The sequence below is a fragment of the Macaca mulatta genome, chromosome 6 (genome assembly GCF_049350105.2).
Source record: "Macaca mulatta isolate MMU2019108-1 chromosome 6, T2T-MMU8v2.0, whole genome shotgun sequence".
NCBI lineage: Eukaryota > Metazoa > Chordata > Mammalia > Primates > Cercopithecidae > Macaca > Macaca mulatta.
In genome coordinates, this window is record NC_133411.1 from 156,746,887 (window position 1) to 156,891,065 (window position 144,179).

The window sequence follows — 144,179 nt, forward strand, 5'->3', positions numbered from 1 at the left end:
TTTGTGAGATTGATGTAATGAGTTGTGACTTTTGGTTTTATTTCATATGCTTGTGTTTGTAAAAGTAAATTTAAGACTCTTCCCCTTTGTAATGTAGGCCTAGGTGGAGGCCCCATTGGACTGTGCCATTTGCAGCAAATAAAAGAGAGAAAATGAACTCTACTTCAAAGTCTTCGAAGTGACTTCTCAGAGACTGTCTCCTTTTCACCTGGAAGTAAGGCTATTAGTGATGCAGGATCTTTTGCTCCTTAGTTCAGTTAATATCCAGGTTCCTGTCACATGACCAGGAAAATTTAGGCACACAGACACACTGAAAGGTGAGCAGAGTAGAATTTATTTAAAAAAAGTTCTCAACCAGGCACAGTGGTTCACGCCTGTAATCCCAGCACATGATCCGAGGCTAAGCAGATCATGAGGTCAGGAGTTTGAGACCAGCCTGACCAACATGGTGACACTCCGTCTCTACTAAAAAAAATACAAAAATTAGGCTGACGCAGTGGCTCATGCCTGAAATTCCAGCACTTTGGGAGGCCAGGTGGGCATATTACAAGATCAGGAGTTTGAATCCAACCTCACCAATATGGTGAAACCCCATCTGTAATAAAAAGCACAAAATTTAGCTGGGCTTGGTGGCGGGTGTCTGTAATCCCAGCTACTTGAGAGGCGGAGGCAGGAGAATTGCTTGAATCTGGGAGGCAGAGGTTGCAGTGAGCTGAGATGGCACCACTGCATTCCAGTCTAGGCAACAGAGTTAGACTCCATCTCAAAAAAAAAAAGAAAACAAAAGTTCTCAGCAAGGCAGTCCTGCCAACAGCCTCCCACCTCAAAGACTGAATACCAGGCCACCATGCATGAGCTGAAGAGGCCAGATTTTACCAATAATCTTTAAGGCTGTTTTTATTTCTCAAAGATTAAATTCATGTGAACCAAAAGGTACCACTGCTTTTATCTTTCCTTTAAAAAATGTTTTGTCTAAGTGCTTATCCTTCTTTAAGTCAATTAATTAGAGCTCTATTTATAGACATCACACACACAACTACACCGACAGGCAGAAGATCCAGTATCCATACGATTTTTCATTTGCCCATCTCCTAATTGGATGGTTGGTCTCTGGGTAGAGTCCTTTAAGAGCAAGGCTAGGAAAGCATGCAGTTTCTAGGGGCTAAGAAACAGGTATGGCTGGAAGACAAAAGCAGATTTTGAGAGGGGTTCATCTACCTCTAATTCCTGGGGCTCCATGAGGAAAACAGAGGTCTCTCCCAAAATGAAATTCATGGTGCCTCTTCTGTTTTTCCCAAGGAGTCACAGGCCATAAGAAATTATCTTAGGGCCTCTCATGCAAGCATTAAGAGTGGCGAGACAAAATGGAGAAAAATAGTCAACTGAGAAGAAACCTTTTTCTGGCAGAACAAGACCCAAGAAGAGAAAAACATAAAGGCCTTTTAAATATACCTGTAACTTGGATATCCACTTTTAATTAAGCTGAGTGCTCTTTAAGAAAATCCTTTTAAATCTCGTATTACCCGACTTTAGCCACACCAAATGGCCAATTTTCTGGTTTCCAAACTTTATCAAAGGTAACCTCGCAGGTGCTCAGAGAAAGGAAAATTCAAGGCAGTTCACTGAGGGAAAGAAAATCAACAAATGGCAAAGGTCACACAGATATCAAACCAGAAAAGACTCATTCCCCAAGCCAGGATTTAACCCGGGTGCCATTGTAGAATGATGGGGGCTAAAGAAAAGCATTGCCATGATGTTATAGGTCATGCTCCCAAGGATGTAAAACAAGATGGAGGCTTGCAGCAAAAATTCCTACTGACCATACAGAAAGGCATGCAAAGCACATCAGATTGGCTACAGTTTAAGAACAACCTCAAGAATTCTTTCTCATAATTAAAACTTTACAGAGAATATAAACAGTGACAGTTTGGGTCCTGGCCTAGTAAAATGTCATCTAAAAGGAAGAAAAAAAGCCTTTCACATAACTTGTGACTAATTGGAAAAAAGGAAACAAAACAAAACAAACAACTTAAAGTGCTAGGCTGTGTTGACTGCTGACAGGGTGGAGAAAAAGAAAAAAATAACAACCCTCTGGAAGTGCAGGGTTGGAAAGATGCCTGAGGAAAGAACCTCTTATTCTTATGCAAATGGACTTATCCAAGAGGGAGAGAAGCTTAATTGCTGTTTCTTCCCTGGGGCTCCCATGGAGCCGGACCCCTCAGCCAGGAGAGGGGAAGACACTGTGGATGTGTGACTAGGAACACTGGCCAGCCTGCCACATGTGGCCTTTGGGCTATGCGCCCCAGTCTCATCTGGGAGGGGAGTGGGGCAGAGAGCTGCTACTCACCTGTTTGTTCCAAACAAATCAGGAAAATATCATAGAAAGCCTGACTTGGACTGAGGCTGATATCCTCCACCACCAAGAGTGATGGCAGGGTGGGGGACAGTTTCCTTTACCCTCAGAAGAAGCCCAAGGGAAAAAGACTCAGAAACAAAAGGGAAATAGCACCCTACTTCCCCTTCTTGCCTGGGGACTAGAATGTCTTTGTAGGACTAACAAATTAGCCATAAGATTAGAAATTATGGTTTAGCAGTCGTGTTAACTGGAGGTTACAAGATTCTGACTCTCCCCAAATTGCCCCTGGGGATAACACCACTATTGTAAAACCTAAGATCAGTGCTTGAGATATTTTGCAGACCCTGCACTTGATGGATCATTTGGTACCACCCAGATCCATAAACTGCCTCATTTGATCTTGTAGCCCCACCCAGGAGTTGACTCAGTGCAACAGGACGGCTTCAGCTCTCTATGGTTTCATCTCCAACCTAACCAATCAGCACTCCTGACTTACTGGCCCCTCACCCACCAAGTTATCCTTAAAAACTCTGATCCTTGAATGCCTGGGGAGACTGATTTCAGTAATAATAAAACTCCAGTCTCCTCCACAGCCAGCTCTGAGTGAATAAATCTTTCTCTGTTGCAATTCCCCTGTCTTCATACATTGGCTCTGTCTAGACAGCAGGCAAGGTGAATCTGCTGAGTGGTTATGGTAACAATACCGTAACAAAGGCACAAGAAAAGACTACATGGCTGTTTTAAAATGGAGATTCTATTATTCTTCTTGTGAACAGATCAGGAGTTGACTGCTGTTGAAAAGAGATTTTAGTGCGCTTGGATCCCAATACAAGGGGTCATGACACACCATGGGGCTGGAGGCACACGGGAAGCACCAGGGTTAGTCAAGAGGCAGACAGAGTGGAGGAAAATGTGAGCAGGAGTCTTTACTGTGGTTTCTGAAGGAAGACAGGAGAGATGGGGTGAGCAGGTTGTAAATGGGCTCATTTGAATAATTTTGGTGGGCTCTGGGGTCTTGGGGCTGTCCTTAGTTGGTCCTGGGGTGATTAGGGCATGGGAATAATGGCCCACAGTGCACCAACCCAGTAAAGGTGGTTGGGGCTTTGGGCTTTGCATTAGTTAATTTGCATATGAAAGGCATGCTTCTGGTGATATCTCTAGGGATTAGCTATGCCTGGGAAGGGCAGTCCTTTCAAGGTCAGCAAGGCCCCAAGGGGTCAAAACAAAAATACAGAATCAAAAGACATAATTGATACAATGGCTCAAAACATAGGAAGCACAGAAGTAAACAAGTCCAAGTCTGTTTTCAGTTCTGAGTATACCCCCAATCCACTTGTTGCCTATCTATCACAGCTTCCTATTTGCTTCTTCACAGCACTAACCACTAGTGTTTTCTGTTTGTTTACCTGTTTCTTGCCTGTGTATCTCACTGCACTGTCAGCTCCAGGAAGGCAAGGAATTTGCTTGTCTGGTTTTCTGCACTAGTCCTAATTGCTGACACAGTACCTGGCACACAATGGATACTTCATAAACATTTGTTGAGCAAATGAATGAAAACAATAGTGCTTGATGGTTATCTGTGTATGTATAATATGATTTGCATGTACACACACATACATACTACTGTTCATATATGTATATGTATGTGGACATTTGTGGGTGCTTTTGAGTTGATGTTTTTCATGTAGGTTCCAGTCAAGACTGCATGTCTGGCTGACTACTAGATATACCCAACAGAAATCTATTTGCCCAGGGGTCTCAGGAATCTCCTAGAAAGAACTTGCCCTCTAGGACCAGCAGAGAAGCCTGATACAGTACCAATCATTTCAGAGGTTCAAAGAGAGAAGAATTTCTGCATGTATAATGATATATTTCACCTGGGGAGGCCTCGGTCCTATCCCTCATGGATTTACAACTTGGCATTTATAAGAAATAAGTCAGTTTAGAAACTGGAAAACCTATTTTTTATTGAAAGCACTACAATATTTTAGGATGGTGTGAGTCAGAGTCCAGCCAAAAAGTTGAAACCATACCAAGTGATCACATAGAAAGAGTTCAGCATGAGGGTAATTTACAAAGTGCTAGAAATGCAGTTAAAGCAACCAAGCAGAAGATGAATCAACTCTGAGATGAGAAAATGCAGGAAGGTGTCACTCTTTCTAGGTCAGAAGGGACAGTGATGAGAAGGTGGGGCCTAGGAGCTGGGGCCATGCAGTAAAAGCTGGAGCAATGCTGGCCTGCATGGCACAGGGGGAACCACACATAAAGGGCCTTTCTGAAAGGAGATGAGCCTTGGATAGGGTACAGCCACTACCCAAGAGAGCTCCTGAATTGGACAGAGGGAGACATACCCCTTCTCCTTTCCTCTCTCCCTCCACTCTTTCACCAGTGCCTTCCACTGGCTTAACTTAATCAGATGCAGTTGGCAAGGAAGCCTGGAAACCACATTTTAAAAAGTCACCTTTCTATAATACAGAGCCAGGAATGAAAGTGAGGAGAAAGGATTTAAAAGCAAACAAACAAATCTGAGGGCAGCACTGGTTTAGTGTTCCAAAAAGATCATAATATAAAACTAAAGGGTGGCATTGTGGCAGGCTAGATCTCCACAAGCAACCAAGTCTCCATAAGCCCTTTGCTGTAATGATGAATGTGTAAGTTAAACATTGAAGACCTGGAGAAACTGGTGCCTGAGTAGGAGAGCTGAAATGCAGAAACAAACCCATTAAGACCCTACTTGGGCTTTCTCAGCCTCAAACCTGATTGAGTAATAAAAGCATTCATGCACATACAAAACATAACAGGACCCATGTAAAATTAAGAAACCTTCCAGCCCACAGACCCCTGGTTAAAGATTAGATTTAGACTGAGTAGAAATATTCCTACATGTAGGCATAGAGCTTGAAATTCATATATATATATAAAAGGAAAAACTCATAACCTTCAGTTGGTCTGATAAATTACCCCGACATTCTCCCTGTGACTGGTTACAAAAATAAACTCTCTTCTTTCCCAGTTCACCTGCACCTCATTATTAAACCATGAGAGCAAGCAGCCAGACCCTGTTCTTCTGGCAACAGCATCAATCTTACCACCACTCATGCACACAACCTTGGCTCTTTGAGGGGCTTGGTATCTTAATATCACTGGCATCAGTGGGAATATGTAGGAGAAACGGAAGCAGTATCTGGTAGAGAAAGGAGGAGAAGTGGCAGGATTGAGATGCATGCCAGGCATTCATGGTGTCTTTCTTTTAGTTTATAAAGTAGCAGAAAGATAAAGAAATGGCAGTTACAACATGGTAACATAAAAATTAGTAAAATGTGACATAAATTAGATATTAATTTTGGTTTGGTACAGCAGAATGCTCTGTCTGCGTAATTTTGTTAGATCCTCATTACAACACCAAACCCTCAGATGAGGACAAATAAAGACCCAACCTCTGGCCTTGCATCTTAAGGTGTGTTTTCTCAAAATTTTCTGGGTTCCACTTTGGTGGTGGGAATGGCTGGAGCCAGCAGTACCATGTGGTCAGGGAGCTCTGAGCTGGTCCTGTGCCCATATGGACTCTGCTTTCTGTTTCATCCCTTCATGGTTCTTTCTTACCCTCTTCCTTGCATGTCAGACCTACTTGGTGCCCCAAAGAACTCCAGGACTTGTGCTCACAACCGAAGTTGTCCTGAGGTCCTGTGGCTGGACCCTGGATCCAGAAAGACAGCCTTGGAAACAAATTGCTACTCCTGTAGCCAGCACCCTGTTATTACGTATTTTTGAATTATTTTATCAGATTCGATTGCCAAAGAATCTTGCAAAAACAATTTTCTCCCCAAGCTACACACCTTATGGTTGGTCATGTTATTTATGTTCCCATTTTAGATGAGAGGACCAATATCATAGATTAAAAACGTCAAATCCAAGATTACACAAACAGTGAAGGTTGAATCCCAGGTTTTTCAGAAGGCATTTTGATGTTAGATCTTAAGCCTATTATTCTATTCAAAGGCTCAGAGCAGACATGCTCTGAACGTACTCAAAATAACTGACACTGGAAACGGTAACAGAGATGTGAAAATCTTGCCACAGTAGATGTGTGAGTGGGCTGGGGGCAGGTGAGTTCCAGAGAAATGTGGCACTAAATGTCATTAAACTGACTCTGTATTATACCAGGGCCAAGGGGACCTCCAGATTGCTTTCACAACCGGGTAGTTCATCAGCTAATGTGATTCTCCAAACTTTAAATGAATAGAAAACTGGAGGAGGAAAATACAGAAAACTAGAGGAAAACCCTCCTTCTAATCCCAATATAAATTCTTCACTTCTTTTCAACGTTCTTCCAGGAGAAGGATTCTTTGGGCTCTTTGTCTTCCACTTTTATTTCTGTGCAAGGATTTATGCAAGAGGTACTTGACAATGCTATAATGTAGGGCTTTGTTTTTCATGGGAACACAAGGCAAAGCGGAAAACTCTCCAAATTGTTTAGTGAGAAAACATAACCTTTATCCCTTTATTTGGGGGGGGGGGGGTGAGTCAAGTGGTAGGGACTAGAATTCAAGTCTTCAACGGGCATATAAATACATGTGTTTGCAAAAGCAGCCATCACACTTTGTATGGCAAGTGGAACCACTGGCTTGGTGGATTTTGCTAGATTTTTCTGATTTTTAAACTCCTGAAAAATATACCAGATAACTGTCATGAAGCTGGTAACTATCTTCCTGCTGGTGACCATTGGCCTTTGTAGTTACTCTGGTAAGTAACTGGAATACATCTGGCATATATGATATTTATCTACTTTTCTGTTAATAAGAGCACAACCAGTAAGCTTTGCCTCACTGACAGTGGAATATGATGGTAGGAACTTTATTTTTTTATTTTATTTTTAACTGACATGTAATAATTGCACATATTTGCAGGTTTGGAAGAAGTTTTGGAATCACAGAAAATGGTGATGTTGGAAAGTATTTCAGATCCCCACCATCTAAGCTCTAACCCAATATAAGTATTCTAATACATCTTACATAGGAAGTTAGCCAACTTCCACAGAGGGTCAACAAAGCACATTTCACTGCTGGGTATTGGTCACCATTAGTTTTTCTTATTTTCCTCAATTTTGAGTTAAAATTTGATTTTATAATTTATTTTGCGCTTTTGAACTATATGGAGTCATTCTTGCTATCATCTCCAGTTATCCAACTTCCTAGCTTAGTTCTCCTGAGATAGCTACGTTCATCTTTTCATCCACTCAGTGGATATTTATTGAAAGGCTACAATTTTTTGGGCACTGGATATGCATTGGAAGATTTAGACATGAATCAGTCATAAACATTGTTCTTAAGGTGCTAGTCTGGTAGGGTAGATAAGGCTTCTACCAAAGTTACTCTAATGCTAGACTACTGTAAATGCACTGTGAGATAGCCAGATAGAACTCTGTAAGTGTATTGGTGGGTAATGAGTTTAATTTTCAGGTAAAGGTATAGAAGCTGGCTTGTTGGAGGAGAATGGGAACTGCTTTTTGGGGGGGGGGCGTTGGGGGAATCATTATAACTATCAGGAAGATAGTTTGGGTACATGGGAAAAAAAGATTTCATGACGGCCACTGCTCATTGAGAGAACTTTAAAAGGCTTTGAAGACCTTCTCCCAGGAAGCTGTAAATACATACAGAGAAGATATTTACCAAAATATCTGAAATAAGAAGTATGGAGATTAATAATTGATTGCTGCCCACACCTACACTGACAACTTTGACTTGTGATGTTTATTGAATTTCTGAAGGAATTTGTAAGTTCACCAGTTTTGGATATTTCATTATTCCCTAGTGTCCAGGGACAGGTATCTATGGGCAAAAGTGACACAGAAAGGTGGTGGGGAAAATAAATATCACCCCCTCTGGGTGAGAATTTTGGAGGGACAATAGGCAATAGAAAATGGGGAAAAAAAAAAAAAAGATGTACAGGCTCCATTTTAATAATTTGAATAGGGAAATAATAGGTTTCCAAAGGAAAATAAACTATGGCAGGTCTTAGCCAGAAGGAGAATATGTGTTCTTACATGTGTGCTCACATGCATGTGTACATTTACATATCTGCACATGTTTTTGTAAAAATATATATCATACATATTTTCCTCAATCTCTACTTTTCCCCCCATTCATCTTCTGCGGGAAAGTTATCTTTCTAAAGCCAAAGATATAAAAATATAATTTTCCTATGTAAAAGCCTTGATAGCACCCCACTGCCCTCAGGAAAAAAAATCCAAACTCTTTTGTGTGACATCCAACAGTTTAAAAAATCTGACTTCACTCAACTTTTGCAGCCTCACTCCGTTTATCTTCCATCCTTTGGTCATAGCCTATTGTAAATCTGCACTCCAGCCTTCTGGGCAGAAGGCTCACCATCCTGTGTATGCACTTTCATCCTAACGTTTCCGTGCTTTTATTGGTCATGTTTCTAAAATGCTTCCACTCTTCTTTACCTTATGATCCTGACATTTGCCTCAAGACATAGCTCTAACAACACTTCTGGAAAATTCCTGCAGCACTTTCTCATGTTCGAATTAGTCATCCCTTCCTTGTGTTTCCATAGAGCTTTGTCCATAATGTTAGCATAGCACATGCTACACTGTGGCATACACAGATCTGTTTTTTTTTTTTTTTTTTTTTTTTTGAGACGGAGTCTCGCTCTGTCGCCCAGGCTGGAGTGCAGTGGCGCGATCTCGGCTCACTGCAAGCTCCGCCTCCCGGGTTCACGCCATTCTCCTGCCTCAGCCTCCCGAGTAGCTGGGACTACAGGCGCCCACAACCGCACCCGGCTAATTTTTTTTTGTATTTTTAGTAGAGACGGGGTTTCACCGTGGTCTCGATCTCCTGACCTTGTGATCCGCCTGCCTCGGCCTCCCAAAGTGCTGGGATTACAGGCGTGAGCCACCGCGCCCGGCCCGGCATACACAGATCTTTATTGCCAACTGGACTGTGTGAAGTCTCTGAATGGGCATCCTTGTCCTATTTGTCTATGTATCTGCACAGACTAGCATAGAGTTGGTGCTCAATTGTGTTTGTAGTGTTGAGCTGAACTGGTTGGGAGCAGTTTCCTGGGCTGTGGTTGGGTCTATTCCTGTCCTTATGTGGAGATTCACTATGGCATCTCTCCTTTAGCCTCAAGCTGTGAGCTGTGGAGATAGCCACATACAAAATACCATCTTCTTCAGTCAATCACGAGGATCTGTTGAATGCTTACACTGTGCCAGGGTCAGTTCTAGGCATGGGTGCAGTAGTGAACAAAACATACATTCCTTGTTGTCATGGAGCCTCCATTCTAATGAGACAATAAGGACAATAAAAATAGCAAATGAAGAGTTGTTTTTTTAGGAAATGGTAAGAAAAAGTAAGTGATGGAGAGTGACAATGGCCATTGCAGGTTTCTCCGAGGAGGTAACATTTGAAGAGAGACCAAATAATGTGAGAAAGAAAGGTATGTAGCTAGCTGAGGAAAAAAAGTTCTAGGGAGATGGAACAGCAGGTGCACAGGGCCAGAGGCAGAAGTTTTGAATGGAAGTAAGATGAGTGGATCTGGAATGGACCTATTGATGGACACAGGGAAAGATGATGAGGTCATAGTCTGGGCCCGGATGTGCCTGTCTCACCTGGTTTCTCTTTTGCCTGCAGCTACTGCCTTCCTCTTCAACAAAGCGCCCCTTCCTGATGACAAGTTGGTACCTTTACCTCTGGACAACATTCCTCAGCTTATGGATCCATTAAAGCTTCTTCTGAAAACTCTGGGCATTTCTGTTGAGCACCTTCTGGAGGGGCTAAAGAAGTGTGTGAATGAGCTGGGACCAGAGGCTTCTGAAGCTGTGAAGAAACTGCTGGTAACCACAGCTTGGGAGGCTAATCTGCCAGAGGGGAGGGCGTAGTCACCCTGAATGTCTACCTCATCCTCTTGGCACTTGTAAATGTGCACTTCCACTTTACTGATTACACTCATAGGAAGTTTGCATGTCGTGGAATGTCAGGAAAAATATGATTTCTACATTTCTGGGAAGGGTTTTTGAATGACAGTGACACGTGTTATAGTTGTGACATTATCATTTAGCCGAGACGTAATCACTCTGAGTTTTTGTTTCCCCATCAGTAAAATGGTGGCCAACAGGATACTGAAAGTGAATATTTCAAATTACATGTAAGCTGCTCTAATTTTTGTTGTCTTTCTGCCTTTCAGGAGGCGCTATCACACTTGGTGTGATGTCAAGATAAAGAAAGAGCAGAGGTGGATGGGGATGGAGGATGGCGCTCCTATCTTCCCTGGCTGAAATGCATTCTACCAATTATAGACTAAATGCCCTAAAATGTAGTGACCTGTGAAAAGGACAAATAAAGCAATGAATAGATTCAGTAGTCCTGTTTTTATTTCTGGGGACTCTATTCAGAAGGACATACCCAGATTAGTTTTTCCTTGGTTCATAAATTCAAGAGAGCCTGTTTTTATAAAGAAAACCTGGAATCTTAAGTAAGACACAATGATTCCTTTTCCTTTCCTTATCTCTAAATTAAACATCTCTATTTTTCCCAACTGTTTTTTATCTCACGGTGTTTCCAGACCCTTCACTTTCCTATTCCCCAGCCCAAATAAATGTTTACATTTAAAAAATGAAAAAATAATTTTCAAAATATTGCCTGATAAGACTAGCATCTTACTAACTTAATTGGTTTGGCTTCTGTTTCACTAGAATGCTAGTTTTTATTAAGTTTGTAGTTAAGCTATGGCCACTCAATAGCTTTCACTGATCCTTCCACCAAGTTAGGCCTTTACTACATTATCCTTAGGCAAATGGGTGAGGAACTATCTTTTCTTTCCTCTACTCTGTCATCTGCAATGATGACAGAATTATCTTTCCAAGGAATTATTCTGGTAATATCATGACAGCCTGAACAGTAGATTTCAAGCTTCTGAGCATGGTATGCAAGGCTGTTCATGATCTGGCCTTCGGTTACACGTCTAGTCTTCTTATCTATGTTCCTTTCTTCACATGAGCTCTACTCCAGCCGCATTGAACAGATAACCAAATCCTTTTCCCTCTAACATTCTTACACCTTAATGAAAAATCAAGTTTCTTCCTACCTAGAATATCTGCCACCTTCGGCTTTCAGACCTGGCCTGTGCCAGTCTTGGGACTGTTTGCTGTCAGATCCATTTCCTACCCTTCCCCTGCTCTGCTCTACTCTGCTCTGTGTTGAGAGGGGATAGGAGACGTGATGCTGATTGCTGCAGCTTGCATTTCTCAGGTTCCCAAATCAGCTGACATTTGGGCTAGGTTCTGCCCCTGGGAGGTGTAGGCAGTAGATAGGAAGTAGGAAAAGAGGAGAACTATTGTGTGGCCCTTTCTGGCTCTGTATTTGGGAGAAGTCTCTGGAAATGGCTGTACCATGTCTGAGGCTCCAGGTCCTGCTAAATAGGCCTGCCTTGGTTCCAGCTTTTGCTGGGTGAGTCCAGCCTCTGGGCTCTGGTTACATCACCTCCTTTCTTTTTCTCTCTAGCTGAAGTTGTTAGTGGTTTCCTCCTATTGTCAGGTTCTGGGTGCCTCACCATCACCGAGTTGACTTTTTAGCTCTTCTAATGTCTATTCAATCAATTCTTTGCAATACATTCCTTCTGTTCTAAGTACTTTGAGTAATTTCTGTTTCTTCATTGGTTCTTGACTAAGACGATGTTAAATGTTATCTCTAGGGATATTAGCTTATTTTTCCTGCCATTGCTTGACTTCCATTTTTTGGCAACTAAAATAGTTTTCACTCTGTGAAATTTTCTATTTTATTTCCTTATTTTATCTATGTCTATAATGATAGATTAGGTTGCCCAGCTGCAGTAACAAATAATCCCAAATCACAGTGGCTTATGTGCACAGTGTTTGACTTGTTCCTCATACTATATGGCCATCTTTGGTTGGCTGTAGCTATGATCAATGTTTTATGAATTCTATAACCGGAGCTGATGAATAGTCTATCTTGAGCATTTCACTTATTATGTTTATAGGGAAAGAGAACTTGGTGAACCATGAGCCAGCTCTTAAAGCTTCTTCTTAAAAGTGAAGTATATGACTTCCAATCATGTTTAATTGGCCAGAGCAAGTCATTTGACCATGTTTGACTTCTTTAGGAAGGGGATGTGTAATTACCGTATAGGAAAGAGCTGTGCCAAATGTGATTAATGTAATGTAATTGACCACATTACTTGATGACTTCAAAGTAATTGTCATCTTAGATGCCTCTATCATACTTGCACTTTTCTTTTCTATTGAATTATATGACATGTTTCCTCCTACCTTAGTTTTCTGCTATTTGACCATTATTTTTCAGTTTCTTTGAATGGCCCTTACTATTTTTGACTTCGCTTGAATGTTGATACCTCCAAAGATTCTAAACTTAATTCCCCTTCTATTTTTACTCTGTGTATAAACTTTACTGGGGAATCTTATGTATTACTATGGATGCCAATATAATCTTTATGTTAGAAACTCCAAAATCTATGGCTACAGTCTGGATCTTTTTTTAAAAAAGAAGAGATTCAGTTACCTATAGGACACCTCCAAGGGATGCTCTTTTTTAGGTTCAACTCAACACATTTTTACCTGAACTCATTGTCTCTTTCAAAACACATTCCTATGCTCTAATTTGCTATTCAGTTTATAGAGCACAGACATTTTCATGGTTGCCTGAGACAGAGACTTGGGAATAATCCTAAGTACTCCCTGTTGTCAGCCTCATTGGCTGATTGGTAAGCAAGACTTCTTATTATAAACCCTTTTCACATCTACTGCACACATTTTCCATGATCACCACTGGTACTGTTCTTAAAACTTTGTTCTTTCCTTCCTTCCTTCCTTCCTTCCTTCCTTCCTTCCTTCCTTCCTTCCTTCCTTCCTTCCTTCTTTCCTTCTTTCTTTCCTTCCTTCCTTCCTTCCTTCCTTCCTTCCTTCCTTCCTTCCTTCCTTCCTTCCTTCCTTCCTTCCTTCCTTCCTTCCTTCCTCTCTTTCTCTCTTTCTCTCTCTCTCTCCCTTCCTTCCTTCCTTCCTCCCTCCCTCCCTCCCTCTCTCTCTCTCTCTCTCTCTTTCTTTCTTTCTTTCTTTCTTTCTTTCTTTCTTTCTTTCTTTCTTTCTTGGACTATAGGCACACACCATCATGCCTGACTAATGTTTTTTGTATTTTTTTTAGATACTGCGTTGCCCGGGCTAGTCTTCAACTCCTGGCTCAAGCGATCCTCCTGCCTCAGCTTCCCAGAGTGCTGGGATTAGAGGCATGAGCCACTGTTCCCAGCCGCAGATCTTGCCATTTCTCTTCAAACTACTGAATTAATCTCTCAGGTGACTTTTGTATTCCCAAAGGTCCCCTTCTAATCCTTCAGCCACACACACAGAAGGAGCCTTCCTAAAATACAGGAATTATTCCCCAACTTCAAACTCATCCATAGTTTTTTAATGCTGATTGAAAAAAAAAAAAGTCAGACACTACATTAAATCAACAGGCACATTAACAATAATATAAGTTTAAACATATTTGTTTTCATACTTATTTCAAAGTCTCTTTTCTAGACTGTGAAGTTAAATGGGTAGTGACTCTAATGTACATGTCTGTATCCTTAGCACATTGCATAGAGCCTGAAGATAGTCAGTGTTGGTTCTGTTGAATAAATGGGTTTGTTTCTGTTAAGTTGTATCTGATTGGGTTGGCCCCTTTGTTTTGTTCCACCAGTCATATTATTAAACCACTCACTGCTCTCTCTCCCAGTGTTTTGCATACTTGAGAAGGATGACTGTCTACGCCTTCACCAAGATATTCAATGGAAAAGACTGGGGATAAAGTTCTCTGCCACTCTACTCTAAGTAATAACAGCAATCTGGCGATTTACTGGGTTGGAAGGTTTTTTTTCCAGGAGTGTATCAAAGAGAGTGACTAAGAAGGAATTTAGGGACAAATTATGTTTGGGAAGCCAGGCAGAAACTGATGATAAACATTATCATAAAAGTGACAACGCCAAATGCTGGTGAGGATGTAGAGAAACTGGATCACTCACACATTGCTGGTGTGAAAGTAAAACAGTACAGCCACTGTGGAAAAATAATTTGACATTTTCTTAAAAAACTAAACATGCAACTACCATAAAATCCAGTAATTGTACTCTTAGGCATTCATCCCAGAGAAACAAAAACTTATGTTTATGCAAAAACCTGTACACAAATGGTCATAACAATTTTATTTTTAGTAGCCAAGAACTGGAAACAACACAGTTGTTCTTCAGTGGATGAATGGATAAACTTTTATACATCTTTGTAATGAAATACTATTCAACAAAAAAGGAGAACAAACTATTTATATACACAGTAATCTGCTGCATCCTTAGAGAATTATGCTAAGTGAAAAAAAGTCAAACCCCAAAGGTTAAATTCTGTATAATTTTATTTATGTAACATTCTCAAAATGACAAAATGAAAGAACTAAAGAACAAATTTGTAATTTCCAAGGGTTAAGGAGAGGGTGGGGGCAGGAGGGAAGTGAGTGTGCTATATAAGGGCTGTGTGAGAGATCCTTATAGGGACAGAATTGTTCTGTGTCTTGCCTGTATCAACGTCAGCATACTGGTTTTGATATAGTAGCATAGTTTTGCAAGATGCTACCGCTGGAGGAAACTTGGTAGAAAATATGCTGGATTATTCTGTATGATTTCTTAAAACTTCATGTGAATCTATAATTATCTTAAAAAGTTTAAAAATTGTTTTAAAGATAATCAGAATATAGAAATATATAATACACATATAATTATACGGAATATAATTAACATAAATTATACATAACTATAATGACATATAACTATAATTATGTATAACTGTAATTACATGTATGCATATATGTAACTTTCATTCTCTTCATCCATAAATTTCACAAATTAGAGGAAACCACAGTTCACCTTTTGATATGCTTTTTTCAAGACATTTTCTAAATATTGACAAATATATATGAATGATACATTGCATATATGAATGACACATGCCTTACTTAAATTGTTGTCTATGTGAATATTAATTTAATTTATATAACGTGTATTATATTGTTTCTAATATCTAATTTTTAAATATTTTTTGTTACTATATGAAGTGTTATTATATATTTGCATACATTTTTGTCTTTTATGTCTTCAGAAAAATCCTTGAAGTGGAAGTGCAAGGTCCAGAATTATATGATGTCTTGATAACTAGTCACACATTTCAATTGGAAAGAACAATTGGTATCTCAGGTGACTGAGGTCAGAGAAGTGCCATTTCCAAAGATGGGATTAGGGACCCAAGACAACGCCTAGGGTATGGTTGTTCTCCCTGAGCTAGCTGTAAATCCCTTTTTATTATGTGCTGGAGGGTCAAGCCATGCAAGGTATGAATTATATGATTTCTGAGTTTCATGTCTAAGACAGGCAATACAAACAGACAGGTACATACAATTTATTTGCTACATTATTTTTTATTTTAAAAAGCAACCAGATGAAGAACTCTCAGGCTACTGAGGCAGGTTAAAGACAGCAGAGGGCGCTCATAGGTTATTAGCAAAATCAAGGAAAACATTTTGTATATCTGCAAGGTAGGTAATAAGAAATATCAGCACCTTCTATTGCACTCAGTTTTTCATTGGGGATTCACAACTAAATAGCAACTATCTGATGCTCCCCCTTTCTAGTAACTACCTCTAACTTCATTTCAGGCATTGCTAAATGGTGCATTCTTTGTTCTGTCATTAACTGTCTCATTAGCAAATGAGAACTTGTTTTCTGATACTGACAATGACCATAATAACAGTGATAGCTATTAGTTATTCATTGTTTCCTCTATATATTTTTGATTCAACAAATAATTATTGAATATTGATTGCAGGATCTTTGCTGGACAGGAAGCATAGAGTAATAAATTGTCATGACCCATATCTCCATAGATTTTACAATGTAAAGGGAGAGATAGAAACCACACAAATAAACATGGGTAAAAGGATAATTATAAGTTACGATAATAACAATAAAGGAAAAGAATAGGATCCTAAGAAAGGTAATAATGACAAGAGATTCCCTGTTTATTTTAGGTCATTTCTATGGACATGCCAAGTTGGGACTTGAGGTTGGAAGACCCATCTTAACCAAATAATATTCTGTGTGGAAGGTACTGAGTGTGTGAATATCCTGAGGATAAGGAGAACTTGGCTTCTTCAAAGAACTGAAACATTACCTGTGTGGCTGTAGCCCTGGGAGCAGGAGCACAGGGACGCAAACCAAGGTCAAACCATGCATTGGGTGTCATGGTCATGGCACCATTTTTATCCTAAGAGCCCAGGAAAGCCTTGGGAAGTTTTGTATCCAATGTTCTCAATAAACCTGAGCGGCAACACTGCATATCCACTTGCATTAGTCAGACTCCTAGGAGTCATTCCTGATACTTCCCTCTCCCTGACATGTCATATTGAACTAACCACCATGTCCTGTCAACCTAATGTCTTAATATCCTCTTGAATCCTCCCACATGGTTCTGTCTGCATTGACACTCCCTTGCTTAAGAACTTCTTGGCTGGCTTCCTGCTTTACTCTGGACCCCTCCATCTAGTCTGCACAACAGCCAACTGATCTTTTAAAAATGCAACAATGATCATATGTGTTCCAATGCTCAAAACCCTTTGGTGGCTTTCCGTTGTTCTTGGATTTAAGAATAAAATCCTGGCCATGACCTATGAGGTCCTGTAAGACTTACTTTCTTCCCTAACTCTCATTTGCTTTCCGGCCACCTTGACCTTCCTTCATGGCTAGAGCACAATATACCTGGCACAGGACTTCTGCAAATACCATTCATTCTACTCTAAATGCTTCTTTTCCTTCCTTGCCTTATGAATTTTGTCCTATTCAACCACTTTATTATTTCTCTTTTGAGATCTCAGCATATGTCTTAGGAACTTCCCCTTACCCAGTTGTTACACATTTGTGACAGCTTCCAAGAGAACCATCTTCCTTCCTTCCCTAGCAAGTCTCTCAAAACATAATTATAGGTTTCTGTAGGATTATTTGATGATTATTTGTATCTCCCATTTATTTGTGAGCTCCAAAATTGTTCAGTATTTAAATTGTGTGGTTTTGGGAGTATATACATATATTAAAATTCTTTAAGTGTATACTTTAAATGCATGCAGTTTTTGTACATCAATTATAAGTTTAGAAAATTAGTCATATGCTGTGAGTCAATAAAAAGTCCATTTGGGCCAATAAGGGAATGGCTACATTTTGAAGGTTTTTTCACAATATCCATCAGCATTTTTAAAAATGTCCTTTGATTTCGCAATTCGATTTTTGAAAATCTTTTATAAAAACATTAAACAAAAATATTTATATACAAATATTAGTGCACATACTTATACATGTAAGCATGTTTATTGCAGAATCCTTTGGAAAGCTGAAAAATAGAAACAATATGAAAGTCTATCAATAGGGAAATTATGAGCTATTGAATAGCTTTTTAAAGATTTCTATCTCTTTACCTAAACTAAATGCCACGAGAAATTATTCAATAAGACAGTCAAGCTGCAGAGTAAAGCACTCGCCCAACCCCCACTCTACATGTGAATATGTTTGGATATGTCTGAATAGGCAGGGACAACAGCATCAATATTGGTTGCTGATATGGCTGGTTTGGGGATAATGGGATTAATATGGGAGATTGTTAACTGCTAAAAGTATATACACATTTACATATTCCCCTCATTTTTCCCTCTCACATGGTGAGCATATACCACTTTAATAATTTTTGAATCTCAATTTTGAAGAAAACATTTTGCCAATTAGTACACATTAAAAAGTAATTCCTCTCACCTAGGTAATGGGTTGATAGGCACAGCAAACCACCATGGCACACGTTTATCTATGTAACAAACCTGCACGTCCTGCACATGTATCCCAGAACATAAAATAAAATAAAAAATTTTTACAAGAAAGTAATTCCTCTCACTCTCAAAATAAATACAAAAGGAAATCAGTCACCCAGACTTTTGTTCAAGTTTGGCTCCAGCATTACCCAGTGATCTTGTCAGATTCTCAATTGCATCATTTCAAAAGGGAATAATCATATCTAATTTTTGTACTAAATATGAGGATTCAATGAGGTAACATTTAAGAGGGACCAAGTGTGGAAGGTATCCTAATGAAATCTGTTTCTTAAGAAAGGTAGGTACGTTTGAAGGATTGTAGGGCCATCCTTGAATGTCAAGAATTGCCATAGTCAGGGTTTTGGTTTAAGCTTTCTTCTGTGACTGAAATGCCCTTCCTTCTCCTTCTCCATATCTTCAAATCCTTTATCATCCATCAAGTAATGGATCAAATATTATTACATCAAAGAAATCTTTCCAGATTTCTGAGGGAGCATGAATGGTTCTTTGTGCTGGTTCCCATGTTCCCATGTCTGTGCCTCTGTTATGCTGTGCCCTGTTGAGTATGTTTAGTTGGTTATGCACACATATCTTCTGCATCAAGACTGTGAGCTACTTGAAAGCAAAAATCGTGGGATATTCAACTTTGTACCCTTACTGTCTTGCCCCTGGCTAGAAGCTCTATGATTTAAATTTCTTCGCTTCTTGCAAAATACAAGAAACATTTACAGAACAGCTGCTTCTGTTAAACACTGTTCTAATTGCTCATGATTGCACCAGGAACATTGAACAAAAGAGGCCAAATTCTTGCCTCATGGAGCTTACGTTTTAATGAAGGTAGGCAGAAAAAGGAATGAAATAAATCAAATTTTAACATTGTGTTAAAAGATATGTATTAAAAAATATATATCCATAGGAGAAAAAATTAAGCAGCCAAAGAAGATAGACATATTAGGGTAGATGACGCAGTTTTAAATAAAGTGATCAAGGAAGGCTTCACTGAGAAGGTGATATTTAGGAGAAGACCTTAAAAAATGAAGGAGCAAGCCAAGTGGCCATCTTGGGAAAGAGTAATTTAGGCACAGGGAAGAGGAAATTTAAGGTCCTATAAAAAGAACATACTTGGACTGTTTAAAGACTGACGAGGATCTCAATATGGCTGGAGTGAAAAGAAGAAAAATAATGAGTAGGAGGAAGGAAGGGAAGTGAATAGCTCAGATAGGATCTTTGCCACCATTGTAAAGAAATTTTAAAACGTAGCATTTGCTTCAAAAGAGATGGGAAATGGCAGAAAGAATTAATCTGAATTGAATTCTATTTAAATGGAATTACTCTATCTACTCAGCATTTCTGTAAAAAGCTAGGTGTAAATTCCCTCAAGTACTTGAGTCATGATAGAAAATTTGGGATTTGGGACAGAATAGTGATGATGTAGATTGTGTCCTCAGCATGTCACAGGGGAATACTCTGCTGGGAGTTAGACACACCTGGTTGGAACTCCCATGTAGCCTCTACCAGTTTTGGTATCTCAGGCATGATACCAATTAGCCTCCCTGAGCCTCAGTTTCTTCACTTGTCACATGCAGAAAACAATGCCTCCCCAGCTCAATTCAATCACATTGCGGTTATGAGGTTACAAGGAGATAATAGTGCAAAAGGGTCGCAAAAGAAAAATTCTATGCAGATGAAAGAGATTCTTGATCTTTAAGAACAGGTGTACCTGCTGGCTGCAGACATGGGTCTTATTGGAGGGTAGGGGAAGAAGGCAATGAAGGGGAGGAAGAGGAAATGCACATTGTAAAGCAGTTGGGAAATCTTCAAAATCTCTATAGATCATTGGAGATCTTTGTCGGCGACCTGTTAGGAATTGACCGAATCCCGTATTGATATGGCACTTTCCCAACCCCCAACATGAAAAAGTGATTTCAAAGTGCACAACACACAGGTGAAGATAAAGGCAGAAAATGTCTGGTAGAGTGTGTTTCTCACATATAGGTAGTGTATTAATTTAGTTGTAGTAAATGCGTTATCCAAGCAGAAATCAGTGAGTCAATATCGGAAAAGAGATTTTGCAGCCACATTTGTTGGGGAGAAGCAGTTTGTGTGCCAGATACTGAAAATAATAGACATCCTAGGTAATTTAGTTAAGTGGGATGTGATATTTGAAATTGACACAATCCCTAGAAAATGCAGTGTGAGTTGTCTGAATTTACTGTGGAAAGTAACATGCATTTTTCAACATTTGGTAGACATTCACTCTTGGTTTGTCTACCTGTATTATTAAAATTCTTTGTGCTGCATGCAGACCTCTTCTGGCTAAGTAAAAACAGGAAGACAGACAAACAAACAAAAGATTTATTAAACATACACTTGAGTTACTTCCAGAGTTTCTGTGTTTGGGAAGGACAAAACCCAAGATAGTTTTTGAGAACTCAGCAGAAGCAGCACATAGAAACATAGAAACTTTATTCTAGATTCGATCACTGCTTTAATTGGCATCTTGCTCCATGTTAAGATTTCAGTCTTGTCTTACTGTCTGCATTAAATAATTCTGGGAGAACACTGTATTTCTAGCTCTGCCGTCACATTTTCCTTCTCGTAAGTGGGCAAGAACCACAGCCATGGCTGCAGAGGATCCACCTCTGTGTAACAAGGTGGTGGCATGAAAGGGCTGCACTAAACATTTCGAGGACTCTTCCATCCCTGACACTGCTATTCTATGAGAAAAATAGTGACTCTGGGGGAAGGCAATGATTTTACTAATTTTAAAAAGTCGGTTTTTAAGTTTACTAGCATAGGAGAGTAGGCTCAGAGAGTTTTAAAACACTTTCCAAAAAAGATGTGTAAAACTTTTAACTCTGAAGCTGCATACATTTTTAGGAGTTGAGAGCTTGTTTTGAGGTCAGGTTTTATTCCTCTTTCTGTCACTTATTGGCTCTGTGAATTTGAACTTGCTACATTATCTGGGCTTTAGTCCTCCTATTTTGAACCATTCTTTGATTATCCGTTTGAATATATAAACATATAAATATTTACCAGGATATATATATATATATATATATATATATATATATATATATATATATTTGCATCATTAAAACTTTAAACATGGCCAGAAAAAATTACTAATAGCAACACGAATCTTCTAAATCAACTATGTGATCCCAAAGCGCCATATTTATTCTAACTTTCTAAAAGCAAAAATGCAGTCGGGGTGTTCAAAATGAGTTCTGTTTGGTTGAAGCCAGAGCCTGAATCCTGAGAACTCGCTGGGAGTTGCTTTGAGGACTCTGTCCTGGAGGACTTGTGAAGCAGAACTGGAAAAGCAGGATTTGGCTGCTCTTGGATTGTCCAGGAGCCACATGGGTGTGTCCTTTGAAACACAAGTCAAAGAGAGGAAAACAATTAACAAGTAGAGAGGATTTAAGATGTTAAATAAGCCAAAAAACTTTTAGCCTTTTCCTTAAAATTTTTATGCTTCTGCACTATAAAATAGAAGAGGTTTCATAATAAAGTCAACTATAATACATATTTAAGGAAATAAGCAACAACAACAACAAAAGGAAAAATTCTAAGCGTATAAAGAATCAGAAACAAGAATGAAGGGAGAATGTGCATTGAATAAATCCCTAAGGATAAGCTGAGTCACCAGTTTTACTGACTTTCTGGATAGATAGATGATGAAAAAGAAAAAACTAAGTCACATAAATCTTTTCTTTTTTTGAGACAGAGTCTTTCTCTGTCACCCAGGCTGGAGTGCAGTGGCACGATCCTGGCTCACTGAAGCTTCTGTCTCCCAGGTTCAAGTGATTCTTCTGCCTCAGCCTCGTGAGTAGCTGGCACTACAGGCACCCACCACCATGCCTGGCTAATTTTTTCGGCTTTCACAGTGTTAGCCAGAATGGTCTCTATCTCCTGACCTTGTGATTTGCCCGCCTCAGCCTCCCAAAGTGCTGGGATTATAGGCATGAGCCATAGTTTCACTCTTGTTGCCCAAGCTGGAGTGCAGTGGCTTGATCTCAGCTTATCACAACCTCTGCCTCCTGGGTTCAAGCAATTCCCCTGCCTCAGCCTCACAAGTAGATGGGATTACTGGCACATGTCACCATGCCTAGCTAATTTTGTATTTTTAGTAGAGGAGGGGTTTCTCCATGTTGGTCAGTCTGGTCTCGAACTCCTAACCTCAGGTGATCTGCCCGCCTCGGCCTCCCAAAGCGCTGGTATTACAGGCGTAAGCCACCGTGCCCAGCTGTCACATAAATCTTACAAGCAGAAAAGAGGAATCTGACTTTAGGGAAGGCATTTTTTTTTCTTGCCTAATTTCTAAAAGAAAAATTTTCCATAAGACTTCATGAAAGGGTTACAAGTGACATTGTGGCCAAGGGCGGTTTTGCTCATCCGGTGCATTGGAATTTCCTGTCTGACTTACTTATTCCTAGATCCCTCCCTCGGAAGCGCTGACGGAGCCAGTCTAAGCACAAAAACCTAGTGTGTCCTGTAGTAGATTTTGTCTTAATCTAAAACACTTGTATAGAAATTAAGAATTCATAAAGTGACTTTCTATCCATTACCTCTTTTGATAATTTTAGTAATCTAGTGAGATTCATCCAAATTTGTTTTTATGCAGGAAAGAAAATTTATACTTAAAATATCAAATGACTTAAGACACACAAAAAAGATGACTTGAATTCATATGATTTTAAACAATGCAGGACAAGTAGAGTTAAAATGTTAAGTCTATTGAAAATATTAAGTTCAGTAAAAATCATGTCAATGTTGTTCAGTAGAGGTTGAGAGGCTCTCAGATGAAACCAGGTATTCAGTTATTGGATATTTTTCCAAATACTGTACCTCTGTCTACTCATCATATCAGATAGTGTGTAGAATCTCTTCTCTCAGACTTCACCTTATTTGTAGAGCATTCATAATGCTCATCCTTTCCTCCAGATATTCTTTCTTATCTTTTCCAAGGCATTCCCAAGGCCCCTTTATACATAACGTTATCATTTCCTTCCACAGTTATGAGATACACAGAGCTACGTGATTGCTGAGTCCATAAACTTCTCAATAGCCAGCTAGGTTTTCATTTTAGTAGCATTGACTGATTGACATTGTAGGTATGGATTAAAGAAGAGTTAAAGAAACTTGTTAAAAAAAAAAAAATAACGGGCCGGGCGCGGTGGCTCAAGCCTGTAATCCCAGCACTTTGGGAGGCCGAGACGGGCGGATGACGAGGTCAGGAGATCGAGACCATCCTGGCTAATACGGTGAAACCCCGTCTCTACTAAAAATACAAAAAAAAAAAAAAAAAACAAAAAAAAAACTAGCCGGGCGACGTGGCGGGCGCCTGTAGTCCCAGCCACTCGGGAGGCTGAGGCAGGAGAATGGCGTAAACCCGGGAGGCGGAGCTTGCAGTGAGCTGAGATCCGGCCACTGCACTCCAGCCCGGGCGACAGAGCGAGACTCCGTCTCAAAATAAATAAATAAATAAATAAATAAATAAATAAATAAGGGAAGGATTGGCTGGGTGTCGTGGCTCACGCCTGTAATCCCAGCACTTTGGGAGGCCGAAGCGGGTGAATCACTAGGTCAGGAGTTCAAGACCATCCTGGCCAACATGGTGAAACCTCATCTCTACTAAAGAAAATGCAAAAATTAGCCAGGCATGATGGTGCACACCTGTAGTCCCAGCTCTTGGGAGGCTGAGTTAGGAGAATCACTTGAACCCAGGAGGCAGAAGTTGGAGTGAGCCAAGATGGCGCCACTGCACTCCAGCCTGGGCAACAGAGTGAGACTCCATCTCAAAAAAAAAAAAAAAAAAAAAAGATCAATGTTGACATAAGATCTATCTATCCAACTATCTATCTTAATTTAGGAAATGCCAGCTGCACGCCGTGTCTCATACCTATAATCCCAACAGTTTAGGAGGCTGAGGTGGGCAGATCACTTGAGGCCAGGAGTTTGATACCAGCCTGGGCAGCATGGTGAAACTCTGTCTCTACTAAGAATACAAAAATCAGTCTCTTCCTTAGTTGCTTCCTTCTCCTTAGTTTAATGTGTTGTTTTTTTTTTTACATCCCTAGAGTGAGCCATTCCTCTCGGCTCATCAGGGCATCTTAAGTTGATTCATGCATCAATTCCAATTTTTTCATATGCAGTTAAAAAAATATGGTATTAAGATTCCGTACATTTTAAAAATTCATAAAGAGAAAAATGGGGCTCAGGCAGGTAAAGTGGCCTGACCATGGTTACATAACCATTAAGTGGCTGATTTAGAAGTTGAACTTACATCTTGTCTATGTCTACTGCTCTTTCTGCTCCTTCATGTGGCCTTGCCTATTGGACTACATCATAGACCAGACCTGTAGGATGTACTCTAAGAATCTGGGGTGTGGGGACCAAAAATTATAGGTGTGTACCAGAAGCCTGAATGAAGGTAAAATATTAGGACACCTGCGAGAAGAGGAAGACTGTTCTCTGAGAAGATGGGAATGAAAACATACAAACAGAAGTGACTGAGTTTAAAAGCTTAATTGGCCTTAGGGTAAGAGTCAGGAGTGTCCGGGTTGGGTATGTTTTGATTTCAATACCCAAGCCTGATTCTCATCCTTAGAAGCAGATGGGAAAGGGTGGACTAAGTTCTGGGGGAATACAATAGTAGCTTTCTGAACTTACATTAATCACACCCAGATTATGAAATGGAGCCAACAGGGAAAAGGAGTATTTCCAGACCAGATCACAAACAGAAGTTGGGAAAGGCCACACTTCCTGAATATGCATATAGAGTAACTCAACTGAGCAAAGGAGCAGTGTTGTATTTCTATGAACATCTTGAGGTATGTCTTAGATTGCTTAGCTTAATCATTATTCTCCGCTGCCTTCTCCTATACTATTCTGCTCTGTTCTCCAGTAGCACCATGGCTTAGAGATACAGCACAGGCCCTGGAATCAGGCTGCTTGAATTCAAATTCTGTCTTCCTCCTTTATTAATATAGCCACATTAGCAAACCTCCCTGAGCCTTTATGTCCTTATTTATAAAATTTAAGAATAATAATAATCCCTTGCGTAGGGATTATGAATTAAATTAAATACTGCATAGCACTTAGTCATTAATCACTTAGCTTAATGCCTAAAACAGAGTAAGAACACCGTTCATACCAGTTACTAATATTACCAGATCTAACACTTCTGTTTTTATATTTCAAGATGCATTTTCAGGAGAGAACTGAGTAGGGAAAAACAAGTATTTCTGAGCACTCAAACTATATTGTTTGCCCATAAATCTAATTGTGTGAGATAGAAAGTTTGTTACCCTTTTTCTTTGAATTAGGTTCAGCAAATTTCACTCTTCTCATGAGTAACTAATGCATGACTACATGGGTCCTTAGATTGTTAGTGCATGCTAGCCCTCATTTCACAGGCTGAACTTGTACAAAGCAAGTTCCTAGCAGAGTTGTGACAGGAACCAGGTCTCCAAACTTGCCATCCTTATTCACTTCATCTCACAGATGTACCTCCTCTCTTAAGAAAATTTTATTATTAGAACCTTGTACATGATAAAAGTACATTCATTTAAGATTAATTTTAAAAAACTACAGTAAGAATTTTTTTAAATATACTTTTTCTGCTTGTAGGTAGACATGGGTAACCAAAATTATTAAATAAAACTAGACAGACCCTTTTTCCTTTGTCCAATACACTGTTATTTCAGTTGTAAATTTTAAGTGAAAAATCACCTGAGGATGTCACTTTGATGAATGCTTTCCTTGATTATCATCAAATTCCATAAATCCTCTTGAGAAAAAAAGAGAAAATAAGAATTACAATTCAGACTGAACAGGAGTGTTAGAATGATCACAAAGGTGCTGTATAATGTTTGAGCCATACTGTTCTTCTCCAGATTTTTCTATGTTAGAAAGAAATAAGACCTAAAATTTCCACATAGTTCATAGTGGACAAGCAATTTATGCACAATTATCTTTTTGCACCTGCCAACAAACCCATTAGTTAGGTAACTGTTCACACGTAAACTCCATAAAGGCATATATTTTGGTATATTTTTTCAGTAATATATTCCCAGCACCTAGAACAGTGCATGGAAAATAGTAGAAATTAATAAATATTTATTGAATGCATTTTTATTGTCTCTTTTTATGTGTGAGAAAACCTTTGAAGCTCAAAGATTAAACAACCTGTCCAAAGTACATGGCTGGTAAGTTGCAAAGAAAAGTTAAAAACTTGGCTCTCCAGAGTCATTACTAAATGCTAGAAACATTATGCCCTATGGCTTAAGGACTGGGTACCAGGATATCTGCTGAGATTGTAAAAGATAACTAAAATGTGGTTTGTGAATTATAGTCTAGTAGAGAAAACAGACAACTCAGATACAAGTAATTTAATATAATGTAGGGATAAAAGTTGTTTTGAAGATTTCTGCAAAGCATTATGAAATCCCTAAACATGAAAAACTGAAATTTCTGATGTCTGTGACTTTTTTACAGAATTCGTTTCTGAATTGGGCTCCAGAAAATGATGAGACTTGCCAAGTGAACAGAGTGGGGTTTTGGCTTGGGGGCTAGGCATTTTCAGCAGAGGAAAAAATCACATGCACAGATATTGGGGGTTTATACAAACGTGACCTGCTCTAAAATGAAACTCATTTGTCATTGGGCTTAAGGTTGCACAGGTGAGAAATGTGACCGAAAGATACATTGGCATCAGAGAAGGACCTTTGACATCAGCCTAATGCATTTATTTGAATTTTGGAGACAATGGAAATTCATGAAAAACTTTTAAGCATGGCAGTGATATGACCAAATTTACATTTTTTGATATAAGTTCTGGTAGTAGGTAGAAGATGAATTGGTGAGGCAGAAAGAAAGTGGAACTTATTAGAAATCCAATAAAAAGAGAGAAAGAAAAGAGTGGAATTTATTAGAAATCCAATAAAAAGAACTTGGGAAAGAGATGATGAAGGACTCAACTTGACCAGCTAGTCAGCAGAGCTGAGAAAGAGAAATGTATATAGGGTGCATATACTTATACCCGAGGATGGCATATAAGGTAGAATATTCAGCAATTCAATGAAGGTGGTGATGAGCAGGAAGGATTTGAGAAGATCCTTAGGTTTCTGGATTCTGGGTGGATGACGATGTGACTGAATGAGATATGGAGGAGGGTTTTGAGTGAGATGATGGGTTTAGACCAGTGGAATTTGAAACAGTAGTAGAAAAACGATGGAATTTTGTAGCAAGCAATCAGTTATTTCATCTGGAGCTCAGGAAAAATATTGCAACAGAAATGTGAATTTGAAGCTCATTAGATTATAGGCAGTATTCCCAATGTGTAAACTGCAATGCAAAAACCCAAGCACATTTGGAATTCTAAGGAACAATGACATTTGGTGGGCAGGTGCATGAAGAAAAGTCAAATAAAAAGAATGAGAAAGAATGACTAGTGGTAGAGAGAGAACCAGGAAAATATGTCATGGAACCCACAGGGGGAAATATTTCCAAGAATTAAGGGCTCTCAAAGGGTGAGAGGAGTTAAGAATATGTATATTTTTCAGAAAAATGATGAGCAAAATGCAGTCTAGGTAGCTCCGAGGTAATCCAAAAGCAAGTGGAGAAAACAATCCAGTCTATTCACTGTCCCCAAAGCCTGTCTCTAGCATTTATTATGCATCTGACACACCACTTAGGCATCAGACGTATTGGAGTAAATAAAGTAAAATTCTCACCTTTATGAATCTTTGTTATTCCTCTCATTCTCTCTTCCAAATCAAATCTTGTTCAGTCATTCAAGGCCCACATTACATCTTGCCTTTGCCATAAACACTTCCCTAAGCACACTGGCCCCACTGACAGCTCCTTTCACTGGAAACTGCCTGTGATATTTGGCTGACATTTATCTTGCCAGGCATTTTTAGTTATTGCATTGTGCACTGGCTTATGTAATTTTACCATAAGGACTGCAAATTATTTGAGGAGAAGGGGTTAAGAGTCTAGATTTTTCCTTCACAATCCGTGTCCCCGCTTTGTACATGTTAAGTGCTTAGCAATACTTTCTGAGGTCTCCTCCTATCCTCCACCCCCTATTTTGCTGATGGTCTTCCCTTGAACAGGGAATTATGGGTATGCCTTAGGTCCTGGCTCTACCACCCGCAGATTTATCTCTTGAGCAGACATTGCTGTGTCTTTGAGCAAAGATCCTTCAGGATTTCTCAGTCAGATTGAGGTAGATGGGCTTTAGGTCTCATCTGCAATGTATCTTTCCTTAATTAATGAATTCAAGTGTCTGACACTATATGGCAGGTACTGTGCTCTTGCAACCAGTCAGGTGATCTGGTCTCTACTTTCACTTAGCTACTTGATTAAAAATGAATAAGTCATTTCCGATGATAACAAACATTATGACACTGTAACAAGGTAAAGTGAGAGAATAACAGGCAGTGGGAATGGAAGAAGACAGTATTAACAAGAATGATCATAGAATAGTTTCTGAGGAAGTGACTTTGAGATTAGCTGCAGGCCCAAGAACTAGTCATGAGAAAACGGGAGTATTTTAGAAAGGAGAGAGAGCAAGGGAAGAGAGACTGAGATGGTAATAATTTTTAGCAACAGAAAGAAGGCCATTTACTCAGACTATAACGAGGGAAAGGGAAATCAGAAGATGAAGGGCCATTTCTGAGCCTAGAGTGGACAGCAGTTCTTTAGCATATCACAGAGTCAACTCTTACGGTTAACACAGAGAAAAATGTCCTATTTTATACTTGCAAAATTCCCTAGGGAAAGAATGAAAAGAATTATTAGTGTTCTAACTCCTTGCTTTGCTGTATGAATGTAACAATACTAATTCAACTGGAGCCTAATCTTTAGTTTGTATCGAATGGGTGGTGCTCCTATTGTTGGCCTATGGCTTTCCTTCTTGTTTACATTAACAATCTTGGAAAGATAACAGTTGCAAAAGCACCCACAATAGGAAATGTAGCAATTCTAAAAAGCACCTGTGAGTTTTAACTATTTGTGGAGAAGGATTGCCTGTAGAACACTGCCCAATCAGATGACAATCTATCCCTTTAAGCAGATGAGAGATTACAAAACCCCTGATTACTCCTACACGGAAGTGTTTCTTAATCTGCTATTGGTTAAAGACCCCTTTGAGAATCTAATAGAAGTCATAAACACTTTCCCCAGGAAAATGCAAACAAACAAACAAACAAAAAAAACCAAAAAAAAACCACACACACTGACACAAAATATTAATAAAAATGTAAAGGCTTTCTGGAACTTTAAGGCCCATCCATGCAGCCCAGAACACCTGATCAAGGCATGACTTTCGAAAATTTCTGTATATCAGAATTACCTGAAAAGCTTGTTGAAAACCATATCCATGGCCTTGTCCCCAGAAAAATGCAAAATGGGATGCAGAAATCAGCATTTTAAAAAATAAATTCCCCCCAAGGGATTCTGTAACAGGTGGATAGACCACACCTAGTGAAACTCTGCTTGAGGATCTATATGGGGGAAAATTAGAGAGCAGAGGCTTAGAGCGGTGGAAACTGAAAGCACCTGGAAATTCAGAAGAGTGAATTTCCTCCTGGAGCACTGAAATTCAGGAGATTAATATTGGAGAATAAAGCATACAGTGAGGTAGTAGTGTCAAATCGAAACTACGTAGGCAAAAATAACATGTATTGGGAATTAGACACAGGCTTGGAAGCAGGCAGAGCACATTGGGAAGACTCTGGGATTGGTGATTGGCCCGAAGGCAGTCCCTCATGATGAAACCAACACTCATGCTGAGAGGTTCTCTCGTTTGTCTCTAAAGAGAGGTTATCTACTGTCTCTGCTAACCTTCTTGAGCTACTCAAGCTAGAAAATATAGGCAGCATTCATCACACCTGTCACTAGCGAGCGTATCACTACCTCTTATCTTCATCACATAATCACAGTGCTTACCTGGGGTGGGCCATCTATTATTTTAACTTTACAGTTAAAATATGAGCAAATAGAGGCCTTCAGAGTGGGAAGGCCTTGTTCAAGACCACCTAGTAAAATAGCACCTGAGTTAGAATCAGAACTTGGCTTTTCATTCCTTACTCTAGTGCTCTTCCTCCTCCCTATTTGGTCCTGAGATTAATCTAGTGCTCTTCCTCCTCCCTATTTGGTCCTGAGATTTAAAAAAAAAAAAAAAAAAAAAAATCCCATATGGAAACACTTGATGGGAATGTGCTTTCCCCCAAAAAGTTCAGGGCAGTGAATTCAGATGCAAAGTATATTTTAAGTAGGGCAACATTTTTCAATGAAAAATAACACATTTACTGGTGCCACAAATTATGTTTTTCTTATATTTTAATGCCATGTGGTCATTGTGTGGTCATTATGAAGAGAGAACTGAACAAAAAGCAACGTTTGTCTCAGTGCTTACGTGCTCCTGGACATGGAGCGGAGGATGAACTCAACTGCATTCTCAATGATCTCTGTGCCCAGGAGGTTTAGGAATTTGGGGAAGTCTGGCTTTGGGTCTTTGCCTGAGTCGTCTGGCTTGTCGTCTGGCTTGTCGTCTGGCTTGTCTGGTTTGTCGTCTGAAAAACAGAACAGAATCTCAGAGGTGATTCTCAGCAACAAAGAAGGAAGTCTCCTTTCCGTGTGGGGAACTCTTGGGATTCTTTCTGACCCACTCACTAATTTCATAGCCTTATATGGTTATATTCATCGAACATTTAATGCCTGTCTGGATAAAATCTTCACATGCATTATCTCATTTATTTGTAAAAACAAACAAATAGACCGACTGATATTGATACCTAGGTAGACACTGGCACTGCCTTGTGAGTGAGAAAAACAAAGTTCCCAGAAGCTAACTACTTATCTCAGAGTTAAACAGATAGTAAGTGCCAGTGCCAGGACTGACATACAAAATGTCTGCTTTTCCATATGATCTCCATGCCCATTGTAATAATAATATTAAAGATAAATTATCAACTGGGTGAGGTGGCTCATGCCTGTAATCCCAGCACTTTGGGAGGGCGAGATGGGAGAATTGCTTGAGGACAGGAATTTGAGACCCTTCTGGGTAACATAGTGAGACTTCCATCTCTACAAAAAGTAAAAAGTAGCCAGGTGTGATGGTGCACACCTGTAATCCCAGCTACTTGGGAGGCTGAGGCAGGAGGATCTCTTGAGCCCAGAAGAAGGGACTATAGTGAGCCATGATTGTTCCACTGCACTCCAAGCCTGGGTAACAGAGTGAGACCCTGTCTCTAAGAAATAAAATAGATAAATAAAAATGAAACATTTGTTGAGTACATGTCTAAGATGATCTACATGGATTGTCTTATTTTATCATAGCAACTCTACAAGGTAGGAACAATTATCCCAATTTACAGGTAAAGAAATATAATTTGAGAGATGTTTAGAAACTGGTTGAAAGTCGCAGTTAGTAAGTGGCAGAAATACAATTCAAACCCATGTCAGTTTGGCATTAAAACTTGGATTCTAAAGTACTCTATGATGAGCTGCACAGTCTTTGATGGAAAAGTTATACAGTTTGCACTTCTTTTAGAAGATTCAAAATAGTATAACAACAATGATGACAAAGAAATTCTATCACTTGCATATCACCTAGTAGTTTCGTAAATAGTGATTTTACAAATGTTGTGTAATTTTACCCCCTGAGCAATCTTACAGAGTATGCATTTTTTTTTATCTCACTGAACTGAGAAAGTGAAAAGATTAAGTGGCTTACGGAAGACCTCACAGAGAGTAAGAAAAATGCTGAGACGACGACTGCAGGCCTCTTACACTAGATTCTTTTTTTTTTTTTTTTTTTTGAGACAAAGTTTCACTCTGTTGCCAGGCACAATCTCTTGCAGTGGCACAATCTCGGCTCACTGCAACCTCCATCTCCCAGGTTCAAGTGATTCTCCTGTCTCAGCCTCCTGAGTAGCTGGGACTACAGGCGCTCTCCACCACACCTGGCTAATTTTTTTGTATTTTTAGTAGAGACGGGGTTTCACCATGTTGGCCAGGATGGTCTCGATCTCTTGACCTCGTGATCCATCTGCCTCGGCCTCCCAAAGTGCTGGGATTACAGGCGTGAGCTACCATGCCCGGCCCTCTTACACTAGATTCTTAACCACCCGTTGGAATGAGGGCCAAGGATCCAGAGTGAGGTCGATTACATTCAAGATCCCTTGTGGGCTTTTTGACTTTGCTTGGTTGTCTTTATTCTCAGGAGATGAGAAGAGATGGAAGAGTAACAGTAGCTACATGTGATCTCCCCTCTGAGCCCTGGTCACAGGATAAAGTGGGACCTTTATTTTTTAATTTTACTGTACCCTGACAAGTAATGTTACCAGACTGGGTAAATAAAAATACAGGATGCCTAGTTAAATTTAAATTTCAGATAAACAACAAATGCTTTTCTAGTACTATAAGAATGATCCATGCAGTAATTAGGACACACTGATGCTACTGGTACTATAAGAATGATCCATGCAGTAATTAGGATACACTGATGCTAAAAGATTTACATTGTTTATCAGAAATCCAAATCTAACTCTGTTTCTTGTATTTTATCTGGCAACCTCAGCACAAGTTTTAACTCAAGAAGTCCCAACTTCTAGACAATGTACCCCTGACTTTGGATAAAAGAGATGTAACTACCTTTTGTGTGGAGGCTGTCAAATTACGTCAAAAACTTTACATCTATATTATATCCTAAAATGAAAACTATCAGTGAAAAAGATTGGCAGACAATTCTATGAGCATTTATTGTTTACTACGACACAACTAAAGATTTGATAGAAGCACCAGTTTGGGACTTATAACCAAAATCAATATACTAATCATTACCTATTCATATATCCGATTATTGGTTCCTTCATTCAAAAAGTATTTTTGAGCCTACATTTTTAATGTTTTATTTTTGAAACAGGGCTTCACTCTCTCGCCCAGGCTGGAGGGCAGTGAAATGATTATGACTCACTGCAGCCTCAACCTCCTGGGGTCTAGAGATCCTCCCACCTCAGCCTCCTGAGTAGCAGGGACTACAGGCATATGCCACCACAGTTGGCTAATTCTTATATTTTGTGTAGAGACGGGGTTTCGCCATGTTGCCCAGGCTGGTCTCGAACTCCTGGGCTTGAGTGATCTGCCCACATCAGCCTCCAGAAATGCTGGGATTACAGGTGTGAGCCATCGTGCCTGGCCCAAGCCTACTATTTTGTGCATAGTTATGCTAGAAGTCAAGGTAAAAAAAAAAAAGACAACTACAGATATGACCTTCACATAAAGTGCTGGGCAACCTAGGTACTCAGAAGGATTGGTTTGTTTTTATTGTGGGAAGTAGGTGGAAGCAGAACTCATGTGTAAGCTGCCTATTGTGCAGGTACTGCACCTGTGCTTTCAGCACATGCCTTAATCGTCATTCAGCTCAGTAGTGGTATCACAGTTACAGGAGAGAAGACAGATGCTCAGGAAAATTAAATGACTCACCTGAAATCACTCATCTAGAAAGTGGCTGACCCAGGGTTTGAACCTAATTTTTTCTTAACTCCACAAAGCACATTATTCACATTGTATAATACAACCTCCAAACAATTGTTCTGTAAAGACACTTGCCAAGGGCAAAGCAGTAATTTCTTGCATGAAAGATGAGATATTTTCTCCTGTTTTTCTATCTGGCTACTTGCAAAATAAATTCTATTGACTTGTTATTTTAATATGACACTAAAAGCTGGCTTTTCAAGATGCAAGAAGCCTGGGATTGGAGTGGGTGGAAATCAAAATCTTGGCCTTAGCTTGTGAACCCCATATATATATTGAGAGGTATTAAAGTGTGATGGATTGCATGTTCTGGAGTTTTATAGACCTGTCGGATTCCTGCCTTTAACAAAAAATTAGCCATGTAACCCTGCACACAGTGCTTAACTTTGCTATCTCTCAGTTTCCTCACATGTTGTCAGGATTGAGAGATATTTTACATAATATATATACACACCCACATATATCTATATCATATATACATACGTATATCATATATATACCACTTATCACAGTACTAATCCCAAGGTAAACTTACCTTATATAAATAAATAATAAATGAAAGAATAAATAAATAAATAAATGTTCTGTGTTTTATTGTTACTACTACTAATAATAGCAACAAAATGATTTATAATTCACTTTCTCCTCTAGTGCTTTAGAAGATAATATAAATTTTAAAAATGCTATTAAAATATCAAACAATTTATATCCTAGAAACAAATCTTCAAAGCCAATAGTTTAATATTTCCTTTTTTCAAGTATTATATGGGATAGCCTTTATTTACAGTAACTACCTCGTTGAGTTTCTTAGTGAATGTGAACATAATGTTCTTAACAAACAGTATTGCTGATATTTGTACAGTTTTAATAGTTTGCAAAGTAATTATAAAAGCTTATTCATTTGACCTGGTAAAGTTGATAGTTATCCCATTTTACAGATAAAAAAACTGAGGTTCAAAGCAGTGAACGGATTTAACCAGTTTCAGAGTCTATAAGAGACAGGGTGGCGAATGGTCTTGGTATCAGATCTCACCTTTCACTTCACTGTAGTGATTTCTTTAGGAGTAGAATGGACTTAATAATCTCCCTGGCCATATCTAGAGTAATTCTGTTGTAATGTCTGCCTGTGTGTTGTTCAGCCAAGTTACATTCAAAAGATTCTTTTACTAAATGTTTGCACTCTCTCTATTTTCTGGTCTCTCATTCTGAATGGAGCTCACAGTCTTTTGCAGACAAACAATAAATTAATTAATGAGAAGGCAGCATACAGCATGAGCTTCCATGTGCTTGGAAAAGGTGGGAAAGAAGTAGTTGCTCGATAATAGTAGAAACAATCTAGGAACTTAGGTTTCACTCCCAGGTGCCACTTCCACCTGTATGTATGCTCAAGTAACTTGCCCTCTGCAAGCTGAGTTTATTAACCTGTAAAAAGGAAAATGACAAAACTGTACATGTTTACATCATTGGATTACTGTGAGAACCAAATGAGATTGTACATGACAACAATAGCAGGTAATATTTATTGCATGCTCATTATGAACCAGGTACTCTTCCAATTTGTTTCATTCCTTTTACTGAATTTTCATGATAACTTTATGAGAAAGTTAAATGTCCCCATTTATATGTGAGGCCTAGAGAGATTGAATAGCATTCCTAAAGTCACATTTCTGGTTAGTGGTAGAGCCAGGTCTAGGAGTTGTATTCCAGAGTACATATTCTTCACCATTGAATATCATTAGATATAATTATCAAAAAATAAATGCCAGTCAGCTGCCGTGGAATTTATACTAGAATAGTGTCGTTATATCATAAGCACATAAAAAATTTCAAACTTCATACATCCACTGAAAATAGAGGCTAGGTTTTTATTAAAATCCTACTATCTTTGTGTTAGAAGATATACCTCTTGTCTCCCAGGCCAGTGCTCTTTCTGCAGTGCCCAAAGACCCCTTCTTTCTTTTATGTTCTGAATCAGTGCCACCAGCTTTCTCTAGTCACTGCTAACTACTGAACAATTCGTGGGCTGTGATCAGAAGCACTTACCTGCATAGCAGGTCAGGATTAAGACAAGCAGTCCCAGGACAACTGTCAGGCGAAGTACTGAGACAGCCATTCTGGTAGCACTGGGTATTGGTGCAGATAAATTGTTCAGATACATCTGAAACGTTGCTCCATTTATAAGGCATAGATACGTGACATCATCTGCTTTGGAATTTAGATTGTTGCACAAGATGTCTGCACAGCTTGCTTTCAGATCTGTTCTAATGAGCCATGCCCTATCATTCAAACCAAACATTTTTCAAATAGGGAAAGAAAAACCCTCTTGATTTCAAACATTTGTATCTATAAAGGGTTCTGGAGTGAATCTCTTGAGGCTAGTTTCAAGGCCAGCATTGATAATTAGAGGGATATCAGGTAGAATTACTCATCAATGCCAAGCAGCAGGCAACAAATCAGATTGGCAAGGCAAGCCTACTCCCTCCCTGTACACTGTGTGACTTCCCTCATGCTCTGGGACAATCCCTTGTTCCCACATGGGCAAGCCCTTTCACACCCCATCCTTCTGCTCTTGTTCTTCCTTCTTCCTCAGATACCCTCCTCCTCGTCTCTCTTTGGATCACTCCTATGTATTCCTTAGTTCAAATGGCCCTTCTTTGTGAAACCTTCATGATAACCACTCCACCCTTATCCAGGCGGAGTTTGTTACTTCATCATCTGTCCTACAGCACACTTGACCCCATTGTATAAGAACTAAGTGTTGGCTGGGCGCGGTGGCTCACACCTATAATCCCGGCACTTTGGGAGGCCGAGGTGGGCGAATTACGAGGTCAGGAGTTCGAGACCATCCTGACCAACTTGGTGAAAACCCCGTCTCTACTAAAAATAGAAAAAATTAGCTGGGCATAGTGGCAGATGCCTGTAATCCCAGCTACTCAGGAGGCTGAGGCAGGAGAATCACTTGAACCTGGGAGGTGGAGATTGCAGTGAGCCGAGATCACAACACTGCACTCTAGCCTGGGTGACAGAGTGAGACTCTGTCTCAAAACAAACAAACAAACAAACAACAACAACAACAAAACTGTCTTATTTATTTAACTTTTATTTTTCTCTTTTTTTCCCATCAACTTTTACTTTTATTTGAAGTTCCGGGCTACACATGTAGCCAGCAGGAATGTACAGGTTTGTTACATAGGTAAACATGTGCCATGATGATTTGCTGCACAGATCAACCTGTCACCTAGGTTTTTTTTTTGTTTTTTGTTTGTTTGTTTGTTTTTCTTTGAGACCGAGTCTCGCTCTGTTGCCAGGCTGGAGTGCAGTGGCACGATCTCGGTTCACTGCAACCTCCGACTCCCTGGTTCAAGGGATTCTCCTGCCTCAGCCTCCTGAGTAGCTGGGACTACAGGCATGCGCCACCATGCCCAGCTAATTTTTGTATTTTTAATAGAGACGGAGTTTCGCCATATTGGCCAGAATGATCTCAATCTCCTGACCTCGTGATCTGCCCGCTTCGGCCTTCCAAAGTGTTGGGATTACAGGCGTGAGCCACCTTGCCCGGCTGGCACCCAGGTGTTAAGCCCAGCATCCATTAGCTATTCTTCCTGTTGTTCTCTTTCCCCTTGAAACCCTGACAGGCCCCAGTGCGTGTTACTCCCCCAAATGTGTCCATGTGTTCTCACAGGAGAACTAAGTGTTTTAATAGCTCTCTTCTGTTTCAGCTTGCGGATCTATTTATTTGTTTATTGGCAAAATATTGTACATATTCATGGTGTACAATATGATGTTTTGAAATATGCATATATTGTGCAAAGGCTATATCTGGCTATTTAATACACAGATTACTCATACTTATGTTTTTTTGTGTGGTGAGAACACTTAAAATCTGCTCTCTTAGCAATTTTCAAGTATATACTACAATGTTATTAACTATAGCCATCGTGATGTACCATAGATGTCTCAAACTTATTCCTCCTGTGTAGCTCAAATTTTGTATCTTTTAACCAACATCTCCCCAATCCCTCCCACTACCCAACTCCCAGTCTCTGGTAACTATCATTCTACCCTCTGCCTGTGTGAGTTCATCTTGTTTAGAGTCAGCATGTAAATGAGATCATGTGGTATGTATTTGTCTTTCTTTGTCTTTCAGTGCCTGGTTTATTTCAAGTAACATAATGTCCTCCAGGTTCAACTGTGTTGCAAATGATAGGATTTCCTTCTTTATTAAGGTTGTATAGTAAATAGTATTCCAGTGTATACATATTATAGTTTCTTTCTCTATTCACCTGTTGATGGACACTTAGGCTGATTCCTAGCCTGCGGGTCTCAAGAGAAGAATGTTTTATTATTTCTGGATCCTCATGGAGCCTGCTCTGTTGCTTGGTCATGGTCTCACCTTTGGCTTCACCTCCTCTAAAAGTTTGTTCTGGTTTTTCCAAACAGAGATAGGTGACCCTCTGGGGTACCTGCTAAGTCTCTGTTTAAATGTCTTTACCAATAGGCTTCTTGAAGGCAAAACTATCTTTTTTAGAGTTGAATACATATTACCCGAGGCACATGGCAAATATTAAAAAAACAAAACCAAAACAAAACAAAACGAAAAAACAGAAGAAGAAGAAAAAAATAATTTGGCAATTGATTAAGACCAATCTTCTCCCCTACTGCCAGACTCCATTGCCGTGGTCTCTATACCCACACCCGTCACCATGGTTCCCCTTGAATAAAGTCTACCTTACCGTCTTTTTTTTTTTAAAAAAGAAAAATAATTAACTGGATTAAATATATTTGCACTTGGTGAAACAGAATGTTGAATTTGAGATGCTGCTATGTATTTCAGGTGTAAAATAATCTTCCTTTGCAATACACACAAGAGAATAAAGTTTGGTTCAAGTCTAGATTATACTGGCTGTCCTGAGGAATGCTATAAATTCAGTTAATTGGAATGTGGACTTGGGAATACTTAAACTTATTGATTTATCAATGCTTATACTTTGCATGTATCAGAAGCCATTTTATAAATGGGAAAATTAACTAAGGTATGGACAAAAGGAGGTTCATCCAGCGTCTCAGAGCCAAGGCTAGGGCAATGTTTCTTACTTACTAGTTAGTACTCTTCACAAGGCACCAAACCACTTCTGGAAAGTAATCAGGCAGCTCTGCTTGCACCTTGTGTGGTGTGGCCTTCCCAGGCCTCTCCAGCCTGTCTTCTCAGAAAGACACTGGTCTTGTCTCTCTTGTACAAAAGGTTGTGAATCTAGACTCTAGATCACCACTGTTTGTATAGGACAGACAAGGCCAGAGTCTCTAATAAAATCTAGACATTAGAAGGCCTTCAGTGAGGTAGATTTATGCCATCAGGGTCACTACTGATGACTGAGCACTGTGATTGTCCAAGAGGCTAGTGGGACACATTCTAGTGTCCTTTATCAATTAGGCCACAGACCCTGACACATTACCATGTTTGCCTGGGAAAGGGTGCATATTTTTCTAATCATTACAAGGGCACTCTATAGATAAGTGAAGGCTGTAGATAGAGCAACTTAAGACAGAAATTTGCTGGCTTCTTAGGAATAGCAGCTGGATAGGGCAAGCAGACAAATCCTAAATCAGCTGCTTTTGGTGGTCTGGTGTCAAAAACCTAGCACTGTCCTGAGTGTCCGGATAGCTGGCCTCAATTCCTGTCAGTAACACTAGCTCATTGCATGGCGCTGATTCAATACCCTCCATTTTCCCTGCTTGTTGTTCTTATTCTTTCTCTTCTCTTGGTTTTTTCCTCATAGCTTCAGGTCTCAGCTAAAATGTCTTGTCTTTGGTGGAAACTTCTGTGACTCTCTAACCCAATTCAGATCCTTATATGATTAATTTTTCTACACTCTGTATTGTTTCTTCTCAGCACTAAATTTTGATGATTTAATGTCTCTCTTTCCAAGGAATGTTAAAATCTCAAAGGGAAGCATTCTGATCAGTCTTGTTCAGGGAGATGGCTTTGCTGTCTAGGATAGTGCCTTGTTTGCAAAAGATACCCAACAAATATGCATTGAAAACATGAGCTAATAAATAATGCTGAGAACAGGAGCGAGGTTCTTTTGGTTATTATCTGTGCGACTCTGGCAAATGACAGATACCCTCTGGGTCTCAGTTTCTACATCTGTAAAATGGACATAATATAAATTCCTGCCCATATATCAGCACCATTGTAAGAATATAGGAGATAAAAATAAAGCACCTGATAACTATAAATAACCTTTAATGTTGGCCATGTTAATAACAGTTGAAAGGCTGTGATTTATCTTCCACTGCCATAAGAAAGTGAATTTGCTTTAGGTAGATGAGAAACTGAGATTATGAAAGAAGGTTTTATCCAAGCAGGGAAGAAGATGAAAACTTTCTTCTACAACACTATTCTAGGTTGGTAAGAAGGTATAGGAATGAAGGAAATAAGAAATGTTTTAATTACTGTGGACTTTTCCAGACTTAATTAAAAATCATCTGGGTGCTTTTTTTCTCAAGGTAGGAAAGAATTACAATTTGGGTTGGCAATCTCATGAAGAGATTTCAATGTGGTTAAAAGCATGGGTTTTGGGAGCACACAGAACTGAGTTTGAATTTCAGCCTTATGAGCTGTGTGACACTGTAACCTTACAATATTTTCTAATTTCTCTGTGCCTTGGATCCAGTACCCATAAAACAGGAGTAATGATACCTCTTGGTGTTTTTATGAAGATTAGATAAGAAAATTTGTAAAACTAGTACAGTGCCTTGCAAATACTAAGTGAAAAATAAATAATAAACTTGTCTATTCTATTCTACTCTATTGTACATTGAGTTGTCTTAGAGGAGGGAGTGACATTTTAGGACCACCACCACCACCACCACCACCACCACCACCACCACCACTAATAATAACAATAATAGGCTGCCTCCTCTAGTCAGGTGCTGAGTTAGATACAATGTATCAATGAAATTGTTGAGAGGCTACCATTACTATCCTCATTTTATATAAGGAAATTGAAGCTTAGAGGAGTTTTGCCAGGGTTACAAATCATATATGAGCCAGAGCGGGGAACTGGACATGCAAACGTGTGATTCCAATGTTCCTGCTTTTAGCTATTCTGTTAAGTTGCACTGGCATATGCTCATGGTTGCTACTGGCAAAATGTCTGGGCCAAGCAAGGAACACCATGTTATCAACCTGTGTGCCCACAGATTCATCTGTGCCAACTCTGCTTTTTTTTCATTAGCCTCTGAATAAAGTTCTGGCCTATTCCATTCACTATGTTTTTGCTCAGTTTGATATAGCAAACATGCAGTTTACATGGTGTCCTTTATATCCTCGGCAGAAATAGGACTGAAGATAGGGCTGTAGGATAAAATATATGATGCCCAATTAAATGTGGATTTCAGATAACAATGAGGAATTTTCTTTTAGGATAAGTATATATACCAAATATTTCACAGGAATACTCATGCTAAAAATTATTTGTGGTTTAGCTGAAATTAATTTTTTCTTACATTTTTAGCTGAAATTTAAATTTAACCAAGCATCTGGTACTTTTATTTGTGAATCTACCTGGAGAAGCCCCCATAATTCTTTTCTTATTAAAAAACCTATGATCAGGGAGTGCAGAATAGGACTGAGAGAGATTACATAAAGGATTAAAGAGTAGTATGTATGAAGTTGAAATCATATGAGGAAACTAGAAGTCATTAAAGGTCTCTAGTTCCTCTTTAACATCACATCTGGAACATGTTTCCTTCTTGGAAGCCTCATAAAGAAATCATAAACCCCTCTCTTGTTCTTGGTTCATTCCAGCTAAAGTTTCAGACTAGTCTTGGAAAGGATGCATGTGGCTTCAGCTAGGGGTCCCATTCCCATGGTGTCTACATGCTGAGGAGTGGTCCCACTCTCTGTTACCCTAATCACCTTCCTCTATGTAGCTTATACATTAGTCAATCTTCATGCCATAGATCCATTTAACAGTTACTTTTTCAATGAACATTTATTTATTGAGCTTATACTATTTGCCAGGTACTCTGTCAGGCACTGGGGACAAGAAAATACAAAACAACAATCCCTGACCTACCTTTGTTGAGGAGGCAAGCATGTAACCAAATAATTACAATTTAAATATGAGAAATGCTAATGGAGTTGTGAACAGATTCCTATAGAAGACTAACAGGGAGTGGTTAACGTTGCCTGCCGGAGGGGGTCATGGACAAATCATTGTTTGGGCCTTGAAAAGTGATTGTGTAGGTGTTCACTATGCAACCAAGGTGTGGAGAAGACACCTCAGGTAGGAGGAATGACATCTGTGAAGACACAGAAGCTTGGAAGGGCATAGCATATTTCTAGGAATGAACCTCAAATTCTTCAGTGTTATTAGAAGTGAAGATTGAAGTAAAATAACCGAATCTCAAAATTTGTTTTAATTAATGAACATGTTGGAAGGAAAAAAAAATGAAGGGGAAAGAGAAGAGAGAAGGAACAGAGAATGTTTGGGGGTGGGGAGTAAAAAATCATTAAGTATTTAAACTCACAGCTAGGAATTTTTTCTCTCTTCCTGTTCTCTAATTAGAATTTCAGATAAGGACATTGCCATCCATCAAATTACGGCAGAATTGTGAATTTTCTTTACCTTTTATTACCACAGAACCAATTTTCTCACAAAGTGCTATCAATTTTCCTCTTAAATATCCTTAAAATTTAACTTCTTTCACTTCCACAATAAGTGTCACAGTTTGGAGCTTCGTCTTGACTCTTGGAATAGCAATCTAAATTCTCCCCGATGTTTGCCTCTCGCCATTCCAGGCTGTCCTCCACATTGCTGCCATTTTTATCTCTCTATAACGTAATTATGTTTACATCCTCTGTCATGTCTCTAATAATTTCAATGGCTCCTGACTACATATAAATAAGGTCTTTCATATTTCATTCACAATCAATATCTCTAGCTTCTCTTTAGGAGTAGTATAGAGTAATCTTAATGCACAAGTTCTAGAGTCAGGTAGCCTGCATTCAATTTCTGACTTCGCCAGGGCTGGTATTTACTGGGCATGTACTGGGATGCTCATATCCGGTCTACTAGGCTGGGTTGGTGTTTGCACCCTAGTTGTTGAATAATTTAATATCTTCTCAGCTACTAAATGTGATTTGGCAGTTCACTTATACTCTCTAAACTTTAGTTCTCCATCTCCAATATAAAGATAATAAAAGTACCAGTCGCAAAAAGTTTTAATAAATCTGTAATAAAATATCAATGAAATAAGTAAATTATAAATGAAATCATGCTATAAAAAGCTTAGTGTCATGTATGTCTAACAGATGCTGACTATTTGCGTTATTGCCTCTCACCAATCTCTAACCATGTCACCTCCTGTTTTACCTTACCAGGCATGCTCCAGAACTTTACTTATTTTATCACCCTACTTGTTCTGCCTGAAGGAGCCAAACCCCACCAATTCATCCTTTAAACATTCAATCCTTCAGAAAGACATTGTAACCACATCCCTGACTTAATCCATGGTACAATTAATCACTTTTCCTGTGTGCTCACTGTGCACACATCTCTATTATATTAAATCATGAGTTATTGTTTATATATCTGCCGCTGCCATTAAGTTACGAAAGCATTCTTTGCATCATTTCAATTTTGTTAAATTTGTTAAGGTTCGTCGAATGACTCCATAAAATCTATCCTGATTAATGTCTCCTCTGCACATACTAAAATATATATTTAACTTGGAGTATTTTATGAAGGTTAATTAGGTCATTTTCATTAATTGTGATAATCAGATTTTCTGTATCTTTACTGATTTTCTATCTGGTTATTCTATCAATCACTGAGAGACTAGTTTTGAAGTCTCCAAATAGAATTTTAAATTTGTATACTTCTCTTTTCTTGTCTGTCAAATTTTACTTTATAGATTTGAGGATCTATTGTTACTGGCTTATACATATAGGATTGTTATGTTTTCTTAGTTAATTGACTCCTTTCTGATTATGCAATGTTCCTTTTTTTGTTGTTGTTATTGGAGATGGAGTCTTGGTTTCTCACCCACGCTGGAGTGGAGGGCTATGGCGCGATCTCGGCTCACTGCAACCTCCACCCCTGGGGTTCAAGAAAGTCTCCTGTCTGAGCCTCCCGAGTAGCTGGGACTAAAGGCACGCCCTGCCACACCTGGCTAATTTTTTGTGTTTTAGTAGGGACGGGGTTTCACAGTGTTGCCCATGCTGGTCTTGAACTCCTGAGCTCAGGCAATCCGCCCGCCTCGGCCTCCCATAGTGCTAGGATTACAGGTTTGAGCCACCGTGCCCCGCCACAATGTTCCTTTTTGTCTCTGATAGTATTCCTTGTTCTGAATAGTATCTGTTCTCATGTTAATAAAACCATTGCAATTATTTTGTGTGTGTTTAATGATAAATCTTTTTGCATTCGCTTACTCTCATCTATGTTTTTATATTTAAAGTGGATTTTTTTTGTAAACAGCATAATCTGACTATCTCTGCTTTATAATTAATGTGTTTAGATTGCTTACATTAATGTAATTATTAATATAATTGCTTTTAAATCTACAATGTTGCCAGATATTTTATTTTCCATCTTTTGGACTAGTTTTGGATTAACTGTTTTGGATTGACTGTTTTTTATGGATCTATGTTACCTCTACTATTGACTCAGTAGATAAACCTACTTTAATTGATCACAGTTACTCTTCAATTTATGGTTTTCAATTTATAGTTTGACAATTTATAGCTTTCATATCAATTATGTATTTATTACCTCATTTAGTCTCACAAAAACCTTGTAATTTAGGTATTATTATACCCTTATCTGGCATAGATAAATTATACATAATTGGCATAGAAATATTTACACTATTAATTTTGTACTATGGTCTTCTCAATTTAGAGGGGAGTCACTATTTCCATGTAATTAATTTATATATTTTTAATGTTCCCTTCACTCCATCCTATGTACCAAAGTAAGGCATGACATAGTACCTGTTTTGAAATGTTGCCTCCACCCTCAGCCATAGCTCCAGCTGCTAGAAAAACAAAAGCCACTGGACTCTTAACTGCCTTCCTTGTTTACATCTGATTCCTTGGCTTGAGCTTTGGCTATTGTTCCAGTGGGACTCTGGAATCACCTCTGCCACTGATATTTTATATGAAACGAATCATACAATAGGTGGCTTTTTGTGTCCCATGTTTTCAAGGTTCTTCTGCATAATAGCATGTATTAGTACTTCATTCTTTATTACTGCTAAGTAATATTCCAGTGTATAGATATACCACATTTTATTTATCCATTCCCCTGATAAGCACTTGGTTTGTTCTGCTATTATTTGGCTGTTATGAATAATGCTACTGTGAACATTCCTGAATAAGTGTATGAATGAACATATATTTTAATATCTCATGGGTATACACATAGGAATGGAATTGCTGGGTCATATGAGAACTCATGTTAAACTTGTGAGAAACTTCCAGACTCTTCTAAGCATTTACACTATTTTACATTCCCACTAGCAATTTATGAGAATTCCAGTTTCTCCATATTATAACCTACCGTTTTTATTGCATCTTTTTTATTCTAGTCATCATAGTAGGTATGGAGTGGTATATAACTTTGCTTTTGATGTGCATTTCCCTACTGGATAATGATACTGATCATACTTCATTGAGCTTATTGGCCCATTCATTTTGGTAGGCCAACGTTACCCTGATGCCAAAATCAGAATGAGAAATGACAAGACAAGAAAATTACAAATTAATATCCCTCAGAAACATAAAAATAAAAATCCCCGCAAAAGTACTAACAAATCAACTATGTAGGGTTTATATCTGAAATGCAAATCTTATTCATCATTTGAAAAATAAATAAATTCAGTTTACCATATGGTCAGATTAAAGATAAAAAAGCATATAATCATTTCAATAGATACAGAAAAGTCATTTGACAAGATTCAATATCTGTTATATAATATACATATATGCTTATATATGTATATATACAATAGTATGTGTGTATGCATATACCTCTCAGAAGACTAGCAATAGAAGGGAAATTCCTCTACTTGATAAGGAACATCTATAAAACACTCACACTTAAGTATGTTAACACCACACTTAATGATGAGAGATTAATGCATTCCTCTAGGATCAAGCACAAAACACAAATATCCTCTCTCCCTATTCCTTTTGGATGTTGAACCGAAGGTCCTTACTACTGCAATAATGGAGGGAAAAGAGTAAAAGGATTGAAAAGGAAGAGGTAAAACTGTCTGTATTTATAGAAGCCATGACTGGCTTGTGGAAAATCTCAAAGAATCTACAACAATGTTATTAGAAATATTAAGTTTCTAATACTTAACAAGGTTAAGTACTTGTAAATACTTAACAAGGTTGAAGGATACGCAGTTAACATACAAAAATCAATTGCATTTGTACATAGTTGCACAGAACAGTTGGAATTGTAATTAAAATGTGCGTTTTCTAATAGCACCAAAACCATAAAATTCTTAGGTATATATCTAACAAAATAATGACAAATTATGTTTGCTTATAACTATACAATTCTGTTAAAATAAGTAAAAAATGACCCCTAAATAAATAAAGATATTTATTGTATTCATGAATTAGAAGACGCTGGCTCTTCCTAATGGATCTATAGATTCAACAGAGACCTAATCATAATTCTAGCATCATTTTGTATGAAAACAAGCCAACTAATTTTAATATTAAATGGAAAGGCAAATAACTAGAATAACAAAAAAAAATTTGAAACAATAAAACCAGGTAGGACGAAGTCTGAGGCACCACTCAAACTAATATCAAGGCTTCTATAAACCTCAATGATTAAGACAGTATTATATTGGAGAAAGGCTAGGCATATTGATGGAACAGAAGGCAGTCCAGAAATATACTCACATTTGTATGGTCAATTGCTTTTCAATGACGGTGCACAGGTCAACCAATGAAGGAAAGATAATGCTTTCAATACATAATGGGAAGCAATTGGATGAAAAGAAATAAGGAATAAGTATTGATCTATATATTGTTATATAAAAAGTAACTCAAAATGGGTCACAGTCCTAAATGTAAAAACGTATACTCTAAAATTTCTTGAAAAAAGTGTAGAGGGAAATATTTGTATCCTTGGATTAGACAAAGGTTTCTTCGACATAATACCAAAAACATGATTGACACAGACAGAAATACACTGTTAAGAAACAGCAAAGACAAACCATAGATTAGGAAAAAACTCATATATTTGTTAAAAGATTTGGAGCCAGTGTACATAAATTATGTTTTCAAAACTAAGTAATAGGAAAACAACCCAATTTAAACAAAAGGGGAAAAATATTTGAATAGAAATTTAGAGTAGACATGTGGAGGACAAGGATATGAAAAGATAATCTGCACCACTTGACATTAGAGAAATGAAAATCAAAACCATAATGAGATATTGCTACCCACCTATCTAAAACTAAAAAATTAAAAACCAAATAAAAAAGCTAAAAAAAATAAAAAACAAAATAAAAAATAGCAAGTGCTAAACAGTATGTAGAGAAACTAAAACTCTCATACCTCGTTGGTGGGAATGTAACATAAGAAAACAGTTTGGCAGTATATATAATCATATAAGTATATATACTTATTATATAACCGTATAAGTATTTACCCAGCAATCTCACTCTTAGATACATACTCAAGTGAAATCGATATTTACATTTACACAAAAACCACAGATGAATGTTTATAGTGTCTGTAATAACCCTAAACTTAAGCTCTAGTATGTCCACATAATAAAATATTACTCAGCACCATTAGGAATGACTCACTAATCTGTGCAACGCCATGAATGAATTTCAAAGTATTATTCTAAGTGGTGGGAGCCAGACTCAAAATGCTGCAACTGTATAATTCTAATTTCATTTATATAATGTTTTGAAAAAGCAGAACTATAGCAACAAAAAGCAGAACTTTGGTGGTTAGGGGCTGAGCAGGGAGGGGAAGGCTTACTATAAATGAGCACAAAGGAATTCTTCTGGATGGTGGACATTTTGTGTCATGAGTATAGACTGGTGACAAAATCGTTTGTGTTTGACAAAACTCATAGAAGGTACTTTAAAGGGTAAATTTAAACTGTATGTAAAATATACCTTGATGTTTAACTATGTGTAAATTATACCCTAATACAGGAAAAGTGTATTTATAATAGCCTTGATGGTGATGGTAGTGATTAGACTATATGTGAACTGGTGGTTATGCTTTCATGCCATTTCTGCAGCAAACTTTCTGGGTAATCTTGAATACCTCTTTTCTCCCTTCATAGGTCTAAGTTTCTTCATTTTCCAGTGATAAATTTGGATGGGATAATGACTAGAGTTTCTTCTAGCATTGGCATTCTGTGACGACTGAAGATATGATTTCTGAGGTTGTTTTTATGTTCCCTCAATCTTTGAAACCAGATGCTTTTGTTAAGGTTTGGGCTGGGCCCACATTCTGAGACATTTCCTTACATGACAGGTAGGTGTGTGTTTGTGCATGAGGACGGCTAGAGGTAATCTGGCCACCACCCTTTATCCTTCCCATGCCTCCTTCACCAAGCTGTTTATGACTGATCTGTGAACAGCTGCCATTAACAGCAACCCAGAGCCTGAAGATGAATTTAAAAAAACAAAACCCCCAAACATCTTGTACATTATCAGGTATCCTGTTGTCTCTCTTGATTGAACAACTCAATAGAGTATAATGAAAATAATTCCCATTCTTAATGCCTGCCCCCAGGTGGGAACTCACGCATTCTTTACAATTATCCTGCCCACAAATGTAGGTCATTGTGGATATAATTATCCTCATTTTGTAAATTATTAAAAAGAAAAAAAAACATACTAGCAGCAGCAATGACACAATAAAACAAACTAAGGCGTGAACATTTTAATTTACTACTCTATTATCAATCCACAAGTAAGTGGCAGAACTAGGACTTAAACTCACTGCTATCTGATACTAAAACCATTAATAAAAATGCATCTAACAGGGTTCCAGTCTGAAATATGGGAACCCGGTTACTGTTCATGTACGTATTTATCTATTCCTTAATTTATTCATTTATTGACAGATATCTTGTAACCTGCAAAGTATCAGGAAAGACACCGTGGATAACAGATACAAGAGTAGATTGGATAGGCACTACCCCGCCACCATGGAACCTACATTTTAGTAGGGGGCGAATGAAAAACCTCCGCAGGGAATTACACTTCAGCATTGTAATTGCTACAATAGAATATTGTGGGCAGATAAAGGAAGACCAAGGAAATCTCCCCAAGGAAAGTTATCTATGCTGAGATGTGAGAGAAAAGTAGGAGTTAGGCAAAGATTTACAGGCAGGAAAAAAAAATCACAACAAATGAGAAACTTAAGTAGTTCAGTAGGACAGGGACTTGAAGTAAAGTGTCACGGAGCAGAGTAAAAAGAAACTGAAAAATATCTAGGGCTTGACTCATCCGGAATTCTGTGAAGTTTTTAAAATGGCTGGAACTTTTTCTAAGAGCAATATGCAAGGGTTTTAAATAGAGAAGTGACATGATCAGATTTTATTTTCCAGTTTCCTTGATCAGTAGTAGAAAATGAGAGTGAACCAACACTGAAGGCAAAGAGACCATTTAGGAAATCATTATTATCATTATAATCACATTGTTATAATAATGACCATATGATAGTGCTTAGAGATGGGGTTAGAGCCAGTGGTAATGTAACCAAGTGGATAGACTTGAGCAGTAAGTTTTTGTAACTTTATTAGCCCTAATGCTGCAATCTTGACATATATTTTGTAATATACCTTCCATTCTATTAAAATTAGTAGATAAAATATCCTACTAACACACGTAATTTCAGAAGTCCATAAAAAATTAAAACCAATACAAATAAGAATTAAAATTAATAATAATATGTATTTTAATATGGATACACCACCACCAGGAAATTAAGTCCTCCATAGGATTACAAAGTGCCTCCCTGAAGCATTGCCATTTCCATAGAGAACTACAAGATTCAAATGATATTCAGTCAGTCCCATTGCCAGGTGTCAGTGATGACTGGATTTGTTGTGTGAGGGCCAGGGAGATGCCAAGTAAGTTTCTGTCTTTGGTGGCAGTGTGGTTGTGGTATATTACCCAGCATTGTGGATACCCAATGAAGAGAGCTGGGGACAAGGGAAAGATCATGGGTTCCGTATTGGACAGGTTGAATTTAAAGTGATTCTGAGACATTGACACTGGAGATGATTGGCAATTAGGAATTTTGTATGAGTAAATATAAACCTTAAGCCCAGAAAGGAAGACTTTACTTGAGAGATGGATTTGGGGTCATCATTTTACAAATGGAAAACAAAAAAACAAAAAAAAAACAGCCATAGAGCAGATGAGACTCTCTAGGGATAGTGGGTAGAATTAAAAGAGAACACTTAGGTAGGTGCTTGAGGACCACACACAGCAAGAAAGCCCTGCAGGAGAAACTTCAAAAAGACTACTCAGGTGAAAAAGGATAAAAGAGAATACTTAGATCCCATAGAAACCAAGGAAAGAGAGAGTTTATGAAAAGAGGAACTGTTCTGCTGTGTTGGCTACTGCTCAGAGATCTAGGAAGATAAGGTTTGGGATGCTTTACTCATCTAGAAACAAGGAAATCTTTAGTCACCGACAGGAAAATTGTCAGTGTAATGGTGGAATGAGCCTCATTACATTGGTGCCTGGAGGTAGTAGAAGGCAAGGAAATAGATTCCATCAGATTCCACATCTCTCCAAGGGCTTGCATGTCTGTGAAACATGGGTATTGATGTCCCTTGTACACTTCTTCAAATGTAAAGAAGTTCTTCAAATGTAAAGAACTTCAACATAAAGCAGAATAAGATACATCTGTAATGCTGGTATACATAGGAAAAACGGAGAAATCATACTCTGCTTTTGCTAATTCTTCTGCTTCCACCATAACTGTCCTGTTAAACTCATCTCTGATTGTTGTAAAACTACTCCAAATGTAAAGTTCCCATGTGATTGTCCTTGTTGTAATGGTTCTCAAAGATGTTTAACACCAGGCCAGTGGCTCATGCCTATATCCAAGCACTTTGGGAGGTGGAGGCAGGTGGATCACCTGAGATCAGGAGTTTGAGACCAGCCTGGCCAACATAGTGAAGACCCGTCTCTACTAAAAATACAAAAATTAGGCCGGGCATGGTGGCTCACGCCTGTAATCTCAGCACTTTGGGAGGCCGAGACGGGTGGATAACGAGGTCAGGAGATCGAGATCATCCTGGCCAACACGGTGAAACCCCGTCTCTCCTGAAAAACAAAACATTAGCCGAGCATCGTGGCAGGCGCCTGTAGTCCCAGCTACTCGGGAGGCTGAGGCAGGAGAATGGCATAAACCCGGGAGGCGGAGCTTGCAGTGAGCTGAGATGGCGCCACTGCACTCCAGCCTGGACAGCACAGTGAGACTCCATCTCAAAAAAAAAAAAAATTAGCTGGGGGTGGTGGCAGGTGCCTGTAATCCCAGCTACTCGGGAGACTGAGACAGGAGAATCACTTGAACTTGGAGGCAGAGGTTGTAGTGAGCTGAGATTGTGCCATTGCACTCCACCAGCCTGGGCGACAAGAGGGAAACTTCGTCTAAAAAAAAAAAAGTTTTTGTTTACTTTGTTGCAGCATGAAGAGCCCCACCCCCTTTCTCTGTCGAATCACCAAGGCGGCTGGGAGCCTGAACACATGTCCTGAAAACTGGAGGGCTGGTGTATGACGAGCAGGCCCTCATTGTTGCTCAGTAATGCGGGGCTCAGATTCGCATGCTCTATGCTCACTTCTACTTTGACCAAACCAACCATACCCCTGAATTTCCTTCCCACAAGGTTCTAGTGTTTGAGGGTGATGATGGATTCTCTGTGTGGGAGAGCAATGCTATTGCCACCTATGTGAGCAATGAGGAGCTGTGGGGAAGTGCTCCAGAGGCAGCAGCCCAGGCAGTGCAGTGGGTGAAGTTTGCTGATGATAGCCAGTACCTGGGTGCTTCCACTTTGGGCAAAATGCACCATGACAAACAGGCCACCAGGATGCAAGGGAGGAGGTGAGGTGAAATCTGGGGCTGCTGGATGCTCACTTGAAGATGAGGATTTTTCTGGTGGGTGAACGAGTGACACTGGCTGACATCATAGTTATCTGCACCTTGTTGCGACTCTATAAACAGGTAGATTCTAGAGCTTTCTTTCTACCAGGGCATTCTCATGATCAACCGCTGTTTCGTCACCTACATTTACCAGCCTCAGTTCTAGGCTGTCTTGGGTGGAAATGAAACTGTGTGAGAACATGGCCCACTTTGATGCTAAAATATTTGGAGAGAGTCAGCCTAAAAAGGACACTCCACGGAAAGAGAGGAGCTCACGGGAAGAGAAACAGAAGCCCCAAGGTGAGCAGAAGGAGAAGGTGGCCGCCCCTACTCCTGAGGCAGAGATGGAAGAATGTGAGCAGCCCAAGAATACCTTTGAGTTGGATGAATTTTAAGCACAAGTACTCCATCGAGGACACACCCTCTGAGGCACTGCCATGTTTTGGGGAGCACTTTGATAAAGATGGCTGGTCCCTGTGATACTCTTGAGTATCTCTTCCCTGAAGAACTCACCCAAACCTTCACGAGTCGCAGTCTCATTGGAATGTTCCAGCGATTGGACGAGCTGAGGAGGATGCCTTTGCCAGTGTCATCCTCTTTGGAATTAACAATAGCAGCTCCATTTCTGGAGTCTGGGTCTTCCAAGGCCAAGAGCTTGCCTTTCCAGAGTCCAGACTGGCAGGTGGACTCTGAGTCATATAAAAGGTGGGAACTGGATCCTGGAAGCAAGGAGACCCAGACACTGGTTGGAGAATACTTTTCCTGGGAGGGGGTCTTCAAGCATTTGGGCAAAGCCTTCAGTAAGGGCAAGATCTCCAAGAGAACATTTTTTTACCATTGTCTAGCAGCCTGCACCTGCCCTTCATGAAGATGGGGATCATTAAAGGAAATTGAACATTGGCAATAAAAAGATGTTTTCGTTCAACTGCTCATCAGCTGTTTAGAACCCCATTCTGTTGTTTCCCTGAGTATAATCCAGACTTTGTTTTCACACTTCCAAAGATGAGTGGTCCACTAGGGCAACTTACTAGGTGCCAGATACTTTGGACTCTAAAGTCAGATGGAAGTGGGTTTAGATGCTGCCTCTGTCAAATCTTTGACTGTGATATCTTGGACAAAGTATTTAAGCTAAATGTCTGGGGTTATTTTTTTTTTTTTAATGTGAAATGGGAATTATAACACCTAGCTCTCAGACTTGTTAAAAGACTCACATGTGATGATGCATGTAAACAGCAAATAGCACAGCCTTTGACACAGAATATGTTAACATATAATAGATTTAAAAACTTACAATTTTAATTGAAAAAAGGACAATTAAAAATAATTATTTAATTGAAAAAGCATTCTTTTCAATTATAAGATTCTTTTTTAATTGAAAAGAATTTAAATTTAATTTTTCAAGTAAAAAACAATTCTTTTCAATTAAAGAAGAATCCTGTAATTGAACAAAAATTATTTTTCAATTAAAAAAGAATTTTTAATGAAAACAACAAGAAAGATTCTACCAGTCTTTGATTGGTGAAATATTTCTTAATCATTTTGGCTGAAAGTGTCTTTCTCTAATTCCCAAGCATTGGCCATAGTTATTGCTCTTGGAAGTGACCAACAAGTGTAATCTATTTTCCCATTACAGCTCTCCAATCATTAAATCTTCTCTCCTTCATGGTAAGCATCTCAATTTCTTCAAACTTTCCTTAAAGAACATGCTTTTAAGGCCCCTCTCTATCATTGTTGCTACTTTTTAAAATTCGCTCCAAGGTGTCCCTATTCATCCAGAATGGAGAAGGTGGAATTTGATCTGATAGTTGAAGGATTATTAAATTTTATGGAATATGTTCAGAGATGGTGATGAGTGACATAAGTTGCAGTGAGGCGGTGGGATCAGAAGTGTTTGCTATAAAGCCTGAGAATGTAGTTTAGGGAGAGTCTTAAATGCTTTTTCAAAGAACCAATTCTAGGCTGGGCGTGGTGGCTCATACTTGTAATCCCAGCACTTTGGGAGGCCAAGGTGGGTGGATCATCTGAGGTCAGGAGTTTGAGATCAGCCTAGCCAACATGGTGAAATCCCCTCTCCACTAAAAATACAAAAATTAGCTGGGCACCATCGTGCTCACCTGTAATCCCAGCTACTCAGGAAGTTGAGGCAGGAGAACTGCTTGAATCCGGAAAGTGGAGGTTGCAGTGAGCTGAGATCGTGCCACTGCACTCCAGCCTGGGCGACAGGGAGAGACTCATGTCCAAAAAAAAAAAAAAAAAAAAAAAAAAAAATCAATTATATTCATATTCATTTGACAGCAAAATATCCTCAGTGTGTTTGGAGTGGGTGTGAGACATGATCAGATGGTCATTTTGGTGCATTATTCGTATAGTGGATGTAAAGGAAAAGAGAGAGAAATAAGGGAATCGTTCATGTGTATTAATTGAGAATCAATATTAATAGTAGTGTGACCTGGAGAAAGAGACAGATGTGAGGTCTATGTTAGCTATTTACAGGAATTATTTTAACTTTCCCTATTTCCTAGAATATCAAATATGAATATGCTTGTCCACTTTTCTTCTTTTAAAACAAATGCTTATTAAATGTCAATTTTTAAAAAACAAAACGTTATTTATAAATGCCAGTACTTTAGTCTGTTTGTGTTGTTATAAAGGAATACCTGAGGCTATAATTTATAAACAAAAGAGGTTTATTTGTCTCACAGCTCTGCAGGCTGTACAAGAAGCATGGTCCCAACATTTGCTTCCAGTGATGTCCTCAGGAAGCTTCCACTCATGGCGGAAGGTGCAGGGGTGCAAGCATCACATGGTGAGGGAGGAGGGACCAGGATAAGGAGCCAGGCTTCTTTTAACAATCAGATTTCTCAGGAATGAATAGAGTGAGAACTCCTTCATTATCGTGAGAACAGTTCATGACAGATCTGCCTCCATGACTCAAACACCTGCCACCAGGGCCCACCTCCAACTTTAAGGATCAAATTTCAACACAAGATTTGAAGAGGACAAATACCCAAACTAGATCATGCAGAGAATTAAAAAAATCAAAAATAAAACATTGGAGATGTTTGTAGTTCAGGATAATGTGATTTTTAAAAAGTTTCATAGAACAGAGAGCATTTGAACTGTACTTATAAGAATGGTTATGTATTAATTCTGTGACAAAAGAAAATATGGCATTCCAAGTGGAAAAAACAAGGTGAGCAAAGGAAGGTAAAAGACCAGGTTATATTCAAGGAAAATTTTATTAGTTTACAGTTGTGTTGTCTAATACTGTAGCCACTAGCCATATATGAACACAAAAAATTAGTTAAATCAAATTCAAAAGTCAATTCCACAGTCACACTAGTCACATTCCAAGTGCTTATAAGTTGTATAGAGCTAATGGCTAGTATACTGAACAGCACAGCTATAGAACATTTCCATCATTGCAGAAAGTTCTATTGAGCAGTGCTGGGCTAAAGAATGATGCTGCATATAGAGAAGTAAGAAATTATCAGATTTACACACACGCACACTCACACATACACACACACCCCTGATTTTGAGTCTGAATTTTATTCTGTTGGTATATCAACATCTGTTTTGGTTAAAAGAAACAAAATGTAACTTAAACTGGCTTAAACAACAAATGGAGTTTGTTAGCTCAATTATCTGAAAAGTTCAGAAATAACCTTGGCTTCATAAATAGCTCCTTCGAGCTTTTGCTGAGCTTCCATTTGATCTTCTCTTGTCTTTTTTCTTCTGTGTATTGGCTTTACCCTCAGACTGGCTTTCCAATATAGAAAAATAGCTGAAGTAGCTCTAGGTCTCAAGCTCCCAAATGACATTGTCATACCTGAGACTGGGTAGTTTATAAAGAACAGAAATGTGTTGGCTCACAGTTCTGGAGGCTGGGAAGTCCAAGATCGAGGGACTGCATCTACTGAGGGTCTTGCACCATTACATGGTGGAAGGCATTGTGTGGGTGACAGAAAAAAATAAAGAAAATGAGAGAGAGCAAGCAAAACTCACCTTTACAACAAATCCACTGTTGTGATAATAAACCCACTACTGTGATAACAACATTAATCTATTTATAAGGAAAGAACCGTCATGACCTATACACCTCTTAAAGTCCCTACCCCTCAACACTGTTGCATTGGGGATTAAGTTTCCAACAGAAGAACTTTGCGGAACACATTCAAACCACAGTACACATGATTCAGAAGAAGAGAGCTTATCTTCTTTTTTATTGAGATGAAGTGCTGTTCTTGATGCCCAGGCTGGAGTGCAATGGTACAGTCTCAGCTCACTGCAACCTCCGCCTCCCAGTTTCAAGTGATTCTCCTGCCTTAGCCTCCCAAGTAGCTGGTATTACAGGTGCCCACCACCATGCCCAGCTTTTTTTTTTTTTTTTTTGTATTTTTAGTAGAGATGGGGTTTCACCATGTTGGCCAGGCTAGTCTTGAACTCCTGACCTCAGGTGATCCAACCGCCTCAGCCTCCTAAAGTGCTCTTCTTCTGGATCTTGACCATAGAAAAATAAATTCCTGCACCTTTTTGAACTTGCCCAATTTATGTGCCTGCCCACTCCTGCACTCTTTTGCTATAGCCAAGGGAGTGTCATGTACTGACTGATGCCTGACACAATCAGCGTGGCATGAGAGATAGGATAATGTAAATGGGTTTAGGCCCATCTGGGCCAATCTTTGAGGTGAAGGTGGAGTCAGTTCTACCCATAAGCCATCTGGATTCCACCCAGCCTGGGTGTGGTTAAATGGGGCTCTTTTTAAAAGGCCATTCCTGTTGCAATTCCCAATATGAAATCATTATGTAATTTTATTTTTTTAAATGACAAATCTTTACTTTATTTGACTTGATTAGGTTTGAAAATCTTTAAACTGTAATACAGATAAAACAGAGAAGAGATACAGCAAAGAATAGCCAGAACTGTGTTTTTTTTTAAAGTGTTATGGTTTTATTTAAAAAACATAAATTCACAGAAGGTAATTAAGTTCAAAACTTTAAGGAACTGTTTGTAAGGCACTTAACACACAATATCCATACTGCTATATGAAGAATATTAAAATCCATGCACCGTGTAATTAAATAAAATCTTCATTATCCTATTGCTACTCTCTAAACTGCTCTCATGACACAACAAATAAACAAAAAACAAATTTTAAAAATTATTAAAAACATTACCAAACAAAGAAAAAGTCTTCAAACTAGAGATCTTAGAGTCAGCTATGAAAATGATCAACTCCCCGTGAAAAAAAAAACAGTTTGACACATTATGAATGAAGTGAACCACATTAAATCTGTGTAAAATTAGTCACGTCTTAATTGATGGCTAATCATCACTAACAAAAAAAATGAGAAAAGCTAAAATTCCATATAAATGTATATGGAACTTGACGACGATATCAATGAAAATTTTTCACCCTATAAAATATTACCGTTTACACATTAAAACAGCTCATTTTGCATAATGACAATGTGAAAATAGTAGAACACATACTTCCCATGAAAAGTTACATGTTACTTTCTACAGAAATAACCATAAATGACTATCCTATTGCAAAATCAGCAGGATCAGGGAGTCTGGTTTTAGAATGATTTTGTTATCTCTTTCATTTTCTTATTCTTAACATCTTTTTTCCTCTTTTTCCCCCAAAAGTGCTCTTCTTTATCTTCTACTCTTTCTGTCTTTGTCAGCATAGCTATCATCATGTTTATTCTAAAATTCTTCTTTCTTTGAAAATGAGCAACCTATTTCCTGTTTTCCCTTTTCCAATTCTGAACTTGCTACATCTTGTCCTCATTCTCCTCCTCTTCCTCTTCCTCATATTTTCTGGGTGGACCAGCTCATCTTCCACATCACCTTCATTATCTCTATTTTCATACTCATCCTCTTCTTGGGAGTTGACATTTATTATCTTTCTCCCCAAATCCCTCTAAGTGTGTTTTGTTGCAGCAGTTGAAAAATATACTTTGTCTAAGAACATTTGGGACTGCTAAATAAGTCAAGATTTTACAGAAGTCTACGAAACTGAGCTTTTTAAGTTTTGGTTTCATTCCAAATGAAATCGTTAGAATTTTGGCATTTTCTTGCCAGGACTTCTAAGCCCCCAGAACTAGTATTGTTACTAAGAAAACCAGTCAATGAAAGAATTATGCTTCAGTCATACATAGAAACACTGGGGTTCTTTGAAAAGATCATTCAACCCTTCAATTTCTCCATTGATGACTGGCAACTATTAATGACCAATTTGATCACTCAGGCTTTGCATGACTTCCTCCTCCTCTGTTACCACCGGCCTCATTTTTCCCCTCCCTCCTTCTTGTACTAACTCTGATTTCAAAACTTAAAAAAAATAGAAAATGAATGAAAAGGAAAACAAATATACCACTCACCTCCAACAAAAAGATATGTAAGATAAAGAACAAAATAGCCAACGGAGTTCAAATAGGTGGGATGTTAACTTGGCCTCCTTTTCCTCTTCATCCATACACATCCATAGCTCCTTTCCTTTCAATGGCTGTTCAGAGACTTGCATTATTTTAAAAACATATAATATGATCAGAATTGTAATTTTGGAGTATTATTCAGATGGTGGTGTGTGTAAATTGAACCAGAGAGGAAAAAACCAAGAAGCAGGGAATTAATTAGGAAAGTATTCTATTAACCCAGGCAAGAAAAAAAGTGGGATTAAACAGGCTTTTTTTCTCAGTGGAAAATTAGCAGAGGATAAAATTCCTAGCAGTGTAATGAGGCTATAATTTGTTAGACCTGTCTTGGAAACTAGATGATCAGCAGAGAAATTATAGTGACTTTACTAAGAAAAGGGAGCACAGAAGAAAGATCAGAGGAATGATGGTAAATTCCACTTGGGCACTTATTGAAATTGAGGGGCATCTTCAGCATTTAGGTAAAGTTTTCCCACAGGTAGATGGCAAAATGGAACTGAAAGAGTGGAGTTGAGAGTGGATTCCCAAAGATAGAAAGGCTTGAACAGGCAAAAAAAAAAATGTGCGTAGAGTACCGTAAAAAATCTGTTATGTATAAGAAGAGATACTTAGCAGTGAATCTGAGAAGAAGCAGTGAGGTAACTTGTAGGAGAATTCTGAGAGTTAATTATCTGGAGTTTGAGAAAGGAGAGAATTTAAGGTGGTAAAGCGTGTCTATTTGGGGAGAGAAAAGAGTGAGAGGGTTTCGTGATTATTCTATAAGCACTTGCAAAGGGTTTAACCTCCCAAATAAAAAGACGTATTTCTTTTCCACAGGTAAGAGTGTGGTCCAATTCTAGATGAAATATGTAGGCGCGGAGTAGGAAAAAAAAACACCTCCCATCCCTACTTTTTTTTCTTACTGTTTTTTTCACTCCAGATAAAAGAGAAAGTTGAAATCAGCTTGATGTGGTCTCCACAGAGAGTCAAATACTTCAGCTAGCTTCACGTGGCACTTCCAGAACCACCATCCACCTTTGTTTACCCTGCTTGTGACCCATTGAGGCTTACTTAGTTGAATTATGTCCAAGGGCCTCCTTGCCTCCTGTTTTCCTGATGGGTTTGGACAAGGGTGAACACTGGTGGACCATCACAGGGCAGTAGTAAAGTGTTATTGAGTATTTTCCTTCTGGTTTTCTCCATGCTGCATCACTGCATGTTGACTCTGTCCCCCTGTGGTGTCTTGTCTACAGTAGGGACCAATGGGATTGGGTCTGGTTTTAGCTCAGAGTTGTGATGTAAGCATTAATAAATGACCTACAGGTAAGCACTTCGTAATATCCAGGCTCCATATTTCCAGTTCGACTGCCTAAATTTCCCTTTAAACCTCTGACATTCTATGAGTGTGGACTAGTGCTTTGCTGTTCAGTATAAACTGTGAAACAGCAGGATCTACTTTTCCTAGCAACTTGTTAGAAATGTAGAATTACAGACCCTACTCCAAACCTACTGAATTGGAATCTACATTCTCAAAAGATACCCAGATGATTTGTATGTACATTAGGACTTGGGAAATACTGAGATAGTATACAATTATAGTTAAAGAGTATGGAGTTTAGGGGCAGAGTGACCTGCTTGTGAGTTTTGACTCTTCTATTATTTATTAGTTCTATGAACTTGTGACAAGTTACTGACTTTTTTGAATCTCAAGGTCTAATCTGAAAATAATAATCCTAGGGATGTTGTGAAGAGTCAATAAGACAATGCAATTCTGTGTTGTTGTGCAGCACTTATTCATTAAATACTTACAGTTAAAGCCAGTAAGAAGGAGGCCATTAGCCTGAGATTGTCTCTGTAATAGGAACTCCAACATAAGCAAACCCAAACTCAATTAAATGTAAACAGTAAAACACAAGTTAAGTTTAACCAATCAGAAACCTCCAACTAACCTCTAGCTTGGGATTCTCCACTGCATCACACCCCAATAAAGAAATGCCTAGCTGTAGCCTATCAAGTAACTTCCCTAATTTGCTTTCATGGTTGATCTAAAAAAGCTTGCTACTCCCACTGCAGAGAGGGGCTGTCTGAACTTCTGGTTCTGTTTTCCTTTTGGCTTTCCTGCTTGATTCATGAATCATTCTTTGCTTAAATAAATTCTGTTAAATTTTTGCTTAAGGTTTTTCTTTTAACATTATGGATACCTCCAATGTTCCAAGCACTGTGCTGGGTGCTCAGCAGTCAACAAGACAGACAGTCCCTGGTCTCATCCGGTTTAGGTTGTTTTCGAGTCCTACGGACCACAGTTATGCTTTGGTCCTGGAACGAGGAAGCATGATGCAGTAGATAGATTATTGACCTCAAGGGTGAAAATACATAGATTGCAACCCTCCTTCTTTTAAACGCATACTGAAGGGCCTTAAACAAGTCATTTCAGCTTTATGAATCTTGTCTGCAAATGGAATCTTAAGAATATTCGACTGCTTAAGCATATTCCAAACTGCGTTTCACAGAACACTAAACTTATGAGCTTCTCCGTGGAGGAGATAAGAAAGACACGTGATCAAATAAGTTTGGGAACTTAAGGAAATCACAGGTGAAACATTTATTTAGCTTGAAGTAATTTTCCATTTCTGACCCTTATTATTGACAAAGACTTTCTTTCCTCCTTTCCTTCTTCTTTCTCTCTCTATCTCCCTTCCCTCCTTTCCTCTCGCCCTTCCTCCCTTCTTTCCTTCCTTTTTCTTTCTGTCTGTTGCAGTAATTTGGGAAGATGTTAGACTGTTTCCCTAAGACCATTGATGGATATGATAGTTTGAGGATCTATTTTAGTCAGGAGGGAAGAAGTATTTTTCAAGGGCAGTTCTCCACAGACCTGGTCAGGATGACTCCATGGTTGTCAGATTTCCCAAAAGAAAGCACCAAGGGTTAAGAAAAGGGCAAGAAGGGATTTGGAGCATATCTTTAAGAGTTGTTTGACATTGAGCAAGCCTCTGGCCCCTCAGTTTCTCAGTCTGGAAGAGGGTGTGGGGTCTGCCTGGTGGTTCTGCCATGGTCTGGGAGGCTAAGAGTGTGTCTGAGCTGTATAAAAATCTAATTTTGGAAATGCTTACTTGCCTATGTTTGAGCAGAGAGCTGTGAGTTGGTGTTCATGAATTTTAGAGGCAAACTCTAGTGTTTGTCTTCTTGTTTCAGTTGGAAACTAGGTTTTCTCCAGTGAAAGCTGGCCTTTCTCTCCCAGTTTAAGGACTGGGATGTCCTGTATTTAGTTCAACAAAGGCCTCCTACTTACTTAGATTAAGTACCCAAACCTGTATCACTTGCTTAGAGCACTGATTTCAGAAATATGGACATGATCCAGAATGATGCCTGAAGCTTGTCTCAACTGGTATTTTTTGATTGTTCTCTCATGTAAAGTTCTCAAGCCTTTATTCTGAAGAAGAGAAATACGTCTTATCAAGTTCTACTTTCTTGAACTTATTTTTCTTTGTACTGATAAATGGAATAGAAACTGTGTAAATAAGTACATTCTGGTTTAGTGCAGTGGGAAAGGAAGGAAGAGGGTGATGCATCAACAATTTAGGGCAGGAGGTACAAGAGAGGAGAGGGGTTAGGCATGGAGAAATGGGCACTGAGATTAGAGACGAGGGACCTCTGCTTTCATTCAGAAGAGAGGCTCTTCTACCCACATCAATTCAAGACAAAGGCTCAGGTGCAATGGCCACAGAAAAGCCCCACTTATTCAGAAAGTACAAGGCAGTTGTTAAGAACATAGATTCTGTGGAAGACAAACCCAGACATAAACTCAAGCTCTACAACTTACTGGATATGGTAGGGAAATTTACTCCTTTTAGTTCTTGGTTTGCCATTTTTTAAAATGTGGATAATAAAAGCACTGACCACATAAAGTTGTTTCAAGGATTAAATATGATGATGCATATACTTTATATAATTTTATGTGCTTAGCAATTGATTTATAGACAGCACTTAACACAATTTGCTACTGCTTTTATTTTTATATTATTGTCATTATTATTATAACTTTCATTTATCAAATTAGTGTGTACATTAAATACGTCAGGTCAGCATCATACCTGAGAGAAGAAAGCCTCATAGCCACTCACCTATTTTCATAATTCAACAGAGATTTTGAGGCAATTTAGCACTATGAAAAGAGAATCTTTCTGACCTGTGTGCAAATCCTGGTTCTGCTATTTGACAGGTTGAGAACATTATTTTAACTTCTCTGAAAATTTGCTAGGTTATGAAGATTAAATGGATGATAAATCTGTACACTTAATAGAGGTGCCTATCTTAAATAAGCCTTAGTGATAATAGCTATTATCATTACAAATGTAGAATATTTTACTTCTAAAATACACACAGCTGAAAAAGTTGATAAACCAGATCAGAACGGAAAAATGACTTACCCAACGTTATAGGACTGGAACCAAGATCTTCAAGCTTTGAGCCCTGTGGTTTTGCCTATACATACATAGAACTCTCCGTGAAGGAGTATTTGAAGTACATTTGAGCGGTATGGAGCCCAGTGAACTTGCAGTGAGAGACCAAAGTTAAAATCCAGCTCTGCCACTTAGTGACTGGGTGACTTTGTGCTACCCATGCAACTTGTATGAACTTCCCTTCCCTCATCTTGTAAAATGGTGACAATGACCCTTGTTTGCTTTCCAAGAATGTTGCGAAGTTCAAATGAGATTAAAAAGATGTTCGAAAATTATAGAGAGCAACGGATGTATAAGGGATTCATATTCATATTACATCCTTTAAAATGGCGAGGGAACAGATACTTAATATTAATTTATTATTATATTGAAAATAATTATTTTCTAGGTTCTGCTTTGAAGCAGGAAGGAGCAAAAGTGGTATTGTTTTAGGTACCCTTCATGCCAGCAAGGTGTGTGCATGCGTGGATGCCTCCAACAGGCTGCTGTAATGAGCAAAAACCTGGGAGCTCCAGCTGCCTGGAGTTCTCGTGGATTCAACTTCAAAGAAACTAAGCTTGATATTTAAAGTAATTAAAGGTAATTCAAATCTTTTCTTGAATCTCTTGGCAAAGATTAACAGGGATATAATTTATAACTGAAATCTTCTGACCATCCCCCTTTTCCTAGTTCCTCCAATCCTCACATCTCTTACACTCTGAAGCCATCCAAACCTTTTCTTTAAACCTTCTCTATCACATAAAAACTCAACTTGATTAACAACAAAACAATCAAAGAAAACAAGCCTTAGTGACTCTTCATTTTTCTTCTCATCTCTTATCTTTCAGCTTCCATATCTCACCTTTTAATTGATTGAATATTTGTCTTTCTGATAAAAATTCCCTTTCTTTACTTTTCACTTTGTCTCTCTACTCATTTGCCAATTCTATATCACAAATTGGCCAGAGACAGAACTGGAGTGGCTGAAATTCATCTTCTGAAGATGGGAATGAATTGAGGCATAGTAGGAAATGCTGAAAATGCAGAATTCTCATTAATACATTGGGGAAGGGTGGAAGATAGTAAATACAGGTTTATATGTGCATAGTTTAAATTCATTGCAATTTTGTTTTCTTTCTCTTTCTTTCTTTTTTTCCTTGACAGAGTTACACTTCTGTTGCCCAGGAGTGCAATGGTGTGATCTGGGGTCACTGCAACCTCTGCTTCCCAGATGCAAGTGATTCTCCTTCCTCATGCTCCTGAGTGGCTGGGATTACAGGTGCCTGCCACCACACCTGACTAATTTTTGTATTTTGTATTTTGTATTTAGGGTTTCACCATATTGGCCAGGCTGGTCTTGAACTCCTGACCTCAGGTGATCTGCCCACCTCAGCCTCCCAAGGTGCTAGGATTACAGGTGTGAGCCCCACGCCCAACTGCAATTTTGTTTTCATCTCTCCAAAGGAATGACCGAATTATGGATATGGGGACGTGAAGTGTGTATTACGACTCCAGTTGTGGAGTATTGTAGGAAGCTGCTTATTTTTTGATTACTTTTCATAAAGGGTTTCCCTTCATATTTTCTTCAAGTGCCTATCTTGTGCTCTAAATTTCTACTGAACAAACCTCTTTAATACTGGCTACAAGTATCCTTATTTAAGTATACAACTTTTATCTCCAAATATTTAGTTTCCTTAAATACTGAAAGCTCTCCTCCTGGAAGAAAATGCTTTTGTTAATAAGGGTAAGTACTGACTAACCACCATGGGACATCATTTTTATTTATTGAGAGGGCATAAGAGGACAAGCCATTCTCTATTGTTGATCGCCATCTTGTGGAAATAACAATTTTTAAAGCGGCATAATTCAGATGTTGCAATCCTGTGTGGGTCAGAATTATCGGATTAGGATTCCTTCTTTATCATATACCTTGAGCTGGCTACTTCACCTGTCTGTTTTTTTCATCTGTAAATGGGGGTAATCTACTAACCTCATGGTGCCTGACTTTACAGTAAACACATGGAGCTACTACTATGATGTATATTACAATTTGAGGAGTATTGACAAATAAAACTAGGTTGCTAGATGAGACCAATCATAGTAACAAGCAGTAATAATATTGAAAATATAGAAATGGTTAGTATTTACTGAATGTCTACCCTGTGGTAGATTCGTAGATGCTATGCTATGTTCTTCACATGAAGTATTTTCTTTAATCCTCCCCACAGCCCTTTTAATTGAATACTCTTACTATATTCAACGCACAGATGAGAAAACTGAGACTCTGAGGTTAACTAATTTGTCCACTCTCATGGTAAGTGAATGGTAAAGCTGGAATCAAACTCAAGTCTGATGTCACTATGTGAAATCTTTACTGCTCTAGGATGCTTGTGAGAGGATTGGGCCTGGAAATCATATTTTATAAGGAGAAAACTGTGTGGATGTGTGGATGTGTGTGTGTTGGGAACATTTAAAGTACTCTCTTCTAGATACTTTAAAATATACAATACATTTTTGCTAACTATAGTCACCTTATGAAAAAGGGGTGGCTCATGCCTGTAATCCCAGCACCTTGGGAGGCTGAGGCAGGCAGATCACCTGAGGCCAGGAATTCAAGACCAGCCTGGCCAACATGGTGAAACCCTGTCTCTACTAAAAATACAAAAATTAACCAGGTGTTGTGGCCAGCGCCTGTAATTCCAGCTACTTGGGAGGTTGAGGCAGAAGAATTGCTTGAACTTGGGAGGCAAAGGTTGCAGTACGCCGAGATCGTGCCATTGCACTCCAGCCTGGGCAACAGAGCAAGACTCTGTCTCAAAAAAAAAAACCAAAAAACAAAAAACAAAAAAAGGGGTCAAACAACATTAAAACTTAAATCTTTAATCTAACCATATGTTTATATCCTTTACTGAGACTTTCTTCAACTCCTTGCCCTCACAATTTTTCTCAGACTCCATTCTATAATTCTATGCTATGCCTCCAGAAGATCAACCTTTTTAGTTTTCACATATGAGTGAGAACACGTGATATTTGTCTATTTGTGACTGGCTTATTTCACTGAACATAGTGATCTCCAGTTCCATCCATTTTGCTGCAAATGACAGGATTTCATACTTTTTAAAATGCTGAATAATATTCTATTATGTATATATTCCACATTTTTAAAATCCATTTGTCCATTGATAGACACTGAAATTGATTTCATATCTTTGCTATTGTGACTAGTGCTGCAATAGACATATGGGTGCATGTATAGCTTTGATATACCAATTTCTTTTCCTTGGTATAATTATCCAATAGTGGGATTGGTGGATTATATAGTAGTTCTATGTTTGGTTTTTTGAGAAATCTCCATACCATTTTCCATAGTGGCTGTACAGTTTGTGTCTTGAAATTTATTTTATCTGATGGAAGTATAGCTATTCTTGCTCTTTTTTGGTTTCCATTGGCATGGAATATCATCTTTTCATCCCTTTATTTTCAGTCTATGTGTGTATTTATAGGTTAGGTGTGTTTCTTGGAGGCAACAGGTTTTTTTTTAATTCAGCCACTCTGTGTTTTGATTGGAGATTTAGTTGATTTACATTCCATATTATTGTTCATAAATAAGGATTTACTCCTGCCATTTTGTTATTTCTTTTCTGATTGTTTTGTGATCTTCTCTTCTTTATTTCTTTCCTTTCTGTCTTCCTTTTAGTGAAGATGATTTTTCTCTGAAGATATGATTTAGTTTCTTGCTTTTTATTTTTCATGTATCCATTGTATGTATTTTGGTTTGAGGTTACCATGAGGGCGGCACATACCATCTTATAACCTATTATTTTAAGCTGATAACAACCCAACACGATTTGCATAAACAAACAAACCAAATAACCTAATAAACACTCTACACCTTAACTTTATCCCCCACTTTTTAACTTTTTGTTGTCTCTATTTATATTGTATTGTACTGTCTATGTCTTGAAAAGTTGTTGTAGTTATTATTTTTGATTGGTTCATTGTTTAGTCATTCTACTGAAGACAAGAGTAGTTTATACCCCGCAGTTGTAGTGTTAGGACATTCTGTGTTTTTCTGTATACTTACTATTACTAGTGAGTTTTGTGCCTGCAGATGATTTCTTATTGCTCATTAACATCCTTTTCTTTCTGATTGAAGTACTTCCTTTAGCATTTCTTGTAGGACAGGTCTGGTGTTGATGAAATCCCTCAGCTTGTTTGTTTGGGAAAGCCTTTATTTCTCCTTCGTGTTTGAAGGATAATTTCAGTGGATATACTATTCTAGGGTAAACTTTTTTTTTTTCCCTTCAGCAGCACCTTAAATTAATCATGCCACTCTTTCCTGTCCTGTAAAGTTTCCACTGAAAAATCTGTTGCCAAGTATATTAGCGCTCTATTGTATGCTATGTGTTTCTTTTCTCTTGCTGCTTTAGATGCTTTCTTTACCCTTGGGAGTTCAATTATTAAATGCCTTGAGGTAGTCTTCTTTGGTTAAATTTTCTCGTACTTGGATATTGATATCTTTCTCTAGCTTTGGGACATTCTCTGTTATTAACCCTATGAATAAACTGTCTACCTCTATCTCTTTCTCTGCCTACTCTTTAAGACCAATAAGCCTTAGATTTGCCATTTTGCAGCTATTTTCTAGATCCTGTCGGCATGCTTCATTTTTTAAATTCTGTTTTCATTTTTCTCCTCTATATATTTTAAATAGCCTGTCTTCAAACTCACTAACTATGTTGCTTGATCAATTCTGCTATTAAGACTCGGATGCATTCCTCAGTATGCCAATTGCATTTTTCAACTCCAGAACTTCTGCTTGATTCTTTTTAGGTATTTCAATCTCTTTGCTAAATTTATCTGATATTCTGAATTTCTTCCCGGTGTTATATTGAATTTCTTTGCATTTCCTGAAAACAGCAATTTTGAATTCTCTGTCTGAAAGGTTACATATCTCTGTTCCTTCAGGACTGGTCCCTGGTGACTTACTTAGTTCATCTGGTAAGGTCATGTTTTCCTGAGCCATCTTGATGCCTGTAGATGTTCATCTATGTCTGGTCATTGAAGAGTTAGGTATTTATTGTAGTTTTGCAGTCCAGGTTTACTTGTACTCATCCTTCTTGGGAAGGCTTTCCAGATATTTGAAAAGACTTGGGTGTTGTGATCTAAACTGAATCGCTTTAGTGGTGATCCCAAGTCCAGTAGCATTGTAATTCTTATGGACTCATAGAGATAACCTCCTTGATGGTCTTGGACAAGATCCAGAAGAATTCTCTGGACTGCCAGACAGAGACTCTTGTTCTTTTCCCTTACTTTCTCTGAAACAAATGGAGTCTGTCTCTGCTTTGAGCAACTTGGAGCTGGGGTTGGAGTGACACAAGAACCTCTGTGGCCATCACCCCTACAAGTGCATTGGATCAATCCTAAAGCTAGTACTGCACTGGGTATCACCCAAGGCCTGCTGTAACCACTCTCTACCACCTATGTTCACTGAAAGCCCTGGGGCTCTACAATCAGCAGGTGGCAAAGCCAACCAGGCTTACATTCTTCTCTTCAGGGTGGCAAATTCCCCCAGGCCTCAGTTGGGTCCAGAAGTGCTGTCCAGGTGCCAGGGACTAGATTCATGACCATGGAAGTTCACCTGGTATTTTATCGTACTGTGGCTGAGTTGGCACTAAAACCATTAGACACAGTTCTTCTCACTCTTCTCTTCCCTTTCCAGACAGCCACCGCCATCTCATGGGGAATGCTGCCAGACTACTGCTGATGTTTCGTTAAGGCCTGAGGGCTCTTCAGTCAGCTTGTGGTGACTGCTGTCTGGCCTGGGACTCACCCTGTAGGGGAGCAGCCTCCCCTCTGGTACAAAGCAGGCCCAGAAATGCTGTCTAAGAGCCAAGTCCTAGAACCAGGGACTCCAAAAGCCCACTTGGTGCTCTACCCACTGTGGCCAAGCTAGTACCTAAGGTGCAAGGCAAAGTCCCCTTAACTTTTCCCCCTGTTTTTATCAAGCAGTAGGAGTCTCACCCCATAGCCACTACAGCTGGGAATGTGCTGAGTCTTACCCGAGGGTAGCAAGTCTCAGAGTCTCACCCAAGTGTCTCAGTGTAGTACCTGGGTATTGCTGATTCTTATTCAGAGTTCAAGGGTTCCTCAGTTAGGAGGTGATGAATCCTGTTAGGACGGGGTCCTTCTCTTCAAGGCAGCAGGTTCCCTTCTAACCCAGGGTGTGTCTGGAAATGTCTGGGAGCTAGGGCCTGGAAAGGGGGCCTCACAGCTCTGACCATACTCTATCCTACTGTGACTGAGCTGATATCCAAGATGCAAGACAAAGTCCTCCCCACTCCTGCCTCTGCTCTCCTCAGGAGGAAGGAAAGGGTCTCTTTTGGAGCTGCAAGCTATTCAGCTTGGGGTTACAGGAAGGTCAGCACTGCTCAAGTTGTCCTGACTGGTGATTAGTAGGTTTTGTGCCCTCTAATCCCCAGTTCACTGTGGGACCAGTTCAACCCTAGGACTCACCTAGGTGCTGCAGTCCTTGTGGCCTAGACTCTTTTTCAAATTTATTTGGTGCCCCACAGCACTTTAGCCCACAGTGGTGAGGCTTGTGGGAACTAAAGTTTGGACCTCTGGGATCTGTGATTTCCCTCTGGCCAGGGCTGATTTAAATGCATCCTCTATGGGCCAGCATCAGCTAAGTCTGGTCTAGTTTTACTTTCTGCTATAACGAGGGCAGCACTGAGTTTAACACCTCATAATTGCTGGCTCTCCATCTCCCCGTGGAACAGAAATAGTCTGTACCACACTGCCCCTGACAGGGAGGTGGGGGAGGAGTGGTGTCAGTGATTCAAGACTGTTTTTCCTACCTCTTCAGTGGCTCTTTCAGTGATATGAAGTTAAAACCAGGTATTGTGAGTGCTTACCTGACTGAAGATTTTTTTTTTGAGTGTAGAGAGTTTTTACATTGGTTTCTTTGCAGGGGGGACAATTGGTGGAGCCTTCTATTCTGCCATATTGCTCCACCTCTCCATCTCTTTCTTGATGTGTTTCTTTCTCAAACGTATAACCCACTTATAGAGTTTTTTTTTCTTTTCTGCTAATACTTTAGCATTAAATGTTAGAGATGGAATGAAACTTAAAAAAACAAAACAAAACAAAACAAACAAACAAACAAAAACTAACCAACTCTAGCCACACACCATGCAGACTTCTATATCACCCTTGCTCGTTTTGTTACTTCCAAACCAACAGTGTATGAAAGTTCCTTTTTCTTTATAACCTCACCAGCATCTATTATTTTTTGTCTTTTTAATAATAGCCATTCTCACTGGGTAAGATGATATCTCATGGTGGTTTTGGTGTGTATTTCCCTGATGATTAATAATATTGGAATTTTTTAATGTGTCTTCTTTTGAGAAGCATCTTTTCATGTCCTTTGTACATTTTTCAATGGAGTTGCTTTTTGCTTGTAGATGTGCTTAAGCTCCTCATAGATTCTGGATATTAGACCTTTGTTGGATGCATAGTTTGCAAAAGTTTTCTCTCATTCTGAAGGTTGTCTGTTTACTCTGTTGATACTTTCTTTTGCTGTGCAGAAGCTGGGTATTTCAATTAGGTCTCTACTGTCATTTTCGTTTTTGTTGCATTTCCTTGTGAGGGCTTAGTCATAAATTCTTTGCTTAGACCAATGTCCAAAAAAGTGTTTCCTAAGTTTTCTTCTAGGATTTTTATTGCTTGAGGCATTATATTTAAGTCTAAAATCCATCTTCAGTTACTTTCTATATATGGTGAAAGGCAGGGATCCAGTTTCATTCATCTGCATAGGGTTAGCCAGTTATCCTAGCACCATTTATTAAATAGAATATTCTTTCCCAATTGTTTATTTTTGTCAACTTTGTCAAAGATCAGATGGTTTTAGATTTATGGCTTTATTTCTATGCTATCTGTTTTGCTCCATTGGTCTATTTTTGTACCAGTACCATACTATTTTGACTACTGTAGCCTTGTAGTATAGTTTGAAGTCAGGTAATGTGATGCCTCCAGTTTTATTCCTTTTGCTCAAGATTGCTGTGACTGTTTGGACTCTTTTTTGGCTTCATATGAGTTTTAGAATTGTTTTTTCTAATTTGTGAAAAATGATGTTGGTAATTTAATAGAAATTGCATTGAATCTATAGATTGCTTTGGGCAATATGGTCATTTTAACAACATTGACTCTTTCTTTCTTTCTTTTTTTTTTTTAGATGGAGTCTCACTCTGTCTCCCAGGCTGGAGTGCAGTTGTGCCATCTTGGCTCACTGCAGCTCCTCCTCCCAGGTTCAAGTGGTTCACCTGCCTCAGCCTCCCGAGTAGCTAGGATTACAAGCATGCACCACCACTCCCAGCTAATTTTTATTTTTATTTTTATTTTTATTTTTAGTAGTAACAAGGTTTAGCCATGTTGGCCAGGCTGGTCTTGAACTCCTGACCTCAAGTTACCTGCCTGCCTTGGCCTCCCAAAGTACTGGGATTACAGACGTGATCCGCCACACCCAGCCAATGTTGATTCTTTCAACCCATTAGCATAAACTATTTTTCCATTTGATTGTGTCATCTATGATTTCTTTCAACCATGCTTTGTACTTCACCTTATAGAGGTCCTTCACCTCCTTGCTTATATGTATTTCTAAATATTGCATTTTATTTTTGTGAGTTGCTCATTTTTTAATTGACTTATTTTTTATTGAGTTGCAACAGTTCTTTATATATCTTTGATAATAGACCGTTATCAAATATAGCTGATTCTCATTATCTGTAGGTTTTATATTTGTGAATTTGCCTATTTGCTAAAATTATTTGTAATCCCAAAATCAGTGGTCATTTGAAGATATGCAAAGCAGTGAAAAATTTAGTTGCCAGAGCTGCATATTCTCAGCTGAGACTGACTAAGGCATTGCTCTATCTTCTTGTTTCAGCTTCTGTTCAGAGATTACCAGATTGACAGTGCAGTACACTGCAAAAAGTTTAAGCTCTGGGGTCAGTGGCATGGGTTTGAGTCTCAACTCAAACCTGTTAGTGAGGCAGCATCAGGTAAGTTTCTTATCTCTTCTAAACCTTGTTTCCCCTTTTGTAAATTAAAGAAAATAAAACCTACCAAAATGAGTTATTTTTAGGATTTAAGATTATAATCTATGATATATATCCAAACATTAAATATGATGTAAACATATATACATTATATAAAATGTAAATATATGTAATGCAAATATATATAATTGGGATATACATATATACACACACAAAGTGTATATAAATATGTGTCTATTTGTCTAGGAACAATGTTGTAATATTTGCTAATTCAATGTTTACAGTGACTTTTAGAACCTGAGTACTACAAATAACACCAATAAGAAGAATCCACTATGTACAATTTGTAAATATTGTTTCCCATTTGGTAGGTGGTCAATCCACTTTCTTGATAGTGTCCTTTGACACAAAAAAGTTATTAATTTTGATGAAGTGCCATTTGTCTGTTCTTTCTTTCGTTGCTTGTGTCTCCAGTTCTAACTTTTAAGTCAAAGTGATTTTTAGTTCGGTCATAGGTGAAACAACTATGCTTACATGGGTAGGGTTCCATTCATTCATAAACGGCTGCATAAGCACTTAGAAGAGAAGGCTGATTGATTTTCAGAGAGTTATACAGCTAATAAAGAGCAGAGTTAAGAAGCAAACCCATGTCTGCTGTTGAAACCTATAATATCAAGTGCTTTAATTATGCAGAAAGGATAATTACGATGGGCTAAAGTTGGTGGTAAACTTTTTTTTTAAAAGAGTGGGTAGCATTTAGACCAAAGGAAGAAAGGAAGTGTTCTTTTCAGGGAACTGTTATTTGTAGAAGATGTGTTCAAATATAACAAATAAGTGCAAATAAGCATTGTCAAACCCTTGTTATCACTTCTAGTTATTTGTTGCAAGAATATTATCCCACTGAGATCTTAGATGTTATTAATAGAGGGCTAGGCTGTTGTGATCACTACTTACGGACACAAGAGGGTGCTAAAAGATCTCTGTTCTCCTAATTCTTTATGTCTGGGTATAGAAAATCTGTTCCCTCTCCTTAATGTTATTTCTCTTTGTGAAAATAAACTTAGATTTAAAAGTTCAGAAAGACATTAATAGAGATAAATGAAAATACAGCCTAATATACAAATATTTAGATTTTAAGAATACAGAAATTTATCAGAGTTCTTAAAGATTTGGTACTATTTTACATGAAAGTAGTAAAATGTCAGGTCTAGAGAGAACATTTGAGATTACTTTTTTCTCCCTTCCTGCTCTCTTCCTTCCTTCCCTCTCCCTTCTTCTTTCCTTCCATTTTGTTAAGCAATATTTCTCATCTGACAAACAAAACAAAATATAAGTACAACTATTCTTCATGAAATGAAGATAGGACACTGAAGCCCAATCTCTGACCTTATTTCACCACCATGGCTGGCCTGGTGATATGTCTAGGTAGCCTCAGGGTGTCACATAAAAGAGTTTAAAGTGTAATTGCCGATGGCCAGGTGGTTGGGCAACTATGCACTCAGATCGAATCTTGCCCCTGACTGTTTTCATATAATTTGTGAGCCAAAGTAGTTTTTACATATTTAAGTGGTTGGGAAAAAATGACAGAAGAATATCTCATGATGTAAAAATGATGTAAAATTCAAATTTCAATGCCTATATACAAAGTTTTATTGGAACACAGCAATGTTCCTCATGTAAGCGTTGCCCATGGCTGTTTTCATGCTATAGTTGCAGAGCTGAGTAGTTGCAACAGACATCATGTCTCAGCTTCTTTAATAGACATAAAATTATATGAAGTAAAAATTAAACTACAATATCGTTAGATTTGCAACACATATTTTGTAGCATATTTGTAACATGTATGATGTTATATAATGTAATATATATACACATACATACAACAATAAGTACAATAGCTATGGAAAAGCAAGGTTTGTATATCTCATTTCAATTATGGTAGTATAAATTTAAAGTAGACTGCGATAATTAAAATATATATAGTAAACTCTAGAACAGCCGCTAACAAAACAAAACCATTAAAAATAGAATAACTTAAAGGAATTAAAATGTTACATTAGAAAATATTCTCTCAATGCAAAGAAAAAAAGCAGTAAAGGAGAAATAGAGGAACAAAAAGACATGAAACATACAGAAATAAACAAGCTAAATGGTGCTAGATGCAAATCCAATCATATCAATAATAATGTTAAATTTGAACTGACTAATAGTTCAGTCAAAAATTGTCAAACTCAAATAAAAAACAAGATGCAATTATGTGTTGTCTATCGGAGACTTTGATTTTGGTTTTCTGTTTAGGTTTTTTTTAAATTGACAAATAATTATATATATATATTATGTGGTACAATGTTATGTTATGTTACATGTGTACTTTGTGCAATGATTAAATCAGGCTAATTAACATATTTATCACCTCACAAACTTATCATTTATTGCGAGAACATTTGAAATCTACTCTTTTTAAAGAAATTTTGAAATATACAGTAATTATTATTAACTATAGTCGCTATGCTATGCAACAGACCACTAGACCCATTCCTCTTAACCAACTAAAACTTTGTACCCTTTGACTCACATATCCAGTTTTCCCATCCACCCTCCAATCCCTGCTCCCTCCCAGGCTCTGGTAACCACCATTTTACAATCTACTTCTATGAGTTTGACTTTCATAGAGTCCACATGTATGTGATATCATGCAGTCTTTGTCTTTCTGAACCTGGCTTATTTCACTTGGATAATGTCCTCCAGGTTTATCCTTGTTGTCACAATAGCAGCATTTTCTTCATTTATAAGACTGAATAATATTCCATTATGCATACACCACATTCTCTTTACCCATTCATCCATCAATGGACATTTCGGTTGCTTCCATGTCTTAACTATTGTGAATAAACTATGAGAGTGCAGATAATCTTGATAAGATCCTGATTTCAATCCCTTTAGGTATAAACCTAGAAGTGGGCTTGCTGGATAATACGGTAATTTTCTTTTTTTTTTTCTTTTTGAGAAACTTTCATACTGTTTTCCAAAATGACTATATTAATTTATATCCCCACCAACCATGTATAAGGGGTCCCTATAAGACATACTATTTTAGATTCAAGGATACAAATTGGTTGAAAGTAAAAGGATAGAAAAATATATGTTATGCAAATAGCATCCATAAGAAAGCTGAAATGGCTGTACTAACATCAGACAAAATAATATTTACAAGAGAAAGAATATGGCCGGCAAAGCCTAACGTATTTACCATCTGGCCCTTTATAGAAAAAGTTTGCCACTCCATGCTCTAGGTGCTTATGATGACTCACTGGGATAAAATGAAATAGATTAGACTCATTATTATATTTTAAAATTCCAATTATTTTAAAAGTTTTACTTGTGGTGTGTTTTATACTATACATGTTAGAGTAGCTTATGTATATAATTTTTGGATAAGTAAAAAACACATATTTTTGGTGTTCATGTGCAGAAATGTTTTCCTTATTGCAGTGAGTAAACAAACACCTTAAGAAACTACTCTAGAGGGTTGTGGGATAAAAAACTACATATTAGGTACAACATATACTACTCAGAGGAAGAGTGCACTAAAATCTCAAGATTTGCCACTATGTAATTTATCCACATAACCAAAAGCCACTTGTACCTCAAAAGCTATAAACATAAAAAAAAATTTTTAAAACCTCACTCTGTCCTAATCCTATTGTTTTACAAGTGGGAAAAATAAAATCAAACGAGGTAAAACCATTATTCAAGGGCCCAAAGTGAATTTTTTGCAGAATCAGCTACAGGCTCCTGCTCTTTATACTATACTTTTTTTTCAAACTTTTAATTTTAATGGGTACATAGTAGGTATACCGTCATTTTGCAGACTTGCCCACCCCATCCCCTGCTGCCTTACAGTATGGGGTTTCTGACATAAGGAGCACTTGTGGTAACTTCAGATTCTCACTATTGCTGGAACCAATTACTACATAACACATTCAAAACCTTTTTCCTAGTCATTCTATAAATCTTGGTATGCTATGGCATTAGGAGTGCCTTTTTGCTCTAGAGAGAGGTTGAAGAATACCCTCAATTGATCCCAAGCACCTTCTCTGAGGTTGGAAATATCTCATAGAAAGACGCAGTAGAAGCCTGTACACATTCTGCACGGTACAGTCAGATTTCAATTTGGAAGTGTGGTGCCAGGAACAATGATATTGGGAAAGTGTCTGTTGTTAACTTTAGACCTCCCTAATTGGAATGATGAAGCTTACTTGAGAAAGACACACAATGTTGAGGGAAGAGGTTGGTGGGGTCCAACACGCCAAGGGCTCAGCATACCTGGAGGAACCAGGCAGACAGAGGAACCAGGTCAAGAGGGACACACAAAAACTTGCGTACTTCCAGAAGAAGGTCCAGGAAGATGAAAAGATGGACAACATTATGTCTAGGAAGAACAGTAGAGGAGTTAGATGGTATTTAGCTTATAGATGTCTCAGGTGCCAAAATAATTCTTTTCAAATATCCAAATGACTATCTTGAGAAAGAAGGGACAAAGCTGCTCCATAGGCCCAGACTAGGACCTTTGAGTAGAATTTGCAGTGATTTAGAGTTGGGCATGCTAGTCAGAGAGGTCTAATGATGGACTGGTTGTCATATCAGAGAGACCACATCAGAGAGACCACATCAGAGAGATGTGGATGTGATTCCTGCCTTCATCTCTTATTGCCTGTATGGCCCTGGGATTATGAATAGTAATCGTGTTTTGCAATATTGTGTATGTGGTTCCTTTCTTACTCTTCCACACATCCTTGTACCTCATGCTCCCACCTCTAGCTTATATTGTCAGGATTTTGAAACTCAAGACTGGGAGAGTAGTTTGAGAAAAATAGTTCTTATACCCAAAGTTTGACTTTTAGAGTCAAAGGCCAGAACATCTAGAATAAAGTAGAACATAAAACATATGCTAAAATAACAGATTGGAAAATACACTATGCTGTCCCTTGAGACCAAATAAAAATTACAAGGGCTAAAGGTGAAGATACGGAGGAAAGGCAGTGTTGAGGGAAGAGGTTGGTGGGGTCCAACATGCCAAGGGCTCAGCATACCTGGAGGAACCAGGCAGACAGAGGGGAATCAGCACTGTGACTCATCAACTGCTAATAGAAGGATGTTATCTACCGTGAGCTGGGAGTCAAGTCATCAAACGCAGATCATGGGATCACGTTAGACATTTAGGCCAGTGTCACAAATCATCCATGCTATAGAGTTATGTTAGCTGTCCTCATAATGTCCTGTAAAGTCCTCCCACTGACAGCACCACTGGAGTGCTGCTCATTGTCTTAGAGGAGTGAGAGGTCTTTGGGACCCAAATTTTCCTCATCCCTATTGAACTTGCTCCATGTGGAATAACTTTTTGTTTGTCAGATATACTCTGAGCCTTCTCGGAGTTGATGAGATGTTTCGTGAACACCAACAGAAGGATTTTATGGAAGAGAAGCCTCAATTGTGCCTTGGCAGGAATTAATAGAACTGGTTTTGAGGTCTGTTCCATGACACTCAGTTGCATCCCAGATTGTATTTTAACTATTTTTTTTTTACCTTTTAAATCCAGCTGCAGTTAAATTATTCTAGAACTTAAAAAATTATAGATTATAACATTAGTCATTATTTTATAGGGTGACTGTAAGAATAAATGACCTAAAGCATGAAAGTATCAGCACACTGATTGTCTTAGAATATACATGTTCAGTAAATGGAAGTTGTTATTTTTTTCAAGATGTGATGAGATCTGTTGAAACTGAATGACCATTTGGTCTTTTTGTGGTAAAAGACCATTCAAATTCCTGAATATGATAATGGTCATGGTGAGAGATTTGTCGATTTAGAGTCAGTACTTTTTTTAAACTTCTGCGCACAGGCTGCAGGCAGTACCAGAATAACATGGGACAGTTTTACACAGCAAAGTCTGGGGCCAAATCGATATAATGTGATTTAGCAGACATAGAACAGGGTTCAAGATTTCATACTGTTAACAAGCTACTTCCTTCTGGAGGTCGTAGGGGAAAATCAGTTTCCTTTTCTTTGCCAGCTGTTAGAGGCTGCCAACATTTCTTGGTTCATGGCTCTGTGTCACTCCAAATTCTGCTTCTATTGTCACTTCTGCTCTATTGTCGCATCTTCCTCTCTGACTCTGACTCTCCTGCCTCCCTTTTATAAAGACACTTGTGATTATATTGAGCTCTCCAGGATAATCCAAAGTAATATTTATCTATCTGAGTATCCTAAATTTGATCATCTGTACCTATTCTTAGGGCTCAGAACCTAAGAATATGTTACCTTACACGGCAAAAGGGACTTCTTCTCCCACATCTTTGGGAGCCATTACTTTGTGTACTGCAAATGGAAACTTTTTTTTGGCCGCTGAATGCACAGAAAAACCTCTAGATAATTTCCTTTTTTTCCACCTATGCATATGAGTAAAGGGCTTTTTCTTATATGCTACCACCCTTATAAGTGTCCATTTCACAGGTATACAGTTGTCCCAGGATATTGATAAAGAGTCGACAATTCTAGGATAACTGGATGCCAACAGAACAAGCTTAAGAGTGGGCTTTTGAATGGCTATCACTCCTGCTAGATGACCAGTGGGCTAGGTGCTGACTTCTGTCAAAGAGGGGACCTCATCACAGCTCCTCAGTGCAGGCAATACATAAGACTTCATGTGTAAAGCCTGCTGTCCCTAGGTTCTGAGCTACAGATGATGTACAGTCAAATGGACTCTGGTCATTCCCCAGATGCTGACTCAATACAGTCATCATGGTCCATCTGCCTGTGTTTCCTTATTCTTTCTCCAACCAACCTTTAAGTTTCTTGTATATCTTTCTTCCCAGCCTTGGGAATCCATTCTTTGTCTTTGAGATCAGAACATTTTTACTTATTCCATATTCTCTCAAAATCTCATGTTTTCATAGCTGAGTCATAATATCTGGATTGCTAAACTCAAAAGCCAACAATTGACTCTCTGCTTTCTGCTGTCAGTTCACCCCGAAGGCAGTGATGAAGAATCCTTAGCTGACTGAATGAGAAAAGGAACAAGGGTTGAAGCAAATTCGAGAGACTATTAATTAATATTTCAAAACATTATTCATCTACATGATTTTTAAAATTAGTTCCAGCATTTAAATTAAAAGACACAATAACCTAAGATCATGATTAGAGCTTATTCTGCTATGCTATACCCCTTTGGTTCTGTCTTTAGCTTATTCATTTAAATAACTTTTTCAACAACTTCAGGACCTTGGATTTCCAAATAGGCACCAGCATAGTACACCTTTACCAATATATCCCCCCACGGTCACTAAACCTTCAGTCTGTTGTGATGGCATCCTGCTCTGTAACTCTTAGGAAAGGCTGAATAATAGACCTGCATTATCCTGGGGTAAGCTGCCCATCTGCCTTTCTGTAATTTCAGCTGACTCTCTCTGACTCAGCAATCTGTCTGCAAAGCCAGGCAATGACTTGTAGAAATCATCCCCTACTGCTCCTCTTCTCCTAAGGAGAATAGGATTAGCACACAGTACACCTGAACACAGGACAGCTTCATTTTAGTTTGTTCGTCTAGTATTAAAAGAGCATAAGAATTAGCCTAAGGTTTGAAATGAGTTCCTTTCCACAGGTACCTGTCCGCCCTCTAATACCCAGGTACATATCAAGAATGTGGACTCTGCTTGGCAGTTCAACAGGTCCAGCTTCCTGAAGGCAAGTGACTGCTTGTCTAACCAGGTCTCACGATTCCAGCTTTTCTCTTTCAATTTTATAACAAAATAGTCAATACAGGAAGGCAGCCTAGATTAATGTGTAAGTTACCCCATGTTTAAATCAGAAAAGATATGGATTGAGTCCCAACTCTGCTACTTACTAATTATGTGACCTTGGACAAGTTACTTAATTTTCCAAATCTTCAGTTTCCTCCCCTGTAAAACAAGGATGAAGACACCTACATCATTCAATTGTTATAACGATAAAATCAAATCAAATACAAAGAGCACCTAACATCACAGTGACACACATTGGTGTATAAGCAGTAGCCATTATTATATTCTGTTTTGTTAAGTAAAAATGTGCTGAGCATCTATTATGAAAAATACCATGCTTCGTACTTTGAAAGTTGGCGACGTGACTGCTGCCTCAAAAACACTGCAGACTGATGGGAGAGATAGGAAAAATCAAACTAAGTAAAAGGAATGAATGAAATGGGGTAAAGTCAGAGGGATAGAACTGAATGGGAATGAAGTTGGAATAACACAGTGGGAAAAGGGTCCTAGGGGCATTCTCATTGCCAAGGTGTGGGAAAAGCCACCTTGATATTGTATCCTATCCTAGGGGCAAACCTTCTCCCATGTCCTTGTGTGGGACTCTTCTAATCGATAATGCTGCATCAGGACCATGCAAATGCACGCTCCTATTCTTTTGTATTTTCTGGGATACTCACAGGTTAGAGCTACAGTTACTTAGGGGCCTCTGGTAAAATGAAGAAAAAGACATCTCTTTGTTCTTGCTTTCCCTCATCCCTTTATGACCGTTTGGTTTATAATTCAAAAGTTTAGATATTTTTGGAAAACTGGCACCCATTCACAGATAATTTTCTGGACAGCTTTCAGCCAGCTCTAAGATTTGAAATGAAAATTCACTGACATGTAGTATACCATGCTGAGTGCATATACATGTACTCTCTCCACACTAACTATGCAAATTATCAGAGCACTTGACCAGATACTCATTGGCATGTGTGGGGCGAATGCCCTAAGTAGTTTGTGGGAAGCTGGCTGGGTTGTTCCTTACCTGACTTGATGAAAGTTACAAAATTTCCCCATTCCCTGAATGTCACAAGGAGAATGACACAGAGAGACAGCGAGAATCCGGGCACCTATATTTTAGTGCTAGTCCAGCTGCGACAAATGCTTGTAAAATCAGGAAAATTTTCGTAATTGCTTTCTCCGTCAGCAAAATAGGTGAAATAATCTTTGCCCATGGCTCTGTTAAACATAAATGTAATTTTCTTTGTGAAATCTGACGCTTCTTACTTATGGGAAATGATAACTTCAGCTTGGCCTACTCGACCTGGTTGTTGTGAAGATCAGATTAGATAAAGGATAAAGTCTTGGCTACCTTGTTTTCAAGGCTGATTTTAAAGTGGCTCAAAAGATTGACTATGTCCTCATTAAAGTTTCTCCCAATTGGTAATTTCCTGTTCTTAAATTCCCTAAACTGTAGAACCGTATAGGCTGGTCCCTCTAGGCTGGTGAATGGCTTGTTATCATCCCCCACATACACCTAGCAGAAGGTTAATCAGCCTCAGGTTTTTCAATTGCAGTAGAGAAACAATATGAGAGTCTATTCTGAGACCTGAACTTCTCAGAATAAGGTATTTTGTAAATATGATAACCACATTTTAACATATTTAAGTCATTCTAATGGTTTTTCCTCATACTTGGAATAAAATCCAGGCTACCAAAGACTGCGGCACACAAATGCTCCAGCCATGCCTACCTTGGGCAACCTGCATTATTGTCTGATCACATGGGCTTTCTTTCTGTTCTGCATGCATGCCAAACCCATTCCTGCCCAAGGGCTTTTGCTCCTACTCTTCCCTCTGTGGCAATGCTCCTCCCTTGGATCATTGCATGGCTGGCTCTAGTTTTCTTATTCCCATTCCTGTCTCAACTCACGTCTTACTTCCTCATGGAGACCTTTCCTGATCATGCCATCTAAGATTTCCCCTCTCCACCCCCAGCACGACTCATTTCTTTATAGTTCTTATCATAATCTGCAGTTGAAGTATGCATTGTTTCATTCACTTGTTTACCATCTCTTCTCAATAGAATAGAACCTGTTCTCCCAGAGTGATATTCAAACTATTTAACAACCAGTGCAACATGGCACTAATCAATCAGAATTGACAGTGGGAAAAGTCCTGGAACAGAGTCTGGTGGGGGCGGGAGAGGTGGGGGCAGGTGGAGGGCAGGAGGTGGGGGCTGCAGCCTGGAATTTAACCCTTCAGTTGCTGGCTTGTGGGGAGGTCTGGAAGTTCTGAGTGAGGGGCTGGAGTAGATAGGGTTATGTGTGTGAACTATAAGACTAAAGGAAATGGCACGCATCCATTAGCATGAAAATATTTAGCAATATTTTCAGAAAACACTGTAGCAATCAGTACGTCCACTAGTTTCTACTGGTTGAATATCAGCTCTGCTTATCTCCCCCATTCAACATTGTATCTTAAGGCCTGGAATAGCAACTGACACATAGCAGTTCCTCACCTAATAAATTACGTGAGTATCATTGAGTCTTGTCCACATACCACTTCTCCAACTTCATATTTTATAGAAGAGCTAGAAAGTGTCCTGGATTTATAGATCACTCAAAGAGGTAAGTAAGGGTATATTTAGGCCATGAAGTCTGCCCCAACAGTGACTAATGTCTACGACTCTTCACGGTTTGCAAAACCTACACATCCATTGTCTCATTTTAATTCTCACAACCATCCTGAGAGGCTGGCAAGACAAGAATTATTATATTAATGTTTTAGTTTAGTGAACTCAGACTTCCATAGTTCATGTGATAGCTAAAGGACAGGCAGGAATGGGAAAGGGCTCCTGTCTTCTGGGCTGAGACTATGATCCTTCCATTAGGGTGTGTATTTTGTCCCCATCCCTGGATGGAGCTGAGCCTGAGCGTGAAAGCAGCTTCTGGATACAGGTGCAAAGATTCTGGGCTCTATAACTAGGGTTGTATATGCCCTTATAGAACAACTGTGGCTGCTTTACAAAATAGGGCATTTCGGGCAAAAGTTACAGCCCAGGGGAGTCTAGTGAAACCTAGACGTCCCTGTGGAAGAGGTTAAAAGAACAGGAAATGACACACCTGAATAATTTTTTTTTTTTTTTTTGAGATGGAGTCTTGCTCTTATCACCCAGGCTGGAGTGCAATGGCGTGATCTCGGCTCACTGCAACCTCTACCTTCCAGGTTCAAGCGATTCTGCTGCCTCAGCCTCCCGAGTAGCTGGGACTATAGGTGTACACCACCATGCCCAACTAATTTCTGTATTTCTAGTAGAGACGGAGTTTCACCATGTTGTCCAGGCTGGTCTCTAACTCCTGACCTCCAGTGATCTGCCTGTCTTGGCCTACCAAAGTTCTGTGATTAGAGGTGTGAGCCACCGCGTCCAGCCACACCTGGAAAATTCTTAATGGGGATATAGACAATCTTCTTAGACACTCTATAACCAACCTTTGACTTTTCCAAGATTGCCAAGACTTACCCTTGGCAATGTCACAAGGCAGAGCTAACACCAACAGTGAAAATTACCACAAAATCTATCATATTTGGGTTTTAAAATAAATATGTAAAAATGAGAAGAAATATACCTTAGAACAATGTTTCCCAAAATATGGCACACACAAAAATGGCACTTAGATGTTTGTACTTAGCACGTGTATGAAAATTTTGCAACCTTTTATTACTTATGAATTTGTTTTAATATACATATTTAGAGAAAAATACACAACTACATCAATTTTGTAATTTCAGATGTATAAGAAATAATTAAAAGTAGGTATTTAAGTTTTTGTTAATAAAAGAATTTAAAGAAAACGGTGAAAAATAGTAAAGGTGATTCTCAGACACGTTACAAATAAAGTGATTTTGTGAAAATCATATTCTTTAAAGACTGTTCTATCACTTTGTGTGACCTTGAACGCATTCTTAACATGGTGACACTTAATTTCTTCACTTCCTGACAACTGAGGATAACACTAAAGCTGTTTAATAACTTTGTGGCAAGGATTCAAGATTTCAATACATGGAAAGTATTCAGCTCAGTGTTCAGCACACAGTGAGAACACAATAAATCTCAGCTATTGTTTTTACTTTTCATCATCACAACGAGAACTCTTGAACCGTGGAAAGCTGCCTTGCAGAAAGCCCATCATTGAAAATTTGTAAACAGGACCAGGAGGACATTTATCAGGGATGCTGCAAGGGAGATTCTTACATAGGTAAGAGCCAGCCTAGTGCTTTGAGGTCCTTACAACCTGGAGATTCCAATCCTGCTTTTTGGTGAAATCCAAAGGACTTGCAACTAGAGTTTTCGTCTTACGTTTTGAGAGGACACTTAGTTACTGATCATCAGCACTGAAAAAGCCATTGCTCTGTGAACACTATTGTTGGCTGTGACACCCAGACTTGGCCTTTTCATCACCCACATCACTGTCAAGAAGAAGAGCTGTTTGAGAACCACACAGCTATTGTCCCATAGTTCTTGCCCAACCAGGAAAAATCCCTATTCTGTCCTCACGTCCTTCCTCATAACCGTGGGAACGGCTGTGAGCATTTCTCATGAGTACAGAGAGGAACCATCCTGTCTCACCCTCAAGTGGAAACTGGCCTTTTCCCAGTGGAGGATGCGGACAGGCAACCAGTTCCACGCTGAGAGCCCTGGCTATGGGAAATCCTTCTTTATACAAGCTGAAATATGTTTCTCTGCAGTTTTCTTCCACATGTCCTAGTTTCATCTCCTTGAACCACAAAGAACAAGCCTCTCCAGTGCCCCCCACGTAAACCCCTCAGAAATCTGTAGACTGAAGGAGCATTTGCCCTGTGGTTTTTGTTCCCCATTTTTCCACAGACACACATTGTTCCTTCTGAGCATAGTTTCCAGCCCCCACTCCTTCCTTATCACTGACATCATTTCTAACACAGTTCCTCTTTGCCCTTTTTGTAGGCCAGAGATTTTGGACTCTGGGCTCCTTTTTCTTTACAGGGAGACAGACACTCCCAGTAAACAGTTCAGTTGCAAAGGATCTGGCAAATGTATTTATGTGAAGCCTTCGGTGACAGATTATGATGTGTTTGCTGCTCTTTAGGGCTCTGGCCCCTTTCTTACTCTGTACACACTTCCAAGAAATCTTGTCTAGTCCACCCAAGCTTTCTTTCATCAACTGAAGATTCTAGTATCTAATTCTAATGTCATTTCTCTTCTGAGTTCCAGGATTGTGTACAACGGCCTCCTGAATATCCACACATGAATATCTCACAGGTGTTTCAATCTCACTGAGTTCAAAACTGAACCCATTCACTTTCTCCCAGATTCTCCATCTTTGCAATGGGGATATTAATGATACTTAAATCACAAGGTTGTTTTAAAGATTAAATAAATAAATAAATGTGTGTCAAGCACTTAAGATAGTACCTGATAAAAAATAGATAGTATGTATATTGCCATTATTGGTGGGCATAGAAAAACAAGCAAAGATAAAATACGCTGATGGTGACATTTTGTGAGGAAAAAAACATGAAGCAGGAGAGGCTGAGAAGTGCCAATAGAGACAGAAGGATACCACAAGGCAATTTTGAAAAGTGGTTGTAATATGTTCTCAAAGCATTATTCTTGTAGAAAACAAATGTCTGAGAAAAGTATTGATAACTCACTAAAGATACATGTATATATGCCATTATCGTTGGTTGGCCTTCTGAGTGCTTTTAAGTTGCTCAACATCTCAGCATGAGGGGCTTTGTGTTCAATGGCTAAAGTCACTTCTAGGGTCAGTATGTCTTTTTCTAGACTTCTCAGAGGAAGGGAGTTAATGGTGAGGTTCATATACAAAGAAGAAAGGATCGCCTTTGGAGATGGCAGCCATCTGCTTTGTAAGTGCTTATGCAAGTCAAGCATCAACTTGCTATGGAGAAGCATGTCATGAACCTGCAGGGGTGGTTAGTTAGGATATGCAGAGCTGTGCTACTCAAAATGCTGCCTACAGATTGGTGCTGATCCACAAACTGTTACTGGTCTGCAATGTAGTAAGTACAGAATTGAGAATAAGCATAAGACATAAAGTATCTTTATGTCTTAAATCTAACAGTGGTGAAACGTAGACTTGTATTTAGCATATGTGTTTATATCTTCATTTACTTTAAAGCATTAAATTGTGACGAATAGAAAACAAACAAAAGGAAAAAAAAAAAAAGAAATTAGCTCCTCATAACATATTGTTTGAAAGCATTGAGTCTGAGTGTGGATTCCTGAGTTCTTGTCCTGGCTCTGACAGCACCTCATGCGAGATCCCAGGCAACTCACTCCTCTTTGTGTAAATGCCACCCACTGACGGCACCACTGGAGCCCCTACTCACTCCTCTTTGGAAATTACTTTCTTTGTATATGAATTAAGGATCTTGGAGTATCTTATTCTTAATTTTCTTTATCTTTGAAGATGCCATAATCCTAATAATCCTTTAAAAATATTTAAAAAAATAAACTGAATAAAGCTCCATTGCTTGCTTTTGAGCCAAATAATCCTGCTTTCTGGTAAAAACCTAATCACAGCCCAGACCTTGACTGCTTTTCTTCAGATCTCCATAAGGAACATATTATTTCCTTTGGGTGACTATCTCCCAGCTTCCATCTTTCACTGTCAACATCTCCTTTTCTTGCTGTTCTCAGGTCTTCCTCCAGATCAAAATATTTTGCAGGAATATCTTCCTCCCCTGGCTGTTCATGGACTTATGATCTTGAATTTTCCAAGTATTTCTCTGAAACATTCTCTGAATAAAATCTAAGCAACCAGGCTTTGTAAGGAGTTTAGATTATATTTTGAGTAATGGGAGGCTGTCGTGTATTGCTAAGATGGGGAGTGACAATATGATTTATGCTGTCAGATAACCCATGGCTGGTCTTTGCAGATTAGACTGTAGGGGTCAAATATGTATACAAGAATACTCTGGAGGCTAATACAGTAGTGAAGGTAGGCTGTGATGGTGGTTTTGCCTATGAGACATAAATAATAGGCCTTTATCCTATTCTTCTCTAGCTTATTCACCAATCTTGGCAGTGCTGTAGTGTAGAATGGTGTATATGTCTCAGATAAGGCTTTGCTTAACTGGATTGGGATTGCAGTTATTTCTGGAATTCTGGGTAGTTATTTAACATTAATGTTAAATAATGTAACAGGAGTTAACATTAATTCATGAGAAGTTATATCTTGGAATCATTGCCCAATGTCTCATTCATAGGAGTGTATGTAATCAGAAAACATAGGCAAAACACTGTTGATGCAGGGTTTCAGATGGAAAAAGCTTTCTATCCTTCTATCTCTTCCACTTTGACAACAAAGGTGGCAAACAAGATTTCTGCACTCTAAAGGCCATCCCAGACAATGTGCTGGTTTGTTGGACTCAGGCCTGGGGCTGCTGAGGAGATGAAGAGGTCTGCCTTTGGGAATCAATTGCCTTCAGTCACACAGACCCATAGACCGTGCATTAGCTGACTCAGCAATAGACAGCACTGAGCCATTCACTCCATTTCACCTTGGGCTGTATCCAGGCATTTCACTGAGAAGTGAAAGACTTAGGAAAAAAATTAAGGACTGAATCCATGTAAAATCATTCTGGTAATAGAACTGGTTGGAGATTTCTATCTGGGGAAATGACCAGCTTCATAGATGACCACGATCAGCAACCACACTGAGAATAATTTAGGATAAGGGAAGAATCCATGAAATACATAAAAAGAGGCAGTGGGAAGTGATGTAGAGCCCCAACTTTGAAGTTTGAGCCAAGATTCAATTCCCCTCTCTTTGTTTTGCTAGCTTCTAACTTCAGATTGTTTTCTGAGTTATTAGAAGCTGTATCTTTTCTGTAAAATGTGATAATTTCACATTCATGGTTAATACAAGCATCAAATGAGAACTAGATGACAGTATTTATAAACTGTAAAAAGCCATGAACAGTTTAGTTATAGTAATAAAGCTTCCACAGAATTGCATGTTCTTATCAATACTATTTGTGGAATTCATACAGCTTGCTTGGTGACAACACTGCTAAGTGAAACTTGAAAGACACTGTAAGAAAATACCTGTAGGTATCGAATTACATAATGTATAAATATGTTGACTTTATGTGCATGCCTGTGTGTACATGTTTGCATTATATCAGTGTTATATTCAAATTTTGAATAATAAAATTTTGATGGGGTGGGATCAGATGCAATATGGGAAGCAGGTTCGCAGCCAGGGCTTTGCAGACAGAAAGACCAATGTTCAGACATCAGTTTTCAGGGTTGGGGAGTTTAGACAAAAATTGCTTAATTTGTATGATAATCTGCAAACTGCTGATAGCAATATCTAATAGTGTGGATGTGAAAAAGTAATAAGGTAAAGAATATTAAACATTTTGCAAGTACTGAGAAAATAGGAGACACCACTAAATTCTAGTTTTTGTCATTATTACCAATAATAAAACCCACTCCATGCATATGTGTGGGTAGATGGAGACTCTTGCCTGACTGACAGTCCCGGGAATGGGACAGAAACAAAGAGATGTTTGAGAAAGAAACATCTTTAATGAGTCTGCCTCTCTTGGTTTGTGGAGGAAGTGCCGGAATTTGATTATTCCTTTTCTTCCTGACTTCTTTCAGAAATGGAACAGGTCAATGGGTTCTAGTAATTTATTTATTTTTTTTAATTCTAAGCTTTAGGGATACAAATGGCTTTTGGTTACATGGATGAACTGTTACAGTGGTGAAATCTGGGATCTTAGTGCACCCATCACCCAAATAATGCACATTATAACCAATAGGTTTTAATCCCAGGCCCCCTCTCCCAGCCTGTCCCATCTGAGTCTCTAATGTCCATGATACCACTCTGTATGTCTTTTCATATCCTTAGCTTAGCTCCCACTTAGAAGTGAGAACATTCAGTATTTGGTTTTTCAATCCTGAGTTACTTCACTTAGAATAATGGCCTCCAGTTCCATCCAAATTCCTATAAAAGATATTATTTTGTTCTTTTTTTTGTGACTGAGCAGTATTCCATGATACAGGTGTGTCACATTTTCTTTATCCACTCATCGGTTGATGGGCACTTAGGTTGGTTCCATGTCTTTGCAATTGTGAATTGTGCTGTGATAAACATACCCATGCAGGTATCTTTGATATGATGACTTCTTGTCCTTTGGGTAGATACCTGGTAGTGGGATTGCTGGATTGAATGGCAGTTCTTTGAAAAATCTCCACACTGTTTTCCATAGAGATTGTATTAATTTACATTTCCACCAGCAGTGTTCAAGTGTTCTGTTTTGGGAATTTTGAATAAGCACAACAAAGGAGTAAAACAAGTTTTCTGTCATCTCTTCCGAAATCACTCAAGTAATGAAGCAAGATAGAGAGATGAGCAAGGGAGATGATGGCACTGAGCCCATGGAGAGGGGCCCACAGAAAATGACTCATAAGCATAGTTGGGATTGTCCTTGGGAAGAAGCTGGGAGACTCCAAGACATATGATTAATAGAAGTGACTTCAAAAACAGGATAATATGCATTCACATTCCAGTTCTACCACTAACCATGTGTAATTCAGCAAGTTACTTAAATTCTCTGTAAAATACAAAATGGAAATAAAAGTAATATCATTCTCACTGGGATGAGGTAATGTATATAAAGTGTTTGGCGAAACACTTTATATAAAACAAAAAAATTTTGTTTTATCATAGTTTTCTATTTTTAATAGCTAAGAACCAGAAACTTCTCCTTTGGAAACCTGTTTAGTTTTATTCCCTAAAGTTATTATCTTATTGCACTATTTGGCATAGACTAATATTCGTTTTGAAAATACAATTCTGATTTTTTTTTTCACACTAACATCATAAGAAAAAGGATTTTGGTCCAAATAGAGACACAATTTTAAATGGAGGAAGAAGCAGAGTCTACCTGATTCTGAGCACAGAAAATGGAGCAGATAACAAAGAGAGAATTCTCCAAGGGAAGTGAGAATTCTTTTTTCTTTTCTTTTTTTTTTTTTTTTGAGACGGAGTCTCATTCTGTAGCCCAGGCTGGAGTGCAGTGGCGCGATCTCCACTCACTGCAAGCTCCGCCTCCCGGGTTCACGCCATTCTCCTGCCTCAGCCTCCTGTGTAGCTGGGACTACAGGCGCTCACCACCTCGCCCTGCTAATTTTTGTATTTTTAGTAGAGACGGGTTTTCACCGTGTTAGTCAGGATGGTCTCGATCTCCTGACCTCCTGATCCGCCCGTCTCGGCCTCCCAAAGTGCTGGGATTACAGGCTTGAGCCACCGCGCCCGGCCGAGAATTCTAGACGATTGAGTCAAGGCTGCTAGAACAGTCATGCCTCTTCTAGTAATTATGGGCCTGGTGTACCTTCCTTTTAAAACCTTGCAAATATTTATAGTTTGATTAACTAAATAAATTGTTGCCCAACTGCTTTTCTGTTTCTGTTCTATGCTCTATTTACTTTGCTCCACGAGTAATTATAAAATGACTACTTTGAATAATGACAGTTCTTGGCATTGGAAGAAGCAGAGAGGGCTATGATGTCTGTCTCGAAATAACTACAATCCAAGGTGGCATGCAATAATAAACTGAAGAAAAAAGATGATCAAGAATAATACTTCTGAGTTTCATGAGGAAAGGTGACTTAGAGCTAGAATTTGAATTATAGAAGTATTCTAATAAGTAATTCACGAAAATCAAATTTTAGAAAGAGACAGTGATTTGGAGAGAACTCAAAGGCTCAAGTATAGAGTATTTTCTTTCTCTTTTTTTTTTTTTTTTTGAGACAGAGTCTTGCTCTGTCGCCCAGGCTGGAGCGCAGTGGCCGGATCTCGGCTCACTGCAAGCTCCGCCTCCCGGGTTTACGCCATTCTCCTGCCTCAGCCTCCCGAGTAGCTGGGACTACAGGCGCCCGCCACCTCTCCCGGCTAGTTTTTTTTTTTTTGTATTTTTTAGTAGAGACGGGGTTTCACTGTGTTAGCCAGGATGGTCTCCATCTCCTGACCTCGTGATCCGCCCGTCTCGGCCTCCCAAAGTGCTGGGATTACAGGCTTGAGCCACCGCGCCCAGCCAGCGTATTTTCAAAGACTATTAAGTAGCTTAGTTTGGAGGGGTAGGTTCTTAGGAATGATTTTGTAATTAATCTTTTATTAAAATATTAATTCATTTAAGAATATTGGCATTAGAGTGTAGACCTTGTTTCAATCCAGTTTTCTTTCTTTCTTTTTTTTTTTTTTTGGCTTTTTAAGAGTCAGGTTTATTGAGGTACGATTTAAATGCAATTAAGTTCATAATTTTTAAGTATATAATTCAGTAATTTTTCAAATGTGTAGGTATGTGACTACCGTTTTTTTTCAGCTTTATTTCTTAACTAGCTTGTTTGTGGTAATATAAATAATGTCTTTGTGTCTCAGTTTCTACATCTGTAAAATGGAATAATAATTTTGTTAACTCTTAAAGTTGTCTAGGAGGATTAGATTAAGTAATCAATGTAACACAGGACCTGGCACGTTGTACGCCCTCAATAACTGTAAGTAGTTATTATTATTATTATTAAAATGATCTGAAGTATTTTTAAGGAAACAAAAGAGAAGATTTGAAGTTCCTATTAAGGGTTTTTTTTTTTTTTTTTGAGATGGAGTCTCGCTCTGTCACCCAAATGGTATGATCTCAGCTCACGTCAACCTCTGCCTCCTGGGTTCAAGCCATCTTCCTGCATCAGCCTCCTGAGTAGCTGAGATTACAGGCATGCGCCACCACGCCCAGCTAGTTTTTGTATTTTTAGGGGAGACGGGGTTTCACCATGTTGGTCAGGCTGGTCTCAAACTCCTGACCTCTTGATTCGCCCACCTTGGCCTCCCAAAGTTCTGGGATTACAGGCATGAGCCACCGCGCCCAGCCAAGGTTTGTTTTAAGGTACACATCAATTCCATGAAACTTGGACTACGGAAGCTTTACTCAAAAGACATAACAGTGAAGGGATTCCTTTAGGAAACATATCCTTTTAAAGATAAAAGTTGAATCTGTGTTTCTTTGTAAAAAGCACATGTGATATTGCTGCTTCTATATCTGTTGTACTGTAAACCCACAGAACATAGATGTGCTTCATGATATGATGTTAACAAGTAAGGCACTGGTACCACTGTGCCCATTTAAACTCAGCCAGCCTTCTACAGTCTTCCTCATTTGGGCTATTCTGTTGATTCTTCCAAGCCTGATTAAATAGTCTTTCTTCTGATTTACTGTTTCTGGTAAACTTAATCATCAGACTTTTCTTTTAAATATATTTAGTTAGCATACTTTATCCTAAGCAAGAAATTCAAAATACAATTAATTATTTCAATATTTATAATTGTTTATGAAGATACTAGTTAATATTTTTGCATCTGTGCTGTACTTCCCAGCTAAGCAAGTGGTAGAGCACTAGGTCCAAGGGCTTGATTTTAATCCTGGCTCTGGCACATGGGGCTATAGCGCTGCATGCTTGCAGGGGGCACCATGCACATGGACTGTGATAAGGATGGTGCCAACTAGAGTTGCATATTATGGCAGGTCTTACTATGGCAAACCAAAAGCAAAGTCTGCTTCTAAATGGAGTGACTTTTCCACAGTTACAGTTAATTACTTCAAAATTGTGATATTTATTTATTTAATTAAATGGTGCTATTTTCTGTTGTGTGAGCATATATAGAAACCAGAATTTAAAGCCTAAGCACCGAAACAGCTGAATGGCTGTTTCACCCACTTTGGCCATGAAAAGTTAGGTGGGAATGTGCTATCATCCTCACATTCCTGAAGGCTGAGAAACCCTAGGCATGCTGACTTGGTTAGACAAGTCACTTTGAATGCAGCTTTCTCCTGATGACACCAGATGAAACAATAGAAGCACTGACTATTATAATTTTTCTCCCTTACAGAATAATGCGAAAGTACATATGGGGAAACTATTTTCATAGTCATTGGATTTGTTAATGGAAGGCATTAGTACTCTACGGGTTAAATGATGCATTTATTGCTGAGTGTTAGTTTGAAAGATGCTTATAAGTGCAGTGAAATAATTTGTAATATTTAGTCATGATGGGAACAAATTGACTCAAGAGTGAGAGATATAAGGAGTCAAGAAAAAAAATAATGTGTGGTTTCTTGGACAGGTCAACTTTGTTTTAGAATGATTTCTTCACAAAATTTCAATTTTGCATTTTCCATTAATTAAGAAAGCTGTTTCTTAACACATTTCTCATTTGTCCCCAGAATACTCTTGCCTCTAATCCTAATGTAACACAAATGCATATGATGTTACATTAGGATTAGAGACAAGTTCTGTTTAGAAATGACTCCAAGAACAGTTCTTATATTTTATTTTCACGTCAAAAATCAGTCAGATTTTCTTCAGCTTCAAAGAGCGTGTTTACATAAAATTAAGTGAGTGCTGGCAGTGAGCTGCAGTTTTTTTCCTAAGCCAGAAATAAGTTAATATCATCATCACTTTGAATACTACAGTAATGCTTCACTTAACAATGGATATGCATTCTGAGAAATGTGTCGTTGAACGATATCATGCTTGTGCACTTACACAAACCTGGATGGTACAGCCTACTACAACACCTAGGCCATATGGTATAGCCTATTGCCCTTAGGCTATAAACCTGTATAACATGTTACTATCTTAAATACTGTAGGCAATTGTAACAGAATGGTAAGTATTTGTGTCTGTAAACATAGAAAAAAGTAGAGTAAAAATATTATATAAAAGATGAAGAGTGGTACACTTATATAGGACACCTACCATGAGTAGAGCTTGGACGTTGCTCTCAGTGAGTCAGTGAATGAATAGTGAGGGAGTATGAAGGCCTAGGACATTATTCTATGCTATTGTAGACTTTACAGATGCTATACACTTAGGCTACACTGTTTATAAAAAATATTTTTTCTTCAATAATAAGTTAACCTTAGCTCACTGTAACTTTTTTATTTTGTAAATTTAAAAAAATTTTAAACTTTTTGACTCTTTTGTAATAATGCTTAGCTTAAAACACAAACACATTGTACAACTGTAGAAAAATAATTTATTTCTTTATATCAGTATTTTATAAACTTTTTTTTTCTATTTTTAAATGAGACTTTTAAAAATTCTTAAATTTCTTTGTTAAAAACTAAGATATAAACACACACATTAGCCTAGACCTTCACGGGGTCAGGATCATCAAGATATCACTAGTGATAGGAATTTTTCAGTTCCTTTTTAAGCTGATAGGACCACTGTCATCACTCAACAAAAGTTGTTATATGGTGCACAACTGTATTTTAGTAACTCTTTTATGGGATTAAATTTTATTAAGTACCAATCATATGGCCTGCACTCTTCTAGGAGTTGGGAGCAGAATGTGGGACAAAACAAACAATTCATGTACTACCATAAGCAGGGAAGACAAATAATTAAATGAATGACTTAAGGTAAATAAAGAGTGCAGGGGGATCATCTTACAGGGAGAGCTTTTGTGGTCTACAGGGTCAGGGAGGAACTTGCTTGCAGAAGTCATGTGCAAGCTGATAGCTGAAAGATGAACAAAAATTAGCTGCATTCTAAGGCAGACCTGGTTCTGTGCATTAATTAATTAATGAATTGATTTTGTCATTCTTTCTTATGACATAGGTATATTGTTTTTCTACTATGAGGCATGCCCTATTCCAAGTTCGGAAGACTTGGAAATGAGCAAGAATTCCATTTCTTTTTTAAAATCATTAATAGCTTTTTATTGCTGCTGTAACAAATTACCATAAAATCAGTGATTTAAACAATACAAAACTATTATATCTCTGTAGTCCAACAGAGAGATCCAAAGTCCAACACAGATCTCTCACAGGTCTAAGATTAAGATATCAGCAGAGTACCTTCTTTTCTGGAGCCTCTGGGAGGAGAATCTATTTCTTCGTTCTAGAAGTGATCCACTTTCCTTGACTCGTGGCCTCCTTCTCCATCTTCAAAGGCAGTAACATTTGTCCGTCTTTGGCTCTCTCTATTCTGCCTCCTTCTTCCACTTTTAGGAACCCCTGCGGTTACATTGGGCCCATCTGTTTAATCCAGGATAATCTTCCTTTTTTAAAGTCAGCTAATTAACAAACGTAATTTCATTGTCAACCTTAATTCTCTTTGCTATATAACCTAACATATTCCTAGGTTCCAGGGATTAGGCCATGGACATCTTTGATGGGCCATTATTCTGCCTAACACGGAGATGTTTAAGGGCTGATGAATAAAGTTACACTAAACAGAAAAGTGGGCCTTCGGAATTTGCTCTTCCATTCTATCAATATTTACTGAATGCTTACAAGATGTCAGGAATTGTAGGTGATGCAGATACAATAGAAAACGTGGAAGACTAATATGTCTTCTTTGAGATTACAATATAGTGTATTATAGGTTATTATACACTTTTTAAAATTCTTATTAAAATGAAACAACGTAGTAATATTGGATCAATATGGAGCTGCTTTAGCTTTCACAGTTGGGTTTGACAAGAATGACTCAATTCATGTAATCAATGTTTGCATCTGTAATTATTTCCCACTTTTTATTATGAATTTTGCATTTACTCTCTCTAGGTTGGTTTTCTTGTTGATCTTTCTCTTGCCTTGCTCAAATTTTGCCAGAGGTCTCTCTAGCAGAAATGCCTTTGGTTTGAGAAATAAAAATAAAATTCTAAGCTCTCCGGCTGACTGGATGGACCATCTCTTAGCCATGGAGACCCCAGAGAAACCTTAAAAAACGAGAAGAACTCTCTTTCTAAAACAAGAACACAAAGAAGCAAGTAAACAAATACATAAGATAATTTCAGGTTATGGTAAGGGATAAAAAAGAGGAGGAGGAGGAGGAGAAAATTACAACAGGAAGATGTGTTATGGGGAGATGATATGGGAAGGTCTGTCTGAGAAGATGGCATTGTAGATGAACCTCAAATTAAGCAGAATCTGCCATGCAAAGAGCCTTTTAAAGTTATTCTCAGTATTTAGTGCACCTTCCTTTCATTATCCATAAAGCTTCAGTAAATTCTAGTCAAAAAGAAAAGCCTTTGTGCAGGGATGTTTTGAGTAGCAAAGATAAGCCATTTTAAGGAATCCACCTTCTCCAGCTGATGCCAGAAAAGAATGGCAGTGGGGATCTTTGGACAATACCTGTGTCCAAGCAAGGAATGATGTCCCTGGTCACTGGAAATAAAGACTTTGGCTTGATAAAGTGTTGAGGGTGAAAGAACCACAAGATCCATTTCCTAACTATATAAATAGCAGTAGTGGGGGAAACCTCAGAAATATCAGGCTGATTTTTGACCAGAGAATCATTAGTCCGTTTATAATTTGTTTTTAAGAAGGAACTATAACCTTGCTTTGTTGTTACATCCTGGTGAAGCCTGACATATGTGGCCTATGTTTAACTATGGACATTTTTATTGAACATACATTCATTGTTTTACTTTTATGTATTTATGTATTTATTTCTTTTTAGAGATGGGGCTTCAGTATGTTGATCAGGCTGGTCTCAAACTCCTGGCCTAAAGTGATCCTTCCATCTTAGCCTCCCAAAGTACTGGATGACTGGCATGAGCCACTACATACATTCAAAGACAACTTATGTAATAATCATAGCTAAAATGTATTGAACATGAACTATATATCACCTTCTAATCTAAGTTCTTATATATGTTAATTCATGTAATGCTTAACAACATCTCTGTGAGTAGCTACTATTGTGTTTTCTATTTTATATATGATGCAGAGAGGAGTTAGTGAATTTGCCCGACTTCACAGAGTTGGTAAGTAGATGTTCTAAAAGTCAAGCCCAGGCAGTTCAGAACCAGGGCACTTAACCATTTTTTTAGCCTTTCTCTTATATACCACATTGACTATCAGCTGCAAGGTAAGCTCCCCATATCAGCTATTAGCTAAGCATAAATGTGTTATTCTTTAAATGGTGAGGAGTGAATTTTGTGTGTGTGTGTGTGTGTGTGTGTGTGTGAGAGAGAGAGAGAGAGAGAGAGAGAGAGAGAATTACCCGTCTTAAAACAATTCCAAATACGGAAAAAAAAAATAATAATTTCATTAGTAATGAAAGTAGTTAAGGTAAATCTGACTTAATCAAAATCCTGATGGCACTATCTATCCTTTAATTTTCTGTAACAGTGGCATATAATTTTAAAACCCCAGATTTAAGCTTTGAGAAGTAGAAAGGAGTCTGCCAATTGTTTATTTCCTCTTATTTACCAGTTATTAATCCAGATGCAGTCCTTATTTCTTCTAAGTGTCGAGGCAAAACAAACAAAATGGTATGTTTAATCTTATTTTACAATTGTGAAAATTGAGCTGAGAGAAGTTTAGCAACTTGGGTCTGTCTTATGCCTAAGTATATGATCTTTACGGTACTACTCTCTAGGGATAGTTTAGAAAAAAAATGAATGCAAACATGAAGCCATTGTCTGGCCTGTCCTTCAGTCATAGATCCATGGTGCAGAGATAGAATTTTACACAAAGAATAAAGAAAGCTTTTAATTATAGACCATGTAAGGTATATTTTAACCTACAGAAGTCTGTATGACCCACTACCAAAATACACTTTATGGAAGAAGTGAGGATCCTTACTAGTAATACGTTAAGAATGTTGGAGTATCCTTACTTCTTCCACTAGTACCAATAACATATATATGTACATATATACATATATATACACACACAAACACATGAATATAGGTATATATATATTCATGTATGTGTGTGTACACACATGAAGTGATAATGAATAGTCTTTTGTAGCATGAAAAAAGAACATATATTCTAAATATGGCTATTACTCTTATCATAAAACATTAAAAAGATAAAAGATAATCACCTAGATTGATTTACATTATATTTATGATTATTATTTTTAAAGAGGAGTAATTCAACTTTTTTCTTGCATTATATTTTTAATATTTTGTTTTTTTGATATAAAGTTATCCATGTTTCAAAAACTCATACTCTTTTAAATAACCATTTTGTAAGTATAATCTCGCAACAATAACATAAAGATTATGCTACTGCTTTTTTCTTGATTGATTTCTTGATTTGGTTTATATTACTAATAACTGGACTTTAACATAAATGTGCCTATAATTTCTAAATTGGATAAAACAGCTTTTATATAATGGATTTTCCTCTCTTTACTTTCTTTCGGGATAGTTTTATTTCTTGCTCTAAGTAATTTTACTAGATCCTATAAGTTCTGGTATATAAAATTTAATCTTTAATTATTTTCAATATTTTTATTCTGCTTTTGTCAGAAACTTCTGTTTCATCTGCAATAGACTCATTTTGTTGTATTAATATAAAACCTATATTGTTTCTGACCATTCTTTTAATATGTATAATGTGTTTTGCTTTACACATTTCTTTGTTTCATAATGGTTTTGTATCTTTTAATTATAACTTTAATTATTATAAAGTAAGCCTCTAAAACTTTCTTAATATTTTTTGCTTAATTTCTTCTTAGAGGTTGACATTGGCAGTTCTGTTTTTTATTTAAACTATATTTAGCCTTTTAGATTAATTAACTTTTTTTTTTAGACAGAGTTTTGCTCTTTCGCCCAGGCTGGGGTGAAGTGGCATGATATTGACTCACTGCAGCTTCTCCCGGGTTCAAGTGATTCTCGTGCCTCAGCCTCCCGAGGAATTGGGACTATAGATGACAGCCACCACGCCTGGCTAATTTTTTTGTATTTTTAGTAGAGAGGGGATTCTGCCACGTTGGCCAGGCTGGTCTCAAACTCCTGAGCCCAGGTAATTCATCTGCCTCAACCTCCCAAAGTGCTAGGATTACAGGTGTGAGTCACCACACGCAGCCAATTTGTTTTAAAAATGTCTTTTAAAAGGAGTGTTGCTAAACTTCTTTTAAGATAGAGTCAGAAACTTCTTGCTTTTGATTAGGAAAATTTACAGCATTTACATTTATTGAATAACTTTCATAATTTAGATCTTTTTGTATATCTTTAAATTTACTCACACTTATTTTTTGTTTGTTTTGTTTATTAGTGCATGGATTATGTTCTATTTGATTTTATATTCAAAATTATTAACAAAGAGAAAGATTCTCTCTTCTACAACATTAGTTATTTTCTTATATAATTTCAAGCATTGTTAGCCATAAAGTTATCTGTCTATACTTATCTACAATGTATTTTTTTATTTATATTAATAGAAAGTTATTATTAAAGACCATTCTTAATGGTTTTTAAAACAATTTTTTGTTTTTTACTTTTTTGTGTTGTTTTGTTTAATTTGGAGGCTGAGGCTCCATCTTTGACTCTATTTTTTGGTAGTCATGACTTAAATTTCTTCAAAGCATTACATCACTTTGGAATGGTTATTAGCTTCAACTCTTTACATTTGCAGTTAATATTTTATTTTATTTTTTCTCTTTAATGTTAGTTGGTTTCTTTGGTCATCATTAGATTTTTTTATTATTAATATTTTGTATTAGGTCTGTATTAGTTTTCTATTACTGCAAAACAAATTGTCACCAAACAAGAGAGCCTTAAATCAACACAAATATGTTATTTCACTCAATTCCTATGGGTCAGGAGTCCAGGACAGGTTATCTTGACACCAAGTTTATGGTCTTATCAGGCTGAAGCCAAGATAGCAGTTGATACTAAAATCTCATCCGAGGCTCCGGGTCTTCTCCAAGATCACAGGTTGTTGAGAAAATTTACTGTTTTTGCAACTGTTCAGCTGAGGCCTTCAGCTTCCGGAGATTACCTGGTATTTCCTGGGAGGTGGTCCTCTTCAAAACATGGCTGTATGCTTCTTCATGATCTGCAGGAGTGTGTCTGCTATTGCTCTGAATCTTTCTGGCTCTTCTGTCTCTGAACTCTAGACCCTCTTTCTAGGACTCACCTGATTGGATTACATACCAGGGTAATCTTCCTTTCAATTAACTTTTTCAATACATGAAGGACTTTATATCTGCAAAATTACGTTACCTCTGCCATATAACGTAACCTCATCTTGGTGGAGTATGCTCTTATATTTATAGCACCTGCCACACTCGAGGGGAGGGGACTATACAGGACACTTGCAATAGAGAATATGGGGGCCATCTTAGAAGTCCTCCTGCCACAAGGTCTAGTTTGTATTATACAAATTTCTATGTTCTTTGAAGAAATATTTTAAAGACTTATTTAAGGATTTTTTTTTCCTGTATGGATAACTTTTGTGTTGTTTGAAAAAAAGCAATGTATATATTGACAAATATAGAAGAAAAATATACTATATAACACTGGTAAATTTGTAATGAAATGGGTGGAACAATATACTATCTGATTATAATTCTAACACATGTTGATATCATTATAAATTAGTTCAGCATTATAAAATATGAATTTCTCTAAATTGTTGCTAAAATATGCCTTTTGTGTCAACAGTCTCACTCAAAAAATTCCACACTAAGAACATAATTGAGGACAACAACAGAAAACATTTATGTGTAAGCGTTTATTTTCACACTGTATCATAAATTTACAGTAACCTTAAATTACAAAGTTGTGGAAATATTAAGGATCATAGGGTAAGCCCTCTGGATATATATTGTATTATAAATATGAATAACATAAGAATATAAAAGATATATATAATATATATGAAATACAGAACACAAAAGTATATATGTACTGTGATTACAACTATGTAAAATATGTAAGCAGTTGCATTAGGACTGGAATATTTATGCGAGATTAGAAATGGTTGAAAATTTGAAACTATTTGTTTAAAAATAGTGTAAAATTTGTAAAATTTCATGTGTAAAATTTGAAACTATTTCATTCAGGCTACCAAAAGACTTACACAATGTATAAAACAAAATTAGGTCAGATTCCCAAGTGTCTAGAAAAGGGTAGGCGTGGACCTCTTTGACTTCTGATTCTCTTTCGTCTGAAATTTGCTGAGCCTTTACTAAGTGAAGGGTGAAATCTTTCTTCTGTTGCCACTGATGAGAAATAAGTGAATTATACTGGGAGTAGACAGACCCAGCCCTTCCCTCAAGTTAATGACTAATTGGCAAAACCTCCTGATTGTGGGTGACCTAGGGCTGACCCTTGATGACTAGGGATGTGTTAAATGGAGGATGGTCACTTTTCCCTGCTTTTCTATGAGGTTTCAAATGGGAGTACACCATATGAACAAGAAGAAATTATGAGATTCTTTTAATAAAAATATCAGTACTGAAGGGAGCAGAGAGCATAATTTAGTTATATAGCCAATTCTTGCATCCAATGTGAAAATTCCTTCTAATGCATGTGTGAGAGTGACTACCATCTTGTTTTTGCTTGTACAACATGGACTTGCTGCCACTGAATACATCCTATGTTCTTGGCAATCAGCACACTTATTTGTGAACTGATTGACCTTTTCATGGAACACATCTTAAAACATGGTCCTCTGAAATATAATTTGGAGAAGCCTAAATTACACATAATCCTTTGATCCTTATACAAAGAGCCATGTCAAATGAAGAAACTTGGAATGTGAAAGAGGGATTATATTTATTTTTCAAGGTCCCAAGGAAATTAAAGTTAGAACAAAAGGCTAAAATTATACTGAATTCAATAACTATCTAAAAAGATGATTTTGTTCTAGAAATTAAGTCTTCTATCACTAGTAGTTCTCAAACATAGATTTGATGGTCATTTGCTGTAAATATTATAGAGAAGATTCAAGTGTTAGACTGAAGATTAGAAGAATTTGGAGAATTTGTGACTTTCAACTCTGGCAGAAGAGCATCAGAATCTTTTGAGAAAATAATTTTAAGAAGAAAAAGGAAAGAAAAGAAGAAAGGAAAGAAAGAGATATCTGGGCCTTATCGCAACACTATTAATTCATGAAATCTGGGTTTTGGGCTTAGAAATTTGAATTTTTAATGAGTTGTCAGGAGATTCTTATCAACTAGCTCAACAGAGTAGGGAATGAAAATCAATGGGTCAGATTTATTCTTAAAGGATAATTGCAGCTATAAAAATCTGTTTCCATAGCACAAACAAAGAACATGGAAAATTAGGCAACTAGGGCTTCTAAAGAGGTGATATTACTTGTCCTCTGGGAATGAGGGAATAAAAACACAGTTTCCAGATTTCCAGTCTGGGGACAATGAGACCAGACTGTGTTGTTGAAATTCTCACCTAATTCTAGGCAGATGAGAAGAGATGAGAACTAGGGAAGAAGGCGGTGGCCTAGGAGGGCAGTTTTGGAAACAGCTTTCTCCACCCATGTATAATCCCTTCCTTGCACTCTGTTGTAAAAACCTAAGATTTTGATTGCCTGAATCTGTGACTATTGCTTCATGGAGTTTAATGAGGCTCATCCTGTACAGAGAAGCTGCAGGGCTTCTCTGATGGTTGTTACAGGGAGTGGCTTGTTGGATCACAGCAATTTATTTAATCCTTCCCCTGCCAACAAGTGTCTGGTAGGATGTGTCTGCACTTTACATTTCTAGATCTAACAATGCTAGCTGGTTTTGCCTAAACCAAGAGATTGACTTCAGACAGTGTTCTCCACAAGTAGTCAATTTAAATCTTAGTTCTGCCTATTGTTATATAAAGATCAATGAAAAGTGGCAGCTACTTGACAAAGAGTGCACCTAGTTACTGGTTCTAAAGGTGGCTAAAGGATCTGTATGTTCCTCTCAGTAATGGAAGGCTCTTTCCCCATGAATGGGAAATATTACTGCTCTCCAGGGATGCCCAAATTCTGGGCAACTGGAAGGTAATTGCAAGACCTATTCGTCCATTTTTTTATCAGTATTTTTCCAGTGCCAACTATGTGCCATTCACTGCACTGGAAACTGAAGAGATAACAAATAATGAGTAAAAACAGACAGGCTGGAATTTACAGTCTGGCTAAATTTCTGACTGACTAGGAATTGGCTAGCCCATCTTCATAATCTTCCTCTTCTTCCTCCTCCTCTTTCTTCTCCTCTTTTTGTCCTTGTTCTTCTTCTCCTTCATCATCATCATCATGATGCCATTAGCATAATAGAGGTTAACATTTATGGACTTGGTACCCATGTGTTAAAAGCTTTTTAATGGAATCTTTTAAATGAGTTAAACAATATTTTTATTATACCTATTTGTCAGATGAGAACATGGAGACACACAGATAACTGGATCAAATGACCTGGCCTCCATCCATCATGAGGGTGGGCCTGGGAAAGCAGATATTTAGTGTTCCTTCAACAGCTCCTTTGAGTTTGGGTCTTGCTTGCTCTGGATCTCCTGGCTTAGGGTCTGAGTGAGGGCAGCCTCTGTTAGTATTGTGATAATACAATCCAGTCTCCAATCTCAAATGAGGATCACTTGAGGAATAGGGATTGCATTCTGGCCCTGAATAAGAGAAGAGAAATAAGATTGACAGTAGCTAGCTTTCAAAACTCAAGGGACCAAATAAGTTCGGGTGAGGCAGGTAGAGTTTGGAGTATTTGTAGTCAGCTGTAGTCAAGGTTGTCTTTTGGGTGGGCCAGAAGTAAACTCTTATACTTCAAGGAGTCAATGGGACACCTAAATCTGACTTCCTGAGTTCAAAAGTATCATCTACACCTAGCCCCATTGGGTCAAGGAGACCAGCTAAACCTGAAGAGCAGTAGCAGTAGCACTACCTGGCCAAGTAGCTCAGATATAGTTCAGTTTTGTTCTATAATTCTGAGGAAGCCTCAAGGGTGTGATTCATTTTAATGAGATTTAGGTGTAAGGCAACAGAATTGAGGTACTTTCAATCTGTAAACCCTGAACTATTTCATGAAGACAATAGTATAATGACTGTAAATCTCTATTCTTGTTTTAAAGCAGAATTCTCCCTATGTTCTTAAATTAACTTTTTGCTGCTCCTTCAAAGAGATTTACCATCTCCTTATTTATAATGTACTTCTCTTCACCTAGTCAAGGATGTTATTGCCTGTCTTTGCAGCTGTATTTAAACATTTAAATATTCCTTCAAAGAAGATTTACAGTCTCCTTATTTATAATGTATTTCTCTTCACCTAGTCAAGGATATTATTGCCTATCTTCACAGCTGCATTTAAATATTTACTGAGTACTTTTCCAAAACAAGGTTGAAATCATATCCTATATATAACTTTGGATTATTTTTATCTGTTAACATTTTCAACAATATTTTGGAATATTTTCTTATGTTAGTCAAAAATGTGTTACCCATATCATTGTGAAAGGTCAAATGGTATACTTTGTCATACAGATAGACAATAATTGTTTAACAATTTCTCAAATACCATTTCCAAGTTTTCACTCTGTAATTTTAATATTCACATTTATAACAGTGAAATAAATCAGAAACAATCTGAATGCTAATACTTTTTTGAATACATTTGTTCATAAATATGTCCATACAGTTATTACACTAGGTCAAATATTTACACCTTACATTTTCTTGCTGCATGGCATCTAAGTAGTTTTCAGAATGGATGCATTACTTTAATTAGTAACCTTGGTAAAGTTACTTAAATTTTATATTCTTCAACTCCCTCATTTCTAATATAAGATTAATTATAGAATCTACCTCATCGAGTTAAGTAAATATATGGAAAGTACTTAGGATACACACAGTTCCTAAGTACTTAGTTATACACAGTTAGTACTTAGTTATACACAGTTCTAAACAGTTTTGATTTGTAGATATGTAAGAAGGAAGTCACCTTTGCTTTAGATCCTCTAGTGCCTGCTTGCTCACAGTGGGCTTCTTACCTCTCCTAGCCCAGTTAGCCCATAATTCAGATGTTAGCTCAATTGTCCCTGTGCTAGAACCTCCCTCACCTCCACTGTTCTCCACCCTATACCTCTTTGACTAGGTCAAATTCAACATTATTCGCTTACAGCACTATGTGCCTCTTAGTTGTGGGAATCAACACAGTTATAATTTTTCGTTTCTTTATAAGACTACTGGATAAAAGTCAGTCTCTCTCTTTAGACTATTAGCTCTATAAAGGCAGAGATTATGCTGGGTTTTTTGCTTATAATAGTGCCTGACATTCCAACTCTGTCCAAGTAGATCCTCCAGTAATGCTACTTGAATGACTAGTGGGATGGTTAGACATGCATAAAAGCATTTCAGGAGGCATAGCAGTTTAAGGAATAGAAGTAGGAATGAATGTGTCATGACAAAGAGCTGGTAATGATATAAGCATATTTGAACCACAGGATAGTATATTATATGGAAAAAAGCCATGGGAGATGGAATTAGAAAGGGGGGTTTGATCATTGAGAACCTTACGTACCAGCAGATGAGTTGTAGTGAACGAGACTCGCAGTGAGCAACCAGTGAATAATTCTGAGCAGCAGTAGTATATAAAAGAAGTGTGTTAATGGGATGTATGTGGCATGTAGAGTAGATTAAAAGAGAAATGCTAGAGATGGAAAGCCCAGTTAAGGGACTATTGCAATATTCGTTAACGGCTCTTGAGTAGCTGCTTGAATGTGTTACCACAAAAATAAGAAAAAGTGAGCAAATGTGAACTGTTTCTAGACAAGAATTGACATTATTTGTTGACATTATATGTAGGGCAGAGAGAGAGAGAGAGCAAGAGGAAAAGAGACAGAGAAAGGGAGGGAGAGAGGGAGTCATAAAAAATAATGGAATACTAGTTTTGGAAGAGGCCTTTTAGATGACATCATGCAGTGCCCATTACAGCTGGGGAGACTGAGGTCAGGAAGGGGTAGAGGGCTGTGAGTGCTGCATGGCATATGGCATGATATGGCAGAGGGGATAAGAAAGACATTTTTCCTGAACTGTATTTATTGTACTTTTAGACTCAGTGATTAAGGGAATGTATCTTTTCTAGAAACAATGGAGGTGAGTTGGAAGGGAAATTATGAGTTCTATTTTGTATAGGTTGAGTCTGGAATAACAGTGAGATATTAAAATGAAAGTGTCAGGCAGTGTAACAGGCAGTAGGAGTCTGGCAGGGAGGTCAGAGTTGGGGTTACATATTTTCGATTCAGTGGCCCAGAGATAGTTACTCTCGATCACCTGAATTTTTTCATTATGAAATCAATTATTGTCCTTTTGATTGCCCACTTTTGAAAAAAAAATGATTGTTATAGATTTATTGAGCACATATTTTATGATAAATGCTTAACTAGCATCTTATTTAATCTTGTCATAAATCCTAACAAGGAGATACTACTACTTTATGACTCCATTTTACAAATGAGTTAGCAGGATCGGAGGTGTAAAATAACCTTCCCAATGTCTCTTCAAGTCCCAACAATTTTTTAAACAGGATTTCTCAGTGTTGGCACTGTTCGAATTCTTGGCCAAATAATTCTTTGTTGGGGTGGAGTGAGGGGAAGCTTTCCTGTTCATTGTAGTATATTTAGCAGCATTTCTGGCCTCTACCCACTGGATGCCTGTAGAAATCACCCCCCAGCTTTGACAACTAAAAAGGTCTCCAAACATCACCAATTGTTTCCTGATTGAGTTCAAATTGCCTCTTCTATTAAAAATCTTCCCCAGAAATTTCAACCTAACTTGATATATTCTTTCTCTGTATTTTTGTTCCACTTATTGCCCCAAAATTGAAGGATGTTTTTGGTTTTCTTTTGTATACATCTTGTCTTCCCAAGAAGTTTATGAGGTTGTTGAAGACCGAGTCTTTTACATTTAATACAATATCAGGAGCAAGCGACTTTCAGCTATGTCTTTGCTTCTTCATTCCTACTATCATTTCACTTCCTCCCTTGGATTAAGCCCTAATAATTCTTACTCATAATCTAACTCTAATAATAGTCTAATTATAATAATCTCAAAGGAGAGCAGCCTTTGGAAAGATTTTGCAATAGAAATTCAGGGATTTAGTGAGTAATGAGACCAGCCTTACCGAGAGTACTCACAGGAGCTGATTGGAAAATTCCCATGGCACAGAGAATGCGGTGAGCTAAAGCAGATGGCACAACATCAGAAAGCAATGGGTGGATGACGAGCATGGAGCTGCAATGCAAAAAACTGAATGGGAATGCATGGTTCAGAGAACATGGAACGAAACCCCAGGCTTTCAGTTTGAACTAGGCAGTTCCACTTGGCAGCTAGAATCTGTTTCTGAGCAAAGCCATGCCATGTAAATTTGTGGTAGCAGTCTTTACAAGAAGCGCAGAGGATAAACTCTACTACAAATTTACAGACTTGTATTAGAACCAAAGCTAATGTTCCCAGAAGGAGGAGGTAAAACAGGAAGGATTGGGATTTTGAGACTTGACATACCTATAAGAAGAAGGCAGACAATCTAGGAGGGTCTAGAAGTAGGTTAAAAAATGTCTATGAAATGTGTCAAGTGGATGTTGCTACATACACTATTTAATACTATAGTCAAGTTTGTGGATAGCTTCAGCAAATAGGGCTAATCCAAAAGATTCAGGGACAGGACCCTGGAAGACAGGCAATTATAACATTAATGTTAACATTTATTGAGTAATTACTATCTACCAGCAACTGTGCTAACAGCTCTGTATGCATTGTCAATTAACTTACAAAGTAATCCTGTAAAGCTATTGTTACCCCCAGTTTAAGGTCTAGGAAAGCAAGTATGGGGATGTTAAATAACTTGCCCATCATCATATATGCAGTAAGTAGCAGAGGTAAGGCTTGAATCCCTTGTAGCATTTCTACTCTTAACCACTAGAATCATTGGAATTCAGAAATCAAAGAGACTGAGAAGCTATGTAGTCCAATCCCTTGATTCTATAGAGGAACTAACTAACATCCAAAGGCAGAAAGTCACTATTATTAAGTTTCACGGGGAGCCAGCCCCCATGGCAGAGCCTGAATGGGAAGCTCAGTCTCTCTTACACTCTACTATTGAAGAGGCCAAGGTTGGAGGAGGGCTCACCTGAGCATTAAGCCTTTAATTCCCTTGATCAGGACCAGATTGGCTCCAGAACTTGGACAGTATTAACTTGAGGTATCACTCATGTGATCAGGGTACACACTTTGAAGGGTTGCACATGCAGGAAGCCCAAGCGCTTTACCCTTTGCGATGGCCAACACAACAGAGGAAATGAGACAGAAGGGCAGATGACACATTTATCCCCCATGATTTTTTCTTTTTGTTTCCTTATTTGAGCAGATTGCATTTTGAATGATCAATCAGACCTTGTTTTACTAGAAAATAAATTAACAGTTGGGTACAGTGGCTCACTCCTACAATCCCAGCACTTTGGGAGGCTGAGGTGGGAGGATTGCTTGAGCCCAGGAATTTGGGACCAGCCATAGTGAGACTCTCATCTCTACAAAAAAAATATTTAAAAAAAATTAACTGGGCATGGTGGTGCACGTCTGTAGTCCCAGCTATTCAGGAGGCTGAGGTAGGAGGATTACCAGAGCCAAGGAGGTTGAGACTGCAGAGACCCATGATCTCACACACCCTGCACTCCAGCCTGGGTGACAGAGTGAGATGCTGTCTCAAAGAAAGAAAATTTAAAAAAGAGAAAAAGAGAAGAAAAAAGAGAAAAAGAGAAATAGAGAAGAAAAAAAAGAAAAAGAAAAAAAAGAAAAAGAAAAAAAAAAGGAAAAAAAATAAGTGAACTACAAATTTCAATTGTGTCATGGTTTCCTAGTTGGAGGGAAAATTCAATGCCCTTTATGGTCGGATCAGATATGAGGTAACGGCATTGATTTAAAACATAAAATATGCTTACATTAGAAATTATCAGAAAAAAGTAAAAATGATGAGCCAGGTGCAGTAGCACATGCTTGTCGTTCCTGCTATTTGGGAGGCTGAGGTGGGGGATCCCTTGAGCCTAGAAGTTTGAGGCCAGCCTGGGCAATATAGTGAGATCCATCTCCAGTTAAAAAAACAAACAAAAAAAAAAAAAAAAAAGAAAAAGAAAAAGAAAAAAAAGAAAGAAAAAAGAGAAATTAAAGTAAAAGTAAGATTATGATAAGGCATGATAAATGAGATTAAAACTTTTTTTTCAACTTCATGTTCAATATGTATCTTCTTGGGAATGTTATGCCTATTGAAATTGTTTTCAAAAAATAATTTTTGCAATTAGAATGAAATAATTACGATGTAATAGAGAGCAATAGCTCACCAGATGCCTGTGTTATTACAGTGAGAGTTGACCAGAAGTGAAGGGAGTTCAGTAAGAACTAATAATTAATTTCTGATGCCAACATCATAAGTTTTCAAGTGGATCATATTTGCTGAATTTCTCCATGAATGGGGTGACATTTCTTAATATTTTGTTTCAATGGTGGATACCAGATACTGGATACAGACTTTTACTTTCTGAATATCCACAAAAAATGGCCAAGGAGAAATATGTAATATTTTTGCTTGTGCTTATCTTTTTTCTCTTTCTGCTTCCTCAACTAGCACTGAAATTCCCAATTATATACCGTATTTGATTATATTATGTTTCTGATTATAACTCTGTTTAATTTCCTGTCTCTAACTCTGACATGAGGCAACTGTAACCCCTCTGGAAGCAGGGCCAGGTCTCTTTTGTGGCCTGCAAAAATCAATTTATCCTTGAAAGTCCAGCTCCAAATTAATCTAAACCATGAAGTTTTATCAGATTTTATTTGATTCAATTGTTTTCTCCTTTTACATTTACTGCACTTTGTTCTGTTAGAGTAGCATTTATTATATGATATCATAGGTAGTTGGATATATCATGCTTTTTGCAATATATTAAACTCATTTTGGACAAAAATCTGCCTTATTCACCTTTCCAATATAGCACCTGGAATATTTTAATGTCTTGAACTTAGTGACTAGATCTATCTCAGAAATCTTTCATTCAGTATGTCTAAAACATATAATTACTTTACCACTAAAACATGCCCTTTTATATTTTTAGTGTGGTTTGGGATCTTCATCTACTAATTCTTACATGCCAGAACCTTAGAAGGCTTAATTCTTTCTGTCTTTCACTATCCCATCTTGTTTGTCCATTAGTCACTAGATCCTGTAAGTTTACATTCTGAACAGCTGTTGTTTCCATTCCTTCCATTTCTTTGGCTACTTAATTGACTGTGGTCTGCTCCAATTACTTTTCATCTGGGCCTCCAGATTCGCTCTTTCCTCTTAAATCATATTTACCAAGGTTTTCTGAGGAATATTTCAAGGAAAGTAAACAAAATGGGTCTTTTGTTTGCTTAAACTTCTTAAATGTCCTGTATCTCACCCTGCTACCTCTAGAACGCACCTTGTACTTCCTAGCATGGCAGGTAAAGATCTTTATGATGCAAACTTCTTTTTTTTTAATTGTTTAATGCTACGAACATTCAAACATTCACAAAAATTCCATTATTTGCTAGCCACTGGAAAGACATTGGGTGTAACATATTGAGTCTATCTATCTATCTATCTATCTATCTATCTATCTATCTATCTATCATCTATTTATCGTTATCATCTATCTGATATATATCATTAAGTCATATACAGTTGGGATCTTATATACTAGGTATGTCAAAATGAAAAGGGAATAGTGAAAATTTTAAGAAGTTAATTCTAGTGGAGGGGACCCTTATATAAACTTAACCACTAAAATGGTTGAGCATTTTACCACTGAATGACCATATATCACATGACTAATAACGTTAGAGAAAACACACAAGTTTGTGAGTGTGACAGCAAAAAGTCAAATAAGGCATCAAAGAAAAGAAGACATCTGAACCATTAAACAGGAGTTAGTCAAGTGGACACAAGAGCGGAAGGCATCCCAGTCACAGGCAAGCACAGGCAAGAGCAAGGAAGCATGTAAGAATTTACCAAATTTAGGGAAACAAAAAAGTCTGGTGAATGAAGGTATGGGTTGCTGTAGTGAGTGACAGTTACGGAGGGGAAGACTGGTAAATTCTACTGGGCTAGATTTGAAGGAACATTTATACAGCATTGATGATTATGAACTTTTTCTTAAAGACCTCAGTGGTTCCCTGTTATTCACAGAATAGAGAAACAATAGCATTTGCATATCAAACAGATAAACCAGGTAATCCTATGTGAGACTGAAAGGAGAGAGACTGGAAGCCCAGAGATCAGTATGGAGACTATGGAAATGGGTGCTTTGAGAAGAATGAGAATGTGAATTTGGGTAGTGTTGATAGCAGTGAAGAGCAAGTGATGAATTCCAAAGGGATTCTTAAGTTTGCATTAACAGGACTTGGTTAATTTAGATATGTTCAAAGAAAGGAAAGAATAGGGCATGCAGGAGAATTAAACTGGTGAACAATGTGAAAAGGGAGCATGATTCTTCCTCAAGGTCCATGAACCCTGAAGATCTCTAACATTCAAGTCAATAAATGAGAATTTTAGTTTTTGAAAAACAAAACAAAACATAATAAAAAATAAAGCAAATAAATAATGAAAAAGAAGAACATTTTATTTATAGAACTTGCTTATAATGACAGATAAATGAGGACTACTTGGTCTATTTCAAGATTCTTGTTATAAAGATGAAGGTGAAACTTTTAAAAACATGCTGATGTTGAAACTTTTAAGAACAAAGTGAAGTGGAAGGCCAGTAAATACTAATTAAATGTAGGATTACTTAGAAGTGAAGCTCATATCCAGTAGGATTTTCCAGAAATGTGTCATTCTTTAACTCCTAAACTCTATATAATCTTGCTTTTACATATTTCATACTACTGCTCTCTTTATTTCCTAACCCAGCCATACTGCATGTGTTTTGATTTCTTCAGTTTGTCACCTTCTTCTGACCTGTGCACAATTTCTTCTTTCTCTCTGCTTGCAGTAATATTTATGGAGCACTATCTTCTATTTTATACCTGGGGAGAGAGCAAAAAGTAAGAAAGTTTCTCTGCCAGACAGGAAATGGCTAGAATTGGTCCACTGTGAGCATGAACTTTCTCTGAAAACATTTTATTTAATTAAAACATCAGGAAAATGTATTGTTTTAATCTACAAAATACATATATTGATTTCTATACACAATTTTTTCCCTGAATGTTTGAGTAAAACTGATGCTTTGTTTAGAAAGAGTTACCAGGCTTCTCCACGGATTTGCAGATCTCTTGGCATACTATTATCTAATCCTGAGACAAGGAGTACTGCAGTGTGAGAATGATGGCTAGGCAATTTTAAAAAATTGTGTTTTAAACATGAAGTTTAGGAAAATGTCGAAGAGAAATGTGGAGTTTCTCAGGCTCACAAATGAAGTTGGTAGTAGTGGTGGTGGTAAGGTCTTATACTGGAATCCCAATAACCTGGATCCTAGTTCTAGTCTTTCTCTTTTTCAGAATACTGGGAAATGATGAAGTCAGTTCTATGAATAAGACAAGAATACATGCCCATAGTTAGAGAAAGAATGCTAAAGTATTAAATAATAAAGAGATTGTTAACAGTTTTTTTATTCTTCCCTATAGATACTGTGACTTCCTCATATTCCTTAAACACACAGCTGGACAAATTGTGAACCCCCCCTTACAAAAAATAGCACTACCTTTAAATAGTCCCGATAAAGTCTACTAAATTATGGCAGTAAGATTTAACTTAACTTTCTTGAGTGCTGTGACACATTTCCTCCCCTGCTGAACACACGGACATTCTTGGAGGAGGAGCTTAGTGTTGTTCTTATGTCTGTCTGCCTATCTATCTATCTGTCTATCTATCTATCTATCTATCTATCTATCTATCTATCTATCTATATCAATCATCAATCTATATTTGTTATACATACTTCAATAAAGACATCTATAATATATATATTTGTGACAATTATATTGAGTTTTTTCATATAATGCTCAAAATGAAGTGGTTTCTACATCAACAGTTTTATTTAAATTAGTAGACTTTCTTTCTTAGAGCAGGTTTACTTTTACAGAAAAATTGAACAGAGATAATTTTACTTCTTCCTTTCTCATTTGGATGTCTTTATTTCTTTTCTTACCCAATTGCTCAGGCTAAAACTTCCAGTACTACGCTGAATACAAGTAGCAAGAGTGGACATCCTTTTCTTATTACTGGTCTTAGAGAAAGAATTTTCAGTTCTTCACCATTGAGTATGATGCTAGCCATAGGGATGTCATATATAGCCTTCATTGTGTTGAGGTACATTCTTTCTACACCTAATTTATTGAGTGTTTTTTAAAATGAAAATATGTTGATTTCTGTCAAATGCTTTTTCTGCATCTACTGAGATGATCACATAAAGTTTATCTTTTATTCTGTTAATGTGGTACATCACATTTACTGATTGCATATGTTGAACCAACTTTGCATATGAAGGATAAAACCCACTTGATTATGATGTATGATACTTTTAACATGCTTGCTTTTGAATTTTTAATTAGGTTTGCTAGTATTTTGTTGATAAATTTTGCATCTATATTCATCAGGCATATTATCCTGTAACTTTCTTTTCTTGGGGTGTCTTTGTTTGTCTTTAGTTTCAGGTTAATGCTGGCTTTGTTAAATGAGTTTGCTAGTGTTTCTTCCCCTTAAATTATTTGAAAAAGTTTGAGGATTGGTGTTAATTCTTCTTTAAGTGTTTGGTAGAATTTACCAGTGAAGCCATCTTCCTATCCCGGGCTTTTCTTTGTTAGGAGGTTTATGATTACTGATTCATTCTTGTTACATATTATTAGTGTGTTGATATTTTCTTTTTCTTCATGACTCAGTCTTTGCAAGCTACATATTTCCAGCAATTCATCCATTTCTTCTAGTTTATCCAATGTGTTGACATATAAATGATCATAGTATTTTCTTATAATCTTTGTATATTTGTGGCATCATTTGTAATGTTCCTCTTTCATTTCTGATTTTATTTGTTTAAATTTTCTCTTTTTTTAAGTCTAGCTGAATGTTTGTCAATTTTGTTTATCTTTTCAAAACATCAACTCAGTTTTGTTGGCCTTTCCTATTGTTTTCTTAGTCTCTATTTCATTTACTTCTTCTCCAATCTTTATTATATTTTTCCTTCTGCTAACTTTGTACTTAGTTTGTCCTTTTTCTAGTTATTTGAAGTGTAAAGTTAGATTGTTTTACTTGAGATCTTTCTTTTTCCCTCTTAGTAGTGTTTATGCTCTGTCCCATAGGTTTTGGAATTCTGTGTTCTCATTTTCATTCATCTTTAAATGTCCATTAAAAGATTAATAGATAAAATGTAGTGTATACAAAAAATAAACTATTATTCAGCCTTTTAAAAAAAGAAAATTCTACTATTTGTGACAATATGAATAAACCTATAGGACATTATGCTAAGTAAAATAAGCTGGTCACAGAAGGCAAATACTGCATGATTCCATTTACACAAGGTATCTAAAAGAGTGAAATTCATAGAAGCAGAGAATAGAAGAGTGGTTGCCAGCAGCTAGGAGGAAGAGAAAATTGGGACTTGTTACTAAAAGGGTATAAGATTTCAGTTAATCAAGACAAATAAGTTCCAGAGATTTCTGTACAGTATAGTGCCTATTGTTAATAATTATGGACTTTAAAATATGTTAACAGGATAGAAATCATGTTAAGTGAGCAGACCATAAAATGCACACACATGTACACAGACAAAGAATAGAAAAATTTTTTGGAGGTGATGGATATGCTTAGTACTTTGATTATAGTCATGGTATCACAAAGGTATACATATGTCAAAACTCATCAAGAATGTTTACATTTAATAGGTAAGGTTTCTTGTGTTATCAATTACATCTTAATAAAGCTTAAATACAACAAAGCAAAAAATATTTATATATTTCATAGCTCAACATAAACAAATGACCAGATGACAATTTCATAGCAGAATAGCTATTGCCTATTACTAATTGAAAATTAACTCATGGAAAATTTATATTAAATGTCTAGAAAAAATCTGCTAAAATTTTGTTTAAAGGATCTTCAGGATCACACTTCCAGCATAAAAATAAAAACAAATAGATGAATTTTAATACATATTACTAAAACTTGAAAAAAATAAGGCCAGGTGCAGTGGCTAATGCCTGTAATCCCAGCACTTTAGGAGGCTGAAGTGGGCAGATTACTTGAGGTCAGGAGTTCAAGACCAGCCTGTCCAATATGGTGAAACCCCGCCTCTACTAAAAATACAAAAACTAGCTGGGGGTGGTGGTGCATGCCTGTAATCCCAGCTACTCAGGAGGCTGAGGCAGGAGAATTGCTTGAACCGGGGACACAGAGGTTGCAGTGAGCTGACCAAGTTCACACCACTGCACTCCAGTCTGGGCAACAGAGAGAGACTCTGTCTCAAAATAAATAAAATAAAAGAGAATAAAATAAAATAAAATAATAAATATAAAAATTGAATAGAAGCACAGAGTTCCCATATTATGACCAGCTTTCCCTGTTATTATCAACTTGCCTTAGTGAGGTACATTTGTTATGATTTATGAAGCAATGTTGATACATTATTATTAACTAATGAGTATAGATTACATTGGAGTTCACTCTGTTGTGTTGTAGAGTTCTATAGGTTTTGACACAGGCATAATGTCATATATCCACTATTATAGTATCCTATAGACTTGTTTCACTGCCCTGAAAATCCCCTGGTCTCCACTTATTCATTCCTCCCCACTACCATCTTCTGGCAACCACTGATCTTTTTAGTTTGTCTATAGTTTGTCTCTTCCAGAACGTCTTATACTTGGAGTCATACAGTATGTAGTTTTTTTCTGATTCACTTTTTTCACTTAGCAATGTCCTTAAGGTTCCTCCATGCATTTTAAATGTATTTTTGGTTGTTTTGGTAGCTTATTTCCTCATTCACTAATATTCCATCGCATAGATGTAACATTTAAAAAAGTCTATTCATTCTTTGAAGAAAACCTGGGTTGCTCCCAATTTTTGCCAGCTATGAATAAAGCTGCTATAAACATTTGTGCAGATTATATGGACATAAGCTTTCAATTCCTTTAGATAAATACCAAGGAGCATGATTGCTGAATGGTAAGAATGTGTTTAGTTTTGTAAGAAACCATCAAACTATCTTCCAATGTGGCTATACCATTTTGCATTTCTACAAGCAATGAGCAATAGGTCCCATCCCATTGCTCTGCATCTTACCAGCATTCCATGTTGTCAGTGTTTTGGATTTTGCTCATTCTAATATGTTTGTGTGGTACTTCAAATATGTTTGTATTGCTAGTAATTTCCATGTGTTAAGAAATTGGGGTTTGTTGGGTTCCAACTTCATCTCTTCTTTCCTCAATGTACTTTTGTAAATAAGAAAGTATTTACAAAATATTGAAGCAGATGGTCATATTTTCCATAATGATTTACCTAGTTTGGGCAGAATCTGAGCAAGTGGTCCCTGAGGACAGGGAGGACAGCAGATCTTGGACCACATGCATGCAGGGCGAGCTCCTTGTCTCTTACTTTTTGTTCTTTTCTTCATCTCCACTTTGCGCTCCAGGAATGCCATGGCTAAATTCAGTGCTGAGCAGTTTTCAGTTCAGTAAGTCTTTGTCATTGCACGTAGGCATCATAAACTGAGTCTGTTAGTCTGTTTGTGTAGCCTCTGGCTTCCTCCCTACATTTTTATCTTTCTTCTAAGAATGACATAGCCTTTTATTCATTCGTAACTTAAATTGACTTGAGTGATCCTAAGTCCAAGTCTTAGGAAAAACCTCTTCCTCTGCTCAGTTCATTTTACATAGTTAAAAACTAGTTTTTTCTCAATGTATCTTCCTAGGATGACAATACTCTGAAATATGTAAGGAAAAATCTGGAAAGTTCTCATCTTTGTCAGATGGAGTCACATTATTTGTGACAAGATTAAAAAGAGAGAGAGAGAGGGGCAGTCATGATTACCCTTATATTTACTGAGGAGAGATTGCAAACATCTGCAAAAATTGCTCAAGAATAAATGACCAAACTTTTACACCTTATAAGAGTCTGGACTCTCTGTCAGACTATATAAGGGAAAATATCACCCCATTTAAAACAAACAGGCAATGAACTTGCCAATGGTGAAATGAATGCCTAAATAAAACTCAGCCATTTGTATATATTGTTTGTAGACTCAAAACTACCCAAGAGCCATCAGATTTTTCTCCTCTGGAAAATGTCACAGTTACTAGATTGACTCAGCACAGAATTAGGCTCTAGAAGCATTATTATTCAAGTTTCTGTGCTTTAGAAACGCATTCCCTTAAAATAACACCCAAGGATATCGCCAAAAATCTCTGAACTGGTAAGAACAAGACATAGATTGAGGGGAAAATAAAATGTATGGGCTTAAAGCTAGAATATAAAGAGTTGTGTGACACTGGTGGTGATATGGGAAGACAGATTTTAAACTTTGGACAATATCCACCTATCCCACCACCAAAAGAAAAAAAAATCGTAGAAAAGAAATGAAAAAGAAAGCGCATGTTCTATAAAAATTTAGAGTCTGTCAGTCCTTCTTTGATTAAGAAGCTTTCTTTATAAATATTATTTTTCTGAAGCATTTATTCCAAAATCAGAGCTATTATAATAAATGCCTTTTAAATATCCAAAGTTGATTTTTAAAAACGATGATTTAGAAACTTTGAAAATTTACCTTAATTTTAGAGGGTGTAATTGTGTGCTTTTTTCTGTGATAGTAAGTGCAGTTCTACAGAAAGCAAAATTGAGAATTTGCGCACCTGATTACATTCAGGATCTTGGATTTAAGTTCTTTAGTAAATAGTGAAAGACACACATAACTGTAAAATAATATAGAATTTTTATTGACATGCAATTGAACTTTGTTACCGTCTATAAAATAATAGTTTTTAATAAAATTATTTAAATATAATTTAGGTAATTTGAAAAATAGACAGATTAATAGAAAATTGTACTCCTAAAATTTCTGGGTAAAGTCAAAAATGCAACACAACCATTTTGTTGATTGACTTGATTATATTTTATTTTACTATATTATGGTTTTTGAAAACATTCTTAATTGTCTGGAAATTTGAAGTCATATAGCATTAAGTAAATCATGAGAATGCTACTAAGAATACTACTATATGAAACAAAGTCTAAATTTTGACACATGAATCAAAAAGAATTTAAAAAACACTTTTAGCCTATGCAAGTATTTGTTGACAGTAAAAAAAAGAAATTAAAGATCTTGATCCTCTGACTTAAAAATTCAAAGTTTTTTTCACTTATACTGGGTCAAAGCAATTTTAATAGCTTCATTGAGGTAGAATTGGCACACAATAAACTGCACATATTTAAAGTGAACAATTTGATGCATTTTAAAATATGTATACACCAGTAAAACCCTCATGACAATCAAAGCAATGAACATATTCATAACTTGTAAACTTTTTGATGGCCCTTTTAAAAACTCATCTCTTACCCTCCTATCTCTCTGCCCAGGCAACTTCTTATCTACTTTCCATCACTATATAGTAGTTTTCATTTTCTTGATTTTGTTTAAAAGGTAAACTGAAGCACAATAAAATTATAGAGTTTATTTGAGCATGCAAGAATTCATGAATGGCACCAGACTGAGAGTAGTTTGGAGGCTCCGTTGAAGAAGCATAATGGACAGGCTTTAACAGAGGGAATGAAAAAGTAATTTAAAAAATTTTGATTGGTTATAGTTGCAAAGTTGCTTTACTTGGTCTATGCTGCTGGAAAGTCCCTAGTTACAAAATTATAAATTAGTCACTGAGTTTGATTGGTTGAGCTTAAGTTGTTTTCTTTAATATAGGCATTTACAAGAAATAGCTCAAGTTATGTTATGTTTGCAAATCAAGCAAGGTTAAGGTCACTTAAAAGGCCCATTTGGCTTTGTCTGCTCAGGGCTTCTTTAGGCCTGGTCTCCATTTTATTTAACAACTTTCATATAACTAAAGTTATGCAATATGTACTTATTCGTATAGTTTCTTCTACTCAGTAAAATTATCTTGAGATTCCCCTATACTGTTGCATGTATGAGTAGTTTCTTTTCTTTCATTGCTGAATAATATTCTGTCGCATGGATATATTGCAATGTGTTTGTTCATTCACCTGTTGATGAACATTTGAGTTGGTTCCAGTGTTTGACTATTACAATAAAACTGCTTTAAGCATTCTAGTACAAGCTTTACATAAACATATGCTTTTGTTGCTCCTGGGTAAACACCTAGGAATATAAGGCTGGACTAAATAGTAGGTATATGTTTAACTATTTAAAGAAACTGCCAAACTTTTTTTTTTTTCCTGAAGTAGTTGACCCATTTTTTATATGAGAGGTCCAGTTCTTCCACATCATCTTCAACACACAGTGTGGTTAGTCTTCTAATTATAGCCATTTTCTAATAAGTATGTAAAAGTATCTCATTGTGGTCGTAATTTTCATTTTCCTGATTGTTAATAGTGTTGAGCATCTTTTATGTGCTTATTGGTCATTTGTTTGTTTGGGGCCAAATTTCTGTCCATATCTTTTGCTGCTTTTCGGTTTGCTGTCATAATCTTATTACTGAGTTTTGAGAATTCTTTACAAAGAGACTTAGAAAATTTTTGGGCAATGACATATTCATTATCTTGATTCTGGTGATGTTTTCACACGTATGCGTATACATACGTCTGAAATTGTGACATTATACATTCAAAAAATACACAGCTTTTGGTGTGTCAGTTATATCAGAATAAGAAAGATAGTCCCCACGAATATTTGCTTTTTCATATATTTGTAATATGCAAGGAAATTTGGTTAATTGAAATAACAACTTTGTAAATACATTTAAATCAGTAGTCAATAGGTTTACACTGACACATTTGAGTTGAGATGTTGCAATGTGAGTATCAGTATTGTGATATCTAAGAGAATTTTAAGTTCGTTGTTTTTTATTAAATTTATAAAAATTCATTAGTACTTAAAAATACTTATTCATTTTATTACCTAATTGAAATACTTGAAAGGAAAATTGTTTATAAATGTAGTTTAAAAAGTTTTAGGGCACCTAATTGACTAGGTTTTAAAAAGATAACAAAATTTTTCAGAGGCTATTTAACAGTGATTTTAAAAATAAAGTCAACCTAAAATGTCTTATAAATGGAACAGCAAATTTTCAAACTAAATTTAATTGCTTGAAAGGGAATCTGTAAATTTTTACTGCCTGAGACAATTCTAATCTAGAAGAAAAATATGTTGCTCTGTGATTTCTACAGCCAACTTCAAGGTAGCTGCAAATAAAGGTTTGGTGACAAAACAAATAACCTCGGGACTTGTGGTATTGACCAGGACAACCACAAGGCTAATAGCACCCAAGGTTGACATTTCTTCTCTACTTCTCACTATGTTCACACCCTCCCATTGTCTTTTATAGTAATGGTAAGCAATTATATCATCAGTGTAAAATTTATAGCTTAGTGGACATATAGATACAAATATGTTGATTGCATTTCTGTGGACTGGGGAACCAAACATGAGGCATCAGCCCATCAGCCATCCAGAATATGCCAGTGCCTTATATCAATGAAGGAGTGGGCGAGTGGGGAGGAGGGTATAATTGAAAGTTTCAACTGCAGTCATCCTTTACAAACAATATGCCGCCTTTACATATCATCATGTTTTACTGGACAAATTCACAATTTATTCCAAATGTCTATTAGGAGCACCTTTCCAGGTAGTGAAACAGGAAAGGTTCTCTTGTCCCCCTCACAGGGTGTGTGATGGGGGTGTGGCTCGCTTCTTCAGTGCCCCACTGCTCAAACCTCTAGGGGAGCATACAGGTGGGCAGACTGTGGGGCTCCAAAGCCACGGCAGTGTCTAGGGGTGTTTACAGCTCCTGAAGCCCCAGTGGACGTGTGTTACAGGGTGATCTATTAGCTTGCCATCTATAAGTGGCTTGTGGTAAGCAGCTCAGTTAAACCCCCTTCCTTATCATAAGGACAGAATGATTTCTATATATTGGAGTTTCTTGCCTTGGTGTACCAAAAGAATTGGATCACATGTGGGCTTGGAGAACGAGTGCAAGGTTTTATGGAGTAGAAATAGGGATAGGGAGCAGATAGGGAAGCCTGAAGAACGGTTTTCCTCTGGAGTTGGCCCACTCCGGGGCCTCTGACCGCTTTGGCTAAACTCCAAGGTGTTCTGCTAATAGATGGCCTGCTGACCTGTTGGTGGCTGTCTGCGTGCTCTTCTGCCGGCTGGCTCTCGACGACCAGCCGCTTGTGTTTTCTACGGATGTGTTCCTCACAATGTCCAACCACTTCTGTGTCTGCCCGCTAGGGTCTTGGGTTTTTATATGCCTAGGATGGGGGCCTGGTGGGCTAGGGTGGTCTTGGGAAATGCAACATTTGGGCAGGAAATGCCTGTCCTCACCTAGGTCCGTGGAGGTGGAACCCCAGTCAAGGACCACACCCTCCTCTACTCAGCACTTCCCTTTCCCACTTCTGTATTATTTAAAGGGACCAAAATCTTCCCCTCCCAGCACTTCCGTAGCAGTAACTCTTTGGAGTTTGCTACTCATGACAACATGACCCACCCTTTTCTCCCTTGCCCCAGCATCATGAGGCTTTCTTCCCTATGTATGTACCTCAAGACCTCCCATCTCTTGGCAAAAAGGCAATCTGAGCACGGTATTTATGTTATAGTTTTGTGTGAAAGAAAAAGTCTTTAACTTTGATGTTTTAAGACAGTGACATAAGGCAGTTGGTTCTCACCCTTCCCTGAGGACCACTAATTTCCTTTCCTCTAGCAAAGCAGTTTTTGAAAAAATAAACTAATAAAAGATAAAATGTTTATTTGAAAATTTGAAATCTGTGATCTCATTTATCATCACACAAACTAAACAGCTCAGCCACATAAAGGAAATCACAGGAACACTTTAGGGCAAAACCCGTGGTATTTGGGATCTGTGACCAAGAACCTTTTCCTGTCTGGACACAAACTCCTTCAACTGTTTGAGACGGGGGCTTAGAGCGGATTGAGCACCAGTAATCCCTGACCTTAAGGTATAAACCAAAGCAGCATGGAAGGGAAGGGGTTAGCTATTCCATATGCATTCAGATGCTCTCCAGCTGGTGGAAGGCACAGTAGAGTAGAGATTTGTGATTTCAGTGGCCAGATGGAAGATGATTTTGGTTCCAGACACTCTGTTGCATCTGAAATGTATTCTTCATTGGAAACAGATTACTCTTCTGCTATGGAAAGTGGTTTTTCTTTTTGTTTCAAACTGCCAAAACTAAGACCCAGAAAGGTCAGATACTATTAGGCAATTTTTACCTTTTGGAGTGATACCCCCAAAGCACAGAAAAGCTTATGGTAAAAGCTTATTCAGTTTCCCTAAGGAATCTAGATGTGGAATGCTTTGTTTAGAAGTAGCCTCATGTCCTAATCATACGGGTCAGAAAACTTGTTTGTAAAGGGCCATTCAGTAAGTATGTTTGGTTCTACAGAGTGTAACTTATCAACTCTGCTGTCCTGGTACTAGAGCAACCATAGACAATACATATATGAATGAGTATGGGGGTGTTTTTAATAAAACTTTATTTACAAAAACAGACAGCAGGCCGGTTTGACTCATGGGCCATAGTTTGATTGTTTTAATGAGTTGAAAGAGTATTGGCATGAATATGAAGTTGATGGTGGCCTCATCTCAATCCTGCTCCAGGCCAAGTATGTGACTTCAGGAAATCTTCTTTCTCTCCCTGGAACTCATAGTAAATATTTATTGAACATTACCTATGTTGTCATAACTTTATAATCTCATTTACTTAATGCTCATAGCAGCCCAACAGTGCAGGCACTATTATTAACTTAGAGCACAGCAAGTGAGTTTCAAAGTGACAACTTAAAGCTACCTAAGTCTGTTTATCTTTAAAGCTAATGTTCTTAGTTATAACCACAATGTCTCCCAGTAAAGTCATGGATTTTGATTTAATATTCCCTAATTCCTCTTCTATAGATGACAATCAGTAAATACGGGGGAAAAAACAGTGTTCTCTGTGGGGTGTGTCTCCATCTTTTTCTGGTCTGGTACTTAGAGCTTCTGTTTAAAAATTTTCTGAGTTTCCTTTGTTTTGTTTATTAGTTCTAAGCTGGTTTTTGCACTTGGTCAACCACTGGAGTGACAGACGTTGAGGAAACACTGATGCCTCCCTGCTAAAAACAAGGTTAACCAAACTTCCCCACCCTCTGTAAAATGACTCAACTGTGATTGACTGCTTTTTCCTAGTACCAATGCTTACTTGGACTTTAAATGAGAATTTGTGTTTTTCACTTTTTAAAGAACTATCATTACATTTTAATATTTCTAAGGTAATAAGAGAGAAGATTCAGGCATGCATTAAGGAGGCCATGCAAAGGCCTTTAGGAAGGCATGCATAATTTTCTGTTCAAGACTTACAGGCATTCCATGTTCATTAAGAAGGTGATAAAAATGTAAATGCTCTAATCAGTCTGTGCTCATTTAAAAATGAAGGTTCCTATGAACTGTTTTTAGAAATCAGATTAAGTGTAGGACTGGATAAAAAAAGGAAAGGCTTTAGAACTTGAGTACATATTAAACAGCATGTATATAGTAGACACCATGACAAGAAATGACAAAATTTTTAAAAATGCCATTGTCATCTGGTTTTAACTTAAAGAGAGCTAATGTAATAAAATTATCCATTTAGAAGGAATATATGATTTGTAAAACCAGACATAAAATAATGTTAAGGTTGTATTAATATGTATGTAATACAATGTTTTCTAAAAAATTCTGTTGCCTTCACATTAAATAAAATGCTTTGATATTTAACTGAAAAGACTGTTAGAAAAAAAAGTGCTCTAAAATAGTTCTTTCTTTCCTTTTGGAAATTGTAGGTTAGAGGAAGATGGATGTCAAGAAAAAAGTGGCACAGAAACTGAATCTTAAAAGATAAGTAGGATCAGAGAAAGGGGAAGAGGAAAACAGTGTTCAAGACAAAGGAATTCTAGAATCCACTTGAGTTAGAGAGAGATGAAAATGAGATAGAAGGGATTGAAAAAACTGCAGAGAAATAATGTGGAGTCTATTAAAAGGGAAGAGGAAATGTAAAAAAGAAGTTGAGAAAGAAAGAAGACAGCAAAAGACAAAGGAAGATAAAGGGGCCACAGAAAGGAATAGAGAAGAAATGAGAAGCTGCTGCAGAGGGAAATGGGTGGAAAAACAGTCAAAAACAGCAGTGAGATAGGCAGGTGGGAGAACAATCACAGAAAGAATAGGAACCAGAAAGAAGAAACTCAAGGGAAGAAAGGAAAGTGGGGGAGATGGAATGTGAGAACAGATTATGAGTGGCCTCCCCAACCAACTCTTTTAGCTTCTCCTCCTACACAGCTTCCTCACTTCCTCTTCCTTTTCTTCACTTCTTTCAGTTTCAAACCTGACCAAAAAAGGGTAAGCAGGTGAGACCGTGAAAGTAGGGCAGAGAAGCTTCTGGCAGGAAAGCAGTAGTCATTGTGTCTCATGACCTCCTCCAGGTTGCCAAATGAGTTTCAATTTGAATTCCAGCTTGATTAATGGCAGTGGCCCTGACATAGAGGGATTTCCTGGGCTCAGGAGAAAAGAGGTCAGAGATTAAGCATGGAAGATTCTCATGCCTTTGGCAAGGGGGCAATGGTGTCTGGACAGGTATTTGCCATCCTTGGGCTAGAACCAGAAATAAACTGACAACACTGTCTCTTAAGACCTGGTTTTGTCTTTTATTTCTCTCAAGGTTTTTTTTTCTCTGTTTTGATAAGGATTTTCTCAATTCTTGGTGTTCCACCTCTGAATGTGAATAAGTGAAAAGTCTTATTTTTCAGAGATTTTGTTAGCTCTAGTCATTTATCTCACTTACCAAATATTGAGTATTTAGTAGATGTCAGACACATGATAAAGAATGGAATGAAAATAAAGAAAAGATGGAGTTCCTGCATTCAATGTAGCTAGTAAGTTCAGTGACATAAACAGGCAAGAAATAGAGCAATGCCAGCACTGTCTCAACAGTAGAAAGCATGATGTGCTGTCTGAGGGCATAAGCAGAACATCTCACCCAGGCTTTTAGGGAGGAGGTTTAGGAGGCAATGTATATCAGGAAGAAAGGTACAAAGAAACCGCAACTAGGAAGATTACTAAGAGTAAGGCTTGGGGCAGAGGAAATGGAAAATTATGTTTTAGGCAAAGGAATAGCATAACTTATTGAAGAACAGAAAGTAGTTCAGCATGGTTGAAAAGAAGAGGGAGGATGTGGTTAAATGAAGTGTGATTAAATGATGAATCGGTAGTGTGTTGGTAAATCTGTTCTAAAGAAAAGCTTTTGTGTGTGTGTATATATATATATATATTTTTTTTTTCCACCACTTTCTGATCAGTATTTCTACCATGATCAAATTCAACCTACCAACGATTCATCAACTGACTTGCAGAATTTCTGCCTATTTAACAATTGTTTCTGAAAGGCCAGTAGACACCTTGTTTAGTATACCAGAAATAAGCAGTAGCCAGACCAAGATGGATTTTTAAAGTCCTGGACTTAGCCCCAGAGCTTTGAACTCTACTAAGCCTCAAAGTGGCCTGGTCAGATCTTTCATTAGGAAGATCACACCTCTACTCTTTTGGGGAATGGATTGAGAGAGGGCAAGGCCAAGGCTGCCTCTTAAGGGCCTCCCTGAGCTCAAACTTTGACTTCGTTCCTTGGAGCTATGTGAATTTGGATGCAGCACAACTTTTTGGTCTTTTGTATTTATTTAGCAAGATAGTATTGATAATACAACACAGGTTTCTTTTTGTGGGAAGGGAAATGAGAAGAGATTATATGGAAATGCTTTGTTAAATATAAAATTTTTAGTTTATTCTTTTTCTACTCATCTCATTCTGATTGAGACAACCAGGTAAGAGGGATCTTTGGAGAAAGTCTAACCAGCCTGCCCACTGAGGTGGAGCCTCAGAAAGTTCGTGCCCTTTGCAGTGGGGAGGAGCCTGGCCCTGCCTCTTCCTGTGTGGAACCTGGAATTCAAACTACCAGGCAGGAAGCGCTCTAGCGGAGGGACTCTGGCCTTGTGAGAGTCCCTGTTTCTCCCATTTTTCCCTTTTCATCCAATAAAACCCTGATTTACTACCATTTAAGCCATCTTCAGGCCTAAATTTTCATAGTCATGGGATGGACAAGAACTCCATCTTTAACTGAACTAAGGAAAAATTCTGCAATATTTTTGGCACCCAACATGGGGCTCAAGAAGTGGTGAGTGAAATGGGAACTCAAAACCTCTCACTGATGCTTCTAAGGCTTTTCATCCTTTGACTTCTGAGGGGGAAAACATGTCCCCACCCCCTGTCACTCTCAGGCCTTTTCATGACCTTTTTCTTCCTTTTTCAGGACCCACTGGTGAACAGCAGCTCCCGATTGCCCACTCCCCACTCCCTGCTGGGGCTGGGATGCATGGCCCAAAGGTCCCACACAGCCAGCTGGCTGGTTCCCAGCCACACACCACTGCCACTGCCACAACCTTCCCCTTTCCCTTCCCCAGCCAAAGAATTTTACTCCATCAGACAGTAATTAAGCTTCAACTTTTCTCCCTGGTAGAGGAACCAGTCCCATAAGAATAAAAGGTTCTTTCCTAGGCATTTTGAAACCTTTTTTCATTCCCTTTATCTACCCCATCAACAAGTTAATCTTTAAAGTTTTTTTTTTTCTCTTAGAAGACGTTTTACTAGGCCAGGTCCCCCAGACTATAACTGTTTGTATTTTCTGTAAAGCTTTAATTGTGAAACAGGATTTGGCTAGTCTTGGGCTGTGGCCAATCTGGTATGCTTTGCATTTCTGTATGGTTTATGTTGCAAGCCTCCATCTTGCCTTACATACTGGGGCACAGCCAGTAACCACTTGGCAAGGCTTTGTTTAGCAATCCTGCCTGAGGGGATGAGCCATCTCAGGTTCGATATCTGCATGTTTTCCTAGCCATGTCTCTTAAACGGCCTCACCCAGCAACAGGTTTCTCTTCTGCCTGTCTATGTGTGTACTGTGTGTGATGTCTGTAAAGGAAGCTCTAATTAATTTGGCCTAGTGAAAGACAAGTGCTTGGATCAAATGCTTTTTTTTAAGGAAAGGTAAAAGCTGTGGTACCTTTCAGTTCACATGACTTTAATCTTTGAGAAATAAAAACAGCCCTAAAGACTGTTACTAAAATGCAAGTCAGCTGCAAGTTTTGCTAAGTGTTTTGAGGTTACAAACTGCTTTTTGGGTTTTGAGAACTATTTGACTTGTGGGCTTCGCAATTGTCAAGGCCTGGGGACATATGGAAGAAGCAATGCCCTTAACTAAGAAGGCAAACCTTGGCTGCAGTTAGCACACAATTAAAGCAACTTACCAAGTTTTACCTTGAAGTTAAAAATTGCTAGGAGTTAAGTGAAACTACTTGAAATAGATTTACAATCAAGGTATGTAAAAACAGTAAAATGTGTCTATTTTAAATAAAAGGTTATAAGAAAGCATGCAAATGTAAACTTTTGCCTATGGTTAAATAATTGTTTTGAGTTAGATAGGGAAAGCTGAAGCTTCAAAGAAGTGATGGAAGAACTGTAGAAATTAATCTTTGAGAAGAGGTTCTTTGTGTGAACACATTGAATAAATTCAATGGGGTTATAAAAGGTTTTTGCTTCTTTAAAATTCCTGAGTCATCATTTTGGCAAAATAAGTAACTCATGGTAATCTGGAATTCTATTTCATAATATCAAGTGTTTTAAACCTCAAACATATTTGACAGCATTCCTAAAATCAAACTTCAGTTTCAAAATTGTCTTCCCTGGCACCTGATTTTTTGAATATTTCAGAGGGCCCCCGAAGTGTCCAGAAAATAGATGTAAATAGAATTATTTGACATGTGTAGGGATTGCAAAAATGATGTTCAGTCCTTTTTAAGTTATATTTTTGTGAATAATGCTGAGGTATGTTCCAATTGTATGGGATTTCTAAAATTCTGATGTCTGAGTGTATGCTATCAATTATAATTAAGATTGTTAAGGTTAAATTATTGTAAACCACAGAGACAACCAAATTTTTTGTCAGTTGTGTTTCTAACTGTAACTACCCTGGATATTTTGCTATTCACAGAAAACTGTTTTTTTGTTTTAATCCTTTTCAAAGGATTTATAATGAGCTATAGAACTGTAAGAGATGCTCTGAAATACAGTCTTCTGGTAACTTTGGAGATTATGACGTGAATAAAAAAGGTACAGAACTCATAAAGAGCTGAAATGTTTAACAAGAGTTAACTAAATGGACTGAACTCAGGAAGCTGAAACAACCTTTTTGACTTTTGCTTGGAATATTGCTGATCCTTGTTTTGTTTTTCAGAGTGGAGGAAACTTATTTTGAGCTATTTACAGCCCTTAATAATTGAGTAAGGCATACTCCTATGAACAAAATTTGGAGCCTGTTTCTCTCTGTCTGGTTCCTCTAAAATTTAGAAACTTCCTGTGAGTGTTCTTAACTTATGGCAATATAGTTGTTTGCGTCAGTGTAGTAAGAATCCAATTTTCTTTTGCAACAGGACACAATTAGAAAAACTGGTAATTTTACCAAGACTTTGACTGGAAGGGTATGCTTCCCTTTAAGGAGTCAATCTCAACTTGCAGAGCCAATAAAAGCCCAGCGGGGAAACTGGTCTCATACTCTTGCCTACGCAGTCCCTGTACAGGGTTCCTAACCTGTGGTCAGTAAAGAATGTCACTTTCTAACAGGTCTAGGAGCTCCAAGTTTATCTTAGGACCTTAAGAGGAGAGAATCACCCAACTCACAGGTGTTTGAGGATAAAAACCCATGGTTGGGCTTGGCTTTAAAAGTTCTTATCTGAGATTCCCTGTGGAACAAACTTCCATCAAATCCAATCCAAAAGGCCTGTGTAGAAATAATTATTCTTGCTGCAGTTTATGCAAATTATCAGGGCAAGTATAAGACTGAAGTCTTATTTTGCAAACCACTCAGTCCTTATCATAATTTTTTTTTAAACAAAAACGAGAACTGGGGAGAGAGAAATTATGTTCCAAAACTTATGATATATTTGCCATTAAATTCTAAACTCGCTAGTTTTAAGTTTTTGCCTACATTTTAGACTAACCCTGCTGGTTCCTGTGAACCAACCAGGAATCTCCAGCCGCAGCTCAGAAAGAACAAGAGGGATGGGTAATGTGAAAATCTGAACTAATATTCCAGTTTTAAGCAATTATCCCGCAAATACTGCCAGGTGATGGGAATAAATAGATGCCTATTACTCGGAGGTTTCCTCTGGTAAAGTAAGACCAAGGAAACTAACCAAAGCCAAGCACCATGCCCCCAAATCCTAGCAAGCATAACTACAGCTACCAGTTATCTGGTTGTGTCACAAGACATTCTTCACTCTCCCTTGTTGGAGGAGGACTCAGTTCCACAGTTCCACCTTAGGATTTGGCTCATGATAAGGAGTCCATGCAACCACCCACCCAGAGACACATTTTTGTCCCAGACTCAATTCCAAGCTTTGGATCAAAGCCCTGGGAAAAAAAATGGATCTGAGGGGTCCAGAGGCAGATGATACGGAGGTTAAAAGGCACAGCACAGATGAGCGTGGCTGATTCCTGCCGATTAAGCTAAACCCAAGCTTCCTGTTTCATGGATAAAGGACACATTAGTATCCATGCTATAAATGAGGTCTAGGGAGCTCCAAGGCTACTGAAAGTAGGTGGGAAAGAGACATAGGTGAGAGCGGATAATTCCTATTCTCTAGGCCCTTCACGTTTCATGGATGCATGACTCTTTGGCACTCACGGTGGTGCCCGCCAAGGTCGCTGGGACTTGGGGATGCAAGGATGGAAGACGGAAAGAGGATGCTCTTCCCTCTCTCCCTGGTGTATCCTGGGTATCTGCTAGGAAGAGAAGGGAAACAAGGACACCTGCTCCCCTCTTTCTAGATAGGTAACCATTCATCTTCAGTCTGTACCTCTTTCAAATGCATCCTGAAACCCTGGGATTCCTTTGAAAAGCACCTTCTTTTCCCTTTCTCCTCCTCAGTCCTTTCTTCAGTTAGGTAATTGTGTCTCCTTACTATGGGACTCTCCCTTCAGATGCATCCTCCAAACTGGAAGGAGTTGATTTCCCAAACCTTAAATTGGTTGGCTTAGGATTGGGCTCAGGCGAAGGGAACACAGAAGCCCGACATGCCGGCAACAGGGTCAAATGTTTTTGCCAGTTGGGCTTTTGGCCTCCCTCCTCCTATGCAAATTGGTAAAAGGCCTCGGAATTTTTGAGCTGTCCTTACCCCTCCCCTTGTTTCATTTGGATAAATGTTTTCTAATAACTCTGTCTGTTCTTGCCTTCAGGACATCAAACTCCAAACAGTCATGCAACTGGAGCCTCTGAGGATGGCCCCTTCTGCCAGGAACCCTTACATAGGCCTCTGAGGGAGATCTGACCGCCATTGCCCCAAAACAGCGCCCCCTGTCAGCAGTAAGCTGTTAAGATCGGTCTTCATCCTTATCCTTAATCTAATGGCAGTTAGATGTACTTCTTTAGAGAGGGGAATGAGACAGCCAGGTGGGAGGAGGTCCCTGGAGAAACTCCAACCAGCCTGCCCACTGAGGTGGAGCCTGGAGAAGTTCACAACCTTTGCAGTGGGGAGGATCCTGGCCCCGCCTCTTCCCGTGTGGAACCTGGAATTCAAACTGGCGGGAATCGCTCTACAGGAGGGACTCTGGCCTTGCAAACAGTGCCTGTTTCCCCCTTTTTTCCCTTTGTACCCAATAAAACCGTGCTTTACTCACCTTTTAAGCTTTCTGCGAGCCTAGATGTTCATAGCCATGGGACGGACAAGAACCCTGTCTTTAGCTGAACTAAGGAAAACTCCTGAAACACCATCTCTTTCCCTTTCTCTGTCTACATTATTCCTAAAATCCTCCTCTCTCTGGCCATGAGTGCTGGAGAGAGCATTAAATAGGAAGTAAGAATGCACTGGATTTCACATTGCTCCACCACTGACTTAACTTCTCTGCTATCTTGATATGCCATAAATTAGGTAACTCTTCTAATTCTGAGAAGATAAAAATACTTGCTGCCTAATTTATGGACTATTGCACATATCACAGATCTGTTTTGCATAATGATTCATTTCTATAAATGAAATAAATTGGAACAAATGAAACTTTGATTTAACTATTTACATGTCTTTGTAGAGCAGTTGGATTGGTTGGAATGATTGCAAGCTGATGCTTTTTTCATACCCCTTTCTCCTTTTGTTTAGCAAGGAAAGTAATTTGTGAACAATGTAGTAATATATATCTTCTGACTTAAATAAATAAATACAAAAATAGCCTATAGATAGAATACACTCTGGAACTGAATACAAACCTACTGTATTTATTTTCTAGATAATTTAAATATTGGAAATTTGGCTACCTCTGTTAATATTTCTCTTAGCGGGTAACTCAGATATTTTGCAAAGTAAATATCATAATTTGCTGCTTCTTTTTTTTTTTTTTTTTCCTTGAAGTGTGGTTTAGCACAGTGGTTCCTGCTTCCATTACCACCAAGTAGAATCTGTTGTCTACTGTTTTAAAAACCCACCCAGACAAATGTGGAATGATTGATCTTTGAAGTCTTTGAAGGTGGGAAATCTTCTAGGTATACAAGCAGTCTACAGGGCCACAATCTGGCAAGGCTGTACAGCAGGGGTCTTTAAATGTTTTGTGTATGTGCCACGGACACCTGTGGTGGTGGGATGACACCTCTAGTTTGCTTCTCAGAACACTTACAAATGCATAACATAAAATGCATAGGATTACAAGGAAACCAACATATTGAAATGCAGTTATCAATATATTACAAATCTGTGATATCCAGTCATGCATTTGTTTGTTCTTTAATCTATTAATAATAGCTCCTCTAGTAATTGCCTAATGATTTCTAAATAGTGGAGATTATAAATGATATTTTGAACAATATAACGTGAAGTATCTATTGGTGACAGTGAGGGTACTCCTTGTATTGCTTATACTACTGCCTCTATCATCATTAAAGAGTGTGGTAAATTTTAGTTGGAGATTAATAAAACATGATAAAATATAGTAAGTCATAAACCACAAATTTAAAACACTTTTAGGGGAAATTTAAGCCTTGAGCAGTAGGACCTGGGAAAGGTTAGATTAGATGCACTTTAGCAATTTTAAAAATATTCCCCAGATTTTACAATCTGTGGTCCTAGAAGATGAACTATATCAACATTTCATGGCCAAGGTGATGGTAGTGTTGCCACTGATGATAAAATAACAACACTCATTGAACACTTCCTATGTACCAAGCACTATAGTAAAAGAATAAAAATTATCACTGTATTAGTCCTCATAGCCAACCATGGGTAGACACTTCTAATATGCCACTTTTGCCAGCAGTAAAAGTGCATCGCTGAAGGAATATATAAACTACCTCAAATCTTAACTTCTATAAGTTGGGTTAGAAAACCAAGTGTGTTTGACTCCAAAGCCTGTGTTCAAACCATGATGTCAGTTTCTGCCATACTTGAATCATTCTTGTACTATTTTCAAGATTTTAAAAAATCATATTACCTGTACTATCATTTGCTTAATATTTTCTTTAAATTGATTGATTTCAGAAGAAAAATTTATATCAGCATCATATTCAGAAATCTTATATTACTTGCCATAAAGAGAAGGTAATTATAAGAATAAATACAATAAGACAAACTGATTGCTCTCAGTTTCTTAAAAAGGGAGATCATCAGGTTATAGAGGTGCTAAGGCCGTATTAGCACCACTCTGAGACTTTCTCTTTGAAGGAAGTGAAAGGATCGAAAAAGAATCAGTAAGAATTTACTTTTCCATTGTGTGATTCAACATAATCTAAAACCAATTCAATCTTTTTCTAGGTTGATAAGGCAGAGGGTCCCAAACTTTGAGATATACTGCCCTGCCCTGCCCTGCCATGGAGCCATGGGGCCATGGATGAAGGTGCGGCAGCAATAGCAGCACTTGTACTGTTTTGAGGAAGCAGAGACCAGAAGGCCTAAGCATTCATCTTACGTAGTGCAGTGTATTAGTCCTTCCTCACACTGTTAGAAAGATATTATCTGAGACTGGGTAATTTATAAACAAAGGAGGTTTAACTGACTCACAGTTCCACATGGCTGGGTAGGCCTCAGGAAACTTATAATCATGGTAGAAAGGGAAGCAGGCATATCTTACTTGGTGGCAGGTAAGAAAAAGAGTGAGCCACAGCAGGGAAAACTGCCTTATAAGACCATCAGATCTTGTGAGAACTCACTCACTATCATGACACCAGAATGGGGGAAACCACCCCCATGATCCAATCACCTCCCACCTGGTCCCTCCCTCAACATGTGGGGATTATAGGGATTACAATTAGAGATGAGAGTTGGGTGGGGATACAGAGTCAAACCATATCACGCAGTAACACTGGAGTATTTCACCTGCTCCAGCCACTGTCTTGTTTTATTACCTATAAAAATTAGAGAGGATAAAATCAGTATTTGTAAATTCCCTTCTGCCTCTATCACTTTAATAGTTTGGAGGAACTTTATTGAACCTGTTGCTTTTTCTTGCTATCTGAAAGAAACAAGGAGAGACATTTATTTACATGTTACATCCGGTTTTGCTCCTGGAAGAATTTTGGGATGATAGAAAATAATAATAAGAAAATGCAAGGGCATTTGGATAGAGAAGTGAGAAGTGATGTTATGTTACCTTTCCTTGATGGACATTTCTTTGTTTTGAGCTAGAAATCCTGGAAGCATTTGGTTGAGCTGTATGCTCTGGGAAAGTTCTTTCTCTGAGTGGATCTCAGAATCATTCTTAAGAAGGACAGATGAGTGCACCAGAAGTTAACAGTAAAGAAACAAATACCTGGGGATGAAAAGTGACTTTTCCAAAGTTATACAGCCTATTAGAATCAAGAGGAGAAGAAAAACTCCAGGAGTCTCAGGTACCAGCAGATACTCCCACCTGGTATAATTTTGGGATTGTGATGTAAAACTTAGGTTCTAAGCTTTTAGTCAGTGGAGTTTCCTATCTACACAATGAAAGCTTCCAGGTAAGATAAACTTCAGAAGGTTTTTGTTCATCTGTGTTTACTAGTAAGATTTTAATCTTTTCTCCATAATGGTTTAGGAAACATCATAAGGCAGAGTAGCACAGCAATATGTTAATAGATAGTAGGCAAAAAATCCAGTGAAATGCACAACTTTTGGCTCCATCTCAAAGATTCTAATTTGGTAGTCCAGGATGGGACTAAAGAGTTTGCGTTTTTAACAAGTATCCCAAATGCTATTTATATAGCTGACCATAGACCACATTTTGTAAAACATAAGCATAGGCTTTGGAGACAGAAGAGTCTGGGTTCAGATATTTCATCTGTCATTGCTTATATACCTGGGGCAAATTACTTAACATCCTTTGAGTTTCAGTTTCCCAATCTGTAAAAAGCAGTGATAATAATAATTATAACTACTTCAGGGCTTTCTGATAATTAAGACTTTATTTGTAAAGTGTCTAAGTACTTACTACAAGGAATCTTATTATTACTAATTTTTAACTAAACATTGGGCTCCATCTTTAAATTATCAGAATATTCTTTATAGAGAGTTGCCTGTCAAATTTTTAGCAAATATAGCTTGTAGTTAGCTAACTGTCATTTGCACTGGTCTTGTTAGAGTTGCACTCGGGGAACTAGCCGTGCTACTGATCCATGTCTTTATGCAATTTCATTTTCAACTAGAGTATAAAGTTTATAAGGCATAGACTGTTGAAATCATTTCTACATAATAGGGTCAACAATAAAAATTCTCTATTCTAATATTGCTGTGATGAAAGTATGTATACATTTCTATATTACATTTATTAACGATTTCTCTTCATAAGTGTATACACACCTTCATTAGCCTAAACCAAATGTATTAGGCCATCCTTCCATACTAGTGTATAGTATAAGAAGAAACACATTATATTATAATAATTTCCATCTGTCTTCCCCCAACCATCAATACACATGTTGATTTATTTATGTTGGTATGCCCAGTACCTAGAATGTTATCTGGCATATAGCACTTGCTCAGTGAGTTTGTTAATAGATGAATTTTGTGAATGAATTACTACTAAAACTGATATGCTGTTATTGCAGTTCTTGCATCTTTTATAAATGATAATTTTCTGTCATCCAAGTAAATAAACTATGAAAAGGCATTTATTGTATTCTTGCCCTAAAATATCATGTATTGGCATATTTGTTGTTGTTGTTGTTGTTGTTGTTTTTCATTTTTTGAGATGGAGTCTCACTCTGTCACCAGGCTCTCTTGCCAGGCTGGAGTGCAGTGGCGCAATCTCGGCTCACTGCAACCTCTGATTCCCTGGTTCAAGGGATTCTCCTGCCTCAGCGATTCTCAGTAGCTGGGATTACATGCACGTGCCACCTTGCCCAGCTAATTTTTGTGTTTTTAGTAAATACAGGGTTTCACCACGTTGGCCAGGATGGTCTTGATCTCCTGATCTCGTGATCCGCCCCCCTTGGCCTCTCAAAGTGCTGGGATTACAGGCATGAGCCACTGCACCCGGCCTTGGCATATGTTTTAAAGACATTTATGAAGCAACTTCTATTGTCTAACATGAGGGCTTCCACTGAAGCATTCTTTCATGTGGGTCCTGTTCCTACATTGCAGACACACCACCTGTTGTCCTCTAGTGAGCACTGTTATTTCTTTACTCAGCATGTATTTCACTCTTCACCTAGCAGATGCTAATTTTGTTCTCTATTTATCTCTTTCTCAACCCTGTGGTTCCAGAGAAGCTGATCTTACCAGAAACTCCAGGCTGGGCCTATTGATGTGAGGGAAATTCTACTGACTTTGCTAGTGATTAGCTTAGGAATTACTTAAACTCAACACAGGTAAGTGGGATGTCTGCCATAAGCTTTTTCTAAAAATTTCTAGGAATTACAAGTCCTGAAGGAGAGATTATCTTTTTTTTTTTTTCCTGTGGTTTGATGCCTGGAACTACTGCATCCAGTTGACCTCCAGCCTGAGGATGATGCAAACCTTGCTACTGAGTCACCCAGTCTTGAGGCTTGCTCCACCTCTGGGCTTCCTGTTATGTGAGATAATAAATCTCTTGCTGATTAAGATCTTGTAAGTGAAACAGGCTCCCTTCAAACAGATCACTTTGCAAACGATGTTAACATAATTGTTCCTGATAAAGGGGATCAAATTTCTGCAGTAAGAAGGGGTCCCTGAGGTTTTGCAAACTGCTGGAGGCCACATGCACATTAGGTATTATGGCTTGACTGAGTAAATAAAGATACAACTTTTGAGTTGTGGAATTTGAAAAAATTATTTGATAATGTTAATATAGGATGCTTTGAGAACAAAAAGTAATGAAACAGGTGATATTGTGTCCTGGAAAATAAAGTTTATGTTTTAGATAAAGTCCTTAATTAGGTCTGGACTTCTCCAGTTCCTATACAGGAGTCCTCAGGCAAAATACTTAACCTTATTAAACTTTAGATGCCTGTTTGTAAAATGACAAAAATCCCACACTGACTTGCCTCTCTAGGAGTGTTGTTATGAGGCTGAAATGAGATATGGTAAATAAAAAGACTTCATAAATAAGAAAAGCCCTTCCCAGGCAGTAATTTGAGGAACTTTCTCCTTTTCTAAGTTTACCAGTTTTTTTTCTTTCGTTTACTTTCAATGCTAATAGTACTTCAATGAAAATGTCACTTCTACAAATCTTGAACCCCTTATTTATGCTAGACAGTGTATACACTGAGAGGATTATAGCTGATTATTCCTGTCTCATCTGTAAATTAAAGATTGGAAAATGACCACATCTTCAGTTCAAAGGCTTTTAATTCAAATGTTTCATATCTAGGGTTGATAATGAAATCCCATAAAGAAAATACGCATACATATTTTCTATAGAAAATTCTGGCAGGCCTTGGAAAAAATAAACAAAAATATATGCAAAACTTATTTGTTCTTTTAAAAAGGACTGGAAACTTAAATCACAAAATAGAATGCTGAAAAACAGAATACTAAGACTTAACAGCCATAGGCATAGGAGGTGAGCCATTTCACCTCCATGATGTCAGCTGTGTGAACCTTGGCAGAAACATGCAAGAAGAAGGGGAAGGAGATGATTGTTCATAGGAAGTAAAATTAAAACAGGTATGGTACGCCCTATGGGAGTGCTGCTATAATAAGAGGGTGCAGTTCGGTTAAGCTGGGCACAGAGCCAAAGCAGAAATATATATGAATATACATACCTACATTTGTACATATATGTGTCCATAAATATGTACATGCATAGTCACATATATATACATAAATACAGACATACACAGATACATATATATGACTATATACATACATATATAGTATCCGAATTTTTATAATTACTGTATAGACTAATATTCATACAGAATAAAATTGTTGCTACACAACTTCATATGTTCCTTATAATGTTGAGGGTTATATAGGGCTTATTGGCCTTTTTATCTGAATAAAGAAACTGAAGCTCAGAAAGATTAACTGATTTATCCATGGTTGCAGAGCTGGTCAGGTTTTTTTTTTTTTTTCTTTAAACAAAAAGAGTATGATGCTGCTTTTCTTTTTTTTTCTTTGCAGAAAGAGTTTGATCTAAACTGGTTAGGTTTGAGTTGGGATTTCAACTGATAGGTGATTTTGGACTCCGAGTCCAGGGTTCACGCCCCTCTCTATCCAGGGTCGTAGAGTCTCGATGTTTCCAGGGATCTTAAAGTAGTCTCGTCTAACCTACCTTTAATTTAAGGATTAATCCTCCATTTGAATCATTAGTTGATCAGTTCATCATTTCGTACTCTTTAAAAAAATGAAAATAGAAAAACGGCAGCCAGTCGGGTATACCGATTTTTCACCATTCCTTCTCACCAAAGAAAATATTCACAATGCGGAAAAGACAATAATCATCCTAGTGTCTTGCTTTCATTTGCTGTAGTTCATAATTGAGTACTCTTTTGTAGCATGCTAATAACATAAAATATAAAATTATACGAAGAAAAACATGAATTATATAACTCCTGAGAGGAAGGAAGAGTACATTGGGTTCTTGTGCCTCAGCTTTGACAGTGACTCACTATGTGAGCTTGGGCAAGTCACTTATTCTTTCTGTGCCTCCGTTGCACCACCTGTAAAATGAAGACATTGGAGGAGATGCCACTTGAGGCCCTTCCTACTAAGTTTCTACACCACTCTGTGAAACTGAGTGGAGGGAACAATGTCTCCAAGCAAGGGTACAGAATGAATGGTCTCTGGAGGTTTCTTGTCCACTTATAAGTTTTCTGTGAAAAATACCACGAGTTGGGCGAAACCTCCCTGTTTCCTGAGTTTTCATCAATAGTGTTGATTGCATCTGCTATGCTGGGGCCTGGTCACATGTTGACATGGCTCATCCAAAAATAGTTTGAGAAACCTAGGTTAACCTTGGAAAAAATCTGTTTTACCACAGTAAACTTTCAATCCCATTAACAGAATTTTTCCTTTCCCAATTCCTGTCTAGAACCACCCAGGGCTCTTATTCACTTTACTCTTACTTCATTCCTTTGTTTCTCTTCCTTCCATTAATTATATCATGTCATGCAAATGCACTGGGTCATAGGCTCTGGATCATTGAGTGTAACTGCCTCCTACACTGCATGGATTAGCATTGTTCTAGCATATGGGCCAATGTGGTATAAAGAGGTGGTGAGTAAGGGTGAAGAGAATGGTAACATCTTAGCCCCAAGCAATTGTATAGAGCTGCATTTGTATGCACTTCAACACAGTGATGTATTGAACTCTGTGTGTGTGTTTTCTATATGCCTTGACTAGCTTAAATGTATTTGGTGAGAATTTAATGCATGAAGTTTTAGTGTTTGAGTCAGGAAACTTGGGTCTGGTCATGGCTTTGCCACTGGTTAGCTATATTTAACCTGGACTATTCAAAGTAATTGTTTGTGTCTTGGCCACTCTCATATAGGGAGTGGGACTTATGATCTATGTGGTGTCAATTCCACCAATATTTTGGGAGGATCAAATAGATGACATGTTATATATTGGGAAAATTCTAGGCATGGCCTGGTTAACTTCAGTGGGATTTAATGACTGGGAGAGGCTGGAACATGGGACTCTATCCACCCACTGGGATGAGACAATGGCAAGCAGGAACTCAATCACAGATCATGCAGTTAGAAATTTTAGGCCAGCCAACATAGTTCAATATTCATAGGAAGGTTATGATGAAAGGCAGGTGATGATTAAGTTAGCCTGTTTAGCTGCTAGTGAAGAATATGGGTTTTAAAGTTTAACCAATCTGAGTTCAAATCTTCCATTTTTTAACTGTGTAAACTTGAGTCAGTTTGGGTTGAGCATCCCTAATCTGAAAATCTGAAATCCGAAATGCTCCAAAATCTGAAACTTTTTGAGCATTGACACGATGCTCAAAGGTCATGTCCAAAGAAAACGTTCACTAGGACCTTTCACATTTTAGATTTTCAGATTAGGAATGCTTAACTGGTAAGTCTACGTGCAAATATCCCCAAATCTGAAAAAATCTGAAATCCAAAACACTTCCTGTCCCAAGCATTTTGAATAAAAGATACTCAGCCTATACGTAATCTCCCTGAGCCTCAGTTCTTTTATCTGTAAAATGAAAGAAATAATATTTTAATAGTATTATTGTGAGATAATATATATAAAGCACTTGGATAGCTCCTGGACACAGTCAGTTGTATTGCTGTTATTATTAAGCTGTTCCCATTACAGGAGTTTGGCATTAAATTTTGGGGGAGTGCCTTCCTATGGAGGAACTTGAGCATTATGGTAGGGCATTGAGAGGACAATATTTGGGCACCCAGTCAAGTTTACAGCCTCAGAGAACTCTGTTAGCAAGGAATTAGGCTCTGCTTAATGTTCCAGGGTAGGACTCTAGGCTGTGGGGACATGGGGAGGAAGCAATGCAAAACCCCAGGCTCAAAAGGGCTGGGGTTTTATTCATGTAAATAAGACAGGGGACCAAGCATAAGCCTAGTTGGCTGCACTGGCTACAACAGGTGAAGCAGAATCTCAAGAAGGGTGACTCACGGGGAACCCTGGACACTAGGCTGAGAAGGATTTCAATCGGGAGCCCAGAAGCCTCAACAGCTAAAAGAACACAGCAACCAATAACCGGCTGGGATCTGATGAAAAGTCTTTGAAGACCCTTTAAAAACTGCACAGTGCTAAACTAAATGTAAGATGGTGTTAGTGTTTGCAGAAGGAATGCAGATGGGAGAAAGAGGAGCATTGGCAGTGTTGACCTACAACATCATGGAAACACCTGCAAGGAAGCATCTATTCAAAAAAGAATACACAAAAGCAGATAGCAGTCATGGGAGTCAGTTCCTGAGACACCAAATATTGGGTTATCATATGATACTATTCTCTAAGGTAGTTTCAGCATGTCATTCTGATAAGACATGTTTGGCCTTCATTCCTTCTGTTTTCTTAAAGGGAACATTGACTTTTGACTCTCCAATGAATTAAACCACACAGATAGGCACTGACAAGCATGTGTTCCATTTTTCATACATCGTAAAGATAATTTTAATTTCTACCAAATACAATTCCTTTGTTTAACAAATGAGGAAACTGTAGTGTAATGAAAAGGAGTTCTGGTCTCGTCTCTTAGTGTGACCTCTTACAAACTACTTAAACTCACTGAGCTATAGTCTTTTTTCATAGAAAATAGAAGATAATTGCACCAGTATTCTCAGGGTTTTTGTGTTGATCAAATGAGATATTGTATATGAAAGTACTTGTAAATGGTGAAGTATAATTCATAGGTAACTGACTAATTGGTTGGTAAGATTCTGAGATATATCTTGACTGGAAGATTAGTCTCTTTCCTGGTTATGGGAATGTGTTATGGGGTGTTAACAGTTTGCCTTACTAAATCCCATTAAAAATCCAAATCCTTGCTTTTTCCTGTCTATTCCCTTTGATCTGTGCTCCTCACATTTCATGTTAATGAGAATTACCTTGTATTAATATGTATTTACCTCAGGGAACTTGTTAAAATGCAACTTTTATAGCCCTTTCCCAAGAGATTCTGATTTAGTAGGTCTAATTTAGGGCCCAGGATTCAATACTGGTGGGCCATGGATCTCAGTTACAGAAATGTGTGCCTGGTGAATTGTTTGCTTATTCAGTGCTTGGCTGCACATGTTGTAGCACAGGAACTCAAAGCTGGGAGTCTGAAAACCTGAAATTTATATACGGCTCTGATACCAACATAATTATTGGTACAAGGTAGAAGTTAAATAAATATTTGTCTTAATGAGTGTATGAAATGACTTGTCTGGTGACCTTGTATCTCTTTCCCTCAGTCTCTTCATTAGTAAAATGAAAAACTTGAACTAGATAACTTCCAATTTATTTTATTTTATTTTATTTTATTTTTTTTTGAGACAGAGTCTTGCTCTGTCACCCAGGCTGGAGTCAGTCTGCCTCTTGGGTTCACATGATTCTTCTGCCTCAGCCTCCCAAGTAGCTGGGATTACAGGTGCCTGCCACCACACCTGGCTAATTTTTGTATTTTTAGTAGACACAGGGTTTCACTATGTTGGCCAGGTTGGTCTTGAACTCCTGACCTCAAGTGATCCACCTGCCTCAGCCTCCCAATTTGCTGGAATTACAGGCATAAGCCACCACACCTGGCCAATAACTTCCAATATTCTTTATAGCTTTGACAGTCTTTGACCTTTCTAGCTCTTAGACTTACTGTGGAGACAAGTAATAGCTTCTAGAAAGTTCCTTAAGCATCTTGAAAAGCTGCACTTATTCTTTCCAGCAAATAAATAATTTTCAGTATTACAATTTCATAGCTAAATTGGCATCCTGTTGACTTGTGGTTAATGCAATTTAATAATGTGACAAATTTCATCTCATAAAATTGTAGCAAAAGGGAGAATACTGTGGGTTAATTTCTTAAGATAAAATACGTAATTTTTAGAAATTTAGAAGTAACTTCTTAAAAGATTCCCATGCCTTTCTCATGCTATTAGCAAATAAGCATGTTCTATCTCAAGTTAATCTATAGCTCTGGGATTCAGCAATCTAACTCATATTTAATAATACCAAAGACCAGGCCTGCCTCAGCCTCCTAAAGTGCTGGGATTACAGGCGTGAGCCACCGGGCCCGGCCATCTTTGTTTTCTTTTCTTTCTTTTTAGTGTTCTTCTTTTTTTTTTAAAACAGATGGCACAACTCTTCAAATCTTCAGTGCCTCTTATTAGGATTTTGGGATGACATTCAAAATATCTCATTGTCTCTCTACATTCAAATTCATCCCTTTCTGCTGTTATACCTCTCTTCGGCAACAGTGGAGTTCTTGAATTTGTGATTGTCCATTATGTTTTAGTTCAGCAGTTCCTTCTGCTTCGAGTGACCCTCATTTGACTGTTTGCACTCCTCAAAACTTAAATCCTGGTTCAAATGTCACTTCCACTTCAGGTCCTTCTTTGTTTCCTCTGCCTGAATTAAACTTCCCCCTCCAAACTTCCACATTACTTTGAGAACAGTAAGATTCTATCACGTGAAAAAAAAGGAAGGTCACTTCAGGCAAAAGGTGTAGCAAGGACCAAAATATAAATTGAAAAACAATTATATGTTATAAATTTAAGTATTTACTACATATAAATAATACTAATATAACACTAATAATACATACACAGACTATGTTTATGTAGGATAAAAAATATATAGTTAAGACTCATATACTTATCATCTATCTTAGGAAGTAGAGCTGGGTGCGGTGGCTCAAGCCTGTAATCCCAGCACTTTGGGAGGCCGAGACGGGCGGATCACGAGGTCAGGAGATCGAGACCATCCTGGCTAACACGGTGAAACCCGTCTCTACTAAACAATACAAAAAACTAGCCAGGCGAGGTGGCGGGCGCCTGTAGTCCCAGCTACTCGGGAGGCTGAGGCAGGAGAATGGCGTGAACCTGGGAGGCAGAGCTTGCAGTGAGCTGAGATCCGGCCACAGCACTCCAGCCTGGGCGACAGAGTGAGACTCCGTCTCCAAAAAAAAAAACAAAAAACAACAAAAAAGAAGTAGATATTACCAAATATGTTGAAGTTCCTAGATCTCAGAGCGTCTCTTGTCTCCAAATAACTACTATCCTGAATTGTCTGTGATTTCTTTGCATTTTTTGCTTTTCTCTTACATATGGTCATCTAAATAATTTGTTTAGGATTTTGTGTGGAATATAATGTATAATATTTTATATGGAATATAAATAATGTATTTCTATTTCTGCTACTGGTGTTTTTTGGTTATGTTATACTTGCGAGATTTTGTCCATGACCATTTTTTTATATATCACATTTTTATTGCCATGTACTGTTCTACTGTTTGAATAAATCATAATATACTAATGTAAATGTTTTATTGACAAACTTTTGTATTGATTTAATTTTTTCCTTTTCTCTTCTGTTGGAAAAAAAATTATTTAAATATTTTTGTACACGTCTCTCAGTGCAGAGGTGCAAGGATGTATTTGAGAGGTACACCTAAGATTTGCATTGTTTTCTTAGGTGGTGTGTACATCTTTGATTTTGATGGATAGTGTTGTGATTTTGGAATGGCAATTAGTAATGCTTAAACTTTTATGTTTAGCAGGACTATTGTCAAATAAAACTGGAAATGAAGGTTAGAATCACACTGTACAGTAAGTTGACATGCCGAAGCATTTGGATTTTATTCTATAGGTAAAGGGAAACCATCAGTTGTGACACCCCATAGGTTACTTACTTTATCTGAATCTTAGTTTTCTCTTCAGTAATTCTGGGACAATATCTTCCTCACAGTCTTGTGAAGATCCTGGCATGTAATAATTGATATTAGTGTTATATATTAGTATTAGAAAGAATTGTGAACTGGGTGTGACATAAATAGATTTATATTTTAGAAAACTAATGGCAACTGGGTATAGAATAGATGTTTGCAGAAAGACAGGAAGTTATTGTGGTCATCTAGCTGACAGAAAATCTTCATTAACCTTTTAAGATCTAACTCAGGGTTTCTCAGTCTTGGAACTATTGAAATTTTGAGCTGGATAATCCTGTTTTGTGGATGTTGTTCTGTGCATTGGAGGAGGTTTAGCATCATCCCTGGTCTCTATCACTTGATGCCAATAGTCACCTGCCCCCTACAATTGTGCCAATTAAAAATGTCTACAGACACTGCCGGGGGATAAAATTACACCCATTTGCGAACGGCTGATCTAATTCCAATGTCAACTCCTTTATGAAAACTTCCTTGTCTCCTTTTAGAAAGATTCAATTGTTCTCTTCCCAAACATCTTTTAATGGCATCTCCCCACATAGTTTTAGAATTATCTGTAGACTTTTCTACAAGACCAAAGTCCTTAAAAACAACAATTAACAATTTTTGTATTTCAACAATTTAGAACATGGTAGTAACTA

The 144,179-nt window shown here is 37.9% G+C and overlaps 2 protein-coding genes, 2 long non-coding RNA genes and 1 pseudogene across 4 annotated transcripts; 4 read left to right on the plus strand and 1 right to left on the minus strand.

Moving 5' to 3' along the window:
• The first annotated feature begins 6,941 nt into the window (after positions 1-6,941).
• Positions 6,942-10,733, plus strand: SCGB3A2 (secretoglobin family 3A member 2). Its single transcript, XM_001102976.5, has 3 exons — positions 6,942-7,099; positions 10,012-10,214; positions 10,565-10,733. The coding sequence occupies exons 1-3, from the start codon at positions 7,045-7,047 to the stop codon at positions 10,586-10,588; spliced, it is 282 nt and encodes a 93-aa protein (XP_001102976.1). The 5' UTR covers positions 6,942-7,044; the 3' UTR covers positions 10,589-10,733.
• Positions 10,734-20,623: 9,890 nt separating this feature from the next.
• On the minus strand, positions 20,624-36,075 carry C6H5orf46 (chromosome 6 C5orf46 homolog). The gene is made up of 4 exons (XM_001096270.5): positions 35,878-36,075; positions 30,713-30,869; positions 26,020-26,077; positions 20,624-21,655 (listed from the first exon to the last, which is right to left on the minus strand). The coding sequence occupies exons 1-3, from the start codon at positions 35,990-35,992 to the stop codon at positions 26,029-26,031; spliced, it is 321 nt and encodes a 106-aa protein (XP_001096270.5). The 5' UTR covers positions 35,993-36,075; the 3' UTR covers positions 20,624-21,655; positions 26,020-26,028.
• A 15,489-nt stretch (positions 36,076-51,564) lies between these two features.
• On the plus strand, positions 51,565-52,862 carry LOC707959 (elongation factor 1-gamma pseudogene; annotated as a pseudogene).
• An 11,962-nt stretch (positions 52,863-64,824) lies between these two features.
• LOC144341251 (uncharacterized) lies at positions 64,825-83,575 on the plus strand. The gene is made up of 3 exons (XR_013418133.1): positions 64,825-65,173; positions 71,804-71,918; positions 82,852-83,575. It is a non-coding gene; the product is annotated as an uncharacterized LOC144341251 (long non-coding RNA).
• A 6,680-nt stretch (positions 83,576-90,255) lies between these two features.
• LOC144341252 (uncharacterized) lies at positions 90,256-91,922 on the plus strand. The gene is made up of 3 exons (XR_013418134.1): positions 90,256-90,377; positions 91,198-91,267; positions 91,373-91,922. It is a non-coding gene; the product is annotated as an uncharacterized LOC144341252 (long non-coding RNA).
• The last annotated feature ends 52,257 nt before the right edge of the window (positions 91,923-144,179 follow it).

What these genes read in the sequence shown, in the direction of transcription:
- SCGB3A2 (XM_001102976.5), top strand. Translation starts at nt 7,045, where the DNA reads ATGAAGCTGGTAACTATCTTCCTGCTGGTGACCATTGGCCTTTGTAGT. An exon ending in TGGCCTTTGTAGTTACTCTG is followed by an intron (nt 7,100 to 10,011) that starts GTAAGTAACTGG and finishes TTTTGCCTGCAG; the next exon opens with CTACTGCCTTCCTCTTCAAC. An exon ending in AAGCTGTGAAGAAACTGCTG is followed by an intron (nt 10,215 to 10,564) that starts GTAACCACAGCT and finishes TCTGCCTTTCAG; the next exon opens with GAGGCGCTATCACACTTGGT.
- C6H5orf46 (XM_001096270.5), bottom strand. Translation starts at nt 35,992, where the DNA reads ATGTATCTGAACAATTTATCTGCACCAATACCCAGTGCTACCAGAATG. An exon ending in AATCCTGACCTGCTATGCAG is followed by an intron (nt 30,870 to 35,877) that starts GTAAGTGCTTCT and finishes TCTGTTTTTCAG; the next exon opens with ACGACAAACCAGACAAGCCA. An exon ending in CGCTCCATGTCCAGGAGCAC is followed by an intron (nt 26,078 to 30,712) that starts GTAAGCACTGAG and finishes TTTTTTCTCAAG; the next exon opens with AGGATTTATGGAATTTGATG.